The sequence below is a fragment of the Papaver somniferum genome, chromosome 2 (assembly GCF_003573695.1).
Source record: "Papaver somniferum cultivar HN1 chromosome 2, ASM357369v1, whole genome shotgun sequence".
NCBI lineage: Eukaryota > Viridiplantae > Streptophyta > Magnoliopsida > Ranunculales > Papaveraceae > Papaver > Papaver somniferum.
In genome coordinates, this window is record NC_039359.1 from 19,955,797 (window position 1) to 20,099,975 (window position 144,179).

The 144,179-nt window shown below is 36.8% G+C and overlaps 5 protein-coding genes and 2 pseudogenes across 5 annotated transcripts; 4 read left to right on the forward strand and 3 right to left on the reverse strand.

The window, feature by feature from the left end:
* Positions 1–12,388: 12,388 nt before the first annotated feature.
* Positions 12,389–12,488, forward strand: LOC113354660 (annotated as a pseudogene).
* Positions 12,489–23,938: 11,450 nt separating this feature from the next.
* LOC113350718 lies at positions 23,939–25,122 on the forward strand. The gene is made up of 2 exons (XM_026594846.1): positions 23,939–24,665; positions 24,992–25,122. Exons 1-2 carry the CDS (start codon positions 23,939–23,941, stop codon positions 25,120–25,122), a joined length of 858 nt encoding a protein of 285 aa, XP_026450631.1.
* A 45,448-nt stretch (positions 25,123–70,570) lies between these two features.
* On the forward strand, positions 70,571–76,880 carry LOC113347094. Its single transcript, XM_026590683.1, has 2 exons — positions 70,571–72,771; positions 76,513–76,880. The coding sequence occupies exon 1, from the start codon at positions 71,582–71,584 to the stop codon at positions 72,428–72,430; it is 849 nt and encodes a 282-aa protein (XP_026446468.1). The 5' UTR covers positions 70,571–71,581; the 3' UTR covers positions 72,431–72,771; positions 76,513–76,880.
* Positions 76,881–76,892: 12 nt separating this feature from the next.
* LOC113347093 lies at positions 76,893–82,900 on the reverse strand. The gene is made up of 2 exons (XM_026590682.1): positions 80,465–82,900; positions 76,893–78,070 (listed from the first exon to the last, which is right to left on the reverse strand). Exons 1-2 carry the CDS (start codon positions 81,131–81,133, stop codon positions 77,774–77,776), a joined length of 966 nt encoding a protein of 321 aa, XP_026446467.1. The 5' UTR covers positions 81,134–82,900; the 3' UTR covers positions 76,893–77,773.
* A 2,023-nt stretch (positions 82,901–84,923) lies between these two features.
* On the forward strand, positions 84,924–87,454 carry LOC113347095 (rhomboid-like protein 14, mitochondrial). Its single transcript, XM_026590684.1, has 2 exons — positions 84,924–85,259; positions 86,224–87,454. The coding sequence occupies exons 1-2, from the start codon at positions 85,041–85,043 to the stop codon at positions 86,674–86,676; spliced, it is 672 nt and encodes a 223-aa protein (XP_026446469.1). The 5' UTR covers positions 84,924–85,040; the 3' UTR covers positions 86,677–87,454.
* A 27,130-nt stretch (positions 87,455–114,584) lies between these two features.
* Positions 114,585–118,016, reverse strand: LOC113347096 (glutamate--tRNA ligase, cytoplasmic-like). The gene is made up of 6 exons (XM_026590685.1): positions 117,827–118,016; positions 117,248–117,344; positions 116,992–117,145; positions 115,767–116,884; positions 115,125–115,592; positions 114,585–115,026 (listed from the first exon to the last, which is right to left on the reverse strand). The coding sequence occupies exons 1-6, from the start codon at positions 117,973–117,975 to the stop codon at positions 114,817–114,819; spliced, it is 2,196 nt and encodes a 731-aa protein (XP_026446470.1). The 5' UTR covers positions 117,976–118,016; the 3' UTR covers positions 114,585–114,816.
* A 14,662-nt stretch (positions 118,017–132,678) lies between these two features.
* On the reverse strand, positions 132,679–132,778 carry LOC113354731 (annotated as a pseudogene).
* Between the last annotated feature and the right edge of the window lie 11,401 nt (positions 132,779–144,179).

The following is a 144,179-nucleotide window of genomic DNA, read 5'->3' on the forward strand; positions in this document are numbered from 1 at the left end:
TTCACAATCGTAATGATTATCAAAAGGATAACTTTTTAAATGCGAAGACAAGATCTGATGCTCCCAATTGGAGAAAGACTAACTTGCAAAAGAATAGTCAATCCAATTCTCTTTCGAAAAATCTTGAAGAGAGTAATGGGAAGAAGATTCCGGTTATTCCTAAATATACTCATATGTGGGTTCCAAAGAAAGTCAATGACGCTTTGAGTGTGTGATACATGTGTATCTTCCTTTCCCTGGGAACTAGTGATCCTCATGACGAATCGAGGATAGAATCCTATATTAGGAAGGATTCCTTGTTTTAGATAAATTCCTAGTTTAGGAAGGAGTATTGTTTTGAGCAGTATTCTTAGTTTAGGTAATATACCTAGAAAAGGAATTAGTCATACAAAAGGAAATAGATTCCTAAGAGGTTTGGGAAACCAAACCAAGCCTATAAATAGGGATGTTTAGCTCATAAATAAAGACATCTAGTTAGTGTGTTCTTGATATTTACGCACCTAGACACACAGATACTAGGCACAGAAAACCTAGGAGAAGCTTGGAACAATACTTGTGCAAGCTAGCAAACAGTTTAAGGTTGATTCACTGTTTAGAGAGATTGTGAGCGTAACAAAGAGAGAATTGTAATTGTTTTCTTGTTCATAATCTAGAGAAGATATTTTCTTCGAATTATTACTTGTGTTATATTTTCTAAGTTTCTCGTCTATTATTATTCTGAATTCCGCCTTTATAGTAATAGCTACCAAGGTATAGAGATCATACGTATCAAGTTGGCATCACGAGCTAGGTTAGTCTTTAGGGTAAATCCCTGTGGTTTATGGTTTTCACTAGATCTCTCTACATAAATATTGGTGAGGTAATCGAGAAGCTAGAAGACGTTAAGAAAACAAGGGGATCAATGATAACAAAATCAGATGATGATCCTAAGGAAGGCGAACCACAGACTATGGAAGAAAAGGTGGCTACGCTGCAAACATACATGAAGTCAATTCAAGTTACCCTTCAGGAGCTGAGTGAATGTATTCTTTCTCATACACTCAAGTCGAAGACGAAGAAAAACATTATACCTACACCTGAAGCTTCGGAAAAAGATGATTCAGAAGAAGACGATTCAGAAGAAGAAGAAGAATAAGAAGAAGATGAGGATGAAGATAAAAAGAAAAGTGAGCTTCTTAAAAGTTCTACATCAACTAAACCTCATGATAAGAATCTGAAAATTGATTTTTGTGTTGATATTCCACTTTACGATGGGTGTCGATTTATAAATATTGGATGATTGGATTGAACGTCTAGAGACATATTTTTATTTCTTTGTATATGGTTCAAAGGAAGAGATTGCTTTCGCGGCATTGAAGCTACAAAAGCATGCTCTAACCTGGTGGAAAGCTTATCAAAGACAAAACCTAGGTAAGGGAGCATTGTCGTGGAAAAGGTTCAAGACAGTTGTAAGGAAAAAATTTTATCCGGTTGGCTACCTTGAGGAGAGATGGTTCAAGTGGTACAACTTGAAGCAAACTTACAACCAAACCGTACAAGAATATACTTCGGAATTTCAAAATCAAGCTATGATTTTGGATTTAGACTTGGGAGATTATGTTATCTATATGATATATTTCCGGGTTCCATGAGTATATACGGAAGGAGTTGAAGATGTTCACGGTGGATACTATCTCCGAAGCAAGTATAAAAGCTAATGCCACTGAAGGCAGACTTAAGAAAACTGATGTTAAGGAAAACGTCAAGGGGAAGTCTGGAAGTTTCGTCGCTAAAGGAGATGAAAGGAGTAAAGAGAAAGGGAAGTCTAACGACCGATAAGGTTTAGTTTGTAATCATTGCAAACAAACAGGGTACGTTGTTGATAAGTGTTGGATGAAGTATCCTAATCTAAAACCAAAAGGTTTGTAGAAGAAAGAATCCATAATGGCAACACTAGTCACGCAAGTTCCAAAAGAAGTCAAAGGACTAACAGAACCTAATTAAAAGCTCTCTCTAATGGCAGGAGGCATAAAAGAACTTATGGAGGACGATCCTAGGAAACAACTCTTCACGGTTAAGATGCAGGTTAAGACAACACTAATCGATGTTGTTATTGACCCGGGAAGTCATAAGAATTTACTTTCATATTCTTTGGTAGAAAAGTTGGGTTTGAAAACTTTTAAACATCCTAAACCCTATCCTTTAGGGTGGCTTCAAAAGGAAGGTGGTCCACAGGTTGCAGAGCAGTGCACGTTCAAGTTTGCTTTTGATGAGTCATACATTGACGAGGTTACATGCGACGTGGTTCCATTGGATGTTTGTCAAGTTGTACTTGGTAGTCCTTACTTATGGGATCGAGATGCGGTTTTACATAGGAGGGAGCATAAGTATACATTTACCAAAGATGGGAGAACTTTTGTAATACGAGCTATTGACTCTCCTCTTGAGGGAGAAAGCTTGATTACAGCCACTCAGGCTAAACGGTTGGTGAATGCTAGTACAAAATTCATTCTCCTTGTGACCTGTTCTCTTGACGAGAAGCCGAGTAGAGTTAGTTTGGAATACATTACCAAACAAAAATAAGAAGACCTAGGAAGGTTGAATATGTTAAACCACCATTACTAGATGATGATGTAGATGACAAGACGATCTTGGCCCATGCGGAAGACTTGTGGTTTGATAGAGAAGAACCACTCGAGTATTGAATTACGGAGCGAAGAGTGACCAAGACAAGACAAGAAGATAGGGACGCTTTTCTAATTGGAAGTCAAAGTCAAGTTCCCAGCAAGGAGAAATGGTTCAGCAGGGTGAAAGGAAATCATGAGTTCCTAATCTACAAATATAACTTTCACAAGATTTCAAGTTCTTGAGGAGGGGCGCATGATACATGTGTATCTTCCTTTCATTGGGAACTAGTGATCCTCAAGACAAATCGAGGATATAATCCTATATTAGGAAGGATTCCTTCTTTAGGATAAATTCCTAGTTTAGGAAGGAGTATTGTTTTGAGCAGTATTCCTAGTTTAGGTAATATACTTAGAAAAGGAATTAGTCCTACAAAAGGAAATAGATTCCTAAGAGGTTTTGGAAACCAAACCAAGCCTATAAATAGGGATGTTTAGCTCATAACTAAAGACATCTAGTTAGTGTGTTCTTGATATTGACGCACCTAGACACACAGATACTAGGCACAGAAAACCTAGGAGAAGCTTGGAACAATACTTGTGCAATCTAGCAAACAGTTTAAGGTTGATCCACTGTTTAGAGAGATTGTGAGCGTAATAAAGAGAGAATTATAATTGTTTAATTGTTCATAATATAAAGAAGATATTTTCTTCGAATTACTACTTGTGTTATGTTTTCTAAGTTTCTCGTCTATTATTATTAAGAATTCCGCCTTTATAGTAATATCTACCAAGGTATAGAGATCATACGTATCAGTGTGTAAGGGAATGATCTCCTTGAAAATTTCATGACTATGGAGAAGGCAGTATCCATGATGTTGGAACTTAAAGAGTTCTTTGGAAAGATGGATTTGGATGTGAAAGGTTCTAAAAGCGATCTATTTCATGATAATTCAAAAGTCACTTGTGGTGAGCAAGACATTGTTTACCTCAACACAACTTGAGTGTGTTGTAATTGCATCCTCACCAAGGAATGCCATGTTATATATACGGTGAGGGAATCACGAGAATTGGGGCGCGCAAATTATGTTCGGTAAGGCTGTAGAATTCGATTGGATTCTTCTAAAAAGGTGTGTCTATAAACTTGAGAAATATTTGTGTTTTTTTTTGCTTAGAGTACTTATAATGATCCATGTACCGTGCTTATCGTTCATTTCTACCTAACTTGATCTGTATTTAAGGTTCTTAAATGTTTAGGTATGAAATAGTAATTCAGGATGTTTGGACTTCATGGTACACATAACAAGTATGCATAACATCATTTAATATCAAAATCCAGGGGTTTAAGTACGCATACCCGTTTGCATACTGCTACAGGATACGAAAATTCGTTTGCAAACCCGTATGTATACTTGAAGTCGATATTTGGTAAATTTGTTTTTGACGTAACTTTTTCGTCCGAACTCGGAATGACCTCATTATTTTTTTGTTCTGTTCTTATTTGGATTTTATTCAAAATGGCGATGAGAAATCCTAAATTTGAATGAGTTGAGGTTGGTCTTTGTCCCGTATCTTATTTTTGAGTAATTTGCTCTGTTTCGTCGCACTTGTTCTACTTTTGTTGGACTTGGGCACTTGGATTCTTGAAATAATTCTCTTATAAGCTCATTTGTAGCTTTTAAAAGAATGATGTTGGTGAATCAAAAAGAAGGAAGTTCAAGAATAGGCAGTAGTGCGCATTGATATGGGATTCCTGAATGTTCACAATCATCTTATGTGAACTATGATTCATGGTCTTTAATGACTTTGTATGTTATTCTTTGTTAAGAAAATCGTTTTATACGCCTTTGGTAACCACTATTGGTGTAAATCCGTGGGAAAAAGATTGATTCTACCTTCAAAGGGCAAAGATTGTTTTTGTAGTATTAATCTTTATTGGTTTTATATATTGCAATGTGTTATGGGATATGTGTGTTTGCGTCCGTGAACTCTGATTGTCCCATACTTTGTCAAAAGTTAAGTCTTTCACATGTCGATATGCAAGTATTGATAAAAGAATGAATGAACTTTTGACATTACAAAATTTAAGCCTATTGTATGCCATTATGCAAATATTGATGGAAGATAGGTGATGTGATTTGTAGATAGTGGTAAAAAGTGATTCGATTCTCGAACTTGTGAAGGATAACTTTAGACTTAAATTCAAAACTAAATAGAAAACTCACTAATAATTATAACAAACACTGGAAAAGTTGGTATTAATATTAAAAGAACACTGAGGCTAAGATTCCAATATTTTCCAAGTTTAAGGTGATTTAATCCAATCTTTGTATTCATGCAATTTTCTCGTTCAATTTGATTCTTTGTATTGCAACAAGTAGATTTTCAAAAGCAATAATCGTAAATACCAAGTATGAAGCATGAAAAGTCTTAAACTAAGCATAATCCATCAAAATAGATCACAATTACTCAAATAAAAATCATATTCGATATTAGTTCAAGGCAAATAATCATAATAAAATTGCAATAAATAGATAAAAGAGAATATACCACTTCTTGTTGGAAAAATAGCTTCCTCTAGCGCCTCAGCAATGGGGTTTAGCTCCTCATATCAAAAACATGCTCAAAATATTTATTCATGGCTCCAAAGTGTTTGAAGAGAGTGAAAATACAAGAAAAAGATAAAACAGATCAATTGCAACGTTTTTATGCGTGGCAGATCGACTGTTACTAACGATGCAGAAGATGTAAGACTGCTGGGAACGATACTATGTGTGTCGTGGATAAACCACACTTTTCTGCACTGACTTGGGTCGTCTAGTGTTCTTCAGCTTCGTCTTCTTCCTCCTGCTGCTGCAAATTTCTCTACAGCGTGATTTCTTCGTACCAGAGCTTCCCTTAAATTACGTAAAGGCCACAAACTACTCGACTCCCTTGCTTGACATCCCAGCTGCCTATATATACCCACAATAACCTTTTAAAACTCGAGTTAAATCTTCCGAACCTAAATATTTTTCTTCGGCCAAAAGTCACGAGAATAACTCACTGCAGCTTATTTACGCGTCTTCCAAACCAAATCCAACGTCCCAGACTCTCTCAAAGATAGTCTTAACTTCAACAGAGAATCATATTTCCTTATCTACCTGTATCTTTCCCGGAATAATCTAAAAATTACCGAGAATATATGCAACTCTCTGTTTTGAAGCAAATCGATAACTACTCATCTTTTCTCAAATCTGGCCGCCTTACCTTCCCTGTTTAATCAAAATAGGTTCCTACCAATCCAACCCGGCAACCAAATCCGAATATAACTCCACCTTCTACCGAATCAGGATGTCCGTGATAGTTCCTCTCCGTTCTGCTCCAACACGATCATGCTGCCAATTATGGTCGATCAAAACACCCTTACCAGCTCCATTATACTCTAGCAGGATCATCCCAACAATAATCTGCCCTTGAATCTCTTTAAATATCGCTTGAATCTCGAACCCTAATCTGCAGGTGTGATGGTTCATTTTCCCGCCAAAACTGATAATTCAAATGTAGAAGATGGTCGCCCCCTATCCAGAGTAGGGGTGCGATTAGCATCTGCCTGGAAATGGGATGCCCCTTAGTAATTAGGTTACCCCTTATCCAAAGTGAGGGTCCGAATAGCAAATGTCCTCCCATGAACGCAAAAAAACACTTTTCGAGCCAATTTCGCCGCAAAATCTTATTTTTCCAAAAACACCTATAAAGACATAAAAATCCAAAATAAATACAAAATCGAGCACTAACAATATACATAATTGAGAACAAAATAGACATATAAATGTGTCTATCAAATACCCCCAAACTTATTATTTGCTAGTCCTCGATCAAAACAAATCTAGAAAATAAAATCCTAACTCACTGTCGCAGGCAACGTCGATTGCATTTAGCGTATGCAATAAGCCTTCAAACCCCTAGGTGTCTCTAGTGGCGGAGTGTTGCCTCCGGAGGGCTTACCAGAGGTATACCCACAAAATCTTTATACTCCAGACCCTAGCTATCTACACAGAACCTTGGAAGGCACTAAAGAATCTCCTTGGTTGGCATACTTATTGACTACAGGAGGAAGTACCCTGATGCGAAATTCCAATTGTTGTACACGAGTTTACACTCTAGCATACTAAAATTCATATATAAGTGACAGAGCTCTACTCAGATAGTCGCACTATGGACATCAATATCCGGAGTCAAAACTAATCACATGGATAGATCAAGAAGATGGATATAGAGAAAAACATAGATGGTTTTGATGTTTACTAGGTGAACGGTGTTTCTCATATCTGTCTGAAGGCCTCCGCCAAAATGAACTTATCCTAATGGACTGAGATACTAGTCTGACTAATATCAACACACTGGCATATACAAGGGAACCAGTGATTGATAATCCTAACTCTATGTCAACACACTGGCATATACAAGGGTACCAGTGGTCGACTTTATTGAATTTATTCCGATTGGTCTGATGGTCTGGTCTCAGTTTTTTTTTTTGTATCTCAATCACTCTAATTCACCCTAGCATTGGTAACAACTTGAATCGTGAGCCCCACCTAATCACTTAGAGAAACATAGTTTAAAAACAAAACAAAACAAAATAAAAACAAAACAAAATAAAAACAAAAGTGAAAAGGACTCAACGAGATATTGTGAAACTATCATGTTATTTCTAACACCTGAGCTCTGTGCTTTTATGAATAGACTCTTTAGATGTTGCCATCTAGTCAGATTGGTTCCTCAACTCCTACAACCAAAATGCTTCCATCCACTTAGATTGGTTAGTGCCATCCTTAATAGGATAAATTTCTAGGCTCTGGAGTTTATTTATTGCAACGAAAAGGTAACAAAAAGTTCTACCCCACCCCCAAACTTAAATCTAACATTGTCCTCAATGTTTCTAATAAAAAAGTACCAAAAATATAAGTAACATGAGGAAATAGTAAAGAGAGAAGTCGGAAAGATAGTACCTGGGTGAAGTGTAACCAAAAACCTACAAAAATATATACAACATACAAAATCGCCTCGATGGTCAATCAAGGTAAACAGGGTCCTCCAGAGGGACCTCCTCAACATCACCTGTAGGAAAAGGCTCTAAAAAGGGCTTCAATCGCTGACCGTTAACCTTCGAAGAACTACTACCATCTGGTGTCTCAATCTCAACAACGCCATGAGGAAAAACAGTACGGACCACAAAAGGACCGGTCCACCGAGAGCGCAACTTCCCGGGGAATAGATGCAAACGAGTGATACAGAAGAACTTTTTGACCTGGAGAAAATGACTTTCGTAAAATATTCCTATCATACAAGTTTCATTTTGTTCTTATACTCCTTAGCACTATCGTATGCATCTCTACGAATCTCGTCCAACTCATTGATGGAGCTTTCTTTGAGCTCCTGCCTTGTCAAGTGAAAAGTTTAAGTTCTTAATAGCCCAATAGGCTCGATGCTCTAACTCAACAGGCAGGTGACATGCCTTTCCAAACACTAAACGATAAGGTGACATTCCAATGGGTGTCTTAAACGCAGTACGGTAAGCCCATAAGGCATCAGTAAGCCTCGACGACCAGTCTTTCCTATTGGATTAACTGTTTTCTCTAAATACGTTTAATTTCCCTATTGGAAACCTCTACCTGACCACTAGTTGAGGGTGATATGGGGTTGCTATTATGGGTAATACCGTATTGTTTCATTAAAAGAGCAAACGGTCTATTACAAAAGTGTGAACCTCCATCACTAATTATCTCGCGGCGTACCAAACGTGTAAGTATATTCTCTTTCAAAAACTGGACTACGACCCTGTGGTCATTCGTTTTACACGGAACCGCCTCAACCCACTTAGACACATAGTCTACGACAAGTATGTAAAGATAACCAAACGAAATAGGAAATGGACCCATAAAATCAATGCCCCACACATCAAAGACCTCAATCACTAAAATAGGGTTCAAAGGCATCATATTTCTACGGGAAATGGTTCCTAACTTCTGGCAACGCTCACAAGAAACACAATGACTATGGGAATCTTTAAACAACGAAGGCCAGTAAAATCCACACTGCAAAATCTTAGCAGCAGTCTTCTTAGCACTAAAATGACCCCCACATGCATGTTCATGACAAAAGGAGATAATACTAGACTGGTCACTCTCAGATACACATCTCCTAATAATCTGGTCCGGACAATACTTAAACAGATAAGGATCGTCCCAAAAGAAATGCTTAACCTCGGCTAAAAACCTAGAACGATCTTGCTTACCCCAATGTTGAGGGGCTTCGAAGTAACAAGATAATTCACTATATTTGCATACCAAGGTGATTGGGAAACAGAGAACAATTGTTCATCAGGAAACTATCCCTTATAGGAAGGGAATATTAGGGGAACTAACAACTAGCCTAGACAAGTGGTCTGCTACTACATTCTCTGCACCCTTTTTGTCTCTAATGTCTGGAAAATTTTGTAACAAAGGATCCATCTAATCAATCTAGGTTTGGTATCCTTCTTAGACAAAAGGTATTTCAAAGCAGCATGATCAGTATAGATTACGATCTTAGAACCTAATAAATAGGATCTAAACTTATCCAAGGCAAACACGATGGCTACAATTCCTTCTCGGTAGTTGTATAGTTCATTTGGGCATCATTCAGAGTTTTGCTAGCATATAAATCACATGAGTAATTTGTTTTCTCTGACCTAGCACAACGCCTATAGCATAATCTGAAGCATCACACATAATTCAAAGGGTAGGTTCCAGTTAGGTGCCTGGACTATGGGAGGTAGTGAGTAAAGTTTTAAGCTTCTCAAAAGCCTCTAAACAAGCATCATCAAAGACAAACTTAACATCTTTGCAAGCAAATTGCAAAGAGGTCTAGAAATCAAGCTAAAATCCTTAATGAATCGACGGTAAAAACCTGCATGCCCTAGGAATGACCTAATATCTTTTACGGTTTTTGGGACCTGTAAAGTCTTAATAAGGTCAACTTTGGCTTTGTCTACCTCTATACCCTTTGAAGAGACGATGTGCCCTAACACAATTCCTGATTTAACCATGAAATGGCATTTTTCCCAATTAAGCAAATTTTTTTCCTTACACCTAGTCAACACTAATGTCAAATGATGCAAGCACTCATCAAAGATGAACCAAACACTGAAAAATCATCCATAAAGACCTCTAAGAACCGTTCTACCATATCAGAAAATATGCTCAATAACGCTGAAAAGTTGCAGGGGCATTACATACCCGAAAGGCATGCGTCTATACGCAAAGGTACCAAAGGGACAGGTAAAAGTGGTTTTCTCTTGGTCTTCTGGGGCAATAACGATCTGATTATAACCGGAGTAGCCATCTAAGAAGCAATAGTGACTATGTCCAGCTAATCGCTCTAGCATTTGGTCGATAAAAGGAAGGGGAAAGTGATCCTTCCTTGTGACCTTGTTCAATTTCCTATAGTCAATACACACACGCCATCCCGTGGTCACTCGGGTTGGGATTAATTCATTATTATCATTCTGGACTACAGTGATACCTGATTTCTTGGGGACAACCTGAACAGGGCTGACCCACTTACTGTCTGAAATTGGGTAAATAATACCCGCATCTAACAACTTAAGCACCTCTTTTCGAACTACCTCTTTCATGTTAGGGTTCAGTCGACGTTGCATCTCCCTAGAAGGTTTGGAGTCTTCCTCTAAATGAATCTGATGCATACACACAGTAGGACTTATACCCTTAATGTCTGCTATAGTCCACCCTAAAGCTTCCTTATTGTCTTGAAGTACATTTACTAGCCTACTTTCCTGATCACTATCCAAATCGGAAGCTACAATCACAGGTAAAGTCTCAGATGGGCCTAAAAACACATACTTTAGAGTATCGGGTAGTGGTTTAAGGTCCAACTTTGGGGGGCTTTCTAAAGAAGGAATTAGGGTAGTCTCAGAAACTGGTAACGGTTCGAACCTAGCTTTCCATCTATCAGTGTCTAACAGGGGTAGAATCTAATAGAGCATTCACCTGTTCAATAGTGCTATCGTCGTCAAAATCTAAACCAAAATGGGATAGACAACTTTCTAATGGGTCTTCAGACAAATGTTTGGTAATGACTCCTGAACTAAGGCTTCTATCATGTTCACCTCTCAACACATGTGTCATCTAGCTCATGAGGTTGCTTACTGACATTAAAAATGTTCATCTCCATAGTCATATTACCAAAAGATAAACTCATCACACCATTTCGACAGTTAATGATCGCATTAGACGTAGCTAAAAATGGGCGACCTAAAATCACAGGTATCTGGTTCTCTGGGTCAGGGACAGGTTGGGTATCTAGGACCACGAAATCCACTGGATAAATAAACTTGTCGACCTCAATAAGAACATCCTCGATAACACCTCGAGGGATTTTAACAGACCTATCAGCTAACTGCAGTGTCATCTGAGTAGGTTTCATTTCACCAAGTCCTAGCTGTAAGTATACATGGAATGGCAGTAAGTTCACACTGGCTCCTAAGTCAAGTAAAGCTTTTTCTACCCGGAAGTTACCTATTGTGCAAGCAATGGTAGGAGAACCTGGGTCTTTGTACTTTGGTGTTCTGAATGATTGAACTTACGTGACTAGCTAAAAAGGCTTTCTTATGGACGCTAAGTTTTCGCTTTCGCGTACACATATCCTTAAGGAACTTGGCATAAGCAGGAATTTCCTAATTGCATCTAATAAGGAAGGTTTATGGTAACTTGCTTAAAAACCTCCACTATGTCATTAAAGTTCGATTCCTTTTTGTTGGTACTAATAGCTGAGGAAATGGGGCTCTAGGCATAAAATCAGACCTTTCAGGAACCGAATTCACATCATCAGAAACTTTATCAGTCTCTTCAGCTACTGGTCCTGAGAGGTGAGATCTGAGGGGTGAACTACAGTATGTTCACTATCGGGCATGGTTACCTTATTGTCTACAACTCTACCACTCTAAGGGTTCTAACACATTCAATTGATTCGATGGTTTTGCACCTAATTCATGAACTCCTCTAGGGTTGGGTTGTGTTTGACTAGGAAACTTACCTTTTTCTCTCAAAGAATCACTTATCAGACCAACCTGGGTTTTTAACTCGGAAATAGCCTGACTATTTTCTTGTCCTATCCTGTTACTAGCTTGTAGACTCTGTTCTACGGATAACTGAAATTTTGCAGTTTGCTGAGTTAACAAGGCGAGAGATTCCTCTAAACTTAGGATTTTCTTATCTGACTGATTCTGGAAACAGTAAGGATTCTAGTAAGCCAACCTGGGGGAGCATTAGAATTACTAAACTGACCTTGACTTTGGCCCTTAGACCACGAAAGGTTCGGATGGTTTCTCCAACCAGGATTATAGGTTTCTGAATATGGGTCAATCTTTTGACGGTTATCAAATCTAGTGTTATTATAAAAGACATTGGCCTTGCTCTTCAATATTCTGGCCTTCCCAAAAAGGCTCCACTCTACCACTAGTCTGGCCCACTTCTAAGGCTAACCTTTTTGCTATAGCAGCAATTTTGGCATCTGATTCATAGCCTCCTTCTACCCTATTAACGTTTCCTCTACTTAAAAGAATTGTTTTCTGGGGTGCCCTACTATTTTCCCATTGCTGGGTTTTTTCGGCGATTTCATTAAAAAATTCCATCGCCGCATCAACAGTTTGGTTTTCAAATCCACCAGTGCATAGAGACTCAACCATGGTCGTTGTGGAATAATCTAAACCCTCATAAAGGATCTGAACTAGCCTAACCTTTTCTAAACCATGATGAGGACACTGGGATAATAAATCATTGAACCTTTCCAAATACCTATATAAAGATTCTCCCTCTTGTTGTGAAAATGTGCATATTTGCGTCCTAATAGACGATGTTTTGTGCCTAGGGAAAAACTTATTGAAAAAGGCAGATGTAAGTTGTTCATATGTCTCAATTGACTCGGAGTCCAAACTATACAGCCACGACTTGGCCTTATCTTTCAGGGAAAATGGGAATAACCTAAGTTTCAAAGCATCATCATCTAAGCCTCTAATTCTTAGAGTACTACAAATTTCCTCAAAATCCCTAACATGGTAATAAGGGTTTTCATTTTCTTTCCCTAAAAAGATTGGGAGCATCTGTAAGGTCCCAGGTTTCAGTTCATAGGGTGCCTCCGTTTCAGCTAACTTAATACACGAAGGACGAGTAGTCCTAGTTGGATTCAACAAAGCTTTCAAAGTTGCCATTTCTGGCGCTATCGGAGCAACAGGATTCTCTCCTCAGGACGTTCAAAAACAGACTCTTCAAAAGTCGGACTTTCTAGATTAAGGTAATCGAGACGCTTCGAACTACTAGGTTTCTCTTTAACAAATCTACCTAGTGCGTCTCTTTTACGTTCAGGCATACAATAGAATTTTCTAAATTGGAAGGGTAAGCAAACACAAATCAAGTCCGACTCAACCAAATCAAACCTATTGATTTCTAGCAAACAAAAAGCATGATGGCTCCACTTAGATTGTTTCTAGACCAACTTCTAATCCTTCGAAAGGGAATTCGTTACAATTTAAGCAAACCCCTCTGGAATCAATCCGAGTTAAAGTAAGTTGAATAGAGGCGAGGGAAGCTCGGTGGAGCTTTGATACCCAAGGCCTCACCGGTATTACAAGGCGGCGCAGTCACGCATTTTACTTACAGAAACCGTCAAGAACTTCGAAGTATGCTTAAAAGCGTAACCAATATTTTTCGAATGACTTTCCTGTTAAGCTCGTTACCCTGTCGGTCTCGTTCTAGTCAAAATTTTTGGCTTAGGTTCGCGTAGGTTTCATGTTCCTAAAGCGGGCAAGAAGAGAACGGTGATGAAATCCGAACCCTTATCTTGTATGGCCAGGCCTTTCCCTTTACTAGAAAAATAAATGTATATGCATATGAAGGAGTCCAGTAACTCGCTGACAGGGGATTCGCGAGTGTTTAGAATCTTACCTCCCGTTCCAGACGGGGGATGAATCGGTTGTAGTCGACTCGGGCCACTGACTCCGATGTCAAGTGTACGAACCCAAGGTGCAGAGACAATATCATAATTGTCCTCCTTCTCTGTAAACAGTTTATATTTAAAGTACCCTTCCGTAGGGTAATAAAAAAAATAATGTCCCAAAGTCCAAAAGTCCAAAAAGTAAAAAAAAATTACAAAAATAATAAACCCTAATACTGTTTTTTTTGTTTTTTTAAAGAAAATAAGCAACCCCTAAACTAAAATTGTCTAAAATAAAATTGTCTTCTCTTCTGTTCTTTTTGCTTTAATCTTTAGCTCCAAGTCTTTATGAAATCACCAAACTCTTTGGCCAAATTTTCTTTATGATCCAGAACCTGTAGACACAAGATAAATACCCAAAAACATACAAAAGAACAAAAAAAATAAAATAAATAAAAATAAAATAAATCTAAAACCCCAAAAATAAGTCCGCGTCGACGGCGCCAAAAATTGATGTGATTTGTAGATAGTGGTAAAAAGTGATTCGATTCTCGAACTTGTGAAGGATAACTTTAGACTTAAATTCAAAAGTAAATAAAAAACTCACTAATAATTATAACAAACATTGACAAAGTTGGTATCAATATTAAAAGAACACTGAGGCTAAGATTCCACTATTTTCCAAGTTTAAGATGATTTAATCCAATCTTTGTATTCATGCAATTTTCTCGTTCAATTTGATTCTTTGTATTGCAACAAGTAGATTTTCAAAAGCAATAATTGTAAATACCAAGTATGAAGCATCAACAGTCTTAAACTAAGCATACTCCATCAAAATAGATCACAATTACTCAAATAAAAATCATATTCGATATTAGTTCAAGGCAAATAATCATAATAAAATTGCAATAAATAGATAAAAGAGAATATACCACTTCTTGTTGGAAAAATAGCTTCATCTAGCGCCTCAGCAATGGGGTTTAGCTCCTCATATCAAAAACATGCTCAAAATATTTATTCATGGCTCCAAAGTGTTTGAAGAGAGTGAAAATACAAGAAAAAGATAAAACAGATCAATTGCAACGTTTTTATGCGTGGCAGATCGACTGTTACTAACGATGCAGAAGATGTAAGACTGCTGGGAACGATACTATGTGTGTCGTGGATAAACCACACTTTTCTGCACTGACTTGGGTCGTCTAGTGTTCTTCAGCTTCGTCTTCTTCCTCCTGCTGCTGCAACTTTCTCTGCAGCGTGATTTCTTCGTACCAGAGCTTCCCTTAAACTACGTAAAGGCCCCAAACTACTCGACTCCCTTGCTCGACATCCCAGTTGCCTATATATACCCACAATAACCCTTTAAAACTCGAGTTAAATCTTCCAAACCTAAATATTTTTCTTCGGCCAAAAGTCACGAGAATAACTCACTGCAGCTTCTTTACGCGTCTTCCAAACCAAATCCAACGTCCCAGACTCTCTCAAAGATAGTCTTAACTTCAACAGAGAATCTTATTTCCTTATCTATCTGTATCTTTCCCGGAATAATCTAAAAATTACCGAGAATATATGCAACTCTCTGTTTTGATGCAAATCGATAACTACTCATCTTTTCTCAAATCTGGCCGCCTTGCCTTCTCTGTTTAATCAAAATAGGTTCCTACCAATACAACCCGGCAACCAAATCCGAATATAACTCCACCTTCTACCGAATCAGGATGTCCGTGATAGTTCCTCTCCGTTATGCTCCAACACGATCATGCTGCCAATTATGGTCGATCAAAACACCCTTACCAGCTCCATTATACTCTAGCAGGATCATCCCAACAATAATCTGCCCTTTAATATTTTTAAATATCGCTTGAATCTCGAACCCTAATATGCAGGTGTGATGGTTCATTTTCCCGCCAAAACTGATAATTCAAATGTAGAAGATGGTCGCCCCCTATCCAGAGTAGGGGTGCGATTCGCAGCTGCCTGGAAATGGGATGCCCCTTAGTAATTAGGTTACCCCTTATCCAAAGTGAGGTTCCGAATAGAAAATGTCCTCCCATGAACGCAAAAAACCACTTTTCGAGCCAATTTCGCCGCAAAATCTTATTTTTCCAAAAACACCTACAAAGACATAAAAATCCAAAATAAATACAAAATCGAGCACTAACAATATACATAATTGAGAACAAAATAGACATATAAATGTGTCTATCAATAGGATGAACTTTTGTTTACAAGGATTATGTCTATTGTATGTCATTGTGCAAATAGTGATGAAAAATAGAATGAATCCTTGTCTATTCCGCAGTATTGATCTTCCCTGATCCATATTTTTATGTATACACTGTGCGGCTCCCTAAGTTCTCTTATGTTGAGCATTTTCGATTAAATTAATCATGAGTTTTCTTGTGGTTAATTTAATTGAGTATTTTGGATTCAAATTCATATTCGAATGTGATTTTTTATGTCCAAAGAAATCTTTCTTTTCTTGTGAAAGTAAGGTCGCTCTTGTAGTTCTTTCGGGAATGACATTTTATGAGGGAGAGTTCTTACTTGAACTTGTGCTTAATTGCCAAATCTTTGTGGGGAGTGCGGCTGTGGAAAATTATAGGGGTTATCTTGTATCTTTATAAATTCCTTGATGAAATCATTTAGCTTCGGCTATATGATTGCATCTAAAAATTTGACATGTGCTTTCTTTTGGTCATGAAATGTCTCTATGGAAATTTCATTAGGATCCCACTAGTTTTCGTACCTTTGTCGATTTTATTGAAAAAGGGGGAAAATTAATGTGTAGTTCACACTACAAATGCATATGGTTTCTGGATCAATATGTAAGGGGGAGTGGTTTCCATGTGAGATGGAGTATTGACTAAAGGGGAGTGATACATATCACCATAGTATTGTTGTCGAAGTTGTGATGCAATTGAACTTTGATGTTGTTCAATAATACTATGACATTGTGTAACAATGATTGAGAATTCTAGTTTTCTCATTGTTATGGCTACGGATTTTCAACAACGATGATGCCAAACTTACAACCTTTGGAATCATTGGAGTACTTGGAAGTGACGAATATTTCGACTAATATTGAAGAACCAAGGAGATCATGCATGTGGAATAGAAGCTACAAAAGTTTATTTATTTACTTTCATATGTATTGATAGTTTTGTCATTAAAATTGGCAAAGGGGGAGATTGTTAGATCACTACTCGGTCGAACTCGCATGCGTTGCTATCTCAAGCATGTTTTTCAATGTTAGTGATCAAAACTATAAGTTTCGATCTAATGGTTGAAAGATATTAGCTTAAATCTAATCAGGTTTTCATCTAACGGTGAATATTGAGTGTTTTGTTACTAAGATAACATTGATTGCAAACCCTAATTTGAAAGACTATATAAAGGAGAACTCTAGCAACTGGGAAACCTAATCCCCACACCTCCTATGTGATACTAGTTGTATTAGCTAGATTCGATTCTCCTTTAACCTTAGGTTTCTATCGAGACCCTGTAGGTTAACGACTTGAAGACTTCATTGGGATTGAGAAGCCAGACCGATACTACTTTTCTTGTAGTTGTGTGATCTGATCTTGCTGTTTCTATTGTACGAGTACAATCGTAAGATTGGCTTGAGATTGATCTCCGATAGGCAAGATATAAAAGAAGTCACAAACATCTTCGTTTCATCGTTTGTGATTCCGCAATATCTTCTTTCGCTAGTCGATTAAGATTATTGTGAGGTGATTTATAATTCTAGGCTGTTCTTCGGTAATATAAGTCCGGGTTATCAATTGGTTCCTGTTTACCTTGATTTATGAAAAGACGGAACAAAAACTCGAAGGTATTTTTGTGGGAGACAGATTTATCTATTACTGGATACATATTTGTTTATTAAAGTCTTCAACTTTGGGTCGTAGCAACTCTTAGTTGCGGGTGAGATCAGCTAAGGGAATCAAGTGTGTAGTATCATGTTGGGATCAGAGAGGTAAGGAACACAACTGTACCTTGGATCAGTTTCAGATTGATTGGGGTTCATCTACAATCCATACCGAAGTTAGTTAGTAGTAGGATAGTGTTTGTGGCGGCTTAATACAGTGTGTGTTCAATCTGGACTAGGTCCCAAGGTTTTTTTGCATTTGCCGTTTCCTCGTTAACAAAAATTCTGGTGTCTGTGTTATTTCTTTTCCGCATTATATTTTGTTATATAATTGAAATATCACAGGTTGTGCGTTGATTCGATCAATTGGGAAATCCAACCTTTGGTTGTTGATTGAAATTGATTGATCCTTGAACATTGGTCTTTGGTACCGTTCAAGTGATTTCTCTTGTATTCAATTAGACTTGCAGATTTCTATTTGCTTGAGTAAGTATTGAATCGAGAAAATGAGATATAACTCTTTCATATACTTTTATTAAGATTGATTCTGACTGTCTAGTTGAACTGAAGAATGTGAAGATGTAGCGAACTACAACGACGACATCATCCATCCACTTGAGGTTAGTAATATTTAATTGAACTATTGAATTCCTAATGTATCTTTCAAGTCATGATATATTGAAAACATAACTGCGAAGCTGTATATACTTTACATATTGTATAGTACTCTAGTGATGTGACATGGTCATATTTGTATGATCATAGTATTAGGGAATTAGACTACGAAGTATAACGCTTATCTTTTGAACTTCGTAGATATGATATCGACATAATATTGTATATATTGAGACATACAAGTATTACTCCGAAGACCTGAAGAATGTGAAGAAGTAGCGAACTACAACGACGACATCATCCTTCCACTTGAGGTTAGTAATATTGACTTGAACTGTTTCATTCCTAACTATCTTTCAAGTCGTGCTATATTGAAAAAATAACCGCGAAGCTGTATATACTGTACATATTGTATAATACTCTAGTGATGTGACATGGTCATATCTGTATGATCATAGTATTAGGAAATTAGACTACGAAGTATAAAGCTTATCTTTTGAACTTTGTAGATATGACATCAACATAATCTTGTATATATTCTTATGATTATGTGAATGGGTTATGGTGAAGATTTCATCCTAGAAAACAATATTTTACATTCGTTTAAAGGAAGCACATTAATGAACTTGTTTCGTGAATTGAATGGGAAATCATTAGGCTTATTGTTTCGGCTATTCATTGCAAATTTTTGGATGACCAATATGTGTGAGATGGTAGAACCGATCTTAACCTTGGTTATATATCTTGGTATAACTAACCACAATGCCTGACTTATGATTTGGTATGACTGGTTTTTATTAATTAGTGTAACCGATCCTAAGTAATCACCATGAGATGGTATGATCGATATTTGTAATTGGTGTGACCGATCCTAGTAATTAGTGTAACCGATCCTAGTAATTGGTGTGACCAATCACAAGTGTTGTGTAATCGATCCTTGTAATTGGTAACCGGTCCTGGTAACTGGTGTGACCGATAACAAGCAATACCATGGGAATATGGAATCGATCTTGGTAATTGATGTAACCGGTCCTAGTAACTTGTGTGACCGATCACACGTATTTCCATATTAAGGTATAACCGATCCTAGTGATTGGTAGAACTGATTGAACCCATGTATGTGATTTGATAACTGATCAATCACATAGTTATCTTGGAATACAGTTCAACCAGTTCTAAACTTGTTTGGAAGTGTGGTATAACGGATTCCAAGAATGTAAATCCATGTAAATATGAATAAGGATTTATAGTGAAGAGATGTCAACATACTTTGAACACGTACAATAACTCGTACCATTTATTGTTCAAAGATATTCCTTAGTATTCAAGGAAATCTTGTGCCGAAATAAATTGAGAATCTTTTAATTAAGGTTTTTGGTTTTATATGCTTTAATTACCAGCAATTAAATGCATATCTCTAGAGAATAAAAATTAGTAATGTGCATTTACTAATTGGAGATTTTTTATTGAGAGATTTCGGAAATATTGGACAAGCATTTATTGGAATTAGGAAAACCGAATCTTGCCATTCACTGTATATATTGAGAATATTATCGGTTTTGGAAATTTCTTGATGTCCAAACATCCTTGGTCTATAAATACCTAAGTTTGCATTTCTAGCAAACTATCCTAAGAGCCAGACAAACTTCATTTCTTGTTGTTTCTGGTGGAGTCGTCTATGCGGAGAGGAAAGTACCCTAATTAGGTGAAATCTCTTACGGTCGCTCGTTCAAAGACTTCTGTGGGATCAAGAATCTCTACGAGTACCGTTGGTGGAAAACTAGATAATTGTAATGTTATTAGTTTTCGATTGATTTGATTGACTAACAGTTGTTGAAACTTTGATTGCACCTAATTTGTTTATTCTTGAGAATCTTCTCTTATGATATAAGATTCATTGAAACTAGATCGAAGTATCGACGAGATCTTTAGAACTTCTGTTAGATCTAAAGACATCTTGTGATAATCCATTGTTAATAGACTCCATTATGTGTGTGATTGATCAAAAGAGATTTAAGTGGTGTTGTGCAGGTTATTATTGAATATTAAAGAAGATTTGAAGACGAGAAGATTTCTTATTAGTTCTCATATCTTTGTGGGTGCACAAACCTTGATCTGCTGGGATCCAACTAGAATCGTATTTATTCGATTGATTAGTTGCGTGAGATCGGTATCACTTTATAGTTTCTCGTTGAGACCTATACTGATTCATTGTGAATCTAAACTTAACTGCTTTGCTAGTTATTGGATAAATTGATCTAACCAGGCAAAGGAGTTTATTATAGGTTAAACGGAAGAGCATTTGCATATGACTTGAGATATCTTTATCTTGAAAGAACCCATAGAGTTGTTACCAAACAGATTTGTTGTTCCTTTACTGCTTGGAACAGGATCCTAAGGAATTGTACCAGTGCACGACCTTCGACGTCGGAAGCGCAGTGATACTAAGGAAACTAAATGAACTAGGGGTGGTTGCTTGGTCTCAACTACACGAAGTTGGTGTAGATATTGTATAGCAGCTTAATTCTGAGAGTATTCAATTCTGGACTAGGTCCCTGGGTTTTTCTGCACTTGCAGTTTTTGAAAAAGCGGGGGTCTAACAACACCACCCAATATTTCGTTTAGTAATCTGTATGGACAAAATCGAATATACTTTTAAGAGAATCAACAAGACTCAATCAATTAAAAGTATATCAATGAGTTTATATCTCTCTTCTTGATTTGATTTACTCAAGCAAGAACTGCGAGTTCTAATCAAATGCAAGGAATAACTTGGATGGTACCAAAGACCAATGTCCAAGGATCAATCAATGACAATCAACAACCAAAGGTTGGATTACTCTAATTGATGATCAAACGCACAACCTATATTATTTCAATTATAAAGATAAAACAATATAATGCGGAAATTGAAATAACATAGACACCAGAAATTTTGTTAACGAGGAAACCGCAAATGCAGACACTAGCCTACTCCAAGCTAACTTCGGACTGGACTGTAGTTGAACCCCAATCAATCTCCCACTGATCCAAGGTACAGTTGTACTCCCTACGCCTCTGATCCCAGAAGGATACTGCGTACTTGATTTCCTTAGCTGATCTCACCCACAACTAAGAGTTGCTACGACCCAAAATCGCAGGCTTTGACAATAAACAAATCTGTCTCACATAGACAAGTCTATCAAAGGATCAGTCTGTCTCCCACAGATAAACCCTAAAGGTTTTGTTCCGTCTTTTGATAATAATCAAGGTGAACAGGAATTGATAATATGGTCTTATATTCCCAAAGAACAACCTAGAGTTATCAATCACCTCACAACAATCTTAATTGTATGGTAGCGAAACAAGATGTTGTGGAATCACAAACAATGAGACGAATATGTTTGTGATTACTTTTTATATCTTGCCTATTGGAGATATCAATCTCAAGACAATCAATCTGATTGTACTCGTACGATAGAAGATGCAAGATCAGATCACACAACTATGATAAAAGTAGTATCGGTCTGGCTTCACAATCCCAATGAAGTCTTTAAGTCGTTAACCTGGTTTTAGAAGAAGAAAACCAAAGGTTAAAGGAGAATCGACTCTAGCATGCAAACTAGTATCACACATAAGGTGTGGGGATTAGTTTTGCATAATAATAGATATCTCTTTTATATAGTCTTTCAAATCAGGGTTTGTAATCAATGTTAGCTTAGTAACAAAGCATTCAATATTGACCGTTAGATGAAAACCTGATTTAGATTCAAGCTAATATTTCTCAACTGTTAGATCGAAAACTTAGCTTGTTACACACACTTGATAATGCACGCTTCTAGGTTTGTTAACCGTACCCAAACGTATGCACTTGTTGGTTCAACAATAGTTAACCAAATGGTTATCCATATGAGCATTTCATATCAATCATGTTATTCTTCACCATAACTAGTTCAAATGACTTCAAATGAACTAGTTAGAGAGTTGTTCAATTGCAAGAAAATCTTATGTACTACACAAGATACAATTGAAGCAAAGATGATTTGATTCACTTGAATCGGTTCATGAACTTTTATAGCCACGGTTTGCAAACTGCATTCATTAGTCTTTTTAATTTTAAGTTCAGAAATCATCTTCAAATATATAACCTTCTCAAGTTTGCAGACTAGGTTCGCGGACTTAAGTTACCGGGCAGAGTTTATAACTCCAGCAGAAGTTCTCGAGTATGAGAACTTCGTTGGTTCGCGGACTGAGTTCGCGGACTTAGCTTCACGCAAGTAGTTTGTCAACTCCAGTAGAAATTCTCGGGTTTGAGAACTTCAGAAGTTCGCGGACTGAGTTCACGGACTTGGCTCACGCCATTCTTTCGGTTCTCTTGATCAACAAAGTTCGCAAACTTTGGTTCAAGGAATAGGACTTATACATAAATGTGTTTACACAACAATGCTTATGTCCACCATTGGTTATGTAATCTAAACTCTCATTTCAATCATTGAAACATTTTTAGAGGACGTTATACAGTTGTTACACCATTTCTCGTCAAAGTAATTTTCAAGATGATTAAAACATATTATGACTTTCGTCACATGGTAAAGATAAACTTGATCGAATCGAAAAGCTTACCAACACATATTTCGAGATATAGATAGGCGAGGTATACTCGGCTTGAAATACCAAATGTGTATAATCCAAGTCTATATATATAGCATATGACTTCTTGTCTCAAAGAGTAGGAGATAGAGTAGATAGACTTTTGAGTGATAGATCAGTTCAAGTCTTCACATACCTTTTTGTCGAGAAGTTCCACCGGTTCCTTGAGTAGTTCTTCTACTTGTATGATGAATCGCCATGAAGTCCTTGAGCTCAACTACACTTTCTATCCTAGTCTGAGACTTTGCTATAATAGACTAGAAATCAAGACTTATAGTTTTGATCACTAACATTGACAAACATGCTTGAGATAACAACACCTGCGAGTTCGACCGAGCAATGCTCTAACAGTTTTTCTCGTTAACAAAATCTTGTTTTGTGATATACTTTTGTTTTCCGCAATTATATTTGTTTATAGAATTTAAATTAAATTGCACTTTACGTTAACTCCGATATACTTGATAGTGATCATATAGAGTTTGGTTAAGTCTGAACCTACTATCAAGTATCACACTTTGTTAGTCGTATTGTCTCGATCTCGTATCCATAGACGATCACACGAATACCGAAGTTGTTGTATTGTCTCGACTTCGTCCATAGACGATCACACTTGATAAGGGGACTTATAGGTTGAAAAAAAAGATTGTGGTGTACTTGGGTACCGCCTCGTCTTTTCAGAAGAAGATCTTCATTTTAAGAATGAACCTCTTTTTGTTAATCTTTTTAGGTGTTCATCTGTTGGAATGAACTTCTTTTTTTGTTAAGATTTTAGGTTCCCATTTATTAGAATGCTGGTCATCTTGTGTGTGTTCATTTATTAGAATAATAAGGTCTTCATATTTAAGGTGTATTCATTTGTTTATGTGAACCTTCATTCTTCAGTTCAGTATGTCTCTTTCAAGTTGTTATGCAGTTATGTACTATAATGGACATGGCATTCCATCATAAGTTATTTACGGTCGATGCTTCGTGACCTGAAAATATATGTTTGTGATTATTGGAGATCCTTGACTCCTCAGACCATAAGATTTAGTCATGGTGAAGGTTGTGATAGAGTGATCATCAATTGTGATTTTGCTCTTCAAGGTCAAATTGATGTTTCTTGTTTAAAGCATTTGTCACATTTTAATTTGTTAGTTGAGGAGGCTTTTAATTATGGTGCTTCTATCTCTTCATCTGGTATTTCCACGCATTCCTCAGTGATGATGAATCATATAGTGAGTTTACTGAGACTTCAAAGATTAAATACCTGATGGAAGGTCATGAGGTATTAAAACCACTTTTATTTGAAGGTTGGGAGGATATTTTTAAAGGCGTTGGTCAAGTTTTTCATGGTGGTGTTGATGAGGTGCGCCTAGCTTCCGACAAATATTGCAGCAAGTCTGGTTATAAAGTTGTAAAGGTTAAGAATGATAGACTTAGGTTCACAGTCAAGTGTGGTAGGAATGGAGATTATCCGTGGTATCTGCACAATATTCCAATTGATAATGCTAAAAGTGTATTTGCTATGAAGGAATTCAATGGGAATAATACATATGGTGGTGATTTTAAGGTGAAGAATCCCCCTGTGAAGAAGAAATTGATTAAACATTTAATGAAAGATCAAATACAGTCAAATCCGTCGATAAAGCCTTTGGATATTGTTGCTCAGGTGAAGAGTTATTATGGTATTAACATAAAGTACCATCATGCTTATAAAGGGAAGGAAGCATCTCAGTCAGAGATATATGGTGATGATGTAAAAAGTTATATGGATCTTGTTTGGTCTGTCGAAGCAATAATGGCTACCAATCCTGGCAGCTATGTTAAGTTTGAATTTAATAAAGAGGCTAAATGGTTTGAGATGCTTTTCATTTGTTTTGCTGCTTGTATCGAAGGATACAAGTTCGTTTTCCCTATGCTTTATTGTGATGCAACATTTCTCACTTGGAGATTTAAGGGACCATTGATGGATGCCACTGGCGTGAATGAGAACCAAGGTAAATTTCTTATTTTCTGTATAACTCACATTTTTGTTTCATATTTTCCTAAAATGAACTGACTATTTTCTTTGATTTTTAGTTCATAGTTTTTAATGAACTAACTGTTTTTTTATTAGTTCATTAGCTAGTTCACAGTTCTTAATGAACTGATTGTTTTTCTTCTTGATAGTTCATATTGTTAGTTCATAGTTCCTAATGAACTGAAAACTTTTAGTTCATACTTCTAAATGAACCGATAGTTTTCTAAATGAACTGACAATTACATGTCATGTTTTCTCAATGAACAGGCAGTTTTAGTTCTTTTGTTTTCTTTTATTCTGTAGGTTTTTTCCCTTTTGCATTCGCTTTAGTTCATGGAGAAGACATTGAAGGTTGGGAATGGTTCATGGAAACTTGCAGTATTGTGTCGACGATTGTCCTATCAGCTTTATCACTTATCGTCATGAAGGGATGAAGCAAGGTATTCCTAAGGTTTTTTCCTAATTCTCATCATAGTTACTACTTTTATCATTTGAAGAATAACATCCCTATCAAGGAAGGACATGAGAAGTATAAACAAGTCCTGGATTTGTTCCATAAAGCTGCATACTGTTATAGCGTTGCTTAATATGAGTCTGCTCTGAATGCGATGTGCATTATTGGATGTGGTTGGGTTTCCATGTACCTCAGAAATATTGATCCCAATCACTGGGCAAATGCTTTCTTCGTAGGATGTAGGTATGAGACACACTCATCAGGTATTGCAGAATCTATCAATAGCTGGATTCATCGTGAAATGAGTTTTCCTCCAGCTGCTCTTGTTGATGAGCTCAAGATAAAGATTATGAGGATGAGTTCAGAAAGGCGCGAGCTTGGTAGAAATTTTCCATATAGTGTGACTCCCTTCTTCCAAGCTATACACAATGCACATATCGGTATAGATCGTCCATGGAATGTTACCGAGTCAGTTAACGATATCTATGAGGTGCACTCTCCCACCTCTCATGTTGTGGATCTGATGCATATGACCTATACTTTCCAGAGATGGAGAGTGTCTGGGTTTCCTTGTGCTCACGCCACTGCTATTATCACTGCCAAGGGTAACGAGATCTTGATGTATATTGAGCTTTACTTTGGTTCAAACCATTTTCGTAATTCTTATGCTCCTGCAATTTGACCCATCCCCAACTACTAAAGGACTGAAGTGTATGATCCTGGAGATAGAGTTCTTCCTGATATTCCAAGGACACCTCCAGGAAGACCAAGAAAGAAGCGTATTCGTAATGCTTATGAGAAGGAGAGGATGGCCTATCATCTGATCAAATTGCAAGAAGCTTGGGAATCATAACAAAGCTACATGTCGTCAATTACTGTTGGAGTAGTATGCTTGAACTTGTATTTAGTTTATGTTTTTTTATGGTATATGAACTGCTATTACTTTTGAATGTGAGCTGGTGTTAGTGTTTTTTTAATTTTTTTTTATATGCACTTAATTGTCTGGAGTAAACTTCATTTTCTGGGATGAACTCCCTTTTTTGTAGAATTGCTATTTGAAATGTTATTTCTATGGGATATGTACTTCATTGTCTGGAATGAACTGCTATTATATCAGTTCATTTAACGGAATAAACTTCTTTTTCTGGAATGAACTCTTTTTTTCTAGAACTGCTATTGAAATGTTATTCAATGGGATATGTACTTCATTATCTGGAATGAATTACTACTCTATCAGTTCATTTACTAGAATGAACCCCCTTTTTCTAGAACTGCTATTGAAATGTTATTTTGTGGGATATGTACTTCATTGTCTGGAATGAACTGTTATTCTATCAGTTCATTTACTGGAATGAACTTGTATCCAATAAAGTTTGCACTTTCTATCAGTTCATATACCTAATGAACTGGTATCCATAAGATATAATACAAAACATAAGACTGAACATTGAAGTTAAAATATAAGTCAAAATATTATCTACTAGGTAATCTACTATCCAAAATATAATAGCTGAAAATACAAAACATACTAGAGTATCAATGACATTAGAAGTTAATTCATGTAATATTATACATGAGTTTTCTGTTTAATCTATTTCACCAGCATCAATTAACCAATTGTTATGGTATTCTGAGTTGGTAAATTCACTTTAGCTCTCTTCAGCTCCTGATGAAGTAAGAATTTTGTATGCCATCTTGACTCTCTTTGCTTGCATCTTGTTCACCATTTCAACTTTCTTCATCACACTCTGCGACTTGGTGGTTGTTGGATTGACACTTCTCTAATCCAATAACAGGTGTACAACAACCAACTTGGGTATTTTCCTTGGTCTGGCACCCCTGGCAGATTTTCAAAGATAATGTTGGTGCATATTTTCTTATTCTGAGCTTGTAGCCACAAATTGACGTGTCTTATGCAGTAAGAAGCCATTCTGTTTGCGTCAGTCTCGCATTGATTACCAAGCACACCCTTTTTGATGGAGTTTTAATGCTCCCTTTGGTAGTTGTTGACGTCAAAAACCAGCATATGCCAGTGTTCACCAAGAGGCCCTTTTGATTTCGTTTTATCGATGTTTGGGTCAATATTCATAGGAATGAGAAGCTTCTCGGTTCTGCAATGCATGTCCCTTATAAACTCATCAACTTCCTCTGTTCTCTTACGTGCATTGTGGGATACAAAATATGTATGGAAAAAAAAAGAACTAGATAAGAAGTTCATTCTATGCATGCCTAGATAAGAATTTCATTATACAGTTCAAATAGATAAAAATCAAATAACCTTCATAGCCATGCCTTTTTCTGTAAATCAGATAAACTGCAAGCAAACGGTTCATTTATCAAATGAATAGGCAGAACACACTTACGAATTTTGTTGGATTCATAATCTCGAAGTTGATATACTCTGTACGAGTCTCACTGCCCTGGCTTGGCTAAAACATTATCTCCTTGTTTGCAGCTTTATACTTCCTGAATATATAGTAGATCAACAAGGTGGTGTCCAAGTATTTATTGAACAACAAAGAACATATTTCACTCCCTTAGACTGATATTGCAATTTGCTTGTGATTCTCCGCTTTCCAAGCTGCTTGAATGCAAATACAAAAAAAAATGAACTGTCAAAAGTTTATATCAAAAAGTTTTGTTGAAGAGAAACATATCAAAAGTTAGTAATAGAAACATACATAGTTATATCTTTGCTGAATAATTCACCAAATACCAACTTCTCAGCTTTATCAACTTTTGAGTAAAAAGGAGATTTCTTCAGGTCTGGTAGATTTGGATTGATTTCTTCTCTTACTCTTTGCTACGATTATGGTGCTACTTTTTGAATCTGATCTCTTTGTTGCGCCCGTGGTGTTGCTTCTTGAATATGATCTCTTTGTTGCGCCCGTGGTGCTACTTCCTGAACATTTGCGGGCTCATATCCTGTTTTCCTCTTCCCTACCTTTCCAACAGGTTTCTCCTTATGTACATTATTCTTCTTCTCTTATTTATATCTATCAACTTCAGGTGTTTTCTTCACGCTACCTTCTTGTCCTTGTTTAACTCTCAGTCTGAATCTTGTTTTTCTTTCAGTGAAATCTGATCCTAATACAAAATCACCCCCTATTGGTTTCACTTATTTTTTTGCTCTAGTAGTTATTCTATTTCTTTCTTCCGGTACTAGTACAGGTGTGTGTTGAGTCTACTCCATCGATGAACTACGACCTGTTTCATTCAGTTCTACAACTATTTGTGAAGCTGTCTCCACATCTGCGACAGTTGTCTTTGCTTTCTTTACTCTAGTAACCACTCCAGTTTGTTCTTCTGACATAGGGGTGGGTTTGGACTGTGACATGCCAATTGAAAAACTAAGACGACTAAACATACAAACTACTTTGGACCGAGAATTGCACCAAATTTATATTTTTGCATATAGCATAATATTTTTATCTCATAATCACAATGCACGTTCTCATAAGAATCCCTTCATGCTTTCGACAACTTACAAGATTAGTTATTCATCATGTATATAAATGCATTTTGTATAGTGAGTTGGTCCCCTGATGCGGATTCTAGATAACCGAAACTTTTGGATCTATATTCGATATTATAATTGACCAAATTGTAACAGGAAATACACCTTTAGGCGAACATATAAAAAAAATATGAAAACAATATATTTTTTCGGGGGAGTTTCCTATCACCTCATGTGTGATGAGTTTCGCTTGAGGCAAGATACGTAACTATTTAACAAATATAATGGATGCTTAGGGGAGATCTATGTATCACTTCAACAACGATGACACTCTCTTAGGGACGACTTACTATCACCTTCGTTGACAAGAATAGATTACAATCAGAAAAAACAGAGTCTTTGTCTAAAGAAATGCATTGAGAAATACAATGATGTTCATTTATAATGACACAAACATTATAAGGTTGAGTGTGTGGAATCGATTCGTTAAAAGGTTGTAACACATAAAATCAAAAATAACCTGACCTTTTAAATCCTACAACAAGTTGAAGGATTAAAATGGGGTTATGTATACCCAAATATCCGATGTAAATGTCGGCCATTTAAGAAGTTACATATGGCATACCGTCGTAAAATACCACCCAATATATCGTCTGAAAACTGATGTCAGAGCATCGATAGAAAATCATCAGAAAATATTTTCAAATATCTCCAGAAATTTGCGGTAATTGCCGTAGGATAATGTAGTGGAAAAATGTTCAATTTATGGTCGTCGACCCAAAACTTTTGTTATTTGCTAACTTGAGGATGTTACTCTTAATCCTTGGTCTACTCTGCCGAATCAGATATTAACTTGTCCGAAAATTCATCGAAGTTTCTTGAAGATTTTATGTTATCTTAGGTAAGGATCACATGAACACAAACAGTCATCAAATCAACCGTAAAAGATATGTACTCAGATCTTGAAAATTATTTACGAAAATAATATTGCTAATTTAAGCATAAAGGGAGGTTTAATGGGTACTGAAAAGGAGAGGGTATCAAGTATCCCACAAACTTTTTCGTTTGGACCCATAATAAAAAACCGACTAATATTAATAACAAGTAGACACTCAAAAAAGATTCTTTTATATGATTATATACGGTTTATCTTTCTTGTACAATCAGTAGTTTAGATCAAGGATCCGTGAACCTAATTATATGCAAGAATTCTTGGACGATCTCAAAAATAAATATCCAAGATTAACCTAGTATGTACCCGACTAATACACGAACCGAATTCCAACAAGAACAATTTTTGTAATCTATATCAAGATGCGAATGCACAAGAACAATTATTGTAGGTTCTATACAGTTTTAGTTAAAAACTGTATAGGCTGACTATCAAATCACTTACTTTTACTTTAATTATATCAAACACAAATATAATGTGGGAGTAAAGCAAGACAAGGAGAAATTTTGTTAACAAGGAAAATTGCACCTGCAAAAAAAACCCGGGACTTAGTCTTGATTTGAACACTTAACCATATTAAGCCACTACAGACACTAGCCTACTATCAGAATTCAGACTGGAATATAGTTGAGACCGAATTAAAACTCCAAGAAATTCAGATGTATTTGTGCTAATTACGTCTTTTTGAGCCTCGCAAGGCTCTACGCAATTGATTCCCTTAGTTGACGTCCTTTACATCCTAAGAGTTGCATCAGCCTAAGTGGAAACTTTATGATATTCTGTTGTCATAAAAGATCGTCTGATTTCTCTTTAGATGTAAATCAAGGTTTTGTAAATCTTGTGTTTGTTTCGAATAATTACTAGGCAAAAAGTAGATATCAAAAAAAAACTTGTAGAATTAGGGTTGATACTCTCCAAAACTTGTAAAGATACATAATCCATTTTACAACAAGAAAAACTAGAATTACTCTAGAGATATCTTGTAAAAATTCTTAAGGAATTTATGAGACACCTTATGTTTTGGGGTAAAAACTGATTCTGTTGTTTTTGGTAAATTTGGGTGTGTTGATAAGAAACGAATTCAAACCCTAAACAAATGTACTGCACGAGAGTAATTTTAGATTCGAGAGATCAATCTGTAAGACTCTGGCCTAAACCAAGAAATGGCCGTTCCATATTCAATTCGGTCACAAAGTGAAGGTAGAAGGGCCGATCTTAAGGAGGGAATCGAAGAAGGTGTTTGAGATCAGAATGTTGAATTACGAAGGTGTGGTTGTTGTTTTATGACTTGTATCATAATATGGAACTGGTTTGCAGTACATAAGCTATCAGTTCTTGGTGTTTTCTGGATACTTGTGTTGATCACACTTGTTTTTGAAAATAGGTTGGAAAACCTATTTAAACAAGTCATTGAGCGCACCCAGTTTGTTACGTGTTTGATATCTCGAGTAAATGGGTCAAGTCATGAGACTCGCTGCTAAAAGAAGCACATAATGCTTTTAGGTCAAATAACAAAATTATTTGTGGAATCAATATTTATAAAACATCATTTATAATCGATGTATATAAAACATCGCTTTTAAACAAGCAGCTGAAAATAATCGATGTGCAGGAAACATCGTTGTTTTAGAGCTCGTTCAAATTAGTCGCGAATTTAACGTCTTAAAAAAGTAGCATGACCGGCCACCTTTGGGAGATCGTTTGAGAACCTTATGAGTGAGCTACCACTTGATCGATCGCTCCCTGTGGAGGAGGGGTGGCCAGTGATCACATCGTTACCCCGTTGGCCTCCTAATCTAGACAATCCAATTAGGCTAGCGAAGTTGGATGAACGAGATGACTTGCGGCAGTTGCATACTTCCGTTGATGCAATTTAAGGTTTTAGAAGCCGTGCGGCTAACCCTATTTTGGGCGATCGATTCAAGTCACTGGTTATTGGTTTGAACAGGCCGATCGATCAAGTGTAAAGGCAGGCTGCCGGTAAACATGTTGACGTCTTATGGGCCGCCTGTAATTGGATCTAAGACATTCAATTTGGCTGGCGAAGATGGATGGTTGTGATCGATTTGCGACAGTAGTATGCTGCCGCAACACAACTTAGGAATAGTGTGTTCGCCCTAGTTTGGGCAAACGATTTGATGCGCTCTTGGCTTGCCATGAGAAAGTCGATCGACCAGTGATGGAGTTGGGTTGCCAGCGATCATGTTGATGCCTCTTTGGTTGTCCAAACCACGATCTAAGCCGTCCAACTTGGCTGGCTAAGCTGGACGGATGTGATGATTTTTAAGACCGTTATGGTCGGTCTAGCTCGTTTGAGATTTTCCTTCGCGGCGCGATCACCCTGGCTTTGGCTAACGATCATGGGTGCTGTGGGCGAACTGAAGGGACCCGATCGGCTGGGATTCTAGTGGGACCCGCCGGTGGTCATCATGGTGATTGCCTAGTTCCAGTGGGAGTAGGCTAGGCTTGTCGAATTATCTGGACAAATTGTGTGGCCGTGATTTCTCTTTAAGACTGACATGGACAGTCTAGGTTTTCCTTTGGGGAATTTAAGCGCATCAATTATGCTAACTTTCAAATAAAAATCACATTGACACGAAAAACTCTTTATCAGAGAGTGATGTAGCATACGTGAGTTTTTATGCAGGTCTCAATACTGACACTTCGGGAGATTCATACTACTCCGCTGCGAGTGAACATTAACCATCCTGTCATGCCAATATTAAGAGTTCGGCTGGGAACATAGCATAGGAAAATACTAGGCAGGTCATGCATTAGTGAATAGTGCAGTAGGTTAAAATTTACAGAATATCTGGGATTGTTGTTTCATGCACCATTCTGGATAAATTTCATAAATATGTTGAATTGCTCAATAATATTAAGTAAAGAAATATGGACACTCATTACTTGTTTAATGGCTCAGTCTCTTTGCAGAATGACGGCGCATTAAATACAGGGTTTTAAAATTTTAGCCCTGAACTAAAAACCACCATCAACATTAAGTACCCTGCTTAGCACGTAACAGTGACATTGTTGTGGGGTAGGCACTAGATGGTGACAATCAAGGAAATTCACAAGAAAAGTTTGGCGTACATTACCAGGATAGAGGCTAGCTCGCCCCTTGAGCAAAATATGTTTTCTTTTAGTATACGTCAGTTGTCTTCAGGTAGATAAGTATTTATTCGATCGTTATCCCGCATCTCAACTTTATACACCGCAAAATAGTGATTCCTTTTCTTCCCGGGACCTTGCTGATTTGCAGAATATAAAGGAAAAGTTTGAGCCGATCATCTCAGAGTTGCAGTCTTCTTTATTCCAGGTATTGCTCCATATTTCTCATGTGATTTGATTTTTGATTGATGATCTCTTCTTTTTTTTTGTACGGCGGTCGTTGATATAATCATAATGCCTCCTTGCAGTATATCATGGGAATTGCTAGTGATGATTATTCTTCTGCTTCCCCGGAGAAAATCTTTGAAGTCGACAAACCCAGGGACAGTGTATTCGAGGAGGTAATGGACAAAATAGATCCTCCATTTCGCGAGGCTGGTCGTGCTGTACATGGTATGCCTCTTGTGCACTTACACATCGTTCGAGAGCGTGCTCAAGCCTTTTTGGCTTCAGTTAGCATAGAGGAGAAATAGAGGCACGATGAAGCGTCTCAGCCGATAGGTACGAGAGCTGAAAGGTTTTCAGCTCGCCTAAAGAGGCGAAGGATCGAGCATAAGCGGCCTTCCAGCGAAGATAAGCATGATTACCCGATCCACAAAGGCATCATAATCCTTGACTCTGATGTGGACAAACTCGAACATCCAAAGGTTGTTAGCACAATTTTCGAGGAGGGTGCTGAGGCGACTTCCGGAGAGAATGCTGAAGCAATTCCTGAAAGGGATGTGGGTGCAGCTTCCGAAAGGGAAATCTTGGCGGCTTCTAGAGAGGATATGGTGGCGCTTCCTGGAGAAGATGTGGTGGCGGTTCCTGGAGGAGATTTTGAAGCAGCATCCAAAAGAGAGGTCGAGGCAGCTTCCGGAGAGAACGTGGTAGTGGCTTGTGACGAAGGTGTTGAAGAAGCTTCCAGTGATGGCTCCGGTGAAGGCATTGTTAATCTCGCTAATGACTAGATTTCCCCTTTGTTTTTGTTTTTTTTACAGATGAGCACTTTCTCATAGTTTGTAGACGTTTTCTTATTATACTCAGTGGTGGCTGAGCCTAGGCTTTATTTAAATGATGATTCTTTTATTCTTGTTATCTTGAGACTCTAGTTATGGCACTCTCCAATAAGGTTACAATAGAATCTCCCCATTCCATCGAGTCATGCAACCGAAGGGAATGCGACACATATAAGTGGTGATGCATTTTTATGTGCCCAGGTGCATCCTCCATGATAATTGTATATACCACTAATAATGATAGCTCGACGTAGGGGATGCGATGATGGAAATTAAGGATTGACCACGAACCTGCCCACCTTCAATTTGATAGCGTGTTGCAATCCGTGATGTGGTAATCGAGGGACCGCTTCATCGTTGAAGTAGGATGCACTTCAGGGTGTAAAAGGTCGCTTTCCTTAATAATCATAGTCGTTTGACGATTTCCTTCTCCTTTTCTTTCTTCACGTATTCTCCTCTTTGGTGAAAGATATAAGATGTTTCATTCATGGTTTTTTTTTCTGGTTTGAATCAATAGGTAATGAGATAATGATTTTGTGAGGGTTTGAGTTTACTCAGGACTTTTCTTTGAGATGATTCAGGAAAATCTTATTTTAAAATAAATGATGCTTTGATCAACTGATAAATTAAAATTCTAGTCATGAATGCAAGTAGTGCAATCACTTTGGAGGAATTACAAATAGTGCATGAAAAGGGAAATTGTTTAATGAAACACTAAAAGGAATTTTGGAGGCAAGGGTGGAATGACATCTTAGGTGTTGAAGGGTTTAAGCCATCGAGCGTGTATTACTACGCCTTCTATCTTGTCAGTATTGATGAGCTTACAGTAACCTCCCAAAATGACTTTTGCCACTAGGTACGGCTCGTCTTCCCCTTCTGTGGAACTGTACGGAGCAGGCTGAGCAGCAATTCTTTTTTACCATATCTCCAACTTGAAATGGGTTTGGGCATTGTGCCATTACTTTCCTAGATTCGTTATCTTTAACTGATAAAATACTTGAAAGGACCAGCATCCCATTCACATCTCCTAGTAATGGATGGGTTGATAATCGGATCGAGTACCCAAGTTTTGATGAGAGGAGAAGTGACTGGTTGCAAAAATGGTTGTTCGATGAGACTTACTTGTGACCGGAATCTGCGAACGAATGTTGACGGGCTCTCTGCAGGAAGTTGCGTCACATTTGCGAGTTGTTGATATGGCAACAAGTAGTCCTCAGGATTAGATGGCTTGTTGGAGATCCTTTCAGGTATAGACACTGGCAAAGGACATACTCCTAGCTTCTCCTTATTGTCGTGTATCCATGAGCGCCCCAGGACCATACCATAATTCATATACTCTTTAAATATATGAAATTTAACATGTGTTAGAGCATCTCCCACCTTGATTTCAAGATTAATGTACCCGTAAGCATCTCTGGATTCTCCTTCTGAATTTTTGATTATGGTTGGGTAGTGAACAGCTTCCTGCTTTGAAATATTTTTAGCTCTCAGAGTCTTGATAGTGACAATATTGAAATCATATGTTGCATCAATCAGTATGATGTCAAAATCGATATCCTTCAAGTGAGTGGTGGTTAGAAGTCCCCAGTTGCATCTATTAGTCGCGCTTCCCAGGAAAGATTGAGGTTTGGGAGCGGCTTCCCTGATTAGAAACAAACGCTTTCCTGATACGACACGATTGAAGGCTCCAAACATGTCTTGACGTTGCGCCTTGGATAGATACAGAATTTCACATAAATGCTTCATCATAGACTGCACAGTTTTGTGGATGGAGTTCCCAGAAATCATGTAGCTCCTGACAGGAAGAGGGTCCCTGTGAACTCCTTCATTTCCTAATTGAAGTTCTCCTGCATCTACCTTCTCTTTTGAAAATGTGCTTCAGTTTGTTACAGTCACTGGTTGGGTGGTTGACAAGCCTATGGTAACGATAATATTTGGAATTTGCCATCTCTTCTTCGGTTGGCGGACGTCGGAGAGGAGGTATCTTGATGGCGTCATCTTGAATCCATGCTTCCAGGAGTTCAATGACTTTATCCATTGGAAATGGGAAGTCTGGAGCAGCATCTCCAGTTTCTTGCACATGGGTTTTAGCCGCGACTTTCCGGGATGGCGTTGTCTGCGCTGGTGCTGCGCGCTTGGGTTGTTGTTCTGCTGCTGGATCTTTCCTTTTCTATTCTTCTCCTATTACGCTTACATAAGGATCGGTATTATATTGCTTGTTGATGGGGTGTCTGTTTCCTCGAGTTTCGCGTGCATCTTCACCCCTGGCCGGTCTGGTTCTTTCTAATCGCGCTGGTGCGATCGTAACCGACCGCTTAGCAGCTTCATGGAGTTCAGAGAACGTCTGTAAATGCAGGTTTTCCAGTAAATCACGATAGATGGGAACCATACCATTAATACATGACTCCCCAACTACTATTCGGTCACATTTGGGTCGTGACAATCCAAAGCTTGGATTCTGAATCTCTTGACATAATCGTTTGGATGCTCGTTGTTTCATTGAAACATTCTTCGTAAGTTTGAGAAAGTGATTTGCTCAGACATGAAGAAATACTTCTTATAGAAAGGGTGACTATCTCACACCGGTTGGATATGTTGTTTGGTGCGATGTTGTTGTACCAGGTATACACTTTTCCGGTAAGCGACTTTGAAAATTCTTTCAGGCGGAGGACATGATTATATTCGTGTTCTCCCAAGGATTCCATAAAACGAGAAATGTATTCGCGAGCGTTACCAGTACCATCATAAAGATAAAACTGATGAGAGGAGTATCCCCTCGGGAGAGGAACTCTTTGCACTCAGGAGGATACGGAGGTTGGTGCTGGTACATGTCCACCGGGTTTTCTTTGCCTCGATTTTGGAGGAGACGCTCCAGATCCTCACGTGTGATGAAGTTGGACGGCTGATTCCTTTGTCGCTAGCGTTCAGGGGCCACACTAACTTCCTCATCTATGAAGACACGCTCTGTTGAAGCGCTCGCGCCAGGAGTGTTAAAAGTACTCCTTATTGGCTCCACGGGTTGACACGGATCTTGTGGTAGTCGATCCATTAGCTTCTTGAGGAAATTGAGTACCTCTTTCTGAGTTCTATCCATGTCCGTCTCAGCCTTAGCGAGAACTTATTGTCTTTCCATCAAATCAGCAATGGTGATAGGGGGTTGGCTTCTTCTGACTCCTCCGGTCTCTCGTCTCGGAGAAGAAATGGTGGCACCCCTGGTGACGATTGGAGGTGTCATGCTTGAAGAAATATTAGGAGTAGCAGCGGTTCTGGCTCTAGTAATAGGAGGTGTAACACCAGAGGGGATGCTTCCCGCGTTACCGGTGTTGGTGCTAGAGGATGTAACACCATGCGACGTGTTGACTGTGCTGGCAGGAGGTACATTGGTGTTAACGACAGGGATATTGGCACCAGGAGTGTTATCAGCGCCCGTAGCATCAGGATTGGTAACTGACCCAGACCTAAGATCTACCATCTTGAACTTTAGAAAATTGAAATGAAATTTAAAATTGATCTTGCAACCGAGAGATTAATCTCCCATTGTGGTCGCCAGTTGATTTGGAGTAAAAATTGATTCTGTTGTTTTTGGTAAATTTGGGTGTGTTGATGAGAAACGAATTCAAACCCTAAACAAATGTACTGCGCAGGAGTACATTTAGATTTGAAAGATCAATCTGTAAGACTCTGGCCTAAACAAAGAAACGACCGTTCCATATTCAATTCGGTCACAAAGTGAAGGAGAAGGGTTGGTCTTGGGGAGGGAAGCGAAGAAGGTGTTTGAGATCATAATGTTGAATTACGAAGGTCTGTTTTATGACTTGTATCAGAATGTGAAACTGGCTTGCAGTACGTAAGCTATCAGTTCTTGGTGTTTTCTGGATACTTGTGTTGATCACACTTGTTTTTGAAAATAGGTTGGAAAACCTATTTATACAAGTCAATGAGCGCACCCCTGATCTCGTAGGAAGTGGAGGCAGTTAAGTAGTGGAGAAATGTGGTTGTGCAAAAGGTGGTGACCATCATGTTTCCATTATGAAGGAAGACTGGTCACCCTTTCACCCACTACTCTCTCCGTTAACAGTCCGTCCTTTCCTGAAACTTTCTCGTAATGGACGCGTTGCACGCCGCATGTTGTAAACTGCCAGACCAATATCCCAGTTTGTGACGTATTTGATATCTTGAGTAAATGGGTCAAGTTATGAGACTCGCCGCTGAAAGTGGCACATAATGCTTTTAGATCAAATAACAAAATTATTTGTGGAATCAATATTTATAAAACATCGTTTATAATCGATGTATATAAAGCATTGCTTTTAAACAAGCAGCTGAAATAATCGATGTGCAGGAAACATCGTTGTTTTAGAGCTCGTTTAAATTAGTCGTGAATTGAACGTCTTAAAAAAGTAGCGTGACCGACCACCTTTGCGCGATCGTTTGAGAATCTTATGGGTGAGCTACCACTTGGTCGATCGCTCCTTGTGGAGGAGGGGTGGCCAGTGATCACAACGTTACCCGTTGGCCTCCTAATCTAGACCATCCTATCAGGATAGCGAAGTTGGATGGACGAGATGACTTGCGGCAGTTGCAAACTGCCGTTGATGCAATTTAGGTTTTTAGAATCCTTGCGTCTAACCCTATTTTGGGCGATCGATTCAAGGCACTGGTCATTGGTTTGAACAAGCCGATCGGTCAGGTGTAAAGGCAGGCTGCTGGTGAGCATGCTGACGTCTTATGGGCCTCCTGTAATTGGATCTAAGCCATTCAATTTTGCTAGAGAAGATGGATGGTTGTGATCGATTTGCGACAGTAGTATGCTGCCGCAACACAACTTAGAAATTGTGCATTCTCCTTAGTTTGAGCAAACGATTTGATGAGCTCTTGGCTTGCCATGAGAAAGTCAATCGACCAGGGATGGATTTGGGTCGTCGGCTATCATGTTGATGCCTCTTTGATTGTACAAAACACGATCTAAGCCGTCCAACTTGGCTGGATAAGTTGGACGGATGTGATGATTTTTAAGACCACTATGGTGGGTCTAGCTCGTTTGATCTTTTCTTTCGTAGCGCGATCACCCTGGCTTTGGCTACGATCATGGGTTCCGTGGGTGAACTGAAGGGATCCGATCGGACGGGATCCTAGTGGGCCCATCGGTGGTCATCATGGTGATTTCCTAGTTCCACTGGGAGTAGGCTATGCTTTTCGAATTGTCTGACCAAATCGTGTGGTCGTGATTGCTCTTTAAGACTGACATGGACAGTCTAGGTTTTCCTTTGGGGAATTTAAGCGCATCAATTGTGCTAACTTTCAAATAAAAAGCGCATTGACACGAAAAACTCTTTATCTGAGAGTGATGTAGCATAGGAAAATATTAGTATAGGAAAATTAATTGTCATGTCATGCCAATATTGAGAGTTCGGCTTGGAACATAGCATAGGAAAATACTAGGCAGGTCATGCATTTGTAAATAATGCAGTAGGTTAAAATTTACAGAATATCTGGGATTGTTGCTTCATGCACCATTCTGGATAAATTTTATAAATATGTTGAATTGCCCAATACATATGTAAGTAAAGAGATATGGACACTCATTACTTTTTGAATGGCTCAGTCTCTTTGTAGAATGACGGCACATTAAATACAGGGTTTTACAGTTTAGCCCTGAACTAAAAACCACCATCAACACCTTATATGAAGTTTTTTTTTTCCTAATCTAGATTTCGACCAACTAGTGTCGGTATATGATCTTAGATTGAAATCTAACAAATCTAAATTTTAAAATCAACAATCCTTGAATGGCCTTATATCAGAAGAGAATGACCTTAGAGTACACAAGGATTATTGAATTAACCTAGATACAAGTTTTGTAACTATCTAAGAAGATTATTACCAACTTGTGCTTCGCGAACCCCAAGCAAAGTCTTATAGTTTCACTCTTGTTCTTGAAGAACATAAGTAGTGGAAAACAACTATATGAACCACACATAAATTTCAAGGGATGGTTTGTGTACCTTACATGAACCCTTTATTTATAGTGAATTTTTACTTGAATGCATACATTTTTGTGATAGCAAAATTGACAGGTTGTGAAAATTCGAGGGTACCAAAATACACCACCAACATTTTCTTAGGCAACCTGTATGGACTGAACTCAATTACAATTCTGAAAGTTACAACTTAATGATACTCAATCAGGAATTATAAGGATAATTGTTAGAGCATAGCTCGGTTGAACCCACCAAGCGTTGGTATGTCAAGTTTGGTTGTCATATTTTAATGAGCCAAAACTCATTTTAAGAGTCGCTTGATTATGTACTAGAGTCAACTTCGTATAGGTTAGCTTGAAAGTATTATGATATGAGACATTACAAGTATTGCGAAGACTTGAAGAAGTGATGAAGTAAGGAGCTACAACGAAAACATCATCCTTCCACTTGAGGTTAGTGATATTTGACTTGAACTGTTTCGTTCCCTAACGTATCTTTCAAATCGTGCATATTGAAAACAAAACTGTGAATCATGAATGATTATACTCAAATTAGACATAGTATTAAGGAATACAATACGAGGTTTATTGCTTAACCATTAAACTTTGTAGATAAGACATCGACATAATCGTTTGAATGCTATTGTGATTATGTATGGGTATAAGGTGAAGATTTCATCCTAGTAAACAATGTTTTACATTTGTTTTAAGGAAGTAAATTCATGAACTTGTTTTGTGAATCGAAAGAGAAATCGCCAGGCATTATTGGTATTGTTATTCATTACATATATTTTGAACTACCAATATGTGTGATTAGTATAACCTCTCATGACTTGTTTATGTTCTTGGTAAAACTATTCACAAAGGCCTGCCTTTTGTATTGGTATGACTTTTATTAGTGAAACCGATCTTAAGTAATCACCTGAGATGGTATGATCAATTCAGTGTTATTGGTATGACCAACTCTGGGTAAAGGGGAACCGATCCTAGTAAGAGGTGCAACCGATCACAAGAGGGAAATCGATCCTAGTACGAGGTGCATCACGTTTTTATTAGAAAGGGGAACCGATCCAATGGACATGTGCAACACATTTTTAGGCAAAGGGGAACCGATCCTATGGACATGTGCAGCAAGTACAAGTTAGATACCATATATATGTGGGGAACCGATCCCAGTACCTAGTCAACCGAATTTTGGTAACTAGCGTGACTATGCAAAGTACTCACATGAAGGTAGAAACGAAACTGGTTTTGGTAGAACCGTGAAACCCATGTTTGGTGATTGAGTGTTCTTGATCAATCACGTAGTTCTTGAAAGTCAGATGAACCAATTCTAAACTTGTTTGGAAGTGTATAAAATGGGTTTCAAGATTGTAAGTATGAAAGAGGACTTACAAAGTAAAGATGTCGACATATTCTGAACATGTGCAGTAACGCTTATCTTTAATTGTTCAAAGTTATTCCTTAATAGCTAAAGAAAGAAAATCCCAGATCGAATAAAATAAATTGAGAATCTTTTATTTAAGGTTGTTAATTTTATTTTTGGAAAATAAAATTTATTAATGTGCATTTACTAGTTGGAGATTTTCTAAGAGATTTTCGGTCATTATTTGGTCAAACCATTTCCAGGAATTATGGAAACCGAATCTGGAATATATTGCATATCTTGAGAATATTTTCGGTTTTGGAAATTCCTTGCTGTCCAAACTTCCTTGGTCTATAAATATCAAAGTTTGCATTTCGATCAAACTAATCCTTAGAGACAGCAAAACTATCTCAGTTGTGCTGCTACAGGTGAAGCTTCCTATTCGGAGAGGAGAGTAACCTAATAAGGCGAAACCTCTTACGGCAGACTTCTTTGGGATTGAGAATCTCTATTAGTACCGTTGGTGGCAAACTAGATAATTGCAGTTTATCTTTTGTTTTATATTGATTTAATTGACTAACGGTGGCTGAACTTTGATTGCACCTAGTTTGTTTATGCTTGATAATCTTCTCTTCTGATATAAGAGTCACTCAAACTAGATCGAAGTTTCGACGGGGATCTTTAGACTGTTTGTAGATCTAAAGACGTCTTGTGATAATCCATTGTAACAGACTCCGTTCTGTGCGTGATTGATCACAAGAGATTCAAGTTGATTGTGTGCGGGTGTTTATTGAAGATCTAAGAAGATTTGAAGACAAAGAAGACTATGAAGATTTCTGATTTGGGTTCATAATATTTGGTGTGCACAATACCTGTTTCGGTAAAAGAGGACCCAACTATAATTGGTTTATCCTTGTGGTAGATTAGATTGATTAGTTGTGTAGATCGGCATCAATACAATTCTTTGTGATTAAAAGTATTGATTGAAAAATATTAACAATTACTTTGGTAGTTGATAATAAGATATCTAAGAACCTGACAAAGGAGTTTATTGAGATAAACAGAAGAGCCTTTTGTCAAACTCACATCACTTGGTTGAAAAGAGTTGATACCAAACAGATTTGTTGTTCCTTTACTATTTGGAATACGAACCAAAGGAATTGTTCCAAGTACGTGACTTATTATAGGTCAGAGGCGTGGGAATACAGACGGAACTAGGTGAACTATAGGTTTAGTTTCTTGGTCTCAACTATAAGAAGTTGGTTTGATTTTGTATAGCGGCTTAATCTTGAGAGTATTCAATTCTGGACAAGGTCCCGGGGTTTTTCTGCATTTGCGGTTTCCTCGTTAACAAAACCTTGCTATGTCATTTACTTTTATTTTCCGCAACTATAATTGTTGTTATTATAATTTAAAGTACATTACACAAACGTTAATTCCTATTTACTTGATAGTAATCCTATTTGTGTTTGGTTAAGTCCGAACCATTTATCAAGTAAACATACTTCGTTGTTGCATTGTCTCGATCTTGTATCCGTAGTCAATCACACAAGTTATCTTGTTGTCATATTGTCTCGATCTCGTATCCATAGACGATCACACGAAGTGTGAACCGATTTGTTGTATTGTCTCAACTCATTCCATAGACAATCACTTTCGGAGAAAGGACTTATAGGTGAAAAAGTTTTAGTTTGAGGTATATTTGGGTACCTTCGTCTTTTCAATTAGTATCAGAGCGGGCAAACACGAAAAGATCTAACAATCTGTGTTTGGTGCGATCCAACCTATAAGAAAATGAATCTAATTGATGATTATGTTAACGTAAAGCCATGATTAGATGATTCAAAACTGTTTGAAGGAATGTCAAACACTGAAATTGTTGAGTCACTTCGATCCAAAGAATTTTGGATATTCGACGAATGTCGGTTATACCTTAATATCACAGAAGACGCTTCTAGCAAAATCAACAGAAAATTATCTGAATTTGCTGAAATGGAAAGGCAACTTTCTGACTTAAAAAAATGAGATTAAGATATATGAACAAAAGGAAGATGAGTCTCTCTCTAGAACACTCAAGATCCTTGAAGACTCTAGTAGAGTTCAATATGAGGTTGATGATTTTCTCAAAGAACTAGACAACTCAAAGAAAACTAATAATTCTAAAGGGAATCATCTCATCCATGAGTACTTAATGAATTATACCTCAGAAGAATCTGATATTCTTCAAGATGACCTTCTCTATAATCCTTCAGAAGAATTCTCTCTTGAAGATTATAATGACTCGGATATAGTTTGTGAGCCTATTAAACTGGTCTTAACTTGTGCAATGAAATTTTATTGACTAATAACCTCATGTCAACACCTAGCTTGTCCAAATTTTCAAAACATGGACAACGTGTTATTGATCAAAGGACCGGTATTTAGCTATCCATTATCAAGGTTTGGTACGTGGTGTTTGATCCTATTTGGATCTGGATCCATATCCAAATACAAAATAAAATTGGTGAAAAAAACAAAGAAAGATGGGAATATCTCTTTCTCTATCATCTTAGGTTTCAAAGAAACCTCTATAGCATACAAGGGTTCAAAAGTTTCTCACTTGTGATTTTTGCATGTTCGATTCAAGTGGAAATTTTTGCTTCAATCAATCCTAAGTTGCAACGAGAACAAAGGTTTTGTCTCAAATCGCTCCAATTCAACTCAATCAAGGAGAATCAACACTCAACAAGGCGTATCGATGCTAAGTGGGTTTTTACTCTCTTTGTTGATTCAATGGCTAATAAGGGTAGAACAAATTTCAATGTTGGAGAAATCTGGAATATGAATAATATTCTCTACACAACTAGGAATATTAATTATGAAAACATGCCTAGTCTCACCTATGATGTTAATTCTCAAAACTATTTTGTGAATGATGAATATCTTATGAAATTCGGTTTAATTAAAGAGCCCGTCATGGAAATGTTATTTGTCAAAGTTTCGGATACAAAATATATGAACTTTGTGAAGCATCGTGAATGGGGTATCATTCATGAAAGTTCATTCAAGGCTACTTCGGACCTTGTGAAGCTGTTTTATGCCAATATGCATGAAATGAACTTTGAAGGATGTACTTTTCGTACTATGATTGGTACAAGATCGTTTGAAGTTAACAAACAAGTATTTCGGAATTGGTTCTCTATCCCCACATGAATACATTCTTGCCATGTTCGGATGAAAGGTATAGAGTCGACAACAATACCATCTCGTCAGTAATTGGTGTAGCATGGTCAGGTAACTCCCTTCTTATTCACAATGTTGAATTTCATCTCAAAGTCTTTGGAAAACTAGCTTGTGCAAACCTGTGTCGTAGCAATATGCATAAGACAAAATGGACTAGAGATGTTGTTGAACTTGTATACCATCTTGTCAGAGGAGTAAAAAAATTTGATCAGACAAATGATCACAATTCGAAGAGGTAAAAGAAGAACTCCTGTTTTTGCTGGTTTGATTACAAGAATATGCACCTCTTTTGGAATTGTCTGGCCAAACGCCGGGGAAAAAATTCCAAAGAAATTAGGAGAAGGAATTCTCAACAAAATAAGAGGATAAGTCTTCAATGCTCCTCCTATAAGAGTTGAAGGGGATCCACAAACTCTTAAGAGGCGACTACAGAGGAAGAATGATTGCATAGTAGAACTAATTGATCATTCTACAAACATCTATCCAGATCTTACTGAAGCCTTGAGTGGCATCTCAGACAAGTATCAAGATACTTCTTCGGAGGAGGATACTGACTCGGACATCTCGGATTAGGTCCTACATCTATTATTGTATAATGTTATGTATATTACTGTGAGTTTGTCTGGTAAACAATCTCTTAAAGGTTGTATGCCTAGTAAGAACTTTTGTGTAATGGTAATATGTTCAAGGATTTAATGCAGTTTATGTACTTCTTTTGGTTTAAATTACCATTGAAAAATTATTGCTATGTATGTGTTTGGGATGTTTGATTTCGGTTTTCTAACCTTGATATTCGATATCATATATTGTGAACCCTTATGGTTTGGGTGACTTTTTGGTTTAGCAGGATTAAGTTCTAGCCATGTTGGTAGGCTTTATCAAAGGATCATGAGGGGTTCTAATAGAAACAATATGTGAAAAAGTCACAATATATTGAAACGTTTGGTTTAGCATAAAAGCATATGTGTTTCGTGGTTTTCAACTTTTGCTTGCAATAGTTAAAAACCGGTTTTCAACCTTTCTCTGGTAAAGGTTGGTTGTTGTTATTCTTTTGTTTTGCATAAGGATGACAACATAACGATATTTCAATATCAATTCTCCCTGGAAGAAGATGCAAACATATTGGATAAGAGGATGCGAAATTTGAGGTAGCAATCTTGTTAATTGTTTTTCTGTTTAAGAAAAGCCTGATTTTATTGCGTATATCTATTGTTTTTTCTTAAAAAAAATTCGGTACAATTGATGTTTTATTCCATTATTTGTGTATGGATGTGTGTGTGATTCAATTGTTTCCGGTTAAGATAAACTATTGTTATCTTGCTTTATTGTGTGGTATCAATCGTTTAGGCTTACAAAAGTCGGTGCAATTTCAATGCTTTAATGTCTATGTTGTTTCAATTGCTTCCGGTTGAGGTGGATAATTATGCAAGTTGATTTATTTGGTTTGTATAAATTGTTTATGGCTTAACGAAAGAAAAGGTTTATGGGATGAACTGTTTAGTCCAATTCGATTCCAGATAAGAGAAACTAAGTTAATTCTAACTTAGTTAGACTTATCAAAGTGGAGGTTTCGGTTATTCAAGTCTAATCGAATGCTTTAACAAGAAATTCCAGTTAACTAACCTAGTACTTGTCTTGTTTAAAATTTGAAGGTCTACGTTATATGGATAATTAGAACCTGATGAGAAAAATAGAGTTATCTTTATTTTAGTCTTATCGAACAAGCGATTGTATTTGTACAATCGGTTTAGCAAAAGAACTAAGGTACTTAGTCGATTTTTGGTTTGCTAAACTGTTAGAGCATTGCTCGGTATAACTCGCATGCGTTGCTATCTCAAGCATGTTTGTTAATGTTAGTGATCAAAACTATAAGTCTTGATTTCTACTCTACTATAGCTAAGGTCTCGGACTAGGATAGAAAGTGTAGTTGATCTCAAGAACTCCATGGCAATCATCATACAAGATGAAGGACTACTCAAGAAACTGGTGGATCTTCATCGACTAAAAGGTATGTGGAGACTTGATTTTTTTTATCACTCAAAAGTTTATTTATATCCTATCTTGAGACAAAGTCGTTTTGCTATATAGAATTAGATTATACACATTTGGTATTTCGAGTCGAGTTTACCTCGCCTATCTATTTCTCGAAATATGTGTTGGTAAAGCTTTCGCTTTATCCAAATTCATCTTTACCTACTGAAGAAAGTCATGTTATGTTTCAATCACTTTGAAAATTGCTCTGACGAAAAATGGTTTGTGAATAACAACTATATAACGTCCTCTGAGAATGTTTCAATGATTGAAATGAGAGTTTAGACTATATAACCATTTGGAGGATATAAGTATTGTTGTGGAAACACATATATGTATAAGTCCTTATTGCTTGAACCGAAGTTTGCGAACTTTGTTAATCAACTGAACCGGAGAAGTGCATGAGCTAAGTCCACGAACTCAGTCCGCGAACTGGCGAAGTTCTCAAACCCGAGAATTTCTGCTGGAGTTTGTAAACTCCATCTGAGAACTTAAGTCCGCGAACTTGAGTAGGTTATGTCTAAAAACGATGTTTAGTGAACTTATCTTTATAAACCAAGGAATACAATTGCAAACCGTGGCTATAGAGTTCATGAACCGATTCGTGTGAATCAAATCGTTTTTGCTTCAATTGTGTCTAGTGTAGTACATGAGATTTCCTTGCAATTGAACAACTCTCTAACTAGTGATCATATGACGAACCATTTGGTTAACTATTGTTGAACCAACTAATGTACAAGGAACGTGCATTTCATTTGTGTATAACAAACTATGTTTTCGATCTAACTGTTGATAAATGTTAGCTTGAATCTAATCAGGTTTTCATCTAACGGTGAATATTGAATGCTTTGTTACTAAGCTAACATTGATTGCGAACCCTGATTTGAAAGACTATATAAGAGAGAACTCTAGCAACTGGGAGAACTAATCCCCACACATTCTTTGTGATACTAGTTGTGCTAAGCTAGAGTCGATTCTCCTTTAACCTTTGGTTTCTTCTTCTAAACCAGGTTAACGACTTAAAGAATTCACTGGGATTGTGAAGCCAGACCGATACTACTTTTCTTGTAGTTGTGTGATATGATCTTGATGTTTCTATCGTACGAGTACAATTGTAATAATTGGCTTGAGATTTCTATCTCCGATAGGCAAGATAAAAATTAATCACAAACATCTTCGTCTCATCGTTTGTGATTCCACAATATCTTTTTTCACTGCGTCGATTGAGACTATTGTGAGGTGATTGATAATATCAGGATGTTCTTCGGGAATATAAGACCGGTTTATCAATTAGTTCATGTTCACCTTGATTTATCAAAAGACGGAACAAAACTCATAGGTACATTCGTGGGAGACGGTTTTATCTATTATCGTAGACTTTTCTGTGTGATACATATTTGTTTATCAAAGTCTTCGACTTTGGGTCGTAGCAACTCTTAGTTGTGGGTGAGATCAGATAAAGGAATCAAGTACGTAGTATCCTGCTGGGATCAGAGACGTAGGAGCATAAATGTACCTTGGATCAGTGTGAGATTGGTTGGGGTTCAACTACAGTCCATACCGAAGTTAGTTTGGAGTAGGCTAGTGTCTGTAGCGGCTTAATACAATGTGTGTTCAATCCGGACTAGGTCCATGGGTTTTTCTGCATTTGCGGTTTCCTCGTTAACAAAATTTCTGGTGTCTTTGTTATTTCTTTTCCACATTATATTTGTTTATATAATTGAAATAATACAGGTTGTGCGTTGTTCAATCAATTAGAATATCCGACTTTTTGGTTTTTTATTTAAATTGATTGACACTTGGATATTGGTCTTTGGTACCATCCAAGTTGATCTCTCTTGTATTTAAATTGAGACTCGCAGTTTGCTTCGGGAAATTGTTTTCTTGGTAACATATCAAAATAAAATTACTTTGTAGTTTCGGTATTGATATTGGTTATCAAAAATGGTGTGTGGAACCCTCGTGCTTAACTCTATAGGTTGCAAGTCTATTAATATTTGTAAGATCCTTTTGGTTTGTCCTTTATTTTTTTCGTTTCTTTGTCATTTTGTGACAAAAAGGGGAAGAAATATATGGAGTAAATAAGTGATACTGACAGTGATTTATATTGATTGGTATCACTAAGGGAAAGGACATTGGTGCTTAAACGTTTATCTAACGAAAGAGTAAAGCATGGCCTAAGGGGGAGTAGCTATCATATGATACTTGTAGTTATATGGACTACAAGGGAATAACAAAGACGTGCGGAGTGATAAAATCTACCTATCTCACCTTTAAGGGGAGTATTAGCTTTGTTATTATAATGTCAACAGCGGCATTTAAGGATAGAATGTATACATGTTATTGTGTTGTTGAATTCAGGAATCAAGCGTATGTCTAATGAATTCTTGTAATTTTTTTATCCATATGATGTAAGATTTTTTGTCACTAAAATTGACAAAGGGGGAGATTGTTAGATCATAGCTCGGCTGAACCCACCAAGCGTTGGTATGTCAAGTTTGGTTGTCATATTTTAGTGAGCCAAAACTCATTTTAAGAGTCGCTTGATTATGTACTAGAGTCAACTTCGTATAGGTTAGCTTGAAAGTATTATGATATGAGACATTACAAGTATTGCGAAGACTTGAAGAAGTGAAGAAGTAAGGAGCTACAACGAAAACATCATCCTTGCACTTGAGGTCAGTGATATTTGACTTGAACTGTTTCGTTCCCTAACGTATCTTTCAAGTCGTGCATATTGAAAACAAAACTGCGAAGCATGAATGATTATACTCTAGTTAGACATAGTATTAAGGAATATAATACGAGGTTTATTGCTTTACCATTAAACTTTGTAGATAAGACGTTGAAATAATCTTTTGAATGCTATTGTGATTATGTATGGGTATAAGGTGAAGATTTCATCCTAGGAAACAATGTTTTACATTTTTTTTAAGGAAGTAAATTCATGAACTTGTTTTGTGAATCGAAATAGAAATCGCCAGGCATTATTGGTATTGTGATTCATTGCATATCATTTGAACTACCAATATGTGCGATTAGTATAGCCGCTAATGACTTGTTTATGTTTTTTGTAAAACTATTCACAAAGGCCTGACTTTTGTGTTGGTATGACTTTTATTAGTGAAACCGATCTTAAGTAATCACCTGAGATGGTATGATAGATTTAGTGTTGTTGGTATGACCAACTCTGGGTAAAGGGGAACCGATCCTAGTAAGAGGTACAACCGATCAAAATAGGGGAATCGATCCTTGTACGAAGTGCAGCAAGTTTTTAGCCGAAAGGGTAACCGATCCTATGGACATGTGCAGCAAGTACAAGTTAGATACCATATATATGTGGGGAACCGATCCTAGTACCAAGTCAACCGAATTTTGGTAACTAGCGTGACTATGCAAAGTACTCACATGAAGGTAAAACCGAAACTTGTTTTGGCAGAACCGTGAAACCCATGTTTGGTGATTGAGCGTTCTTGATCAATCACGTAGTTCTTGAAAGTCAGATGAACCAATTCTAAACTTGTTTGGAAGTGTGGTGATAAGCATGTATATGCTACATTTTATACCCATATTTATATTAGCTATGATACAATATTTTAGTTACTAATACTATTTTAGTGCTTTTGTAGAAAGTACAAGTGAATTCGATCATCCAACGAATAAATAGCAAAATGTGAGACTTAATGGTTTTTACGACGAAAATGGAAAAATGTGGTTGGCCTGGTACTTCCATATATCAGCAACCACAATGATGAAATGTGGTTGGTCTGGTATTTCCATGTATCAGCAACCACAATGATCAATTATGCTGGCCTGGTATTCTATATATATCAGCAGCACTTATTATACTGGCCTGGTATTTCAATGTATCAGCAGCCGGGTTGGCCTGGTATTTCCATGTATCAGCAACCACAATTATGAAATGAGGTTGGCCTGGTATTTCCATATATCAGCAACCACAATGGTGAAATGAGGTTGGCCTGGTATTTCCATATATCAGCAACCCCAATGAAAAAAATGACAAAATGTAGCTGGCCTGGTATCTCCATATATATCAGCAGCATAAAATTGTTTCATATGCGAGGCACAAACGCAACAAAGGAATTGAAATCAAAATGGGGTTGGCACATGCAAACTGAAAATGAGAAGTATTTTATCTTTCTTAATTTATTACAAATATATTCCACCGGGAAAGATAATTTATTTGCCATGTGAAGAATTAATTAGGAATATTTACACGTGAGATTATTTTGGAAATAAAATAATTCTTTCTTCATTTGGGAGATTTTGGAAATAAGGAGAGTTTATTATTTCATTGTAAGAACGAGGTGGAAATACTATTTGGGGAAAGATACTGATGACGACATCAAATTGTGTGCAAGTATTTCATAGAATAATTTATTTTGATACTTTGTTTAATGAAATAAAAGAAAGGGAAGGTGTATAAGAAGGATGTCGAATATTTGAGAGGGGAGGCGCGGCTGCAGAGCCGCAGAGGAGAAATAAGAGTTTTGTGATTTTGATTTCATTTTCTCCATGGTTTGCTAAATCGTTTGTTAGGGGCTAGATGGAAGACAATTAATTGTTTAAACACTATAATGATATCTCTAATAATAATTCATTCACTAGTAATTTCTCTTCATATAGCTTGGTGATTAATCGTTTATGTGGTTGTTTTGATTATCTATGCTTTTCAATTAATATTTCGTGCTTCGGTTAAATCCATTGACGTGATATGCTTTAGGATTGATAGGTAATGCTTTAGAATCACTACCCATGAAGCGAAGGAGATTACAGCGGAGAAACAATATTTTAGAATTTAATATACCATCTTCTGAGGCATGAGATTGAGTTCAATATTTGTCTTGAGTAATACATAGATATTAGTTGAGTTTATATGATTGAATTGGTGGAAATCGAAAACCTTAATAACCCATAACCAATTTTTTTACGATTATTTATTATTTCATTTTGTTCCGGATATTTGAAAAATCCTTAAACATCATTCTATTGATTAGTTAATTCTTGGTATTAGTTGGTAGAGTATTTCACACTCCTTGTGGGAACGATCTGTACTTGCCATTGTCTACTAGTTAGACGTTGTGCGCTTGCAGTATTTTATTGTAGGTTTCCGAGCCTATCAAGTTTTTGGCGCCGCTGCCGCGGAGTGGTTGCATAATACTCTCTAATTGATATTAATTTCTGTATATAGCTTATTTTTATTTTCTGTACATAATTTATTTTTATTCTTCTTTTAGATTTCTTTTAGTTCTTTTTACGTATTTTATTTGATTTTTATTTTTTAGGTACCTTAGTCCGAAGTGCTACGGGTGAAAAGCAAGTATGTACTCGGCAAGCTTTTGCAAGAGCCACTTGGAAGATCCCTTAGAGGTTTGCTTAGCTCATTTTGAGTTTGGTTTTGATGATGATAGTGTTATTTGTGAAGTCAATGCCTTGTTAGACTCCGCACCGTTGATAGACACTAATAAATGGAACCCCAAATTAGAACCTCTAGTTTTGTCCGAGTCTCGACTAGTTCCATCAGTCGAGAAAGATCCGCCCTTGACCCTTAAGCCATTAAGTTATGAATTTTTTCGTCTTGATGATATTAACAATGAAACCGTTTTAGATGATAATGGGTCTATGAGTCGTGATATTATTGCTCCATTGAGCTCTTGTTCCGCGGAAATTATTTCAGCTGATTTAGCACCTGATTTAGAGTGTGTTCCGCCAATAAAAACTGTCAAACAATCTGAATTTGTTGCGTATGAGAATGATTTACTTATCCCACCTATGCATTATTTGAATATCACTTACAGTTTTCGATTAAGAATGAATTTACATACCGTTTTGGAGGTTTATAGTGTTCACAGGGACATATCTTCAGCTGACCGAATTAGTTGGGATGATCCTCAACTTTTTAGACTCTATCTATATGATTGGATGTCTACTTTGGGGTACCAACCTCACCTTATTTGAGACTACATACTATTGGAAAGTAGGGAAACAAATACATTCGCTTCATGGGAGTCAACCCATCAGATTTGTTCCCTCTACTTTATCTCTTATTTTTATTGTTTATTTTTGTATTTCCCATCTTAATTTCTACGTTGGATGACTCAATTACATTGAGGACAATGTAATGTTTAAATGTGGAGGAGTGGGTAATTATCCATATTTTTGCAGGTTTTCACTTTTCTTAGAATAAAAAAAATAATAAAAATAATAAATCAATTGCTTAAGATCTCTGTTTTGCTCGAGGACTAGCAAAATATAAGTGTGGGGGTGTTGATAAGCATGTATATGCTACATTTTATACGCATATTTATATTAGCTATGATACAATATTTTAGTTACTAATACTATTTTAGTGCTTTTGTAGAAAGTACAAGTGAATTCGATCATCCAACGAATAAACAACAAAATGTGAGACTTAATGGTGTTTGCGACGAAAATGGGAAAATGTGGTTGGCCTGGTACTTCCATATATCAGCAACCACAGTGATGAAATGTGGTTAGCCTGGTATTTCCATGTATCAGCAACCACAATGATCAATTTTATGCTGGCCTGGTATTTCTATATATCAGCAACACTTATTATGCTGGCCTGGTATTTCCATGTATCAGCAGCCGGGTTGGCCTGGTATTTCCATGTATCAGCAACTACAATTATGAAATGGGGTTGTCCTGGTATTTTCATTTATCAGCAACCACAATGATGAAATGAGATTGGCCTGGTATTTCCATATATCAGCAACCACAATGAAAAAAATGACAAAATGTAGCTGGCCTGGTATCTCCATATACATCAGCAGCATAAAATTGTTTCATATGCGAAGCACAAACGCAACAAAGGAATTGAAATCAAAATGGGGTTAGCACATGCAAACTGAAAATGAGAAGTATTTTATCTTTCTTACTTTATTACAAATATATTCCATCGGGAATGATAATTTATTTGCCATGTGAAGAATTAATTGAGGAATATTTACACGTGAGATTATTTTGGAATTAAAATAATTCTTTCTTCATTTGGGAGATTTTGGAAATAAGGAGAGTTTATTATTTCATTGGAAGAGCGAGGTGGCAATACTATTTGGGGAAAGATACCGATGACGACATCAAATTGTGTGCAAGTATTTCATAGAATAATTTATTTTGATACTTTGTTTAATGAAATAAAAGAAAGGGAAGGTGTATAAGAAGGATGTCGAATATTTGAGAGGGGAGGCGCGGCTGCAGAGCCGCAGAGGAGAAACAAGGGTTTTGTGATTTTGATTTCATTTTCTCCATGGTTTGCTAAATCGTTTGTTAGAGTCTAAATGGAAGATAATTAATTGTTTAAACACTACGATGATATCTCTAATAATAATTCTTGACTAGTAATTTCTCTTCATATAGCTTGATGATTAATTGTTTATGTGGCTGTTTTGATTATCTATGCTTTTCAATTGATATTTCGTGCTTCGGTTAAATCCATTGACGTGATATGCTTTAGGATTGATAGGTAATGCTTTAGAATCACTACCCATGAGCGAAGGAGATTACAACAGAGAAACAATATTTTAGAATTTAACATACCATCTTCCGAGGCATGAGATGGAGTTCAATATTTGTCTTGAGTAATACATAGAGATTAGTTGAGTTTATATGATTGAATTGGTGGAAATCGAAAATCTTAATAACCCATAACCCATTTTGTTACGATTATTTATTATATCATTTTGTTCCGGATATCTGAAAAATCCCTAAACATCATCCTATTGATTATTTAATTCTTGGTATTAGTTGGTAGAGTATTTTACACTCCTCGTGGGAACGACCTGTACTTGCCATTGTCTACTAGTTAGACGTTGTGTGCTTGCATTATTTTATTGTAGGTTTCCGAGCCTATCATGTGGAAAATCGGTTTCAAGATTGTAAGTATGAAAGAGCACTTACAAAGTAAAGATGTCAACATACTTTGAACATGTGCAGTAACGCTTATCTTTAATTGTTCAAAGTTATTCCTTAATAGCTGAAGGAAGAAAATCCCAGATCGAATAAAATAAATTGAGAATCTTTTATTTAAGGTTGTTAATTTTATTTTTGGAAAATGAAAATTAGTAATATGCATTTACTAGTTAGAGATTTTCTAAGATATTTTCGGTCATTATTTGGACAAAGCATTTCCAGGAATTATGGAAACCGAATCTGGAATATATTGCATATCTTGAGAATATTTTCAGTTTTGGAAATTCCTTGGTGGCCAAACTTCCTTTGTCTATAAATATCAAAGTTTGCATTTCAAGCAAACTAATCCTCAGAGACAGCAAAATTATCTCAGTTGTGCTGCTACTGGTGAAGCCGCCTATTCAGAGAAGAGAGTCACCTAATTAGGCGAAATCTCTTACGTCCGCTAAGTTTAAAGACTTCTTTGGGATTGAGAAGCTCTATTAGTACCGTTAGTGGGAAACTAGATAATTGCGGTTTATCTTTTGTTTTCAATTGATTTGATTGACTAACGGTGGTTGAATTTTGATTGCACCTAGTTTGTTTATGCTTGAGAATATTCTCTTCTGATATAAGAGTCACTCAAACTAGATCGAAGTTTCGACGGGGATCTTTAGACTGTTTATAGATCTAAAGACGTCTTGTGATAATCCATTGTTAACATACTCCATTCTGTGCGTGATTGATCACAAGAGATTCAAGTTGATTGTGTGCAGGTATTTATTGAAGATCTAAGAAGATTTGAAGACAAAGAAGACTTCGAAGATTTCTGATTCGGGTTCATAATATTTGGTGTGCACAATACTTGTTTCGCTAAAAGAGGGTCCAACTACAATCGGTTTATCCTTGTGGTAGATTCGATTGGTTAGTTGTGTAGATCGGCATCAATACAATTCTTTGTGATTAAAAGTATTGATTGCAAAATCTTAATAATTACTTTGGTAATTGATAATAAGATAGATCTGAGAACCTGACAAAGGAGTTTATTGAGATAAACAGAAGAGCCTTTTGTCGAACTCACATCACTTGGTTGAAAAGAGTTGATACCAAACAGAGTTGTTGTTCCTTTACTGTTTGGAATACGAACCAAAGGAATTGTTCCAAGTACGTGACTTATTACAGGTCGGAGGCGTGAGAATACATACGGAACTAGGTGAACTACAGGTTTAGTTGCTTGGTCTCAACTATACGAAGTTGGTTTGATTTTGTATAGCGGCTTATTCCTGAGAGTATTCAATTCTGGACAAGGTCCGGGGTTTTTTCTGCATTTGCGGTTTCCTCGTTAAAAAAATCTTAATGAGTCATTTATTTTTAATTTTTGAAATTATAATTATTGTTATTATAATTTAAAGTAAATTAAACAAACGTTAATTCCTATTTACTTGATAGTAATCCTATTTGTGTTTGGTTAAGTCTGAACCATTTATCAAGTAAACATACTTCGTTGTTGCATTGTCTCGATCTTGTATCCATAAACAATCACACAAGTTATCTTTTTGTCGTATTGTCTCGATCTCGTATCCATAGACGATCACACGAAGCGTGAACCGATTTGTTGTACTCTCTCGACTCATTCCATAGATAATCACTTTCGTAGAAAGGACTTATAGGTGAAAAAGTTTTCGTTTGAGGTATATTTGGGTACCCTCATCTTTTCAATGATTTATATCTCTATCTCTCACAATCAATATGTATTCAGAGACAAGTCCGTGAACCTGATTATACCGTGTGAGTTCTTGGACGATTCCAAAGATCAATATCCAAGATCAATAAAGTCGTATCCAACAATTATCATGGACGTATCTACTTTGGTTGATTTACGTACAACCTGTGATATTTTAATTATAAAGATAAACAATATAATGCGGAAGATACCAGAAATTTTGTCAACAAGGAAACCGCAAATGCATAAAAACCTTGAAACCTTGTCTAGATTTGAACACCTAACTGTATTAATCCGCTACAGACTCTAGCCTACTATCAAAACTTCGGACTGGAATTTAGTTGAGACTGAATCTACCATCTAGTGATTCAGTTAAAGTCGCGCTCCTAACGCCTCTTGAATCTTGCAATACTTTGCGCAGTTGATTTCCTTAGATGACGTCCTTTATAGCCTAAGAGTTGTTTCAACTCAATTGAAGAATTTGAACCAATCTGCCTCCCACAGATAAGCCTATATGTGATTCCCGTTTTGATCAAATATCAAGGTGTGATAGGAAATCGATTGCAATAGACAAAGCTAGAAAACCTCAAAATGTGGTACTTACAACTCTTATAGATCAACCTAAATTATTATTCACCTCACAAGTAATTCATACTTCGATTTCAACTAAGAATCGATATAGAGGAATATACCTATGGAATCACAAAGTTTGAGATGGAGAAACTTTGCGATTTTTATCCATCTCGCCTTTTGGAGTTAATGGCTCAACAATCAGAAGCAGGATCAGGATACACGAACTATCAAGATACATATAGTTTGACCTGGATTCATGAATCCTTAGGTAAGTACTTTTAGTCGTTAAACCTAAAAAGGTTTAAAGGAGGGGACGACTCTAGTTTACAACTAGGACACACAATAATAGTTTCAGGGATTCAAAGATCCCAGTTGTTCGAGGTTTTCCTTATATAGACTTTCAAGGTCAAGGTTGCTTTAGATTTAAGCTAAGGTAGCTTTAGAATCAAGCAATCAATAATCATCGTTAGATGAAAAACTTGACTTGAGATTAACATAACAGAATATACACTCTGGTTAGGATGGACCGTAACCGAACCGTGTACAATGACTTGTTCATGAAAGGTTAGCCGAAACTAGCAATTCGAACAATAAGCTTAACCATTTTCACATAGCACTTTAAGACTTTAATCTTGAGTACAAATGTGATCAAACATGTCTAAAAAGTATTTTTGGAGAGTTGTTCAAATGTCGATTATATTGTAGAAATAATTCTGATGCATCTGAAAATTTTAGACAGGATAAGTACGTGTACTTGGTATGTGTACTGTATTCATGTTCGTGACTATTTTTTTCATGGTATGTGTAACGGGTTTGTATACCCCTTAAGACAAAAACGGGTTCAGGAATCCACAAATCTGTCCCAGTTTGCATACTGGTATGCGTAACTTTCCAGTTTAGAAACCAACAGATCTTTTCCGGTTTGCATACTAAGTATGCATACCTTCCTGGTTCACGAGTCAACAAATTTTGTATATCAACATACTTTTTATGGTATGGATACCGGGTGTGCGTACCAAAAAGTCGTCGCTCAAGTATAGCTACACCGATATGTGTGTTGAATACATGTAATGCGTATCCGGACTTATAACAGTTGTCTCAAAATGTGAACTGGTATGCATATTGTCCTCTATCCAGATTTACATTAGTTCTATATCTCTTTAATTATCGATTCGAAACATTCTCGAATAACATCAATGACATATATAACTGTTCCAGGCTATTTTCAAATAATTAAACCTTAATCATAATTTATGTCATAAATAATAAATTGTTCCTCACCAAATTCATCAAGTATGAACAAATGTTCTTAAGCTTAGTCAACATATTTAAGAACGATTAACAAGATAAACTTGACTCGAAATTTCTATTATGCATGTAATGTCTAATTTAGTCATGCGATATTGTCTCATAAATACAAAAGTGAAAACTTGAGTAATAAGTGGTTCAGTCTTCACTTATCTTTTATTGAATAAGTTCTCCAAAAGCTTCGGTTGATCGTCGCCTTCAAACGGTAGAACGCAATGATGTCTGGTACTCAACTACACACTTCTATCCTAATCAGAGACTTGACTAAATATAGAGTAGAAATCAAGATATAGTTTCGATCAAATAAATTTGAGAACAAGCTTGATATAGCAACACTTGTGAGTTTGATCGAGCAATGCTATAACAACCTACTTGTGAATGTATTAGGTTTTATCCATACTGGTTGTTGAACAAAAAAGTTAGTGGTGTAATTTGTACTTTTTCCTTTTCAATTGGTATCAGAGCAGACAAACACCATTAGACCTAATTAGTTTGTATTTGTCACAACCTGAATTTATGGAAAAGAGTTCAATCTCTGATAATGTACAACCAGTTGTTGAAAGCGCTGTCTTTTATGGATTCCATTAATGAGATGTGATCATATTTCTTCTCGAAAGTATACGAACATCATGTTCTCATAAAAAAATAAAGTATTGACAATTGTTATCCCTACTATCTCACTGATGAGTTTGTCTCAGAAGTGGGAAACGAAGCATAGTGCTGAAATTCTTAAACATCTTAGACTTCAGGCTTTCGAGGTCAACATGCTGAATAAAAAAGTTAACACTTTCATAGGTAAGGTTAATGAAATATATTCATGAATATGTATCTTTCTTGAAGAAAATGCCTTGGCGGTTAAGGAAATTATATTCATCGAGTCACGATTGGAGAAAAACATTGTGGATCTCAAAATCTACAAGATGCTTCTCCCATTCTTTGTAGCCTTGTCTGTGAATCGGAAAACTTAGCTTTATCCTTGGTTTTCGAAAGGATTAAAGAGTTATAAAAAGTGATTTCCAATGGTTCTCATGTTCACTTGACCAAATTTATTTCAGAAGATCATGGTCAAAGGGTCTCTAATTCGACGAAGAACGAACAATTGAATTTTCTCGACAAAGAAAAACTGTCTCACCGAGAAAGAAAGAATCTCTTTATGATTCTTGTGCGAAACCAAATCATTCTGGTAGTCCGAAAATATAAAGAGCTTGAAGTTGTGATTGAATTGGATACTTACATATACCAGAAATAGTATCTCAAAGACTTTATATGGGAAAGAAGAGATAGATGAAGATGAAGATTCGACGACTAGGTATCACCACCACCATCTATATTGGAAACGGATAAACAAAACTTCTTTCTCATGTGAATGAACTTATCAGAACCAACAATTTTTCTTCAATTCACTATCCAATGACAATCATTTTGGGATGAAAAGAGTGATAATCAACACAATGCGGTAAGATTATGTAATGATGGTTAGCCTCACCTTATAAAAAAAAGACTCAAATAACATCTAATTGATGGTCTCCCGTTGGTTTACGACCCAAATGCATCAAGTGCATGTTCTATGACCCAGACCCTAATTAGACCATAAAATTACGACCCTTTTATAAATTAACTCTAAAGATTTCAGATGTGAAAGAAGATGGAAGTCGAATTCAGTTTTTCTCATTCACCACCAGAGCAGAATTGGGGGTTTGTCATACTATCCATGATTGGCTCTAACGGGTGCTTATTTTGAGAAAAGAAATTAAACAAGTGAAGAACCTTTAAACTGACAGAATTGAGATTGGTTATTGTTAATAGTTAGAAAATGAAAAGTGGTATTATGCTCGTTTCTAGGAAGGATAGAGTTTGAATTTAGTGTTGGTGGCGAACTGGGTTCAGTGGTTGTTGATTTGTATAGTACGAAAACGCATGAAAATATGGAGAAGGATCCATGGGTTAGTTGAACTCGTTCTGTTTTGTACTGTGTTGTTTGATTAAGTGGGTCAACTGATTTTCTTGAAATTAGTCGGAGGTGATCTCGGATAGCAATAAATTAAGAACTAGGAATTACTGGTTAATCCAGTATTAGGAGAACCGGTTACTCTATAGTCCAGCACCGGAAAACAATTACCCGATGGTCCAAAAACATGTTTTTGGACCAGAATTTTTATTCTCTCATCCAGCACACGTGCGAGTCCTTAATATCCTTTTTATTTTTTTCCTAAATTACCCTGCTGCAACGACAACTACTAAGAGAAAATCAAATCAAGTTCTGCTGCTTTCTTTTTTGTTCTTCATCTCAGATCTGAATCTCTCTTTGCTCCTGATGTTTTATCTTAAATTTCTAGGGTTTAGCTCATATAGTTTGCTACAATCTCCAGGTATTTTGCTATAATCTCTTTTATTCTCTAATTATTATTTTTTTTTCATTATGATCAACTCGATTTCATAATTTTGACGAATTTTTTTCCGTTGTTCTCTTTCTCGATTAGTAAATAATCGATATTCTATGATGCAATGGTACAATTTCATGATTTAATTCCGTTTTTATTCGTGTTTTAAGCGATTTTGTTGATTTTTTAAAATCAGATTTTCTAATCGACCTATTTTTGTTCATTAAGTCGTCGTTTTGATTTGGTTTTGAAAATTTGTTTTAATGGTGCTTGTTGAGTTAATTTGAACATTATTATGTTTACTTGATAGATCGGTTAGCTAATTTTTTTTATATTCTTATTTTGATCAATAGAAGTAAGTTTGATTTTTAGACAGAATATTCGTTGACGCTACACATATTTCTGTAGCGATTTTGCTGTACATATTTGCATGTACTGTTTGTATAAACCTATTGAAGAACAAAAGATAAGTGAGTTTGAGGCAGATGAAAAGAGATTTAGGGAAACTTGACTGGACAAGAACAAGTTGCTCCGATTTATGTAAGTAATCATTGATTTTTTGTATAAATTTGGATATCAAACAAACACAGCTACGCAAGTGTTTTTTGCTTCATTTGGGTGGGAAACTATGCAAATTTTTCTTGCTTCAATTGGTAATTTTTTTATGCTTTTAGTCTTCTTGATGCTTTTCTTGCTTGTGGGGTTATATCTCTCTGATTAACGGATGTTGAAATGCACTGGTACCATTTTGCAGGCTAACTAGTAATAGACTATCTATCTATTTAGTATGTTATTGATTTTTTATACAAATTTGTTTTTATATTGTCAATTGAGTACATATTTTAATGTATCGGAAAGGAAATGAACTACGCTTTTGATGTACTGTAGGGAAATGGTCATCGATACATATACGGGTACATATTATTACTTTTCTTCGTACTGATTTTAGTCGTTTATGCATATCGTATGAGTTATGAAAATCATGTGATTGAGAACTTTATATGTCTATATTCTTACTGTTAAGCAATGTTATTCCTTGAAATTTGAGGAAATGGAGCTATGTGCTTGGTAGAATGTGAAGTTCTACTGTCTTAGAGACACAATAATGCAGTGTTTCGACTAATTGTTAGATTATCATAGGTGGGTGTCAATCTACTAGGTTTTCAGTCAGTACATATTGATATCTACTAGATTTTCTCATAGTACATATCAATATTTAATAGTTTTTTTTTATAAAATTTCAGGTTAATTATTCTTTGATATGTGGCTTTATACGATGTGGAATGTCCATTTTTGTTTACAGGAATTCATGATTTCTATTCTTTTGTATTTTTTGTATGATCCTATATACAGTACATATTAATATGTATTATAATATGCTTTTTTGTGAGATCTATTTTGTGTACAGTATAACACTTGAATCAATACATATTTGTTAGTGTAGATGTAAAAAAGTCAGAACACTTGTATTGCATTTTGCAGATAATAAGATTTTATTTGTTTTTGGTGTATCCATAAGATGTGTGATACTCCTACAACAGTACATATTATGTTGCTGACATGGGTTGCTATTATTTGGTATATTTAGGATAGAAAGCAGACATTGCTTAGATACTATGATGTGTTTTGCTTTTCTAAGAAGCATGATAGTTCAATAGTGTTCTAAATATACATATGAAAGAAGTGAGATGAGTTTGTTGCATTTTATCTGGTAAAATTGATATGTACTATTATTTTCATCTTTTGATTCGCTTTCTTTATTTTCTTTCTTATGTCAGGTCATCCTTGGATTTTATGAAAATGGGGTTGCTCCTTATTATGCATTAGATCCAGCAGTTTGTTCTCGACCTAAACAATTTTTTATAATGATAGGTACATATTCTGATTGTGTACCATTGGTTTACGGGGGTTGAGGGGGCATCGCCCCCTCGTAATAATTTATTTCTCAGTAACTTTAAGATTATTTTGTTTAACAAGTTATCCTCATTTTATTTTCCTGTTGAATCCTTATCATATTCGTTGTTAGAATTTTACAATAGTGGGTACATATCGATATCCACTATTGGAATCATATACAACAATGGGTACATATCAATTGGTACACATCAATATGTACTGGGTTTTCAGTTCTTGTTTTCTTCAATACATATATATAGATGTATTGTTTTTTCATTTTGAATCTCTTTAGAAATTTCTTGGTTTCCAATTTTTATAATCTGCTATATTGTATGAGATTCCTTCCCTTGTAAAACTTCCGATCTGTACTTAATACCTTTTCTCATTCGCAAGCATGTAAATTAGTAGCCGCAACTGACTTGTTGTGTGATTCTAGGGATTATGTTACTTTGTCATTCCATTACACTAGAATTTAGAGCAACAATAGTAGTGATACTGAAATTAATTATTATTTATCAATATGTACTAAGGTTGCAGTCAGTACATAAGATACCCGAAAGTCTTTCCTTCAAGACTTCTGGCGGTAAGTGGCTCAAGTGGAGAAATCAACTTGGGCCACTTATGTACTAAGGTTGCAGTCAGTACATATCATTATGTACCAAGGTTTCATTGAGTGATTAAGTTCTTAATGTGTAAGTTTATAGTTTTTATTATGTCTTTGGCAGTTGACAGTTCTGCGACATGAGTTGGATGAAATGAAACAAGCTACGAAGTCTGAGAAAAATCTCAAATTGAACGAAGAAATAATAGCTGCAGCTATGGCCAATGGAGATGCAGCAGACACGACATTGAGGTTAGAGGACTTGCGGGAATCAAGGATGAGAGAGAGACTGAAGAAATCAACTTGGAGAGTCTTATATATCTTTGGAAGTTGAAAGCATGAGTTGGTTGAGAATAAGACAATCTATGGTGGAATATTTAATAAGGAAATTCTATGGCCGCTAGAGATGCGACAGACAGTTCCTTTGAGGTTAGCATACTTGTAGACATCAAGGCTGAGAGAGGGATCGGCGGAATTATCTCATCAAATTGAAGAGTCTGATACTCAGTATACATACATATGTGCTATGGTTTTACTCAGTAAATATCGATATGTACTGCATTTTTTCTCAGTACATATCAATATGTACTTGGTTCTTGCTCAATATGTACTAAAGTTCGTTAAGTTATATATGTTTCTTGCAAAATTTTCTTATATATACCAGGTTTTTCAGTACTGGCAGATATGTACTGCAAGTATTTAAGGTTCATACTCTTTTCTTAGTCTTTTATACTAAGTCATACGACTAATATGTTGTAGTACTATAAGATGTATTGAAACACATTTAGTTCTCTTTTTTTATTCAGAACCATTTGTATTGAAAAAATCTCAAGTTTAAGTTCCAATTTTTTTTATATGCGTCAGGTTTTGCAATACAATATGAACCCACAAACGACATGTATATGGAGCCTGCACTTTAACTAGCTTTTCATTACAACACAATATGTATTGTAGGATTATACAAGAAAAATCAGTACATGACAATATATATTGCAGGATTATACAAGAAAAATTAGTACATGACATAATGTATTGTAGGATTATACAGGAAAAATCTGTACATGACAATATGTATTGTAAAAATGAGTACATTACAATACGTACAACAAGATTATATTAGAAAAATGAGTACATCACAATACGTACAACGGGATAAATTAGTACATTATAATACGTATTATGGGATTATATTCAACAAATGTTGATACATACATGGTACTCTTAATACAACCTTGACGTACACCTTCTAGAATGCTCGCAACTTGCATATATTTTGGATACATAGGTGGTGCTCACAGTAATTTGAGAACTTGAAATATGAAGGAAAAAAAAACATAGAATAAAAATAAGGTACCGCATTATTTCAAGCAATAATGACTACATATCAAAATCCATAGTTGATGAGACTTCTTCCTTTGCATCTTCATGACCATTCCTCTTGGGAGCAATGTAAACCCAAACTCTTCTTAAAGAAAATACAGAATATATATACTGAAAATGATGAGAAATATGCACCAACAAGAACCAAAAATATTGTTGGATTAAAGTAACAAAGCACAACAACATTTTTTCTTTCACAAGGTAGTACACATTAGTACATGTCAATATGTACTGGTTTATATCTTTTCTATTTTTTTACATAGCACACATCAATACATATTGTTAGATCATTCATAAAACATTAATCTAACTATCCAGTATTGTTATATCATACACAAAACACTTTTCTAACTATCCAGCAATATATATTGCTATGTAATGTTTCTTTTATGCTTGAGTAATCATAATAACATGTACTTCATCTATAAATGATGTACATATTCATAACCTAGGTGGTTTATACAGTACATAATGATATGTACATCATCAAATTTCATGTTTAATCCACAACTAGTCTGTATGTTACTCCACCAATAGCACCAAACCAGTAATTCCTAGACTACATATCATATCAATAGTTGTAAATATTGGTATACACAACTACATACCAATATGTAGTGTTAGGATATACGGTCAACATCTGAGATGTGCATACCAATATGTAGAAAAATACTAGTTCATACATACATACTAATATGTAGTGTTTAATGAACAAAAGTAAATTCATTACAATACTCAGTTCATCATGCATACCAATATGTAGGCATAAAAACAACAAATAAATAAAGATATGTAGTACATGAATATAGATATGTAGTACATAAGTTTTACCTTTTTTCGGTGTTGCTGGTGGAGTAACAGCTTTAGTGATACTCCTTGTTGTTGGTGAATTAGCAGCAGGGTTTTGTTTGGTTTTTAATGTCGGTGAATCATCAACAATTTCTCATTTTTACAATCTGTTAGATAGGAAAATTGTGTCCAACAAATGTTAGATGATGCACCATTTATAGCATTCACCAGAGCTTGGTTGTCAGAAATGACAATGATACGCTGCAGTTGTTTTTGCTGAGATGTGCATACCAATATGTAGACATTCAAAAATTCAGTCACTCAGTCAGTACATATCTGTATGTATTATATGAGCACACAGCTTTTCACAATACATATTATAGTACATTCAAATTTACTAGTACATATTCAAATTTAGGCAAAACATTCAAATGCCAAACCTTAAGCCATTGTTGTTGCTCTTGCTGTAAAAAAACTATCCAGTTTCGTCAGTACATCCAAATATGTACTGCAGTATATTCATATGCATACTAATATGTACTCCTACATATCAATCAATCACTTTTTTCTTCAATACATACGAATATATTGTCGGATCAATATAAACTATTGATATTCGTACCAGTACATATCAATACATATTACAGGATCATACAGAACAAAAAGGTTCATACAAAAATCAATGAATTCTTCAAATACATAATAATGTGTATTGTAGGATCAGTACATAAATAAATAAAAAATGGAAATGTTAGAAAGAAAGAAGTACAAGTATTGTTGTTACAGAGATACATAACCATAGTTTCTCCAACTCCACCATCACCACCGTCCCAAAACTAATCCTTGTTTGATAAATCGCCGCCGCCATCGAAAATTTCATTCAAATACCAGTGAATTATTTCACCTGTTTTCGTTTTTTCTCTTTCTCCATGGTTTTCTCTCCAGATCTGTTTTCGGTTTTTCTCTTTAGCTTATCCTTCTAGCTTTCCGATGAATTTGGTTTCTATTGATGATGATGATGAGTTTTGAGAGATGATTAAGCATGGGTTTAGGGTTGAATTAGTTGTTGGTGTTGTTGATTGAGAAGAAGAAACACGAACAGTTTTCTTCTGAAAAAGTAGATGAAGTTTTCGTCTGAAAAATAAAGAAGAAGAAAGAGATATACGGTCCACACGTGAGTGGTGAGGGTAGGCTAGTAATTTTAGGTATTTTTAAACCTTTTTGGACTACCGGATAATTTTTCTACCCCGCTGGACTACACACTAATCCGGGTCGGGTTTTTGGACTAAACATGAAATTTCTCAATTAAGAACTGGTGTTGTGGCCGATATCGGAAAGCGATTAGGCCTCTTGGGAAATTTTTTTTCAATCTATTCTGGATCATAGAATCATCGGTTATAAATACCAATCGAGAAAAACAGAGACGGGAGGAAAGAGTGATGCCAATATGGAAGCCGTCAACGTGAGAAACAAGGGTATGATGTGTTGTTTTCTTCTCTCCATGGTTTGCTAAATTACTTGTTAGGGTGAAAAGAAAAACTTGTAGGCTATTTTAATTGTGTTCTTGAACAAGGGTTTTCCATATTATGAGCTTAATGTTAATGGTTTTGGATCTCTATCAATGTTTTACTTTCTCGATGATTTTTCATGTTCTATGTCACATGTAGTCCATCGTTAGATTATTAGAAGAATTCATTGAACCTTAACGTTAATTTATTTATGAATATTCCTAGACTCTTCATGCCATGCATGATTAGTGCTTAAAGATTCTACTTTAAGGTGAGAACAAACGATTTGTGATAATTCTTAAACGTCATGTGTGAGTAACTAGGTTTGCCACTCTACATGAGTAGACTTGAGACTCTTTGTAATGGAATATAAGTAACATACCTACAACGAATTCCTGGATCCTTAACACCTTCACATTCTTGGTTACGTGAGCCTTTATTATTTTGCTTTCATAGTTCCATTAACTCCTGAATCTAATTAGCTATTTCTTGATATAGTTTGTAGTAGTATTTCGCACTCTTCGTAGGAACGAGCCGTATTTTTCACTGTTTACATCCTCGAAACTGTGTACTTGCGCTATTACAAGAGCGTCGATTTTCCGACCCATCAATTATGTTAAGGTAAATGTTGATTCAACTTTCGATTGCAGTATAACAATACTTGACTCTTCTGGAAACCATTTGTTTTAGTGCAGTTTCACCTATGATGGCAGAGGCAAACATTCAGATTTGGTATTTAACTGGTTAATTAGTTAGATATGTAGGTGACCAATATGATTCTAGAAAGAGATGCTACTACTGTACCCCTTTGCTATTGCGAGTGTTATGAATGATATTACCTGGAGTATAAAGCAATAATCCTTTCTATTCGTGGTAGTATAAAGAGTTATTTAAACACAAAATCTTTATCAGTGTCTAGAGACGCAAACTCAATTACACATGACTTGCGTCAATATCCAATATCTTACGTAATGATTGGTGGTCTAGTAATGAACTTTATAAATCAGATTATCCTCCAATTCTAATGATGTGCATTTAAATAAAAAATGTATTTTCTTCACAAAAAAAAAGAACAAAAAAGAATGATTGTATAATGATCTTAAAAAGCATAGCTAGTTTGGGGCATAGTCCACTTATTGGGGCATATTATTAGATGACAAAAAAAGGTCATTAGAAATAAATTGCACACAACCCCTTATCCAACTATTCTCTTACTACCTATTTTACCCCTGATTAATTAGCGTTAATTAATCTTGTTAAATGTGAGATAAACTAATGTTAAATCGATCTTCAAAACAACAAACAACTTAAAAAATTTTTTTTTTCCCGAAAACACTACCCAGAATCGGTTTACGTTCATGCACTCTTAAACCGATTCTGGGTTGGTGTTTTTTAAATTAACAAAAAACTTCCAGAATCGGTTAAAGTATGCACAAATAAAATCCGATTCCGACAATCGGGGTTTTGTGGGACATATATAAACCGATTGTTATTTTTCATAAGAATTTTTTTTCATTAATTTCATATATACTCCTTTTTCGTAGGAATCACGGATGAATTTAGCACATGCATCAAGCCTTTAAACCCCTAGGCGATCCTAGTGGACGAGTTATAGTCTCGTGAGGGTTTACATAGAGATTTACCCATAAAACCTACACAAAACTTCTAAAACCATCAATCTTCGTGGGAGGAATCCGAATCCGATTCACCCACCATGAAGTCCGGGGCATACTCCGGAATTTCAGATACCATGAAGTGATAGCTTGCATCAAAAGTGAATGCTCCCTCCTTTTCCTCCAAGTAGCGCGCTTTCACGACTTGGTGCTACAAAAACACGACATAAACTTCCTTTGTTAGTGGTGTTTGATTGGAAGATCAAAAAACATCGATTACATAAAGTAAACCACAAAAATACATACAAATTGTTCAATGGAAAAACTAAAGTAAAATCAGATGTTGGATAGCTAAATAAGGAAGTATCGCACTTTCGATAACTTGGTGCCTATCATGAATTTGTTGAACACTTCTTCCATTTGGATTCCCAAAATCTTACCTATATTTTTTATGTACCTTTTTCCAGAATGTTTCGGCATCTATCCTTACGGAGGACTGATTTTTAATTCGAGTTTCGGCGTACCATGTGCTTTGGTGATTGCCAAATCTTCGGCAGAGTCAAATGATGCCATTTCTTGTATTGGGGGGGGGGGAGTATGAAATGAGTATTTGTGGAGTATATGGAGTGAGAGGGAAAAAATGAGCAATTTTGGGGCAAATGGGGTCCAAGGATGAGGTCTTCATATATAGAAAAAGACCCCAACGACTATTTTTTTTCGAAAAAAGTGAAATAATTTTGCATAATCGGTCTTCTCGAAGATCTATATAATCTGATTATGTTTTTATGTCACCATGTATCGGTCTTTATGTTAGACGATATAAACCGATTAAAGACAAGTAATTTTTTTGAATTTTCACCAATAATAATCGATTTATATAAAGTCACATGTGATCCGATTCTAACTGGAAAAAGATATAGAAAAAACAGCTAAGGCATGAAGAATCGGATTATACTGACCCTACACATAAATCGATTCCGTTATGGACTCTAGACAATCGTTTTATATTGACATATCGAGTAGCCCAATTTTTGTCGTGTGTTTGGTTAACATAATTATTGAGCATGCATAAACATGTTTGTACAATACACATAATTATAATTAAGACTTTAAGTGCATTAAGTTCAAATCAGGATCATCCAAAATATAAACCTTAAGCATCCCAAAAGAGTGTTAAAAACTTAAAACTTAAACAACCAAGTCTTAAAAACCTAAACTTTTAATGTCTAAAACTTAAACTTAAAAACTTAAACTTATAAATCATGGAGCACCAACATCAGGAGCAGCAACATCGGGAGCATTTGCAGCAGCAACATCTTCTGCATCATCCATGGCTTGATATTCAGCCACTTCTTCAAATATACCTTCCAAATGTCGGTGGCGATCCCTCTCAGCTGAAATCAAATCCCTCCTTCTCCTCGCAAACCTGGTGACCTCAACGTGCTCTTCCAGTGCAACCTTGTCTACCAGTACGAGGGTTTCCTCCAGACGGGCCTCACACCCATACGCAAACTTGTAAAGGCTTCTTTGTGGCACGGGTTGTGGTTCCCTATGAATATCTTCATGGGTGAACTCTCGAGGGTAAAATTCTAGGTGGATGAAGTCCATATCTACAAAAAAAAAAAAAAATCTAGGTCACAATCGGTACATAGTTAAACATATGTAATCCGATTCTCAACAACAAAACACACAAGAATGTCAAACATAAACTGATTGTGAAAAGGAATCTGAAGAGACAATTCACAATCAGTATATTAACAAGCAAATAAAATCTGATTTAGAAAACCCAGAATTCAAAAGAATTTAGTACACAGAATCGGGTTATGCTAATGCACTTATAAACCGATTATGGTGATGTCTTTTCATATTCTGATTCAGGACCCAGAATCGTTTTATCTTAATCATCATATAAACCGATTACTCTGCATGCTCTTCATGGCCGAAGAACAAAACCCAGAATCGGTTTATACGATATGTCAACATAAACCGATTCTGGGTAAGATCAGAGATTTTGATTTTCATAAGTCGTAGATTTAAACATGTAAATCAATAAAGAAATGCGAATACTAGAAAGGGTTGATGGGGATTTACCTTTTTCTTGGTTGGATCGAAGATCGTTGGAGAAGAGGATCAAAATAAAATTTGATTAGGGTTTTGAGAATTTGGAAAAATTAAGAGGAAATAGGAAGTTTTTTTGGTTTAAGTTTTTATATTTTTTGGATTTTTACTGAAAATGGTAATGGATTGTATTTACTTATTTTTATGAATTAATTTGGGGATAAATAATATTTTTTGTGAAATTTGGCACCCTATAGTCATTTGAAAGAGTTAGGAAAGAAATTTGATAGGCCCAAAATAAACTAGCCAGGTTAAAAAGTTCTTCGATAGTTTTGGATTTCCAAAACCGGTTATATTAATGAGTCATTTGGTGGTTTCTTCTTTTATTAGGAAAAATCCACTTTGCTTGCCTACTCTAATTCCAATTATTTATTTATTTATTTATTTTCGTTAGAAACCCTAATTTCATTTATACTTCTTCCTCTGGGTCCCTGGCTAAGGGAGACCAGAAAAACGCTCAATAGATGTTGGTTGGTTTCTGGAAAAAAAATCATGTAACCCACGGTATCACGATTCATGACTAAAAGAAGAAAAAGCGGGACATATTGATGGAAAGACTGTAAATCGGGCGACAAAATCGGCAAACTTTTTTCGACTCAGTAAATTTTTGATGATGTCCGTTATATGATCTGCAGATAGTTTTATGTTATGGATTCTCAGACAAGTAAAATTACATGTTATTCACAGTTGTATCATTTTAATTTGTGTTATCATTATGATTTTCAAGTTTATGGATTTAGATATCGGTAACTAGGGTTTTGATATTCTTGATTATCTTTCTGAAAAATCTTTTCGAATTTCATGGATTTCTTTTCAGCCTAATCATTTAGAGCTTTGGGAAAGATCTCCTCTCTAGATTGTTGTTCTGCACTTACCGGAATCCATGGCCGATGATGTTAAGTAGTGTTGGGTGGGTTTATTTCAGCAATTGGGCAGTAGGTGGGTTAAATTGAGCACTTCTCTACTTACACTTGTTCGAAGTAAATCTCCACGTGGTATCTGGGTCAGAGGGTGGAAGTTTTTTTTTGTGTAACAAAGATTGTGAAAGGGATAAAGATAAAAATTCAGTAATCATGAGAGTGAACAGTTCTCAACATTCATTATGGTTGGAAGAAAGTATAAATTTTTTTGTTGTAACAAAGATTGATCTCTGCATGGGGTTTTACAAAGAAACTTTTTTACATGTGGCATTGAGAGAGGTTTATCAACTATTTTTAAGTTACCTTTCTGCTGGATTAAAAGGAAAAAAAGTTACAGAAAAGTACTCTTACAGAAAAACCTTAGTTCTTCACTATGAATCTCTGAGTAGGTTTGGCAAAACATAGATGGATAATCCAATAATAGCAGAAGGTATGAGTAAGGTGGCTAAGTTGATAGAATAGAATGCAAATTTATATGATCCTGGAAACTATAGGCTCCAAGAATTAATTAAGAAAGTTGATGCATGTATCAGAAGGAATGAATCTGTGGAACTGGTGGGTAAAGATTTTACGGAGGAAGGCTTTTATAAATCTTAAGAGGGATTTGAAGGCTAAGTGGAATCTGCAGTGGAAATTAGAGGTCAGAGAAACAAAAACTAAAAATTTATGTTTCTTTGCTTTTGAAGACCTGGATGAGTTTGCAAAAGTAGTAATGGCTAATGCATCTGTGGAAGGGAAACTATTATCTTTCAGGGGAAAAATTGATCAGGTTATACATTCAGACCTGAACTTTAACAAGTACATATTCTGGACAGTGTTTAAGTTTATTGGGTTTATAGCTGACAGAGTTTATATGGCAAGAAAAGTAGCAAAGGTAATAGGAGGGATTTTGATGATGATAAGTCCTCATGATGGTGAATATAAGGTATTAGTAATTGTGTATTTAACTAAACCTTTAGTGAAGAAAGTAGATATGGTGTTGGAGGACTTAGGACCTAGAAAGAAGTCTGTGGAAATTGATTATATAGGCTTACCTGCTTTGGTTTGTACTTCTTGCATGTGGATTGCTCATCCTCTAGGTTTGGATTGTAAAAATGGTAATCCCTCCAAAAAAGTGAATATTCCTTTAGTGGTGGGAACAAGACAGGAAGCTAAGGGATATCTAGAGTTAAAGAAAAATAAAGCCAGATGCTGGAAGAAAACTGACCAAACATCTACTGAGTTCAAAAGTTTGATTGACAAGGAAGCAGTATATCGTACTAATGGAAAAAGGCAGAGAATGGACATTGATCGGAGGTGCCCAGAAAATGTACTTGTTAAATTTAAGGCTAAGGCAGTGGTAATTAGGGAACCAGTGTGGAGAACATAAGCGTCAGTAAAGGAAAAAGAAAGGATGATAATGATGAAAAGGAAGAGGAGGAAGCAAGAAATAAGCAAAAAGAAAAAGAACAATATTTTCAATACTTGATAGAAGGAAAACAATATTTGCAGGGCTATGCTTGGCTGCTGGCAGAATATAAAGATTTGGGAAGAGGCACTATAGATTTTGTTTCAAATGCTCTCTCTTCTATTCAAGAGGATTTGTACTCTTTAAACCTAACACCAATTGTTGCAGCAGAAGCAGTTCTAAATGAAGAGGCCATGATTTTTGGAAAGGTTAAAGAGTTGGCTACTGGTGAGGGGAGCTCGAGTACCAAAAGCTCTGAAGCGGTTAGTATCTTAAGCTTAAACTATTTCTTTTACGTTAGTAGTTTATATACATATTTTTCAACTTTCTGTGCTGTGAAGTTAAAACTTATGTTTAAGAATTTTGGTAGTTATTTTTGTTGTTTTTTGTGGTGTGTGTCTTATGGGCTAAGATTAGGATATCATACTTTTTTTGTTTGCATGATGCTTATTTTATCGTGGAATGCTCAGGGCTGTAACTGCCCTAAGACTTTCAATCATCTGTTGTTTCTCCTAGAAAAACATAAGCCTGATTTGGTCTTTCTCTCTGAAACGAAAATGTCTATGGAAAAATGGAAGCTGCTTCTAGAAAATTAAAATTTAGGGATTGGATTATTATTCCTTCAGTAGGTAAATCTGGTGGGAAAATAATGGCTTGGTTTAATAATATAAATGTACAATTAGTAGAGACTAAATTAAACATCCTTACGGTCTATTTTAAAACAAGAGGGATCATGGTCTACGCTTCTTGTATGTATGGTGCTTTTAATACGCAAGGTAAATCAAGTCAGTGGGAATATCTACAACATTTAGGGGATCAAATAAAACAAACCATCGATGATTGTAGGTGATCTTAATTTTATTTTAGATAGTGGTGAAAAAGAAGAAGGCAATGAAGCTAACTCTAGCGCAATTTCTGCTATCCAGATAGCAATTCAGCAGTTAGGGTTATTAGAGTCAAATCAAATGGAAGGAGCAGAGAATATAAGAGAAATGATTAATAGAAGTTTAGTTAATGTAGACTGGTTTGAAGCTTTTCCCGAGGCTCTAGTTCATCACTTGACTAGGACTGCTTCGGATCATAATCCTTTGCTTATATATTTTGATCTTATAAGAGTAAAACAGGTAAGACCATATAAGTTCTTTAGAGGATGGATGGAACATAAAGAATATAAGACATTCATAGAAATTGCTTGGACTGTGAATAAAATGAGAAATGAGTCTACAGATTTTCAGAAAATGTTAAAGGATTTATCTTATGATTTCAAGGACCGGAACAAAAATGTTTTTAAGAACATTTTTAGAAACAAGGAAAACATTTTAAGGAAAATAGATGCTGAAAAATGCTAAGCCAGTGCACTTAGCCTCTAGGAAAACTTTAAAGAAGCTAGAAGAAGATTTGGATACTTGGACCAAAATTGAGAACATCTATTGGTTAGAGAACAGTAGGGATAAGTTTTTCAAGGAGAGACAAATGTACTAAGTATTTTTATGCGGTAGCCTCAAATAGGAACAGACACGATACAATTCATACTTTAAGGGATAAAACAGGGCTTTGGTTGGAAGATAAGGAGTTAGATTTGCTTCTGAAAGATCATTTTTTGAATATCAGTACTACAGAAGGTAATAATATAGATTCTATTTTTGAGAATATTATACCTAAAGTCATTAATGATGAGGAAAATGAGGCATAGTTAATATCCACCGGGGTTTTTTCAGTCACACTGGAATATGCTAGAGCAAGAAGTGGTTGGCATAGTTACTAGTTTTTTTGAATTACAACTTTATTTCTTTAATTCCTAAAGTAGATAACCCAGTTACTCCTGTAGATTTCAGACCGATAAGTCTTAGCAATGCCCTTTATAAATTAATTTCAAAAAATTTGGCAACTAGACTAAAATCCGTGTTGGATAAAATCATAGCACCAAATCAGTCGGCATTCATTCCAAGGAGACAGATAGTGGATAATATTGTTATTGCTCATGAAATGTTACACTCGATGGACACAAGTAACTAATAAAGGATTCTTAGCTTTGAAAGTAGATTTATCTAAATCTTTTGATAAGATGAAATGGAGCTTTGTGATTCATATGTTTAAAATTTTTAGGTTTGGTAGAAAATGGTGTGATTTAATATATGAGTGTACATCGACAGTGAAATCAACAGTTTTGTTAAATGGAGTACCGGGTATTCCTTTCAACCCTTCGAGGGGTCTCCAACAAGGAGACCCATTATCTCCATATATGTTCATAACAAACCTCGAAGGTTTGTCAAGGCTGTTGAGGCATGCTGAGCAAAACAAAACAATCTCAAGAATATAGTTAAATAAAAATTATCCGGCGATATCTCATTTGATATTTGCCGACGATTGTTTTATATTTTGTAGAGCAGACATGGCAGAAGTTAGAAATCTGATGCACATTTGGGATGTCTTCAGTAAATCCTCAGGACAGAATATAAACTATCATAAATCGGGGGTGTTTTTTAGTAAGCGTGTGCACAATAAACATATGAAGTTACTGGCTAGGATGTTAAAAGTTCAGAGAATTTCTAAGGATGAAAGATATTTAGGAACGCCTTTGTTTTTTAATAGATAGAGGGCTCTGAATTTTGAACCCTTCTTAGAAAAGGCTTATAAAACGCTACATGGTTGGAAAGCCAAGCTTTTATCACAAGCTGGGCGCACAGTTTTGATTAATTCAACTGTTTCTGCATACCCATGCTATCAAATGCAGTGTTTTGAATTTCCAACTACGGTGTTAGATAAGCTTGATATAATCCAAAGGGATTTCTGGTGGAAGAAGAACAATCCTATAAGAAGGCGTATCATCCAAAAGATTGGGGGTACAATTACTACGCCTAAGTCTTGTAGTGGATTGAGAATTCGTAATCCACATAAACTTAATGTATCATTGTTGAGTAAGCTGGCTTGGAGGTTGTTAAATAATCCAAATGATCTTTGGGTCAGGTTATTAAAAGGAAAATATTTTTCTAGGAATCATCCTTTTCATAAATCAAAATTTTATAATTCATCTTGGATTTGGACAAGTATTAGAAAGGTTTAAAGGTCATTTAAGATAATAGCATATAAGAGGTTGGAAGAGATATTTATATTTCAAAGGATAATTGGATTCCTAAAGTAGGCATACTAAGTAATTGGTGGCATGAAGATTTAACTTATGTCTCTGATTTAATTAATAATGATGGACAATGGAACAAAAGCTTAATTGAATTTGTTTTTCCTGCTAACACAGCTACCAGAATTCAGTCTATATATATATTAATTCAAACAATCAGGACAGATTAAGGTGGCTAGGTACAAAGGCAGGGGAATTCTCTACGAGATCAGCATATTATATAGGATTTTGTCACATGAGGATAATAATAAGAGAGAAATTATGGAAGAAGATTTGGCATCTAAAAACAATTCTCAGGGTTAATATGTTTACTTGGAAAATGGCGGCAGATTTTCTTCTTCTCAAAACTAAAATGAATTCAGTTTTAAAACACGTGGATTCGTAATGTCTGTTGTGCAATTTTAATGTTCCGAAAACATCAGCGCACTTATTTACCTATTGCAATTTCACAAGAGCTGTGTGGTTTGGTATTGGAGTTCAAATGCCACCATATAATGGAGATTTTTTCAACCGAGTTAAATCTTGGTTTTCGCCTGCTCTATGGAACTGGAAAGAGACTTTCAGTATCATTTGTTGGAAAATTTGGAACCATATAAATGATGTCAATTTTTAGAGAATGAAACGGGACCCAGTACACTGCATCAAAGAGATTAACATGTTTTTAGATGAATTGAAAAAAATATGTTGACTTGGGTGTACAAAAAAGAACAAGGATTAGGAGTGACATAAGTTATAGAAATGTGACTGATGTCAGTTTCAAACATGAAATTATATGTGGATGCTTCTTTTAATGAGGAGGATGGTTTATATGGGACTGGAATGATTTATTGGAAGCATAACGAAGTAGCTGATATTTGTTTCATTTCAGGACATACTACATGATCAGCAGGAGCAGAAGGCTTAGCAATTCAAGGAGCAGTTCGTTGGGCGCAAAAGCTGCATCTAAATAACAGACAGATAAGAGCAGATTGTAAGGATGCAGTAAATTTTTTGAATAACATGCCATCTTCTTGTGATTGGAGAACCAAAGCTATTCTAAATGATGTTTCAACTTTGTTGTGTAATGCTCCTAGTGTAAATATCAAATATGTAAATAGGCGGATAAGAGAGCAAAATGGAGTCGAAAAAAAGCAAAAATCATTTGATGAAAATGACTCCAGTAATATAATTTTGAAGTGCAAAGCACTACTTGGTATTGTAAATAAGCAGGATATTTTGTTGTACAGTACTTAGCTTTTGGAATAAAACTTTTTTTTTTTTTTTTGTAAGAGTAATTTATTAATCGAAAACTACACGAGCTTCACAGTACGGGGAAAAGCTCTCCCCATTACATCATCAGCTAGAACATAATTCAAAAATCTAGGTGGACTAGAAACCCATCGCTGATTTACATTTGGATAGACAACATATTTAGCCAGCTGATTTACATTTGGATAGACAACATATTTAGCCAGCTTGTCGGCTGCAAAATTACCTTCGCGATACTCCTGACAGAAGGATACATGGTCAAAAAGAGAAACAAGATATCTAATATCCTTTAAAAGGTTTACAAAGTACCAAGGAACAATAGACTGATTGTTCACTAGGCAAACTATATATGTCGAGTCACTGACAACCTCAATCTTACGAATACCCAAGGAAAGGGCTAGTTGCAAACCCTCCTTAATAGCAACCAGTTCAGCCATATTACTGCCGTTCTTAAAGATGTGTTTGAAGAAGTCTGCAACAAACGCTCCCTGATCAGATCTGATAACTCCACCTATACCTGCATCGTGAGATAAATTTGCCGCACCATCCGTATTAAGTTTGTGGTAACCCGGTGAGGGAAAGGTCCAACCATAGTATTGAACTGAGAGGGGAATACGATTAGTTGTAGAGGTGACAGCAGCAAATTCAGAGGCTTGAGAAAACGCCAAATGGACAACTTGTTCAGTATTGAAAGGCTGATTATGAAAAACTGTTTGATTTCTAGCAATCCAGATATGCCATAGAAGAAAAGGTATTATCGTTTGACCTAAATGCCTCATACCTCGTGGATGGTATTGGCACATACTGATTACCCACTTGATGTCAACATATGAGGAAGGCAGCTGAAAACCCCAACTCGAGGTAAGTGAAGACCATAAAGTTCAAACCAAGTGACATTCCGCAAATAGATGATCAACTGTCTCTGGTTGTTGAGCACAAAGTGGACAAGATTCTAAAATGTTTAATCCCCTCCTTCGAAGGACAACGCGAACTAAGACTCTCTTATGAGCTAACAACCAAAGAAAATGCTTGATATGGGAAGGGCATTTGAGCTTCCACAACTTTCTCCAGAGTTTTTGATGTTCAGAGACACCAATATTATCTCGACTAATAATCTGGTAGGCTGACTTAATGGTCACCTGCCCAGTAGGATCCTCCGCCCATACTCGCTTATCCACCTGTCCAGTCATGGAACAAATAGGAATAGACAATATCTTAATTTGGATCTATGGAGGAAGGTGATTAGCCACGACATCTAGATTCCAACTTCCAGTATTTACATCAATGAAGTCTTTCACTTTAAAATGTTGTAAGAGGGATATGTCAGTGTCAACTAAGTCTTTGAGAGGTATACGGGTAACCCAAGCCTCATCCCACACCTTAATATCCGAACCATCCCCAACACACCATCGTAAACCAGCCTTAACAATTTCCTGGCCTCTCAGTATACTCTTCCAACACCAAGAACTATTTTTAGCAACTGGACAATCCCATAAGCTATCATTACCAACATATTTAGCGGTAAAAATTGAATGGACCAGACTGTGAGTGTTCATGAGCACTTTCCATGCCGTTTTGGCTAGAAAAGCAAGATTATGGAATTCTAAATTCCTGATTCCCAAACCACCACTTTCTAGAGGCGTACTTATCTTATCCCAGCCGATAGCATCATTCGATGCTGCCCGTCTCTGCCGCCCCAAAGGAAAGATTTTCGTAGCTTGTCTACAGCCTTTAAAACGCCTTTAGGTTTGCGGATAGAGGACATAAGATGATTTAGAGAGGGGTCAAGAACAGATTTAATCAGAACATCTCTTCCAGCCATATTTAAAGAAGCAAGTTTCCACCCTTGTAACTTATTTGTAATTTTTATCAAAAGATCAAGAAAATCTGCATTTTTATATCTACCCCATTGGACAGAGCATCCTAAATATTTACCAGGATTCTATACAATCCTCATACGAAGTCCTCTAGTTAAGTGTCTAGCTAACCTCTTATGCATATTTTCAGAAAATATAACATTTGATTTCTGAAAATTAATATGTTGCCCAGACCATTGGCAATAAGTATCAAGGATTACGGTAATACCTTTGACATTCTTCAGAGATGCTTCCAGAAAGATAATGTTATCGTCAGCATAGAAACTATGTGTTATAAGAGGTGCAGATGGCGGAATTTTAAAACCTTTCAACTGCCCATTGTTGATCCCTTGATCAATGAGTCTTGAAAGAACCTCTAACCCCAGAATGAATAGATAAGGTGACAAGGGATCCCCTTGTCTTAGTCCTTTTTGAGGAAAAATAGTTTGTCCCGGTGATCCATTCAACAAGATTTTATAACTAACTGTTGAGATACACTCAATAACCCAAGAAATCCATTGTTGTTGAAATCCAAACGCTTTCATAACTACTGCCAAAAATTGCTAACTCATTTTGTCATAGGTTTTTTCGAAATCTATCTTCATAGCCATCCATCCTGAGGAGCCTTTCTTCTTCTTTTTCATAGAGCGAAAAACTTCATTGGTAATAAGAATAGACTCAAATATGGAGCGATCCTTTAAAAAAGCATTTTGATTAACAGAAATGCATTTAGGAAGTATTGGCTTTAGTCGAGAAGAAAGGATTTTAGCAATTATTTTGTAACAGAAATTACAGAGGCTAATTGGACGAAAGTGGGACATATGAGATGGAGAATCATTCTTGGGAATAAGAGTGATGAAGGTTTGGTTAAGCTTAGGATGAAGATTCCCTGTAGAAAAATAGTGCTTAATGACATTGCAAATTGTATCTCCAATGATATCCCAATATTTGATAAAAAATATACCCTATAATCCGTCAGGCCCAGGGGCTTTTAAAGGTCTCATTTCTCGGATCACACGATGAATTTCCTCTGAACTTACAGGTTGAGTGAGTTGAGAATTGTCAAAATCAGAAATGATTGGAGAGATGATAGATGTGAAATCGAATTGTGACCAAGGACTTGGATCAGAGAAAAGATGAGTAAAGTGGTCGGCATCTAGTTGTTCCAAGGCGTCGGGCTCAAAAATCCAAGTCTCCATCATTATTCTTTAGACCATGGATTTTGTTTTTATGTCTTCGCACAATAGTAGAAAGGTGAAAGAACCTGGTATTCAAATTTCCATACTTTAGCCATTGAACTCTAGACTTCTGAGCCCAATGGATTTCTTCCAATCTAAGTTGGGTGAGGTACATATTCAAGCAATGAACCTCATGAGCCTTATTTTCGATCGTAGGATTTATGCTGAATAGAGACTGAGCTTGAGTTAGTTTATTTCTAGTATCCTCAACTCTCTTGTGAATCAACCCAAACTCACGACTATTCCATAGTTTAGCAGCCTTAGAAAGTTTTGTGAAATTGTCACACAAGGCACTACCATCAGAATCGAGTTCAACGGAATTAGAAGAGTTCCAAACAGATTGTACAAGATGTTTAAATCTCTCATCCTCTAACCACATTGCTTCAAGTCTCCAAGGTCTAGGCTTGTATTGCATACCAGGTTTAAGATCTAAAAGAAGAACACGATGATCAGAGTTAAAGTGGCTTAAGTGAAGTACCTTAGCTTCAGGGAATTGCATGCGCCACTTTTCGTTTACAAGAGTTCTGTCCAGCCGTTCTTGAATATTCTGTCCATTTGTTTGCTTGTTGGTCCAGGTGTATTTTGGGCCAGCTGCATTGACATCAATCAAACCACAATAACTAATCATGGAAATAAAATCATTCAACTGAGAATAAGAGGGAATTTGACCACCCTTTTTCTCCTGAGGGGAGGTTATAGCGTTGAAGTCCCCAATTGCAGCATAAGGAGAATCCATATCAGCTACAAGTTTCATTTCATCCCATGATTTTTTGCGAGATGGGGAATGAGGACTGACATATACAGAGGAAAGAATCCAAGGTTCCCCAAACTTTGGTGTAATGACGGCATGGATAGCTGATCTACTAACAGCGGTAGCCTCCACAACAATATCTGCCTCGTTCCACAATAACCAAATCCCACCCGATAAACCAGCAGATTCCACACAAAACCAATTAGAGTAACCCAATCGACGAACCACTTTTAAGGAATTAGACTCACTAAGATGAGTTTCAAAAATTGCACAAATATTAGGTCTATGAGTGCGAATAAGATCCTTAGCTACCATAACAAAAGAAGGCTTACCAGCCCCCCTACAGTTCCACGACACTATCTTCATGGGGAACAGAGTTGGGTAAAAAGGTTCCATCTCTATGGCAGAGAGATTCTTTGGCTGTAGATGATGAGTCTGTACATTTTTCTATTTGCCCTGAATTGCTTCCACTGTGGTCAGATTGGTTTATACTGTTTTCATGAAGACTTGTTGTTTTGTGAATCCAAGGTGAGGTAAGACCAACTCCGTCTCTATCCTCCACAGTCCGTTTGGCCCGCTTAATAAGATTGATGCTTCCATTAGTTGGTTGTGAAGGATTACGATTACGTTGTCGGCGTGCCAACTCTTTATGTCGCACTTTAGTTTGCATTGTCTCAATTCTTTGTGGAGATTGAGCATTACCCAAGGTTGAATTACAAGGTTGTATGTCTCGAGTCTCCCGTCTCTTATCTTTTGAGGTATTTCCTTCTTCTCTATATTCTTTGCCATACTTATTTCCAGAGAGAGACATTTGTAAGTGTCTAAAAAGGGGTTTGCCATTGGATTGGTATTTACCATTTAAAACTGAAGAGGTGGTTGATTTTACTGAATTAAAATAGAAGGGCAGATCTGCTGGTTTATCATCAGATGAGCATTCGGGTGGTGTTGAAGTAGAAGGAGGAGCTTGTGGTGTTGAAGTAGAAGGAGGATCTTGAGTCAATCTAGTCGATGCCTTATCATCACGCAAATCTGATGTAGAAGTCGGTTCATTTGCTGAGGATTTTCGTAGAACATTAAACCGTAAACCCTGACCGGAGAAGTTTTTCTGGGTTTGAGACGAAGGTTTCTGCCGACGTTTCCTATCTACCAGCATCCAAGGACCATATCCATCTGGAATTGAAGACGGAGCACTATGTTCAGCAGCAGATTGAGCAGAATTCGGATAATTAGGGGTCGATGAAGGTTGTTGTTGATTACAGTTTTCAGCTTTATGATTGGCACGACCACAATTAAAACAGATGGTAGCAATTCCTTCACATTCAATCAGTTGAACTAATTTTCCAATCCGAATAGCAGGTAAAAGTGATTTTTGTAAATCTATCTCCACAAAAATGCGAGCAAAACGACCCCGAAATATATTTTCTGTGGTGGTATCCATCTTAACCGTTCTACCAATTGAATTGCCAATTTGATATAAAACTCCTTTATCAAAATATTCAATCGGGAGGCCCGGAAGACGAACCCATAAAATGGTTTTACGGAAACTTACCTCTGTAGGTTTGAAATCAGGTGACCAGCGAATCAATGAGAAGTAGTGGCCATTGATGAACCAAGGTCCTTTAAGCAAAGCTGTTTTCAAATCAGATTCATTTGAGAATTTGAATAAGAAAAAGTCACGTCCAAGATTTAGAATCTGAATAGACCCAATTGGTTTCCAAAGAGCTTGAATTCGATCTTGAATAACCTTGAAGCCAACTGTTTTACCCATTACCTTTCCAATTAAACATCGCCGCCATGGATGTCTGATGCGGTCTCTAGTAGATTTATCTAATTCAATTACAGGAATACTCTTCAAAATAATAGATGAATCATTCACAGCCGACGTATCTTGAGTTTCATCTGAACCCTCGGATACATCCTCATCTGAATCCGCAAAAAAAGAATTTAAAAATTCATCATCGTCACAACTAGCTTAGCTTCCCACCAATTGAGGGTTTTTTTCGCCGTTTGAAGAAAGGAATAAGAGCATCTTCCATTTCAATTTCATTTCCTGTACGAGTAAAATCAGGTGGCCGATCTGATGGTGAAGAACAATCCGATCGCATATTAGTTTCTAATAGCACGTTTCCCAAGTCACTGCCCATTTCTTCTTTTTCTTTTAAAAATCAGTTATTTTTTACCGAAAAATACTTCAGTATGGTTGAAATAATCAACTAGTATTAAAAAAAGGAGCCGTGGGGAGGAAGAAGGTCAACAATGAGTCCTTTCCTTGGTGAGAACGGTACATTGACCTGTCCAAACACCTATAAATAATTGAAACGTAATGCAAGGACAGTTTAGTCACTCTACCATCCGTTGAACTCATTTGGTCCCTTTCTACACACTGTTGAAGCTGAGTCTTAAAAATAAATGAACACCTACATGTTTAATTCGACTAAACAAGATGGCTACCATCAATTTTGATAACAAAAAATCATTGATATTTGTAACATGCCCGTTTTAAATCTTCCACAATTTTCATTTAGAGAAATTCCACGATTAGATCTAATAGTTAGAAGTTAAAAGTTGAAAGCTAGAATCCAATGAATGACTTTCATTTGAGATTAAACCACTTGCTCAAAAAGAGTTCTCGGAATTCCGGTCGGGTTTTCTTCTATGGTGTAGAACGATGGTTTAACATTGTACCACCAACTGATAGAAAAACAAGTTTATTATAGGGGCGGCATGTTTTATTAGAGGGGCGGCAGTGTGATAGTAATGTCTCTTTAGTTGGTTAGAGAATGTCTTAAAGGGGATGTAAATTGACTAGGTTACCCTCCCTATTTTTTAACCTAAATCAAAACTAAATTGAAAATTTGTTTTCTTTCTTCTTCTCTTCTCCTCCTCCCATCAACCATAACCTCCATTAAAACTCAAAATTTCATCGTCTTCGATTAATCGACGATTCGAAAATTAATCAAGTGTAGTGTAATGACTTATATGAAGTATGTTTTGAAAAATCCAATTAGGGTTTAGTTATCTTGTTCGATTTAAGTTTAATTTCTATCAAAAATTAGTGTTTTAGATGAAAATTGAAATTAAAGTTTCTGGATTTATGTGAGTTACGGTTGATTTTAACTCTATTACGAACCGTAACTGGAGATTTTGATGTTGTTACGGTTGGTAATAGTTCAACTACCAACCGTATGTTCTTGTATCTGAGAATTTTATTCAGTTACGGTTGGTAACCATTTTAGTTTACCAACCTTAACTCAGTTACGGTTGGTATATAGCATTTGGTTACCAACCGTAACTCAGTTACGATTGGTATATAGCATTTGGTTACCAACCGTAACTGAGTTACAGTTGGTATCGAGCATTTAGTTACCAACCGTAACTGGTTTTACAATTAGGTTTTTCCCAAATTTAACCAGTTACGGTTGGTAGTTCATCTTTTACGAACCGTAACTATGAATTACGGTTGGTTACGAGCAAAATGCCAACCGTAATTAGCTCTGTAAATGTAAGAAATTGAATTTTTTCACGTATTTGAGCAATAAAAAGCTAGTTGGGACTAATTTAGAAGTATACCTTGTTATTTTCAGGCATTGGGTTTTCACTTTGTTGGTTAATTTGTTCAATTGAGATTGACCTTCACTTTGGGTTAAAAATTCTCTACCATCTCCAAACTTTTTTTTTTTAACTCTAAAATCTGATTTTGTTTTGATTTTGAGTTAATATAAGTGAAATTAATCATTAACATTAAACTTGATTATCATCACTAAACTATGTTATTAATTATGAGGGTTAATTTGTCATTTCCAGTTTTTTTAATAAAAGACACCTTGAATGATCATGATCCTTTTTATCCCATTGGAATGACGTCCGAAAAATCTCGCCGCCCCTATAATAAGGTTTTTGTCCTATTGGAATGCCATCGGTCCCAAAAACCTCGCTGCCCCTATAATAAGGTTGTAGAAAAAACACTCTCCCACCTTCGGACATGTAAATTGTACGCGATTAATCATCTGTTGATTCGACGGAAGGCCGGGTTCTTACCCGAGTGCTTACCGCGCACATCCTGATTGGAGGGTGGTTTTGTCAATTCCCCCTATTTATGTTCTTTGTTTAACTTAAACGTCTACGTCTAGAAGTTTCTGATCCTCAATAAAACCCCCTTTGAAAGAGAAGAAGAAGAAGAAGATACTCGAACTGTCCAGTGCTTCTTGTTTCTTCCTTCGTTATTAAAACCAGAATTTATTTATTTTTTTTCCTTCTTACAGATCAAAGAGAGAACAAGAAAGAAATAAAAAAAGAAAGAGAAATGAACAGAAATGTTGGAAGTGGAAGAGGTATAACAAGAGGGATGATACCATTGTTAGCTCTTCATGCTGTGAATGAATATTACAGATTACCAATTAAACCTCCTGTTACTGCTGGATTAATAGTAGCTAATACTCTAATCTACCTAAGACCTGGTATTCTTCATACACTTCTTCCATCTATTGATCAAGTCTGGTTCAATCCTCGCCTCATCGTAAGAGTAAGTATTTTTTATTCATTCTACCTTCTTTTGTTAATTTCTTGTAAAATTTCAGAACCCAATTCTGGAATTAGGTTTTGGGTGTCAAGTTTGGAGGTTTTATAGTTTTAGGGGTACAATTGGAGAAGATTGGGTTTGTTTGTGTCAAATTCAAGAAACCCGTAAAGTTATTTCAGTATGATTGCTTGACGATCAAATATGCTTGAGTTGGTATTACTAGCGAAAAGTTCCATACTTTTTTGAAATTTTCGAAGCCCATTAGGTCATATAGACTAGGACGAAGACCCTAAATATACATTTCAATGATCCAATTATTGTGAATTAGAAATACATACTTGCAATGTGTTGGGAGAAAGACAGTCTAGTGTAGCAAGAAAACAAATAAGCAAGAAATATTTGCAGGAGGCATACTACCAATCACCAATGTATATAAGCGTTTAAATTTATGAATTTATTTGGTACCGTTGTTGGCTATATCATGTCATGGCTTCTCTTGTTTATCCTGAGTTTGTTAAGACCCTCGGACTTAGTCAAGAAAGATCTATTGCAGTTTCTTAGGGTTCTAACTTTGGTTTCCTGATGTGCCATTCAATTACTGTAAGCCTGAATAAAATACAGTTATTGCTTTAATATGATAACTAGGCAGCGAATCAAAAGGCATTTGACATGTCCACTTCTTCAGCTAATAGACTTTCAGAGTAGGTTTCCTGGATTATAAGTAGTCTAGGAGGTCTGTGGTCTTCATATGGAACAAGTTCAGGTTTGTAAGATCTAAACTTGGCCTCTACAGAGGTCACCGTTAGGGCTTTAGAATGTGTCCTCTAGTAATGATGTGACTCTTATTACGTATTATCCATGCAATTTTTATTCTGTATTGGCCTCTTAAATTTTCTATGCTCTCATTGATTTGGTGTAATATTCTTTTGGTTCTTATATATATATATATATATTTCTTTTTGAGCAGGACAGGGACCTTAAGCGTTTTTTCTTGTCAGCATTTTACCACTTGGGTGAGTCGCACCTTGTTTTCAACATGATGTCACTCCTGTGGAAGGGGATCCAGTTGGAAACTTCAATGGGGAGCATTGAGTTTGCATCAATGGTTGCTGCACTACTTGCAATGTCCCAAGGAACCACGCTACTTCTTGCCAAAACTCTTTTTCTATTTGATTATGAACAAGCTTTCAAGAATGAATACTCGGTGGGGTTTTCAGGAGTCCTCTTTGCAATGAAAGTTGTCCTCAATTCCCAATCAGATAACTACACTAATGTGTATGGACTCATGGTACCTGCAGGCCATGCAGCATGGGCGGAACTGATCCTTATACAGATGTTTGTGCCAAATGTGTCATTCTTGGGTCACCTTGGGGGAATACTTGCAGGGATTATCTATCTTCGATTGAAACGTTCATATTAAGGTCCAGATCCGCTTACTACAGTTATAAGAGGTGCTATGGGTATATTGAGCTGGCCACTTAAGTTTGCCCGTAATTTGTTTAGATTACGTCGATGCCGTATTTCTGGCAGAGGACGGGTTGGTGGTGGTGGGAGTCGGACAGGGAGGAATGTTACTGGTGCTTCATGGAGATGTCCAGCTTGCACTTACGATAATTTTGACAGGTTAAATGTTTGCGAGATGTGTGGCAGTGGAAGAACAGATAACAACAGTAACAGTGTAGCATCTTCTACTCAGTCATCGTCAAATAGGTCTCGCGGGGGAAACCTCTCTTTAGAAGAACTAAGGGTCCGGAGAATTGAAAGATTTGGTAGATGATGATTTTGACGTCATCTGATGGGATGGTGGACATATTCCTTGTCCTTGATAACTAAATCTATGCTATTTTAGCTTTGGGTTCAATGTCCCTATTGTCTAGATGGAGGTGGACAGATGGCAAGATCATGGAACAATGTAATGGTGGGTTTGGATGTAGAATTTTAAAGGTGACTTATAGGTCCATGGATTTTGTGGAATTACGTTTCCTCGGTACGTTTGGTTGCTCAAATTCCTGTAATCATGTTTCTCACGGGAATCAGTTTTCCAACAAATCCTTCATATGGAGTCCGACCCTCCCTACGATTTGCTGGGAAACTTATCAAGTGATTTATGAACCCATTTATTTTAACTTTAACTCGTATATGTATGCAATTTGAAGATTCTAAGGGTAATATCAAACAGTATATGGATTTTAAACCAAGATAATTCTATAAATCCTAGGAATTTTATTGGGAAAAATATCGTTTGGTCCTTTTTTAGGTGGGCCCATGTCAGTTTGGTCCTTTGGGAAAACGCCTTTATTGTTTGGTCCATAATTATTTAAAAATATTAAATGGACAAAAATACCCTTGCGTTTAATTTCTACTTATTTTTTTTTGTAGCAGTTCATTCTTCAAAATGAACTCCCGTTAATTCCTACTTATTTTTTCAGAAATCACGTAAAAATACCAGAGTTCATTCCAGAAATGAACTCCATATAAAAACCTAAGAAAAACAGAAAAACAGAGATGAACTTCAGGAATGAATGAACTCCATATAAAAACCTAAGAAAAATAGAATTCATTTCTGGAATGAACTCCATATAAAAATCTAAAAAAACAGAGTTCATTCTAGAAATGAACTCCATATATATAAAAGCATAAAAAAACAGAATTCATTTCAGAAATGAACTCCATATAAAAATCTAAGAAAAACAGAGTTCATTCCAGAAATGAACTCCATATAAAAACCTAAAAAAACAGAGTTCATTTCAGAAATGAACTCCGTATAAAAACTTAAGAAAAACAGAGTTCATTCCAGAAATGAAGTCCAACAGTAGCATCATCTTCATCGTCTTCGTCATCTTCAACAACAACAGAACTTAATCTTTAACACGAGCAACAAAATCAAGATCAAGATCTTCAACATCAAAATCAAAAAAATACATCCAATTAACATAAAAATCTTCATAGTCTTCATCATACTCATCGTCTTCATCATATTCAACAAAAACAGCAACAGCAGAGAAGAAAGAAACATAAAATCATCGTTGTCTTCATCATCTCCATCTTTTTCAACAGCAGCGGCAGCAATAAATGACGAAGAAACACAAAAAATCTCCGTCGTTTTCATCATCTTCGTAATCTTTATCATCATATTCAACGTCAAAAGTAACTACATAGAAGAAAAAACCAAAAAAAAATATCATCCTTCTTCATCGTTCTCGTGAGCATCAAAAGAAAAAAGAAGAAAAAAAATGGAAAGAAAAACTAGATCTGAAAACAGGTGGAGAGATAAAGTAAATATGAAAATAAGATATTTTTTTAGGGTTTTTGTCTATATATGTGGTCCCAAAAGGGTATTTCTGCCACCACACAATGACATTTACATCATCCATGACATCACCATAGGACCAAACCATAATTTTTAGGACCAAACTATAATTTATATTATCAAATAGGACCAAACAGACAATTGACAGGTCCACTGGACTAGACTGTCTATAATATATTATTTGTAGGACCAATTGGTATTTCCTACAATTTTAAATGAGTTATCAAACACATGAGGGATTTACATGAATCCCAAAATTTATAATCCCATGAGATTATAAATCCCAAAAATTGTAAATTCTATAAACAAACCCACCGTTAGGAAATCACTTTCCATCCCAGTCTCAAACCATGTCATATCTTCTTTGTAAAGGAAAATGAAAGAGTAAGTGTTGATTGTGGAGGAATTAAATATTGATAGGAATTAAATATTGATAGGAATCCACCGTCTTTCTTTCCGTGTTCACCTCTTTGTTTGGGCTTTTCTCTAATGGTACTGTACTGCTTTCTACTCCCTCCGTCCCCAATATATAGACGGAGAAGTGAGTTTCTTTTAGAATAAGATTATTTTTTGATTTCCTACATTTCCATCCTCTTTCTTGTTTCACCCTTTTTACAATTTCCAACATTAGAGACATTAACTTTATTATAATGATAACTATCTATAATAAATAAGGGTAATATATGGAAAAACCCATCTTGGAATTGAAAGTCCGCCTATCTAATGGGACTACAAATTTTTACAACTCCGCCTATATATTGGGGACGGAGGGAGTAGTATATGTTCCTCGGGCAGGCACAATGTACAGACACTACATCAGTTTACAGATGAACCCTCATTTCGGGCATAGATGAACATTTTGGGGCATACAGACTTATTATGCCATCCAATGCAAGATGATAAGGGGTATTCTAGTGATGCTTAAGTTACTATAATGCCCTTACATAATTTAAATTACATTACTACCCTTCCACTTAATTAAATTCTAATCCTAAAACTCTCCCACTAATTAACCCATCCCCTAATTAACTATCCTCTCACTAATTAACCGTTACCCACTAATTAACCTACTAATTAACCCATTAATCAATCCTAAAGCCGTAACTTAAAAAAAAATGTTAAAACTTTTAAAAACGAAAAATCTTTTTCGCTCCCTCTTCTTCTCATCTTCTTCTCCAAAAATAGAAACAAAATTCTGATTTATTTTTTTTCGATTAAGTTATCGACTAAACACATATATGGCACCTCGTGTTAAGCGATGCCCTATAAATACTGTGCCGAATCTTGCTATTGCTTCTGTAGCATCTCAATCTAGGGTTTTTGGAAAAGATGGAGATGAAGAGATAGTGGATTGATTGGTGTTGGAGAGCGAAAAATATACCCTGATTTCATAAAATTGCACATAGAAAGGTATTTCCCACAAACCTATTGCTTGCCTTTTCGTATTTCATTGATTTCATGACATGCAATCAATGATTCCTCGCGGTTTTGGTAGTTACAAATTAGTGTTCGGCTGACATTTATCAGCCGATCTTTCTTTTTCTACAGACGAAGAACAGTTCGGCTGAAAACATGTTGTGTTTTGAATATCGTATTATCCGAACATGTTATAATTATTTTTTATTATAATCTGCCGAACCTACATGTTCGGCTTTTAATTATTTTTATGATAATCATCCGAACTTAGATACGATTATTTAATAATATATCTTACACTGTTCGGCTCATTTCGATAAAAAAATTGAATGTGTCGAACTTTACTATGTGTATGGCTAATAGCTTCCTATAAACTTATCCACTTATAGGTGACTTATCACATTGTTTAGTAGAACCATATTTATTTAATTTGGACAACTAATTAAGATTTATCATTTGTTTTAGCACCCATCCGGGAAAATTCAAAGACAAGCTTAAAAGGAGAACAATGGAAGTGACTCCTTCTAATTCAAAAACTCCCAAACCTCGAAGTGGTGGCGCTAAGAACTTGCATGCAGTTACAAACTCAGTCTTTTGTGAGAGATTTTGTCTGGAGAAGTCAAGTTTTAGAATTGGTGTGGTTTAGAATACAAAGAGAAGAACAAAGAGAAGAGAAATAGTTTAGAACGAATAATCTTTTAATTGAATTCTTGAAACAATATACATGATAGCTCTCTGTTTTTATATACAAATATCCTAGAGTTCTTAACTTGTAAAACAAGTGTTTCCTAGTTTACATAGTTTCCTGAGATACAACAACTTATAAGTATAGCAAACTTTAGAGTTTGTACGTAACTGCTCGCTTGAACATTACGGTATCTCAATACCCTCCTGAAAGCGTAACGAGTCATCAAGAAACGTTATCTTGGATCTCAATAAAGCAAAGAGATCTTTGGGAAGGGCCTTTGTAAATATATATGTTATCTGATCTTTAGAGGAAATGAATCGAACATCAAGCTGTTTAGATGCAACTTGATCACAGACGAAGTGATAATCAATATCTATATGCTTCGTCCGTGCATGAAAAACTGGAGTAACAGTAAGATAGGTTGCACCTAGATTGTCACACCATAGAATAGGTGGAGATGCAGTAGATATTTGAAGTTCTGAAAGAAGAGAACGAATCCACATAATTTCAGCTGTAGCAATAGCAAGACCCAGATACTCAGCTTCAGTGCTAGAACGAGACACTGTTTTTTGTTTAGGAGCACTCCAACAAGTAATATTACCACCTAAATAAATGCAATAGCCACTGGTAGAACGACACTCATCTAATGAACCTGCCCAGTCGGAGTCAGTGTAAGCTGTGAATGACAACTGCAAGTTATCGGCTGGCTTGAAAGAAATTCCATATGTAGATGTATGCTTGAGATAGCATAATATACGCTTAACTAATGTCCAATGAAATTCAGTTGGGGCATGCATAAATTGGCAGGCTTTATTCACAGCATAAGCTAGGTCTGGACGAGTAAACGTCAAGTATTGTAATGCACCCACAATACTCCTGTATTCTGTAGCATCTTTTAATAATGTACTACGATCATAAGACATGTCTCCAGTGGTACTAAGTGTAGTTTGGATAGGTTTAACACCATCCATTTTAACTTGAATAAGAAGATCATGAGCATATCTTTTCTGTGTAAGAAACATACCAGAAGAAGTACGAGTTGCTTCAATTCCAAGGAAATAAGACAAAGGACCAAGATCTTTAATTACAAATTCCTTGTGCAGAGATGTACGAATAAAGTCTAAGCTGACAGTGTTTGATCCAGTGAAAATAATATCATCGACGTACACCAATAAGAATATAACTCCAGTGTTATCCCTTCGAATAAATAAATAAGAATCACACTTAGAAGTAATGAAACCAAGCTGTAGTAAAAATCACTAAGTCTATGATACCATGCACGCGGTGCTTGTTTAAGTCCGTGAAGAGATTTTTGTAGTTTACAGAAATGAGTTGGGAAGTTAGGATCAATGTATCCTGGTGGTTGTTTCATATATACTTCCTCTTCAAGGTTACCATGTAAAAACGCATTCTGAACATCCAACTGATGAATATCCCAATTAGATGTCGAAGCTATGGTAAGAATACTACGAATTGTGCATGGTTTCACAACAGGACTGTAAGTTTCACTGTAATCAACACCTTCTTGTTGATTATACCCCTTATCTACAAGACGAGCTTTAAATCGTTCAATGGTGCCATCAGCCTTACATTTAATTCTATAAACCCATTTATAACCAACAAGATTCATGGAAGGATCATATGGTACCAAAATCCACATACCGTTTTTAAGCAAAATATTATACTCATCATCAGACGCTTTACGCCAGTTAGGGTCAGCTTGAGCTTGAGAGAAACACATTGGTTCAAGGACAGAGTCACTAATAAGAGCATACTTAGAAGCACTTAAATTTTTTGGATTTCGCTTAAATATCCCATCTTTAGCACGATTAATCATATGATGGGTTGGAATAATAAGAGCAGTGGAGGGTTCACACACAGAATCACGTTGAGTAGTTTCCTGACCTGAAGGTGGTGAAAGTAAGTCTGGATATGCTGCACCAGAATTAGGTTGAGTAGTAAACCGAGCATCAAATATTATTTCTTCTTGCAACAAGGAGTTCTCATCATGTAATCCCAAATCAATACCATGCGTTGGTAAAGATTGTTCCTATGTAGGTGTCTGAGGAGAATTAACATACACTGGGATAGAAGATATGATGTACAAAGGAGAAGATATCACCTGATCAGTAGAAGTCGATGTTGGATATGGTTCAACCAGCGCCGCAAAAGGAAAGGTGGTCTCATCAAAAACTACATGCCTGCCAACATATATACGACCAGTTGGTATATGAAGACTAGCCTTTATGTTGTGGGCTATAACCAATGAACACACAGGGAGAGGATGATGGACCCATCTTATGAGATCTATAAGGGCGAAGATGAGGAAAACAAAGACATCCAAACACACAAAAAGAAGAATAATCAGGAGGTGAACCAAACAACACTTCATATGGAGACGTTTTGTCTAGAACAGATGAAGGTACTCTATTCATTAGATAAAATGCTCTAAAAACGCATCATACCAATAAGAAGTTGGTATAGAGGACGTAGATAATAGGGTTTGTCCTGTTTCATGAATGTGACGATGCCTACGTTCAACTAATCCATTTTGCTCAGAGGTGTGTGGACAAGAGAATCGATGAAAGATTCCATTTTGTTGATGATAAGGTGTAAATTTACGATACTCAAGAGCATTATCAGATTGAAAAATCTTTATCTTTCGACTAAAAAGATTCTCAACATGTTTTTGAAAAACAAGAAATATAGAGTAGACATCTGATTTATGAGTGAGAGGAAACATCCATGTAAACCAAGAATATGCATCAATAAAGATGATGTAATATAGATAACCTTCATTAGAAATAATATGAGAAGGACCCCAAACATCCGAGACAATCAAATCAAATGGATTAAAATAAATAGTATTACTAGAAGAGAAATGCAACTTATGACTTCGATGTTCATGACAAGAAGAACAAAAACTTATTTTTCTACTAGAAACAGGAAGAGAAAATTGAGAAATAACATGACGCACAGTTCGCATCATAGGATGACCTAATCTTGAGTGCCAGTTTTGTAAGCTAGCTCGTTCACCAACAAGACTTGTCGTAGAAATTTTTGAATCATCAAGAACATAAAGACCACCAACCCTATTTCCGCGCAGAAGAACCTTCCCCGTACGTCGATCCTTCACAATACAAAAATCAGGGTGAAATTCAAACAATACATCATTATCATTAGTAAGCTGAGAAACTGATAATAAATTATGGGAGATTTGAGGAGAAAACAGAGTATTATTGAGATATAACTTACGTACATGAGTACTTAGTATTGATGAACCAACATGAGAAATTGGAATAGAAGAACCGTTACCCATCTTTATTTCATCAGGACCTGTGTATTCTGAATAAGGGTGCAATCTAGCTAGATCATTCGTGGTATGATCGGTAGCCCCACTGTCAGGTACCCACAGAGCGAAAGAAGAAGACCCTTGTGTTTTAGTAGCATAAGCACGAGGAGCAGGTGATTGTTGTGGCTGAGCACGTCGAGGAGGTTGTGGTTTGAAGTTGCGATCAAAGCTTTTCCAGCACATAGGAGAAAGATGACCATCTTTGTCACATAATTGGCAAACAGTACTTTGTCGAGTACCAGCATTGAAGGTGCCAATATTAGGTCCTGGTAGAAGTCCATTATACTGAGAAGAAGGAGTCCGAGAAGCAGCAGCAACAACAGGTTGAGAATTCAGCAACTTTGTTTGTTATTTACACGCAGTTCAAAGGTGAGAAGATATGTGATGAAATCTTCAAGTTTCATAGTACCCATGGAGGTGGTGAGAGAAGTGACTATAGCATCATAAGAGGAGTCCAATCCAGCAAGAATACAGTGACGTAACTCGGTGTTAGTCACAGTAGTATCAGCGGCAGCAAGACTGTCAACAAGATCACGAGCCCTATCAATATAAGCTCTCATAGAAAGAGATCCTTTCTTCAGTACACGGAGTTCACATTGAAGATGATGAATGTGTGCATCAAATTTGGAAGAAAATAAGGATTCCAGGGAGGACCAAACTTCACGGGAAGTGGTAAGACGATGAACTTTCCATAATACAACAGGAGTCAGAGAGGAGAAGATCCAACCTATAAGAATTCGATCTTGTTTGATCCAAGGAGAATATTCAGGGTTAGGGTTTTGGGTGTTTTAAATAGTTGTAGGGGGACATGGTTTGTCACCATTAACATAGCCATCAAGTTCATATCCTTATAAAGAAGGTAAGAACTGAGCACGCCAAAGAGAGTAATTTATTTCATCAAGCTTAACAGTAATGATGTGATGTGGTTGTGAAAAACAGAAGAAGCCATCATAGATTGAGAAGAATTCAGAACTGTAGAAACTGTTGAAGATGTGGAAGACATGGAGAATCGAACAAGGATGATACCAAGTCAAGTTTTAGAATTGGTTAGGTTTAGAATACAAAGAGAAGAACAAAGAGAAGAGAAATAGTTTAGAACGAATAATCTTTTAATTGAATTCTTGAATACAATATACATGATATCTCTCTGTTTTTATATACAAATATCCTAGAGTTCTTAACTTGTAAAACAAGTGTTTCCTAGTTTACATAGTTTCCTGAGATACAACAACTTCTAAGTATAGCAAACTTTAGAGTTTGTACGTAACTTCTAGCTTGAACATTACGATATCTCAATAGGAGACTTACACATTTCATCTCCCCTTTGGCGAGATGTCAATTACTCCTGATGATGCACAGAAGATTAGTGGTCTTAGAATGAAGGGGAAAAATGTGAAATCTGAGGTTTATGAAATAACTTGGGATGAGTTGTATGTACTGGCTGAGGAAAATCTAGGTTGGCCAAAAGACAAGACAAAATTGGAGTTTGCCTGCGCTGCTAAAGAGGTGAAGTTTGTGGATTCTAGCACAAAGAAGTTGAAGAAAATCAAGTTCACTGATTTGAAAAAGTATTTTGGAGACATAAATGAGAAAATTTCAAAGCTAGGCGCACTGCTACCGCGTATTTGTTGTATACTTTAGGAAGTGTGATATTTACCGATAACAGTGGGAACAAGGTCAATGCTCAATACCTTCAATTGTTAAGAGAAGCTACCACAAGTACTCTTGGGGAACCGCGACCCTTTCTTTCATATTCGAGCAACTTGGAACTGCCTCTAGGTTAACAAGTACAAATATTAAAGGTTATTTCACCATGCTTCAGGTAAGTTTACACACTTTAGTTCTATTTTCATGACTAATCTCGGCTCAATATTAGCTTCTATTTTTAAGCCGAACTTAATTTTAATATGGTTCAGCTGATACAAATTTTATTGTTTAAGACGACCTTAGTTGGTTCGCCGCTTAACTGTGTTTTCCATATGAGCCGAAACTTCTTATGTTTCCCAAAGTCGACATCCTCAATGACCCAATTCTACTGATTCTAGTTAAAACGTTTTGTTTTTTTTTTCTTCATATTGTTGATGTAGGTATGGATATATGACCATTTCCCGGAATTGAATTTTTCTAAGGAAGATGACAAGTGGGCAGATTCATTCCATACCTCGGGCAAATGGATTTTCAAGGAAAATAAGAAGAGGAATAAAAAGGAAATCTTGATAGCTTTGAGATAAAAGTTAGACTCTTTGACTGTTGAACAAGTTGTATTTCAACCATACAAAAAGGATGAAGAAGATGATGAAGTTGTTGAGGATGAAGATATGCCATTGGGGATGTACTACGGACCTTTGTTTGATCCCCGTCGAGTACTCCGTCAATATGGGTTTATCCAAACGATTTCGGTGCTAGAGGAATTAAAGTTCAAGTTGTTGCCCAAGGTTTCTAAGGGAACTAAGAGTACGGAAAGTTCATGGATACCGAATATGATCCCGATGCTACCACTGATTGTTGGGATAAATTGGAAGAGAACAAATTAAGTTGGGTTAACTTAGAAGAGTTGCGTGACGATACTTGTGAAGTTGACCCGGCTTATATAGATTGGTATAACCAAATTTCACATCCCTTAATCATTAATTGGGAAAGTCAAGCTTTGGTAGATGCTAAGAAGGAAAAGCAAAAACAAAAGGAAGTGGAGCCGAAGACGAGGAAGAACTCAAAGGGCATTGTTGAAGATGTTTCAAAGGCTTAGTGAACTATGGTATATTGAGTGCACACTTTTAAAGTTGTTTTCATTTTTTTTTTGTATATTGTTGCTTATTTGCTGTAACTAAATTTTATTAGGTGGTAGGGGGTAAAGACGTGTTGAAGATCATGAAGAAGAAAATTGATTGCAAAGCAGAGATGGGGTGGAAGAACAAGAATATCTTTACAACCGTTGGGATGGAGTAATCAACAAAGGTGAAGGTGCGAGTGGAAGTGGTGGTAAAAAAGGTCGTGGTGGTGGAGGTAGCAAATGCGGTCGTGGTCAATGAATGACTATGTTCAAATTGAAGTACACTAGGTTTTATTGTTTGGTTTTTAAGTAATGTTTGAATTTAGCACAATGTTATTTACTTGAAGAAAACAATTTTATGTTTTCGGTACAATGTTACGATGTTTAAGTACAATGTTATGCTTTTATGTTTAAGTGAAATGTTATGCTTTGAGTACAATGGTAATATCTAAGTTACAATATAAGGTTCGGCTTATAAATACGTAATGCGTATTAGCCGAACTTACTTGCTGACATTCCTTAATACTCTAAGTAAAAAGGTCGGCTTATAAGTGTTTAATGCGTACCAGGCGAACTAATTTGGTGACATTCGACAGTTCTCTTAGTAATAAGTTCGGCATAAATTTCCAATTTCGTTTAGAGCCGAACCAAACTGCTAGCACTCGATAATTCTCCAAGGAAAATGTTCGGCTCAAATTGCCAATTTGTTAAGAGCCGAACTAATTGGAAAGTATTAAAATATTCTAGAAACACGTAAATTACTTAACTGCTCTTAAGGTGATATAAAAGCAAAAAATTCTCTTTCGGGTCAAAGCATAAGAAACACCGAAGAACCTCTTCGTTTCCTCTCCTCTTCTCTAGCCGAACCAAGTCGTAGAAAAACGGTTAAAATCATGTTTCATCGCCGAAATCAATCGTCGAATTATAAAAATTTGATCGTCGATTAAACACAGCTATAAAATGGCTCGTGGAAAACAAAAAGCAATTGGTAGGCGGTCAAAATATTCTTCTAATCCGTCAATTGAAGACCAACAACTGTTAGAAGGAGTTCAAACTGAAATTGACAAAGAAGTTCAATCAAGTGAAGAAGAAACCCCATAAATGAGGATTATGAGGTATTTTCTACAAACCCAACTATTTAATTTGTTGATAAATGAAGTTTCTTTGATTGTTAGATTAGGTTTAATTAGAAAAACCTAGGTATTTTTCGTAACACAGAGAAAAGTTCGTCTCATATGTTGGAATTTACTAGAAGCCGAACTTATATTGAAGAACGGTTCGGCGCATTTTAGAAATCGTCGATCTTTGAATATCTTAGGTTCGGTTGTTTCGACTGGCTTACTTATAAGCCGAGCTTGTTTCTGTAACTTCTATTATCTAAGATATGACGTGTATTCTGTAGGATTATACTTAGTTATGTTTTTGTACTATGTATATGAACCAAAAAGGTAAAAGCAAAAACTTGGAAGATCAACCAGGTGTGGAAGATCAACCAGAAGTGGAGGAACAACAAGAACCAGAGAAGAAAGATGTTACACTCCGTATTGTTAGGTTTCACATTCCTGATGATGATGATGATGTAATACCTGCGCGGGATGATGGTTTACCACATGGTCTTCTAGCCGACGGAGGCATGGTGTTGATTGGTTATAGAGAGTCTTGGGATAAGAGGATATATGAGACTCCTGACCATTGTCGTGCGGTCTGATTTTTGAGACACCAAAGGGATGCACATTGGGATTTTTTTTAAAGAGGTTCCTCCGGTGGTTGTTATTGTGCAAGCCTCTGGTTTATAGCCTGCCATTAGATATGGTCATCATGAATGTGATAGAGTGACGGCCTCCGCTTTTGCCGAGAATTTTGTCCGGAGACTTACACATTTGATCTCCCATTTGGAGAGATGACAATCACTGCTGACGATGCGAATAAGATTACGGGTCTTAGTGTCACCGGCGAAAGCGTGGATGCAGCGTTTTATAATATGAGTTGGGATGAGTTATATAAGTTGGCGGAGGAAACTCTAGGTTGGCTAAGATCAATAACCGAACTAGAGTTTTATTGTTCTGCGAGAGAGGTGACTTCTACCTATGATGATAAAGGTACATTGAACAAGAAAAACAAGAAGCTCAAGTTATTGAGGTTGAAAAACTATTTTCCGGATACAGCGGAGAGGGTGAAAAATGGAGAGTTGGTGATGACTGAGGAGTTAGTGAAGCAAACTGTAACAACATATATAATGTACACTCTTGGAAGAGATATCTTTCCATACCTTTCTGGGAACAAGGTGAGTGCTCAATATCTCTAATTTTTCAAGGATGTTCACTCCGTTAATAGTTATGCTTGGGGGACAACGTCACTTTCCTACCTACTCAATCAACTCGCACAAACATCTAGGTTGGCAAGTACAAAAATTGGAGGAAATTTCACTATGCTTCAGGTAATTATCATCATTACATTTGAATTTGTTGCTTAAATTTTACTTTTTTTAACACAAAAAATTGGTATTTCAGTCTAAGGTTCGGCTTAAATGTAAACCTACAATACAAGCCGATCCTTCTATTGTAAAGGTTCGGCACATACTTTAAGTTTAGTTGTGTGTCGAACCTTTACAGTTCAGAGGAAAACCAAGCATTTATCTTTTTTGAATATTGCCAGAATTCATGATCAATAGAAATTTAGTTTCTTTGTTGGAGGATATTTTGAGAATTCTTGCATTATTGATGTAGGTGTGGGTATATGACCATTACCCAAAATTGAAATTGGCCAAAGTACATGAAAGTTGGGTTAATACAAGGCCAACAACATATCGATATAAGTTTGAGGAAACCAAGAAAAGAAATAAGAAAGATGTGTTTATTAAGCTGAGAGAGAAATTAGACTCTTTGGATGGGAGTGGCGTCGTATTTGAACCATATTTGAGAGATGTTCAAGAAGATTATGTTGTTCAAGATAATCATGTGTCGATAGGTATGTACTACGGACCTTTATTTTATACTGGTGATTTTGTAATATATGATCCTCGTCGAGTACTACGTCAATTAGAATCTACCCAAACGCTCCCAGTGGTTAACGATAATTTCAAGTTGTTGGCATTGGGTTCCAATGGAACTAAAAGCACCACCTCTTCGTGGTGCCCAAAACATAAACCAGAACTAAAAGCACCACCTCTTCCCAAGTTGAGTCGGGCTACATGGATTGGTATAATGAAATTTCACATCCCCTTATTATTAATAGAAAAAGTCAAGTTGTAACTGACAGGGAGAAGGAAAAGGTTTCCAAAAAGAAGTCCAAGGCCGTTGACATTCAAAAGGCATATAAAACAATGGTAAGCGATGTCTTCCATTTTTACTTGTTTAATTGTTACTTCTTCAATATTAAAGTTCTTCGACTTTTAAATGGAACCAGGTTGAGGCGGGTAAGGAGTTGTTGAGAAATTTGAAAAAAAGACTTTCTTGTAAAACTAAGATGACAGTGGAGGAGCAAGAGGATTGGTACAACCAGTGGGATGCAGTCATAAATAAAGGAAAAGGACCGAATAGACCAAAAAAAGGTCGACGAGCAAGAGGTCATGGCAAGAAGGTGAAGGCTCAAGTCGAGCTGCTAGGGGCGGGCCAACTGATGAAGACGACGAGAATGTACGTCCTAAAGGGAAAAGAGGTCGTGGTCAGTGAACTATAAGTTTGAATGTGTAAACTGCCTTGAATGTCTGGATTTCTTTGTTATGAGTCGTGAAGTACACTTAGTTTTTTATGTTTTGTTAAATACACTTGTTTGGTTAAGTACCTTGAATCGTATGTTTTAATATATTTTAGAATGATTTTATATGTTTGGTTGGAATGTTTGCTGGTCTTTGAAACAACATAAAGGATATTAGTTCTGCTCAAATTATTACTTTCGTAGTAGCCGAACCTGTTGCCTTTAACTAATTTTAAAGGTCTGCGACTGTTGTTCGGCTCATGAGTGTCTCGAATCAGCCGAACCCTTATTTCAACAAGTTTGGTTAATAAAGAAATCGTTACTATGAGCCGAACATTACACTGATTTCTGTAAAATACAACGATTATTTTTTGTTTTTCCCAAAAAATAGATATGTTGTGGCTTTTTCTATATATAGTATTCTATTCATAGCGTTGGGTTTGCTTAACTCATTGTTTCCTTCTATACTAATTCATGGGACCATTCACCGTAGAAGATGATAAGTTGCTTGTTAGAGCTTTCATTCGGACTTATCGTATTTATGGTGAACATCCTGATGTGCATTATTCGATGTTTTGGAGAAAAGTAAAAAAATTCCATTTTCGGTTAGATGGAAATCCTAAACATCGTACGCGTTCGGAATTAGCTGAAAGATTCCAACAAATTCGTTATACGATGAAAGATTACATTAGAGTATTAGGATGAGTTAATCAATATCATCCCAGCGAAACTAATGAAGAAAAAGTGAGGAATCCAAAAGCTTAATGTTGCATTATAGAGTAGTTTAGTTTGTTTTTTTTTTATAAAACTAACTTCTTATTCCTTTTTATATATGAAGCTAGATTTCAAAGCCTTTGGGCTATAAGCCATGGAGGAAAAAGATACGAGCTCGGAATATGTTACAGATGGCTGAAGAGAAGAATTCTGAGATTTATAAGACACCTTTGCGCCGAGATACACTAGATGGTCGAAAAATTTACAGGTTCGGCTTTTAAACGAAAATATATGTCTGCTGAACCTTGTAATGTTTTTCAAAATCTCAAAAAACTAGTCGTTGGGGTTGGTACGTTTAGTCTGGTTCGACTTGTAATTTGAATGACGTATAAGCCGAACCTTGTAGATTTAAACAATATTTGAAAAAATAGTCGTTAGAAATAGTATAATCCATCAAACATATATATACCCACATATGGTATCTCATTAACAAAGCACAAAATGGGACCCTCTAGTCCTAAGTATACTCTAGAAGATTATTTATCTCTTTGCAAACATTACGTAACGTACTATCCGGAGAAGGGTGCCGAGCGACGGGTAAAGGGTCTAATGAGTATGTACTACTTGGTCAGAAATCATGAAGCCTTCACCAACAAAACAGGTAATCCTAACAACCGGGATAAGACATCATTGGTTTGTCGAATCGAAACAATTAAAAATAAATTTAAGGACTTCGTAGCTATGGTTCGGATTGTCAATCGATATCGGCTTAAAGGTGAAACAAATGATGAGATTGTTGTTCGAGATCTAGAGGAATGGAGAAAATGGAAAGGAAAAAATTTCAAATACCAATCTCACTACAACATTCTTAGGAAGTTTCTCATAACTCGTTTTGGTTATTAGAATCTTGTAATGGTTAGTGATTTTGTAATGGTTAATTTGTAATAATGATTTAATGATTTCAAACGAATTAGGTAATTTAATCTCAGTTTACGCTTCGACTATTAGCAGAAATACAAACAGATAAGCCGAACCTGCATACTTAAAAGTTTTATGTTCAACTAATATGGTTCGGCTGTAGAAATAAATTACTAATAAGCCGAACCATAACACTTCAGAAATCTTCTCAGGATCGTCTTATTAGAGAATGTAACTAATAAGCCGAACATTACTCTGTATGTTGCGAAAATGTGCATCATGCTAGTTCGGCGCACAATGATCATCATCTTTAAGCCAAACGAAATTAATTGGGAAACCAACCCAGGATTCGCTTATTAGAGAATATAACTAATAAGCTGAACATTACTCTGTATGTTGTGAAAATGTGCATCATGCTAGTTCGGCGCACAACTATCATCATCTTTAAGCCGAACCATACACTCGTAGTTCACTTTCTTTAAATCTTTGCACCAACAAAAAATTTAAAAAACCACAAAATATATTCAATTCATAAGATGCGCTTTAGGATACATTATATAACATTCATAATCTCATATCATCCTAGGCATCCAATGAAAACAAAATGCAAAAAAAGAATATATATCCACCCAATGTATTAGATTAAGTATTAGGGTGATCCTAACCTTACAACATTTTATTCATCATCTTCAAAAACATCTTCTTCATCATCTACATCATCATCATCCGTTAGACTTGTTAGTCCGTATTGAAGCGGTGGATGAAAACTTCTTCAAAGCTCCATCTCCGTAGCGTAATTTTCACACCAATCCATCGAGTAGTTTTCTTGAAAAAGAGGCCAAAAAGCTAAAGGACACAATGGAGGTATTGGGAAACCGGGTCTACAAAAAGTTAAAGGACACAATGGAGGTATTGGGAAACCGAGTCTACGCTTAAGACCGATATAATGGCAGCCTTGAAAAAATGCAATAACAAGTCTTCTTTCTTTCACACTCTCATAGCAAGGTTTTGTTGGCGGCGCGTAGGTGAAACAATTTTCATCCCTCACAAAAGAATGAACAACGCAATAACAAGTCTTCTATCTTACACTGTAAATCATAAATATTTTTGTATACGGTTCGGCTTATATTAGCATATCCTCTTCAAGCCGAACCGTGGAATTTATTTGGCGCGACAATAATTCTATGACAGTTCGGCTTATAAAGAATTCAATCGTACAAATCGAACTGTTCTTATTTAGCAAGGTTCGACATACAAATTATCTGCCGAACCTAACTTTGTTGCGCCGAACTACATACAAAAATCAAAAAAATTGATGAATTCAAGCTACAAAACGGACATTAAACAACGTCTACACCAAACCTGTGTATTATTAGCATTGGGTTCCTCATCCATGTATTTATCTTCGGGATTTGGCTCCAAAAAATCATCATCTTGAGCTTGAGAAAAAACTTGAGTTTGAGATTGAGTTGGGGTAAAATCATTTTCATAAAATCCTCCTCCTCCTCCTCCTCCTCCCAACTACAATCATTAACAACTAATTAATAAAATTAACACTAATCATTCAAGGGTATTTTCGTATTTATGAAAATAGGTTGGATAAGGGATACCCTAGAAACACTTTGGAATATATACATAAATAGATCTGTTTTGGTACCTCGTTTTCAAATCTAAGCCACTTTTTTTCTTTCTTACAAAACTAGGCCAATGGAGCGGATTCCATCCAATCCCGTTATCTCAGTCAATATCTCGTGCTGACCGGTCAATATCTCGTCAAAATCTCGTACAGGGAGATCTCATGAAATGGATGAGATTACTAAAATTCCCTCTCATGTACCTGTCAGTAATATAGTTATCGGCTATAACGTGTTTCGATCTGAACCCCTAATCCAAAAGCAGGAAGTCTCGAAGATTTTTGAACGGCTGCGACTTAATCCAATATACATCATTACCCTAAAATCCATTCATTCAGTTCTTCCTTTCCTGTTCTTCTTTCTATCTCTGTTCTTCACCAGCCATTTCCGAAAATAAGAGAGATTAATGTAGAAAATCTAGGGTTTGAGATGATTTCTGAGAAACATAGTGGTAGCTGCAGAAAGGGTGGAGGATGTTGAAGGCGAGCTGAGAAAGGGGTTTCGATTGTGGTTGCGAGCTAAAAAGGGATGCGTTGCAGTTGATTATATTTTATTTTATTTTGACTTAAAAGTTGCAATTGCAGTTGATTTGAGATATGATGATGAAATACAAGTAGTTGATGGTGGATTTGATTTGGGTTTGTGTCGAATTTCCAATCTGACTCTAGTTGGAGATGTTACAAAAATTCTTTTAGGGATTTGTGGTTATCTGCATTTGAGATGAAATTGATGTGTTTGCTGATTGAGACTTGGTAGAGGATATTTAACAGTTTAATTACGATGACAAGATGGAGACAAGAGTGGTTGCTGTTGAATTAATGAAATGATAGGTACAAGGTCGTGAAAGGGTTGGTTTCATAGAATTGGAGACTCGAGCAAAATCAGTGAAGAAATGGGTTGGTTGTGAACAACACTCAGTACTCACTTTGCTGGTGGTTTTGTGGTGATGTACGTCCAAGTTAGGTATTGTTCAGGTTCAAAATGATTATGAATGTGGGTTTGTTATGAAATGTAATTTTGCAGGTCAAGAAAGCTATAATGAGGAGCTAAGAAATCAGAAAAAGCCTACCTTCTCACGAACTGAAAGTGGAACCTGTTCGCAGAATTTCCTGAATGACGAGAACACAGAATGAAACAGGAGAGTGGATGGAGACATCTGTTGTATACTTGAGAGCAGCAGGTGGTGTTCGCGTTCAATTTGGGGAGGCATTGCTACGGGAATTCGAATAGTAGGAAGATAAGAAGTTTTGGAAGTAATTAAAGGGGATATGTGGCATGAAAATAAATGGGTTCTCGTATTTGAATGAACATGGAATTTGGTGTTTGTGTGGTGAAAATTGTGTTAGAAGGCAGCAGAGAAGTGAGAGGTTTGTGAACTGAAGTTTTGATAAGTTAAGACAGAAACAACAGTGAAGAACATAAACTGCTTCCATTGATTTTGAGAGTGAAGGAAGGGGTTAAATGAATTTTTAGAAGTTCATAGAAACAAGGAAGTTGGGTTATGGCTTGATTTGAATTTGAGAATGTCTCTGTAAGAGTTTTGAAGAGAGAAACCATGTGATAGCCTGAACCTATTGCCGTGGGAAGAAGAGTTATTCCTGCCATTGATGTTGGAAGAGATTAATGTGTATTTTATAGGTTTGAATGAATTGGAAATGGGAGGTATTGGTGGAATTGAATTATATTGCAGGGAAAGAGATAGAATCTGGTCTTAGAAATCAAGAGGGAGTTTATCTCTGAAGCAGCAACAAAACGCACACGAGGTGCTTGTTAAAATGCATGAACCGCATAACTCTTGTTTCAGCCTAAACTGAATTAGCTTTGCCGTCAATTAGATACTGCTTCTGATGGATTATATACACCCATAGATGGGTTGAACTGAGAATGATGGGTTTTCTTTGCTTCTGAGAATGATGACAGGGAAATGGTCGTGATTATGGTACATACATGGGTTGAACTGAAACCGTTCCCCGATTTAAATCAGGACACAGACTCAAATCATCGATTCAAAGGACTTTTTTGTCATTTTAAGTCCATTTAACTGGGCTAACTTTCCATCCATCGCTTGTGGTCAAATTATGCCTAGTTTTGTAAGAAATAAAAAAAGAGGCTCAGTTTTGTAAACCATAAAAAAACGGCCTAGATTTGTAAAAAGCCCAAACACTTTCATGAGGCCCCAAGACTTTCATGTATGCCCCAAATGAGGGTTCTTACAGATATATAGGCTGCATTGTTGCACTTATGAGGCGGAAATGCTGATTTCATATGTAGTTAAGTTTGAAGCCCAGAATAGTACACAACTGGAGAATAATGCGTCCAGACAATCTGCACAAGAGAGGTTCTGCCCTTGCGACCCAAACTAAATGCATAATGTGCAATGGTGTTGAAAAGATATAAATAACGTATGATTAATTTTGTTCAGTTGTGCCCAGTCCTCAATAATACTTCCTCCGTCCCAAATTAGTTGAGCCAATTGATTTTAAATTTTGTCCCACAAATAAATGAGTTATTTCACTAATCAAGGGAATATTGTAGCCCATTTCTTCATTTTTTTTGTACACGAAACCTGCCATTAAAATTCCATATATGTATAACCCATATTTAAGTATAAGTAGGAATTGATTACGCAAATAACCTTTTACAGGAAACTAATTTCGTTATATTTGATACAAATAGTTTTAACAAATTATAATCCGTAAAAAAACTCCATAAATAATTCTTTGACTTCCCTATAATAGTTATCTCCTAAAATATCTCCATAATTGACATTTATTTTTTTCTTTCCTAAAAGAGAGCTCGCCTAACTAACCTATTTTTTACCGTTTGTTTATCTTTCAGTTTTTTGTTCGACCAAAAAAACCTAATTATCATCATGGAGTTCTAGGAAAAATTAAGTTTTCACGATGTGCAATTAGTGAAACATTCCCTTTTCACACTAATTATATTTGGTGAAAATTCTAGTTTTCCGTGAAGACTTTAGCCTTTTATCCGTAATAATATTGTGTGATAAGTGAAAATTACAAATTTTTTGGTTTCACCTATTAATAATCACAATTATTACCTTTAGCAATGGTTTGTTTTCATCGATAATTACAGTACCTTTTAGAAAACAAACTCAATAGGAAAAAATAGTAATTGAAATAAAAAAGCAAAAACAGATTCAACAGAAAAAAAAAACGATGGTGGTGGAGAAGTCACTGGCGATTAAACTCATGGAGCGGTACAAATTTATTATCAGTAATTCTTCTTTCATAGTAATATATATAATAGGAACGGAAAGAAAGGCACGACACGTAGTTAATGCATATACGTTGCATGTTATACTAGCAAATATTGACTATCCTTATCTCAACTTAATTAACGGAACCACCAAAAATAATGCGAGTATAAGTGAAGTCATTCCCACTTCTACGGCCCACATATATGCCATAAATATTTGCCGTAAATTAATGATTTTATTTTCTTTTTTTTTTTATGTGATGGATAAAGGTTAATTTAGTCATGTAGGAAGTTTGAAAATCTAAATTCAATCTATAACTACTAATCTTAACCGCACATATGTTTTGAGTTAGACATATATATCTTGTTATTGATGGTTTATGGAAGGAAGAGGGTTCAAACTTGAGTTACTCAGAAATTTTCATTTTCTTAAACCATACCATGGTTTTTCGTAAATTTTATACCGTTGAAAAACATTTTAAAACGCCTATCTACGTAATGAATATAAACATGACTATCAAATTATACATATTTTTTATAGTACCAATAATCAATTGAAATGATAGTTTTAGAAAGTGAAAATTTACGAGTAACCCAAGTTTGAACCCTCTCATTTCCATAAATCCATCAATAAAATGATATATATGTCTAGCCCAAAACATAAGATGTGCTGTTAAGATTAGTAGTTTTAGATTGAATTTAGATTTTCAAACTTCGTACATGACCCAATTAACCTTTATCCATCACATAAAATAAATAAAAAAATAAAATCATTAATTTACGGACAAATGTTTATGACATATATGTGGGCGGTAGAAGCGGGAACGACTTCTCTTTTAGTTAAGCTGAGATAAGGATAGTCAATATTTGCTAGCATAACATGCAACGTATATGCATTAACTACGTGTCATGCCTTTCTTTTCTTTCCTATTATTACTATCAAAGAACAAAATTAGTTTGATTGGGGTATATGTATACCCAATTTTAAGTGGACTTGTATTAAAGGCTAAGGGGAATTCCTAATGAGCGAAGTTACAATACTACCCTTACTCTTTATAATTCTTATTACCCTAAATCAATTTTTTTTTCTTCCTTCTTCTCTTCTTCTTCTCCTCCACAACCATACCGACTCTCCATCACACCACCATCAAAACTCGTCGATTCGAAAATTCCGATTAATCTTCAAACATGGAGCCACCACGGCCGAAACTTAATTGTATGAAAAACAAAAATTAATCGAAAACCCAATGAATACAACCTTGGAATTGCTTTGTTAATTCAAAAGAAAGAGAAGAACAAAGCGGTTGAAGAAGAAGAAATCAAAGGCGCTGAAAACGGAGAAATGACGCGATTGAGAAAGTAAGGGCCTACTTAAACTCACTCTAGTACTTCAACTTCATGTTTGCATGTCAAATTAGGTCAGAAAAATCAAAATTCTGAATTTGCAGTTATTTAGCCGGCAAGGTGTTTGTTCCATGACCTTGCTGACGTTTCATAGCTAGGTTTAGCCGGCAAGCTCTTAGGTTGAAGATCCTGACGGCTGTTAATATCTATAACTGCTACTTACAGGGTCGGCAAGGTATTCAACCTAGGAACCTGCCGGCATTAGTTTTTTTTTAAGTCGGTGGGTTATAATTTTTTACCCTGCTGACTGTATTTCAATTTTTTTGTGTCTCATGATGCCTTCAAGTTATTTGAGTTTTTATTACGCCGACAGGTTATTTGATTAAGACCCTGCCGACTATGGTTTAGCCAGCAAGGATTATAGTTATAGACCCTTCCGACTTTTGTGTCGCCGACAAGGTTATATTTGTCGACTCCAATGACTGTTGATTTTTTTAAAATTTTTCTTGTTTAGGTCGCAAAAGGGAAAGAAGAAAACTGTTACTCCTCCTTCAAGACCTCCTCGTGTTGGTGAAAAACTCTTGACTGCAACATATCGAGGGGCATTTTTTGAGCCTGGAACGGTCAAGATCCGTGTACGGAATGATTCTCAACCACCACCGGAACCAAATGATTCGGATGAAACTTCAGATGAAGACCAATCAATTCCATCTTTTAGAAGAGACGATGATGATGATGATGTTGTTGAAAGAACTCCAACTGCTGGAGAAGGTAACAATAATGATGATGATGGTGATCAAGACATGCCACTTGTTGGAGGAGGTAATTATGATGATAATGATGGTAATGGAGATAAAGATAAGGATATCGAAGATGAAATTGTTGAAGAGGTAGAGGAAGGAGGAGGAGAAGGAGAAGAAGAAGAAGAAGAAGAAGAAGAAGAAGATGGAGAACAAACTCAAGCTAATGATCAACAAACCCAAGCTTCAACTTCAAATGAAACCGGAAAGAAGAAGAGGGTTATCACTAAACCAGCTGATTCTCACATGCCTCCTCCTCACTTGATGGTTAAACTGAAACTAGGTGAGCCTCTAAAGGGGACCCCAGAAGATGGTGGAGATGTTATTTTGGATACAAAGACTCATGGGCATGTCAAATACAAAATACTGTCGTAAGTATTTTCAATTTGTCTTTGTTTTTTATTTAAGTGTATCTATGTTAAATTTGCGTCAAGTTTTTGTATTTCTTTTCATTTTGTGTTTTTGGTATTTAGGATCACAAGCATGCCATTCGTATCATGAGGCACCAAGCTTCATGTTCAGTGCCTAAGAATTGGGATCTTGAAAAGGAATGTGACGATGTGCAGGATATTGTCAAGAACTCCGGGTTGTGGCCTGAGAGTTCGAATATTGAGCATGATAGAGTTACCGTATCTGCATTCTGTGAGAGGTTCTACGGAGAGACTGATACAATGTTATTCACATTCGGTGAGATGGCGATAACTCCCGATGATGCTCATCAAATTCTAGGCCTTGAGGTTGAGGGAAAATCAATCAGTGAGGGCTTCGATAATGGCATTTCTTGGGAGGATATCTTCAAATTGACCAGAACTTTGTTCGGTTGGGATCGGATTGAGACGGAGTCTATTCTTATGATGAAGGATGATCATCTAAGCAAGAAATTTAATCTGAAGAAGTTGAGGGACACATTATCTGGGAGCAAGAAAATCTATGATGAGGAAAGAAGGGTGGACTTGGTGCGAATCAATGCTACCGCGTCAGCTTATTTGATATACGTCCTTGGCAAATGTATCTTCCCGACAGTTCTGGAAGCTTGGTAGATGTCAGGTATATGCAACTATTGGATCCCTTAGATAAGATGCATGAGTATTCTTGGGGTACTGCGGTGGTATCCTTCTTGAACAATGAGTTGAGAAAGGCTTCAAGGGAACTCACTGAGAAAGTTAACGGAAATATATGTCTTCCAGGTAATTTTATTGTCTATATCATTTATATTTGTAAAATTCTAGTAAGATAAGATTCTTACTAAACTTTGTGTTTGCATAGGTTTGGATATATGAGCGCTTCCTTTCCAACTCCTACGTAAAAGTAAATGAGAATATTGCGATTGATAAGCCAAGAAGACAAAGATACAGTTTTAAGGGTGGTTAATGATATGCCGCAGCAGCTTATGAACGTGCGAATCGCCTTGGACAAATTGACTGGGAATGAGGTAATATTTGAACCGTATCAAAATGCTAGAAATCAAGCTTTAATCCAAATGAGAGATGATGTTGCATTATACTACGGTCCCTTGATGTTCTCCCATGGATTTTCAATGTACGATCCACATCGGGTAATGCGACAATTGGGTTACGTCCAAGAAGAACCCAATTTCAATGCTGAGCCGTTCTTTAAATTCGTAAGGGGGGGAGTGCAGCACGTCCCAAAAAGGTATTGACGTCCGTTACGCTCCAGCGCCAGTTAACGAGCATTGGAACGGAAGACGTGGTCGTAAAGTCTATACGAGTCTTTTGGACGAGGTGACCGAAGGTCATGAATCTCATGAGAAATACATGACGTGGTACTTGGGTTGGGCTCGTCCTACTGTGATTAGGGAACCGACTGCTGAACTATTGGCTCGTAAGAACAAGATGGCAGCGAAAGACCCAACAATAAGTCTTAAGTTCTTTGTAAGTATTTTAGGATTGCTTTTACTGTTTGAAGATGACATTATCGAATCATTTTATTAATTGTTTGTTGTTTAATTGAAAATAGAAGGAGCATTTGAAAACCTTTGTGAAGGTAATTTGTTGCGCGAGAGACAGAGGAGAGCCTTTGTCGATTGAAGAGCAAACCAAACACATTGACTATGCTACCACTGTTGACAATGAGGATGCCTATGAATTGTTCAAGCAAGCCGATGCTGAAGTAAAGAGGGAAGAAAAATCCAGGAGAGAAGCACAAGCCAAGATGAATGCTGACAAAAATATGGCTCGTTCCCGCGGTGATGGTAGTGGTGGTCTTGATAATGTTAAACGGGGCCGTGGTCGTGGTTGTGGTGGTGAATGAATGCATTTCTAGTTTATTTCTTTATGTTGTGGTAAACAAATGTTAAGGTTAACGGTTGGACAAATGTTTTTTTTTAAGGTTTATGGGACATGTTTTTGTATTTTGGACAAAAAGTGTTGGATTTCTAGTTGTTGAATGAATGGTTTATTTAGCTATGTAAAGTTTAAATAGTTCCTCGGGCATGCTTTTGTTAAGTTGCATTGCCAACTAAACTAGGGTCGGTAAGGTTGTGAGCTGTCAGACTACCGGCCCTAACAGCAGAAGAAGTTTGCATACCAGGGTCGGCAAAGTAAGCAGATTCATACCTAGCCAGCTGTTTAGTAGCCGGCAAGGTATTCTGTTATTGACCCTGCCGACTACGTGTTGCAGAAAATACCTTCTCCTGATGCTTAAAATCATAATAAGGTCGGCATGGTTATAAAATACGATCTTTCCGACTATATCATAGCCGGCACGCTACTGACCAAATACCTTCCCGACGGTTATACAGAATAAAATGATCTCCTGATGCCTAAAATCATAATAAGGTCGGCATGGTTATAAAATACGATCCTGCCGACTATATCATAGTTGGCACGCTGATGACCAAATACCTTCCCGACGGTTATAGAGAAGAAAATGAACTCTTGATGCCTAAAATCATAATAAAGTCGGCAGGGTAAGAAAATTACGACCCTTCCAACCAAACGTAATCGGCATATTGGGGAAACAAAAACCTCATCGGCGAATTCAAAATTCAAATTTTTGCAAGTACAATTGCATTGATTGACTACCATAACGGCCAAATTTGGGCACCATCCTATAAATACACTACTTCTCTCTACGAAACAACACACAACTATTTTCATATACTCTCCAAAGCTCATATCATCATATATTCCATCTAACTCACCCGATAGCTCTCTACATACAACAATGACATCATTTGATTCAAATGAAGATTTGGCAATCACCAAAGCTTGGTACGCAGAAACTCGAGTTAGAAGGCAGTCCTCCGTAAGGGTGGATGCCGAAACCTTTTGTTCTAGGGTATATAACAAATATAGGAAAAACTTTGGGAATCCTAATGGAAGAAGTGTTCAACAAATTTATGATAGGCACCTAGTCATCGAAAATGCGATACTTATTTAGCTATCCAAAAACCGATTGTCAACGCTACCAACTTCAACTTGTCCATTGAACAATTTGTAAGCATTTTTGTTGTTTATTTTATGTGATCCATGTTGTTTGATCTTCCAACTTAAACCGCACTAACAAAGTAAGTTTGTGTTTGTGTTTTTGTAGCATGAAGTCGTCAACGCGCGCTACTTGGAGGAAAATGGGGAAGCATTCGCATTCGATGTAAGCTATCAATTCATGATATCCGAAATTCCGGAGTATGCCCCGGAGATGGTGGAGGGTGTATCGTCATCGGATTCCTCGGGCGAAGATTGATGACTTTAGAAGTTTTAGTGTAGGTTTTGTGGGTAGATCTTTATATAAACCCTCATTAGACTATAACCCATCCACTAGGGTCGCCTAGAAGTTCAAAGGCTTGGTGCACATGCTAAGTGCATTCGTTGTTCTGTCGACAAGGATTTAGATTTTATGTTTCAATCAATGTAGTAACCAAAATTGCATGAATAAAGTGAATTACATCTTCCCATATTCTGTTTTCTGTTGGGTATAACTAAAGGTCGGCAAGGTTACGTTGCCAACTTTTCAACAGCCGGCAACGTTAGAAATTATTTGCATGCCAACTATACGTCATCCGGCAATGTTAGAAATTATTTGCATGCCGACTATATGATAGCCGGCATTGTAGGAAATATTTACATGCCGACCATAAGATTGCTGGCCCAAGATAGTCGGCATATTCTTCATTCAAAGACCATTCCGGCCTAAAAAGGGTCTGTGTTTTCTTCATCCGCAGACCATGCCGGGTAGACTTAGTCGACACCTTATTCAAATGTCGACCATGCCGGCGAAACATAGTCGACACCTTATTCAAAAGTCGACCTTGCCGACCTTTCACATTTTCAAAACCAAAATTTTTGATCGAAATCGAACTCATAAGACAGACAAAAGGTTTAATTTACTGAATTCATAATTTCAAAATTTTAATCTAAACTCAATTAATTAACGTAATCAGAATTTTTAGTGCTAATTAAACAAGGATATATTAGCCATTTAGAAAATATATGGCTAAGGGGTGGCCTATTTTACTTCTAAATGTCTTGGGTTTTGTCTCATTAGGTATACCCCAATTAATATGGGTATACCCCAATCAAGCCATGATAAATATGTACGGCTCCATGAGTTTAATCGCCAGTGACTTCTCCACCACCTTCGTTTTTTTTCTGAATCTGTTTTTGCTTTTCGTTTTTTTATTTCAATTACTATTTTTCCCTATTGAGTTTGTTTTCTAAAAGGTACTGTAATTTTTGATGAAAATTACGATTTTCACCGGATACAAACCATTGCTAAAGGTGATAATTGTGATTACCAATTGGTGAAACCAAAAAAATTGTAATTTTCACTTATCACATAATATTATTACGGATAAAAAAACTAAAGTTTTCACGGAAAATTAGAATTTTCACCAAATATAATTAGTGTGAAAAAAGGAATGTTTCACTAATTGCACATCTTGAAAACTTGATTTTTCTTAGAACTCCATGATGATAGTTAGGTTTTTTTGGTCGATTGAAATAAAAAAAAGAGAATAATTGTGGGAACAAAAAAATGAAAGATAAACAAAACGGTAAAAAATAGGTTAGTTAGGCGAGCTCTTTTTTAGGAGAGAAAAAAATAAACATCAATTATGGAGATATTTTAGGAGAGAACTATTCTAGGGAAGTCAAAGAATTATTTATGGAGTTTTTTTAGGGATTATAATTTGTTAAAACATTTTTTTAATTATTGGATAAAGAATATTACATGAACTAGTTTGAAGCCTACCAAGCTAAGCTCCAACGACATACTACTATATTAATTGATCAGGTTGCCGAGCTAGCCAAAGGAGCCAAAGCGAATGGGGGCTGAGATGATGTCACAAAAGGGGCAAGCTAACACTACCTTTCATGTTAATTCTTACAATATTACGCCATTAAGCGCTCGAACCTGGAACCTCCTCGAATGCATGAAACTTTGGGAAACGAGGATGACCAGCTGAACTAAGTGCCTACTGATACTTAAATATGGGTTATACATATATGGAATTTTAATGGCGGGTTTCATGTATGAAAAAATGGCGAAATGCGCTACACAAAAAGTTCCCCGTTTAAGAAATAAATCATTTCTAAGTTTTACAAGTTATTATCCATAAGGATATACTTGTAAAAAATACTTAAACACACTCACAGTAGATCCCTAGTTTAATTTAAGACGGACAAAAGAAAGAAAGTAAAACTGATAAAATCCATAACCACATTTCTACCTCACAAGGTTTACTTCTGTTGTCTACCATCTGGAATTGCAATCAGAACTACAGGCTTGGAGGGTCTAATAAAAGGAACATCACATCGGAAATATCCCTTCCTCTCCAGTTGTATTATCTCTCCTTGCTTCAGATTACGGATGTTGGAATCTCCAATTGCTAGAATCTCCTTCTTAGTGCAAGGATTTAGCACATCGACGAAATCTTCATTTTCTTCTAGCTGCAATAATCATAACCATAATAAAAAGTATATCAATCATCAAACCACATAGTAAATTCAACCAACATTAAAAAGAAACCAAATAACAACACACTTACCTTCTTCTTTGTGATGAGATGGTCCAACTCGACCAATGACAGATTCACGAGCTCGTCCATTTCAGCTAGCCATGTAAGCTTCAGTTTGGTGGTCTTAACAGATCCTTCAAGGTGAAGAACTCCAGTCATGTTTGTGACAATCCCGTCTTGATCCTTCTTTATTTCTTTGATAATTGCATTTCCCCAATCCATCAGTGTGATTTCCTCACCTACTGTTATAAGGGAAGCATCAGCATTGTCCAACCAAATTCTCTTTGCGTATGTTGTGGCTTTGGTACCAGCGCCTTCAAACTTCTTATGCCGAGGTAATATGCGGACAAATGGTTTTTCAGGTCCATCAATCAGGGTTAGCATCACACGGCGTTCTTCAAGGACAGCAGTGTGTCTTGCACAAACAGGATCAATTATTTTCTTGTTAATTGTCCAGAGTTTGTCCCACTCCATGAGATTGAGATTTTTCGATGCTCCCTACACCAAGAATTTAAAATATGAAGCAAATATTAACCTCTGGAAAATAATGTGATTTAACTATTAGTATTAACATTCAGTCTCTATCCCCCATATATGGCAATCTCAGTAAATTCATGGAAAACAAACTCTACCAAACACAAGTTCAAAAATCTTAGTGAAAAATGCTCTTACCTGTTCAAGAATGAATTGAATTAATGCCTCAATTTTCAAGCCTCGACGTACGATTCCTTGCACAGTAGGGAAACGAGGATCATCCCATCCGTCAACCTTACCATTTACAACAAACCAAAGAAGTTTACGCTTGCTAAGAAGCGTATACACCATATTTAACCTGCTAAACTCATAAATTTGAACCCCCCGTAGTCCCATGTCCCCAAGAATTCTGTAATACTGTGCATTGCGATCATGATACTCACTAGAACGGAGTGCATGTGTAATACCTTCAATTGCATCGACAAATGGACATGCAAAATCATATGTTGGGTATATCTTATACTTGTCACCAATACGATGGTGAGGAACTGGATTGCAACGGTAATAAACAGGATCTCGGAGTGCCTTATTTGGGTCCTGCATATCTAACTTACCCCGAAGACAGCACTGCAGACCCCTCTCTGACCCTGCGATCATTTCCTTCCATAATTCCATATTTTTCTCTGGGGTATTACTCCTAGATTGTGATTCAATTCCATCCATCCTTTCTATCTTCATCTGCTCTCGTGGGGTATCATCAACATATGCCTTACCTTCACGTATCAACTTCTCAGCCATGTCCATCAACTGAGGGAAGTAGTCAGATGTGTAGGTAACAACATCACATTTGATACCCAGGGTCTTGATGTCAATCAGTAGACTTTCCACAAACTCATTGCTCTCTTTGGAAGGATTTGTGTCATCAAAACGAATAATTATTCGACCATTATATCTCTGTGCAAAGTATAGGTTAAGGAGTGCTGCTTTCGCATGCCCAATATGAAGATACCCGCTGGGCTCTGGGGCAAATCGTAAGCACACTTCTCCAACTTTAGCATCAGGAAGGTCCACTTCAAAAGTAGCCCGACTAGCAGCTTTACCCTTGTCGTTTGTCTCTGTATTTGTCGCCTTAACATTCTGTTCTGTTTCCTTTGCCTTGATCACAGCTGGTTTCTCTACCCCTCGTTTACCAACATATGCCGATAAAACCTCATCAAGCAACTCCTTAAACTCTTCTGCTATCGAATTGAACCAGCGAATTAAATTCATGTACTTCTTTGCCGACTTCCTTAAACTCTCCCATCTTTGTCCACTGCCTGTAATAGACAACAAAATAGACTATAAAGATAAACATATCATATCACTTCAAAAAAAAAAAGAAAAACTGTAACCAAATAGTAAAACCTAGATATGAATTGTTCACCTGCAAGACCTGACCAAATTGCAATATCTGCAACTGACAAATGATGATCAACCAAGAAACTCCGCAGAGACAGATGACTATCCACATGCTTGCATGCATTCTCAAATTCAGAACCTACTGATAAGACACAGCTATACTCTAACCACTCGTCAATCTGAAACACAAGAGACCAAAAGCAATTGGAGACATCAACTAATGGCAACAATCTGTATTCTGGAAATCAAAAGAAAAATTCTACACAACAAAGTAGTATTACCAGGCCAGATTCGAATGCATTTTGTCCATAAAAGTTAGGTAACGATGATACACGACCAAGATAGCGTAACAGTACATTAGTTCCTTGCAATTTCAATCTGAAACACCATATAAAGTGAAGAAGAATCACTATTAAGTATGGAAAGCTGATCCAGCAATTGCTATAATAACGAACTGATAATTACCAAAGAAGAGCTAAAACATGCGAGATTAGTATCTGTCAATTATGTATAGCCTGAGAATCAATCCTAACATTCAATTAACCCAATCAACCATTACCAGATTAAATATGGACTAAACATGGACTATTTAATGGATACCCAAGAAGAGAAAGATAGCTATACATTTCCTTTTCAAAACCTAAAACGCTATTCAACTGTCTCCATAAATACTAGATCTATGCAATTCAGAAACCAGGATATTAGGTTATCGACAGTAGGATAATGTTTGTACATTCTGAGCAATTTCATACAGATAACAATAGAAAACCCTAATTAAACCACGTGTTGTTTAAATTCGAAGGCATATACTACAATCAAGACAAAGATGTAGTAAAAACATAAGAAGAGTTGAGATTTACCCAGAAGAAGAGAAGATGAAACATGGATTAGAACCAGGAGGAAGACTTGAATCCGCTAAGACAGCAACGTTAGAGATTTTTGCAGCAGCGATGACTGAAAGTGGTGGATTATCAGCTGGGAACAGTAACTTCATCTTCTCCTCCTTCATCTCTTCAAAATCATAAAACCCTAATTAGAGTTGGCCGCTACTTATAGAAACGTGAACTTGTGAGTCTTGTGACTTGTGACGAAGAAAAGATCAACGAAAGAAAAGTCAAGACTCAAGGGTAGCCAATTGGAGGCGCCCATAGCAAAAAGAAGGAGAAGAAAGGAAAAAGCAAGAGGGGCGCTCACAGTAAACAACAAATCTAGAAAATCAGACGAAAAATATTACAGTAAATTATGGCACGGGCATGTATTAGTCTTTTGGAAATACATCTCTGCGAAATTGTGAACTTTTAATGGGAAATTGTAACCTTTAATTCTTCTTCAGTGTAAATATTTCGTTAGGCAGTGATTAAATATAATCCACGTTCAGGTTAAATGCAACCGAGATACCACTTTCAAAATTCAAATATACTTTATTTTAAAGATGATGATTAAATACAATCCAAAAAAGTCAAGTCAAATCCAACTTATGATCCAAAATAACCACCCAAAAATAATTAACCGTTTTTCATTACACTAAGTTTATAATTAGGGTTTCTTTTCATTTTTTCTTCTTCACTAAATCAATTATTATTCAAATCCTAGTCATAACACTTATTCAATGAGTGACCCAAGTTTTAAAAATCTAGGCCAAACCCTAAATGAATCGGAACAAAATCCTTGTTGTACAAATGAAGTTAAGGTTTATGAAAACAATGAAGAGGTAAGCATCTTTGTTTTTTTGTTTTTTGGTTTCTTTCATGGTTAAAACTTAAGCAGTAAAAAATTCAGATGAAAAACTACTCGGCCGGGTTCGATCGACCACGAGGCTTATTGGGTTATCTAGGATGAACGATCCTTGTATGCAATAGATGTTCGACCACGGGGCTTCATGGATTATCACCTATTTTTAACTCGGTCAGTCGTAGATGATCGAATTATGTTGCAAGAGTCGGTCATAGAAGCTGACTTCTATTGATGACTAAATCTGCTTAGATCGCTTCTGTCTGACTGTGATGCATTAGAGTCAACCACTAATGACTAACTACTTAGGTATCTTGGATCGCTTCAGTCTAAATGATTGTGATGCATTATGGTTAACCACCTGTGGCTGACTACTTAGGTATCCGGATGTTCATGTCTGGATGACCCTATGTATTTATATTTAGTTCTTTCATCTGACACTTCTAACATACTTAATATAATTTTCAAACTTGTTTAATAGGTTATTCCCAATCAGATTGAAGAAATTTTAACTCAGGTATATGTATGTTTGGAGGACACATAAAAAAGATCAATTTGTTCAGAAGAAAAAGAAGGGGGGCTCGCTTTAGATGTTATCACTTCAAATTCTTCTGAGCTGCCAGAACCTGTTAAAGTTTTTGGATTTGATTCCATGAAAACCTTTACAACCAGTAAGGTAATATCCAAGGTAGTCAATATCAATTGTACAGACTGATATTACAAGTTTTTATCGGGTATCGGAAAAAACCTATACGATATTGAAAATATCGGCGATACAAAGATGAAACGCTATTATCGGTTGTACAGGCTGGTACAGACCGATATATCAGGTTTACTTATACACCGACAATTGGTTTCAGTGAATAAATTTTCCATCTACATGCATCTAATCTTTACAAACAAGCACAACGTCAATTGGAGAAGGTAAAAATTCCTAATATATTTATGATATAAAATCAATGACTGTGTGGTAGGATATAAGATGGAAACCACATTTCGATTGCAAGGCAAGGAAATATAAAAGATAAAAGTGAAGGATACTAAGAAAAATTTACCGACATAATGGGAAAACAATCACAATGCTGATTAATAAACCACGTTGTATTTTGGAAATTTGAGATATATGCATGATTCTTATTATTTTTTACTATGATTTTATATATGTTTGAAATTCTAGTTCTAATAATGTATCACCGATAAAAACCGATATTATCTTTTGTATAGGTGTATCGGACCTGCCCGATACGAGACCGATACGCGATATTAACTACCTTGATAATATCAAAAATATCAAATTGTTTTGTCATTCAGTAGAAGTAACATTGATGTGTTTAACACTTATCGTGTAGATTTTTGGTTCAAAAGATGAAGTTGTAGAATGGTGCCGTGATGTGGGAAAGAAAAATAATATGGTGATTGTGATTGTAAAGGGAGAAAGTAAAATCAATGATGTAAGGGTTCGTTTGTTGAATTAGCATGTGAAAGAAGTGGAAAACATAGAAATCTTCAAAGTAGATAAAAGTTTGTTGATTCAAAATGTGAAGCGAAGAAAAGGAACAACAACAAAAAAAGTGTGAGTGTCCTTTTAGACTAAGTTCAGCATGTCTAGATATTAATACATGGAAATTAACCGTCAAGGTTGGATATCATAACCATTTGGATGCAGAAAGTCTATTAGTCCATGCATATGATGCTAGATTAATGAACGACGAAGAAAAAGATGTTATTCTATTGGCGGTCGGAGGCACGAAACCTAAAAGCATACTCAACACTATAAATGAGAAGTATCCAAATAATGTTTCTACTGTGAGGACTATTCGTAATGCTAAACTAAGGCATAGTATATCTGAAAGTGCGAGAAGGACTAGGTTACAACTACTTCATGCGTATCTTGATCAAAATCATTATGTGACATGGAATAGGCGAATTCCCGAGAGTGATGAACTAACCAACATTTTTTGGGCTAATACAGATTTCACCATGTGCGCCAGATGCTTTCCTTTTGTGGTTATAATTGATTGTACATACAAGACCAACAGATGAAAAATGCCTTTGTTTCATGCTGCAGGTATGACATCCACTAGTTCAACTTTCACAATTGCATTTGCTTTTATGTGTGCCGAGGTGAAAGAGAACTATGAATGGGCACTAAAATGTTTGAAATCGTTATACTATTCCACTTGCTTGGTTATTGTTATACAGATAATAAGCAGGCGTTGATCAGTGGGATTAATACTATTTTCCCCAATCCAAAGAGGTTGCTTTGTACTTGGAACATTCTGAAGAATGTATATTCGACCTTTCTTGCAGCTACGACAAAGAAAAAAAATGTGAATCAACTGAAAGATAAGAACAGTAAAGGCAAAACAAAAAATAAAGGCAAGGATAAAAAAATGGTATACAAGTGGGTGAAGAGGATGAAAATAATCCGCTGGAGGAGTTGGAAAATGATTGGGGGCGTGTAATTAGAAGTAAAACGGTGACTCTATTCGATTTGTCTTTGGACTCCTTTGTTCAGAAATACGATGGACGGTATTCGACTGCAATAAAATACATACACGAAACAGTGTTGGCGAACAAGGATTAATTTTGCATATGCATGAACGAAAGAAATTAGACATTACGGTATCAGAACTACTAATCGCGTAGAAGGTGCTCATAATGTCTTTAAGCAGTACTTGGAAAATAATAGAGTTGGATTTTTAGAATGTTGGAATCACATGCAAAATATGTTCCGCTCTCATCTTTTGGTTATTAAAGTCGTGTTTCAAAAGAGTATTAGTTTTAGAAAACATGAGCATAATATCGCGGAGTTCAGGGAACTGCACCACCATGTTTCACAACATGCATTAGATAAAATATGTTTGGAGTTGGCTAGACTAAATAACAATATGGGGAGCATGTGTGAAATATTTTGTGGATGTATTTTATGGAAGACATATGGACTTCCATGTGCCCACATTGCAGTATCGATCTCAGGGTATTCCCATTCCTCTTTCGGCGATTGATTCCCATTGGAGGCAGTTGGATTTGGTTTCACCTATTGGAAATGAGGTTGTATTTGATTATCCACCACAACTGTATTGATTCCCTGCATGCAAGACAACTTTTAAAGGTGTCGGTACCTCAGGTTCTCAAAGGTCAGTTCGTACATGAAACTCGGATGGCCAGAACCTTCCTTGAGTGGTTGCACATTAATTAAGAAAAGGTGAATATGCTTGTTAGAGCACTGCTCGATCGAACTCGCATGAGTTGCAATCTCAAGCATGTTTGTCAATGTTGGTGATCAAAACTATAAGTCTTGATTTCTAGTATACTATTAGCTAAGTCTCGGACTAGGATAGAAAGTGTAGTTGAGATCTAGACTCCATGGCGATCATCATACAAAGACGATGAACTACTCAAGGAACTGGTGGAACTTCATCTACTAAAAGGTATGTGGAGACTTGAACTTATCTATCACTCAAAAGTCTATCTACTCTATCTCTTATCTTGAGACATAAGTCGTATTGCTATATAGACTATGATTATACACATTTGCTATTTCGTGTCGAGTTTATCTCGCTTATCTATTTCTCGAAATATGTGTTGGTAAGCTTTCTCTTTGGCCAAGTTTATCTTTACTAGTGACGAAAGTCATATTAGTTTCAATTACTTGAAAATTGCTTTGACGAAAAATAGCTTGTGAACAACAACTATATAACATCTTCTAAGAATGTTTTAATGATTGAAATGAGAGTTTAGAATATAACCTTGAAAGGATATAAACATTGTGTGATAACTCATACGTGTGTAAGTCCTTATTCCTTGAACCAAAGTATGCGTACTTTGCTGGTCAGGAAAAGCGGGACTGAATTCCGCGTACCAGTACGCGCACTGTCAGAAGTTCACATCCCGTGAATTTCTACTGGAGTTTGTGAACTGAAAACAAACTTATTCCGGGTACTTAAGTCCGCGTACCAGTATGCGTACTTAAGTGGGTTAGTTTCTAAAAACGATTATTCGTGAACTTAAACTTATATAAACTAAGGAGCATACTTGCAACCCGTGGCTATAAAGTTCATGAATTGATTCGACTGAATCAAATCATTTTTGCTTCGATTGTGTCTTATACACTTCTATGAGATCTAAGCAATTGAACAACTATCTAACTAGTTCTCTTGAGTCATTTGAACTAGTTATGGTTAAGATGAATATGGTTGATATGAAAGTGCTCATATGTCTGACCATTTGGTTAAATACTATTGAACCAACTAAATGTACATGTTTGGGTACGGTTACACAAACCTAAATAAACGTGCATTTCATATGTGTGTAACAAGCTAAGTTCGATCTAACGGTTGAAATATATTAGCTTGAATCTAATCAGGTTTTCATCTAACGGTGAATATTGCATGATTTGTTACTAAGCTAACATTGATTGCAAACCCTGATTTGAAAGACTATATAAAGGAGAACTCTAGCAACCGGGAAACCTAATCCCCACACCTCTTGTGTGATACTAGTTGTATTAGCTAGAGTCGATTCTCCTTTAACCTTAGGTTTCTAGCGAGACCCTATAGGTTAACGACTTGAAGACTTCATTGGGATTGTGAAGCCAGACCCAACTATTTTCTCTGTAGTTGCGTAATCTGATCTTGCTGTTTCTATCGTATTTGAGTACAATCGTAAGATTGGCTTGAGATTAATTTCTTCGATAGGAAAGATAGAAAAGTAGTCACAAACACCTTCATCTGATCGTTTGTGATTCCACAATATCTTGTTTCGCTAGTCGATTAAGATTATTGTGAGGTGACTGATAATTCTAGGCTGTTCTCCGGGAATATAAGTCTGGGTTGTCAATTGGTTCCTGTTCACCTCGATTTATCAAAAGACGAAAAAAAACTCGTAGGTATTTCTGTGGGAGACAGATTTATCTATTACCGTAGACTTTTCTGTGTGATACAGATTTGTTTATTAAAGTCTTCGACTTTGGGTCGTAGCAACTCTTAGTTGTGGGTGAGATCAGCTAAGGGAATCAAGTGCGTAGTATCCTGCTGGGATCATAGAAGTAAGGAGCGCAACTGTACCTTGAATCAGTGTGAGATTGATTAGGGTTCAACTACAGTCCAATCCGAAGTTAATTGGTAGTAGGCTAGTGTCTGTAGCTGCTTCATACAGTGTGGCGTTCAATCTGGACTAGGTCCCGGGTTTTTTCTGCATTTGCAGTTTCCTCGTTAACAAAACTTCTGGTGTCTGTGTTATTTCTTTTCCGCATTATATTTTGTTATATAATTGAAATATCACAGGTTGTGCGTTAAGATCAATTAATTAGAATATCCAACCTTGGGTTGTTGATTTACATTGATTGACACTAGAACATTGGTCTTTGGTACCGTTCAAGTTACTCCTCTTATTCAATCGGGCTCGCAGATTTCTATTTGCTGATTGCGGATTGAACTAAGAAGTTAGAGATATTAAACTCTTTGATATACTTTATTATAGATTGAGTCTGACTTTCTAATTGATTCTCTAGAAAGTGTATTGGAATAAGTCCTCTCAGATTGCCAAACGATTGTTCGGTGTGGTTGTTAGACCCCCGTATTTTCATTTGGTATCAAAGAAGGCAAACACGTTTAAGACCACCTAAGTCTGTGCTTGTAGCGATCTAATTATGGACGAGTCTATCTCTAATAATGTACTTGTTCATAAATTACCAGATGATTTTCAAAGATTGGATTCACCGGAGAGGACTATCACATCTAGGTCAGTATCTAAACATTCTCTTACTGTAAAACCTGTTGAAGTCTGGGAAACACGCCTAGAAGAACAGTTGGATGAACTTTCTGATGAAGGTGATTCAGATATTGATAGAGATATTGATGAGGAAGTATCTAAGTATGTGAAGGTTTTGAATTCGTTAGAAAAGAAGAAGATGCCAACTTCTCATGTCACTCCTCTTCTGACTCCTCTCTGTCGAGAAAACAAGAAATTGAGAAGATCTTATGCAGGTGTTTATGGTTCGAATCGTTCTAACGAATCGATCCTCAAGGATTCTGAGGAAAACCAACGTATGAAGTCACTTGAATGTGATAATCTCTATCAAAAGTGTTTTTTGTTGGAAGAGAAACCTGTAGAATCTGAAGCAAGGATTAACTCCCAACGAACAAGTTTTGACGACAGAGAAAACGCTTATCTCGCTCGAGAAAAACGCCTTGAGACTGATTTAACTGCTGCTCTTGATAAAATCAAGATGTTGGAATATGACTTGGAAAAGTTCAATACTAGTTCAAGCAAATTAACCACTATGCCAGGAGGAAGTAAAAATCATCGTGATACACGAGGATTGGGCTATAAGGGAATAGATGTTCCAAGTACTAGCAAAGAGGTAAAATTTGTCAAGGCTAGTGATGCTTCGCAACAAAAGGTTTCCACTGATGGCAAAATTGAAATACCTTCACCGGAAGTTAAGGTTCTAAAGAGAAAAGTATGTAAACCTCCAAAGTCAGCACACACGGATCGAGGTAAGAACATTCCTTATGTTTGTCACTATTGCGGAAATAAAGGTCACATGGAAAGGAGATGTCGTTTCCGTATAAGGAATGAAAAACTTCATGATGTTCTTGTTTGGGCATCACAAGAAGTTGTGAAACCAAGATCATATATTAAGACTAATCCCCTTAACGCTACAGGTTGTAACTGTCCAACCTTTAGGCAAAGGAATCAGTGTTGTGATAAATCTAGATTTTCTTATAAACGTCATACGAGTCCTTTTGACAATCGTAATGGTTATCAAAAGGATAACTTCATAAAGACTAAGACAAGATCCGATGTTCCCAATTGGAGAAAGACTAACTTGCAAAAGAATAGTCAATCCAATTCTCTTTCGTGAAATCTCGAAGAGAGTAACGGGAAGAAGGTTCTGGTTGTTTCTAAACGCACTCATAAATGGGTTCTAAAGAAAGTCAGTGACGCTTTGAGTGTGAAAAGGAATGATCTCCTAGAAAATTTCATGACTATGGAGAAGGCAGTATCCATGATATTGGAACTTAAAGAGTTCTTTGGAAAAGATGGATTTGGATGTGAAAGGTTTTAAAAGCGATCTCTTTCATGATAATCCAAAAGTCACTTGTGGCGAGCAAGACATTGTTCACCTCAATACAACTTGAGTGTGTTGTAAGTGCATCATCACCAAGGATTACCCTATTATGTATACGGTGAGGGAATCACGAAAATTGGGGCGCACAAATTATGTTCGGTAAGGCTGTAGAATTCAACTGGATTCTTCTAAAAAGGTAAGTCTATAAACTTGAGCAAGATTTGTTTTTTTATTTGCTTAGAGAACTTATAATGATCCACGTACCTTTCTTATCGTTCATTTCTACCTAACTTGATCTGTGTTTAAGGTTCTTAAATATTTAGGTTTGAAAATAATAGTTCGGGATGTTTGGAATACATGGTACACATACCAGGTATGCATAACATCATTTAAAATCAAATTACAAGGGTTTAAGTATGCATAACCGTTCGCATACTGCTCCAGGATACGAAAATTCATTTGCAAACTCGTATGCATACTTGACGTCTGTTTGAGGGCAAAAACTGTTTCTGCTGTTTTTGGTAAATTCAGGGTGTGTTGATGAGAAACGAATTCAAACCCTAATCAAATGCACTGCACGGGAGTACTTTTAGGTTTGAAAGATCAATATATAAGACTCTAGCCTAAACCAAGAAATGGCCGTTCCAGATTCAATTCGATCACAAGGTGAAGGAGAAGGGTTGATCTTAGGAAGGGAAGCGGAGAAGGTGTTTGAGATCAGAATGTTGAATTATGAAGGTGTGGCTGTTTATGACTTGTATCAGAAAAATGGTTTCTAGCTACTTGCGTTGATAACACTTGTGTTCAGTTATTGTCGAAATAAGTTGAAAACCTATTTATACAAGTCATTGAGCGTACCCTGATCTCATAGGAAGTGGAGGAAGTTAAGTAGTGGAAAAATGGATTTGTTCGGAAGGTGGTGACCATCGTGTTTCCGTTATGAGGGAAGACTAATCACACGCCACCCAGTACTCTTATTACTGTTAACCGTCCGTCTTTCCTAACACTTTCTCGTAATGGGCGCATTGCACGCCGCATTGTTGTAAACCGTCTGACCAATACCCCAGTGAGTATCCCCCAATTTGTGACATGTTTGATGTCTCGAGTAAGTGGGTCGAGTCATGGGACTCGTCACTGTAATCAACACACAGTGCTTTTAGGTCAAATAATAAATTATTTGTAAAACCGATATTTATGAAGCATTGCTTATAATCGATGTATGTAAAGCATCGCTAAGCAGCTGGAAATAATCAATGTGTTAGAAGCATCATTGTTTTTGAGCTCGATCTAATCAATTACAGACTGAGAGTCTTAAAAGTAGCACGACCAGCCATCTTTGGGTAATCGTTCGAGGACCCTATGGTCGAGCTGTCACTTGGTCGATCACTCCCCGTGGAAAAGGGATGGCCGGTGATCAAAATGCTACTTTGCTAGTTTTCCAAAAATAAATCTACACCATCCAACTAGGATGGAGAATTTGGATGGACGAGATGATTTGCGGCAGTTACATATTGCCATTGACGCGTTTTTAGGGTTTAGGGGAAGCCCGGCCAACCTCTTTTGTATAATCAAATCAAAGCGCTGGGCGCTGATTTGAACAGGCCGTTTGGCCATGTGCAAAGACGGGCCGCTCGTGATCATGCTGATATCTCCTTGGCCATCTCAAATCAGATCTAAGCCACTCGATTCGGCTGGCGAAGATGAGTGGTCATGATCGATTTGTGGCAGTAGGGTGTTGCCGCAAAGCATTCTTTAGGGGTTTTCAAACGGCGCGTTCTCCCTACTTTGGGCTGGCGATTTGATGTGCTATAGTCTTGCTATGAGCAATTCGATCGACCAAGTGTGGATTTGGGTCGAGGGTGAACACGTTTGCACTTCTTTAATTATTCGAAGGAAGATCTAAGTCGTCCAACTAGGCTATCTAAGTTGGGCGGTCGTGATGTTTTGAGACCGTTTTGGCCGGTCTTAGCTCGTTTGAGATATCTTTCAACAATGCGATTATCCTATTTTGGGAAATCATTTTGATGCGCCTATGGATTGTCGGGTAAGGTTCGATCGGCTAAAGATGAAGGTGAGTTGCCGGTGAACACAACGACGCCTATTTGATCGCCTGAAACATGATCTACGCCGTCCAACTGGGCTGGCTAGGTTGGACGGATGTGATGCTTCTAAGACCGTCATGGTCGGTCTAGCTCGTTTGAGCCTTCATTTTAATAGTGTGAACGCCCATGTTCAGGACAACGTTTGAATGTGCAACGGATGAGCTAAGGAGTTTCGACCGGAAGGGATTCTAGTGGACCCGCTGGTGTTTATCGTGACGATTGCCTAGTCCTGTTAGGAGTAGGCTAGACCTATTAAATTGTGTGGCCAAATCATTTGGCCGTGTTCATTCCTTAAGACTGATATGGACAGTCTGGATTTCCCTTAAAGAATTTAAAAGCGTTCGATCGCGCTAACTTTTAATTAAAAGGCGTGTAAACACGCTAATCTCTTTGTCCGAGGGTGGTTTAGCGTACGCGAGTGTTTTCATGCATATTTCAATACTGACACTTCGAGAGATTCGTGCTACTCTGCCGAGAGTGAACATTAATCGTCATGTCATGTCAACATTGAAAGTTCAGCTGGGGAACATAGCATAGGAAAATACTAGGCATGTCATGCATTAGTAAATAATGCGATAGGTTGAAATTTATAGAATATCTGGGATGGTTGCTTCATAAACCATTCTGATAAATTTCATAAATATGTTGAATTTCTCAATACATATATAAGTAAAGAGGTTTGAAAACTCATTACTTTTAAACGACCTTTATTATTTTGCAGGATGACAGCGTGTTAAATACAGGATTTTACAATTTTGACCCTGAACTAAAAACCACCATCAACATTAAGTCCCCTGCTTAGCACGTAACAGTGACATTGTTGCGGGGTAAGCAATAGATGGTGACATGCAAAATGGGGTAGAGACGGAGAAAATAGGCTTACCAGGAAAGGCAGAATTGTCCCTCGAGCATGGGGCCACGCGACTAGCGGGCTCGGTATTGGCGCGCCACTAGTTAGTCCGTAGGGGTTAGCTTGGCGGGTCCAGCTACCTTCGTCCGTACACGAATCCAAGATGGATTCATTTTCCCGTTTCAACTCCCAACATGTTGCGTGTATAAAAGGGTATCAACTCCCACCCCCACCCCTTTTTTTTATCTTTCGTTGGCCTTTGCTCTTGCAGTAGCGGGCTTCTTAGCAGCCCAGGTGAGTCAATGATCCCAGATAGATAAGTATCTAATCATCTGATATCCCGTATCTAGAGCCTTTATGTATGGGTAAAAAGTTTTTCTTTTTTAGTTTTCGTCAATTTGTGTAATATAAAAGAGCACTTCGAGATTTTCTTTTCATATTGATCACTACAGGATTCGTTCATCTCCTTCTAGGTATTGCTTCATATCTTCTTGCAGTTTTTTTTTGTCTTCTTTTACCTCACAGGTGGTTGATGCAGACTTAATGATTCTCTGCAGTATATGATGGGAACTCCTGGTGATGATTGTTCTTTCAATTCCTCGGAGAAAAGCTTTGAAGTCAAGGTTTCTGCGTCTGAGGAGGTATTAAACAAAATTGTCCTTTGTTTCGTGAGGCTGGCCAGGCCATACAGGGCATGCCTCTTACTCATCTATGCATTGCTCGAGGGCGTGTTCAAGCTTTCATGGCTTCGGTTAACATGGAGGAGAAGTGGAGATGTGATGAAGCATCCCAGTGTGATAAGGCGATAGACACATTTTTGTGTCCGATTTGTCTCGAGTCTATATATTGTTAGGGCTTATTTTTGTACTTATTATGGTGTTTTATTTATTTGTAGGTATTTTTGGCCAATAAACATTTTTGGAAAAAAATGCCTCGAAAAGTTGTCGGAAAGCACCTGGAGGACACTTGCTATTTGGACCCCCAGTTTGGATAAAGGGCACCCCCAGGACACCCCTTAAGGAAGCTGCTAAAGGCACCCATACTCTGGATAGGGGGCGCCCCCTTTCTTCACAGATTCGAATTTCAAATTTGGCGGGAAACTCCATTATTACCTGCGTGAATTTGGGAGCATCAGTTGGACGTGAAATAACGAGATTCAATGGCTGATTTTTGTTGGGCTGGACTTCCTAGAGCATAACAGGGTTGGTATAGGTGATTGGATCGAATTAATTGGGTTAGATTGACCGGGAGAAGGAAACAGAGGTGTTGTGGTCACGGGTTGCTGTTGGAATATTTTTTCGACAATTCAGGGAGATTAAAGGCTAGAAAAGCTTCCCCAACATTCGTAGTTATCTAATAAAGAGTTTGGAAGTATTGGGAGAGGTCAAATACGCGTGAAGAGAGTTTGGCAGGAAGAAAACTCCGAAACTTTCTGTGAAGACAAACCAAGATTTTGAGGGAGATTTAATCGAGCTGTGGCCTATAAAAGGAGAGGGGATAAGTCATATAAGTGGTACGAAACCTTAAGAGAAGTTTAGAACACCACAGAGCTCCAGAGATCGAGTTGCAGGAAAATACAATATTCTGTTGCTGCTGCTGAAGAGGAAGAACACGAAGAACATTGACGCACAAGCAACTGTCGCAGAAAACTATCCTTGTTTCATAGCAGAACCTATGTGCCGTTCACCATAGCGGTTGCATTAGGTCTTTAGCTACTATTTCGCCATGTAACAGTGATTCTGCAACACCAATAGACTGTTGCAAACAGTCTGTGTTATTACTTTTCACTCTTTTAATCATCTTTTGAGCAACAAACACATATTTTGAGACCATGATTAATATGAGGAGCTAAACCCCATTGCTGAGGCGATAGAGGAAGCTATTTTTCCAACAAAAAGTGGTATATTCTATTTTATCTTTTTATTTGCAATAATTATATGATTATTTGCCTTGAACTATTATTGAATATGATTTTGATTTGAGTGATTGTGATTTATTTTGATGGAGTATGCTTAGTTTTAAGACTCTTGATGCTTCATACTTGGTATTTACAATTATTACTTTTGAAAATCTACTTGTTGCAATATTTTAGAATCAAATTAAACGAGAAAATTACATAAATATAAGTATTGGTTTAATCACTTTGAACTTGGAAAATAGTGGAATCTTAGCCTCAGTGTTTCTTTTAATATTGATATCATCTTTGATTGAGTTTTCTAAAAATTTTAGTGAGTTTTCTATTTTAATATTAGAATTTAAGTCTAATTAATATCCTTCACAAGTCTGAGAATCGAACCACTTTTACCACTATCTACAAACCACGTCAATTTTTGGCGCCGCCGACGCGGACTTGTTTTTAGGGTTTTAGATTTTTTTATTATTATTTTTTATTATTTTTGTCCTTTTTTATGTTTTTGGGTATTTATCTTGTGTCTATAGGTTCTGGATCATAAAGAAAATTGAGCCAAAGAGTTTGGTGATTTCATAAAGACTTGGAGCTAAATATTAAAACAAAAAGAACAGAAAAGAAGACAATTTTATTTTAGACAATTTTATTTTAGGGTTTGTTTATTTTCTTTTAGAAAAAAAAACAAACTGTATTAGGGTTTATTATTTTTGTAATTTTTATTTACTTTTTTTTGGACTTTTGGACTTTGGGACATTATTTTTTTTTATTACCCTACGGAAGGGTACTTTAAATATAAACTGTTTGCAGAGAAGGAGGACAATTACGATATTGTCTCTGCACCTTGGGTTCGTACACTAGACATCAGAGTCAGTGGCCCAAGTCGACTACAACCGATTCATCCCCCGTCTGGAACGGGAGGTAAGATTCTAAACACTCGCGAATCCCCTGTCAGCGAGTTACTGGACTCCTTCGTATGCATATATGTTGAGGACTGAATACAAACATTTATTTTTCTAGTAAAGGGCAAGGCCTGGCCATACAAGATAAGGGTTCGGATTTCATCACCGTTCTCTTCTTGCCCGCTTTAGGAACACGTAACCTACGCGAACCTAAGCCTAAAATTTTGACTATAACGAGACCGATAGGGTAACGAGCTTAACAGGAAATTCATTCTAAAAATATTGGTTACTCTTTTAAGCATACTTCGAAGTTCTTGACGGTTTCTGTAAGTTGAACGCGTGACTGCGCCGCCTTGTAATACCGGTGAGGCCTTGGGTATCAAAGCTCCACCGAGATTCCCTCGCCTCTATTCAACTAACGTTAACTCGAATTGATTTCAGAGAGGTTTGCTTAAATTGTAACGAATTCCCGTTCGAAGGATTAGAAGCTGGTCTAGAAACAATCTAAGTGGAGCCATCATTCTTTTTGTTTGATAGAATTCAATAGGTTTGATTTGGTTGAGTCGGCCTTGATCTGTGTTTGCTTACCCTTCCAATTTAGAAAATTCTATTGTATGCCTGAACGTAAAAGAGACGCACTAGGTAGATTTGTTAAAGAGAAACCTAGTAGTTCGAAGCGTCTCGATTACCTTAATCTAGATAGTCCGACTTTTGAAGAGTCTATTTTTGAACGTCCTTTGACTGAGGAGAGAATCCCTGTTGCTCCGATAGCGCCAGAAATGGCAACTTTGAAATCTTTGTTGAATCCAACTAGGACTACTCGTCCCTCATGTATCAGGTTAGCTGAGACGGAAGCAACTTATGAACTTAAACTTGGGACCTTACAACTGCTCCCAATCTTTTTAGGGAAAGAAAATGAAAACCCCTATTTCCATGTTAGGGACTTTGAGGAAATTTGTAGTACCCTCAGGATTAGAAACCTAGATGATGATGATTTGAAACTTAGGTTATTCCCCTTTTCCCTGAAAGATAAAGCTAAATCGAGGCTATATAGTTTGGCTTCCGGGTCAATCGAAACGTATGAACAACTTACATCTGCCTTTTTGAACAAGTTTTTCCCTAGGCACAAAACATCGTCTATTAGAACGCAAATCTGCACGTTTTCTCAACAGGAGGGAGAAACTTTGTATAGGTATTTGGAAAGGTTTAATGATTTATTAGCCCAATGTCCTCATCATGGTTTAGAGAAGGTTAGGTTAGTTCAGATCATTTATGAGGGTTTAGATTATCCCACCACAACCAAAGTAGAATCTATGTGTACTGGTGGATTTGAGAACCAAACAGTTGATGACGCGATGACATATTTGCATGAAGTCGCCGAAAAAACCCAACAATGGGAAAGTACTAGGGGACCCCAGAAAACAATTCTTCTTAGCAGAGGAAACATTAATAAGGTAGAAGGAGGCTATGAATAAGATGCCAAAATTGCTGCTATAGCGAAAAGGTTAGAAGCTTTAGAAGTGGGTAACACTAGTGGTAGATTGGAGCCTCTTTGGGAAGGCCGGAATAATGAAGAGCAAGCCAATGCTCTATATAATAACACTAGGTTTGATAATCGTCAGAAGTTTAATCGATATTCAGAAACCTATAATCCTGGTTGGAGGAACCATCCGAACTTTTCATGGTCTAAGGGCCAGAGTCAGGGTCAGTCTAATAATTCTAATGCTCCCCCAGGTTTTGGATACACTGGGAATACATCAGGCCCAGAAAATAAAACGACTAGCTTAGAGGAATCTATTAAGATGTTAGCAAAAACTCAGGAAATGTTAGCACAGGGCCATGTTAGTTTTCAACAGGAAACCAAGCAGAATTTTCAAACTAATGCTCAGAGCCTTGCTAAGTTAGAACTTCAAGTCGGCCAAATAGCTAAGACCTTAAGTGAGAGAGATAATGGTAGGTTCCCTAGTCAGACTAATCCCAATCCTAGAGGAGTTCATGAAGTAGGTACAAAACCATCGAATCAATTGAATGCTATTAGAACCCTTAGGAGTGGTAGAATAGTAGACAATCAGGTAACCATGCCCGATAGTGAACATACTGTAGTTCACCCCTCAGGACCACTAGCTAAGGAAACTGATAAAATTTCTGATGATGCCAACTCAGTTCCTGAGAGGTCTGATTCTGTGCCTAGAGCCCCATTTCCTCAGCTATTAGTACCAACAAAGAAGGAATCGAACTTTAATGACATATTGGAGGTTTTTAAGCAAGTTACCATAAACCTTCCTTTATTAGATGCAATTAGGCAAATTCCTGCTTATGCCAAGTTCCTTAAGGATATGTGTACGCGAAAGCGAAAACTTAGCGTCCATAAGAAAGCCTTTTTAGCTAGTCACGTAAGTTCAATTATTCAAACACTACAACTCCAAAGTACAAAGACCCAGGTTCCCCTACCATTGCTTGTACAATAGGTAAACGCCGGGTAGAAAAAGCTTTACTTGACTTAGGAGCCAGTGTGAACCTACTACCATGTTACTTACAGCTAGGACTTGGTGAAATGAAACCTACTCAGATAACACTGCAGTTAGCTGATAGGTCTGTTAAAATTCCTCGAGGTGTTATTGAGGATGTCCTTATTGAGGTCGACAAGTTTATCTATCCAGTGGATTTCGTGGTCCTAGATACTCAACCTGTCCCTGACCCAGAGAACCAGATACCTGTGATTTTAGGTCGCCCATTTTTAGCTACGTCTAATGCGATCATTAACTGTCGAAATGGTGTGATGAGTTTATCTTTTGGTAATATGACTATGAGATGAACATTTTTAATGTCAGTAAGCTACCTCATGAGCTAGATGACACATGTGTTGAAGAGGTGAACATGATAGAAGCCTTAGTTCAGTCATTACCAAACATTTTGAAGACCCATTAGAAAGTTGTCTATCCCATTTTGGTTTAGATTTTGACGACGATAGCACTATTGAACAGTGAATGCTCTATTAGATTCTACCCCTGTGTTAGACACTGATAGATGGAAAGCTAGGTTCGAACCGTTACCAGTTTCTGAGACTACCCTAATTCCTTCTTTAGAAGAGCCCCCAAAGTTGGACCTTAAACCACTACCCGATACTCTAAAGTATGTGTTTTTAGGCCCATCTGAGACTTTACCTGTGATTGTAGCTTCCGATTTGGATAGTGATCAGGAAAGTAGGCTAGTAAATGTACTTCAAGACAATAAGGAAGCTTTAGGGTGGACTATAGCAGACATTAAGGGTATAAGTCCTACTGTGTGTATGCATCAGATTCATTTAGAGGAAGACTCCAAACCTTCTAGGGAGATGCAACGTCGACTGAACCCTAACATGAAAGAGGTAGTTCGAAAAGAGGTGCTTAAGTTGTTAGATGCGGGTATTATTTACCCAATTTCAGACAGTAAGTGGGTCAGCCCTGTTCAGGTTGTCCCCAAGAAATCAGGTATCACTGTAGTCCAGAATGATAATAATGAATTAATCCCAACCCGAGTGACCACGGGATGGCGTGTGTGTATTGACTATAGGAAATTGAACAAGGTCACAAGGAAGGATCACTTTCCCCTTCCTTTTATCGACCAAATGCTAGAGATTAGCTGGACATAGTCACTATTGCTTCTTAGATGGCTACTCCGGTTATAATCAGATCGTTATTGCCCCAGAAGACCAAGAGAAAACCACTTTTACCTGTCCCTTTGGTACCTTTGCGTATAGACGCATGCCTTTCGGGCTTATGTAATGCCCCTGCGACTTTTCAGCGTTGTATGATGAGCATATTTTCTGATATGGTAGAACGGTTTTAGAGGTCTTTATGGATGATTTTTCAGTGTTTGGTTCATCTTTTGATGAGTGCTTGCATCATTTGACATTAGTGTTGACTAGGTGTAAGGAAAAAATTTAGTGCTTAATTGGGAAAAATGCCATTTCATGGTTGAATCAGGAATTGTCTTAGGGACATCGTCTCTTCAAAGGGTATAGAGGTAGACAAAGCCAAAGTTGACCTTATTAAGACTTACAGGTCCCAAAAACCGTAAAATATTAGGTCATTCTAGGGCATGCAGGTTTTTACCGTCGATTCATTAAGGATTTTAGCTTGATTTCTAGACCTCTTTGCAATTTGCTTGCAAAGATGTTAAGTTTGTCTTTGATGATGCTTGTTAAGGCTTTTGATAAGCTTAAAACTTTACTCACTACTGCCCCTAGTCCAGGCACCTAACTGGAACCTACCCTTTGAAATTATGTGTGATGCTTCAGATTATGCTATAGGCGTTGTGCTAGGTCAGCGAGAAAACAAATTACTCCATGTGATTTACTATGCTAGCAAAACTATGAATGCCCAAATGAACTATACAACTACCGAGAAGGAATTGCTAGCCATCGTGTTTGCCTTGGATAAGTTTAGATCCTATTTATTAGGTTCTAAGATCGTAATCTATACTGATCATGCTGCTTTGAAATACCTTTTGTCTAAGAAGGATACCAAACCTAGACTGATTAGATGTATCCTTTTGTTACAAGAATTTTGTCCAGACATTAGAGACAAAAGGGGTGCAGAGAATGTAGTAGCAGACCACTTGTCTAGGCTAGTTGTTAGTTCTCCTAATAATTCCCTTCCTATAAGGGACAGTTTTCCTGATGAACAATTGTTCTCTGTTTCCCAATCACCTTGGTATACAAATATAGTGAATTATCTTGTTACTGGTCGAATGCCTCAACATTGGGGTAAGCAAGATAGTTCTAGGTTTTTAGCCGAGGTTAAGCACTTCTTTTGGGACGATCCTTATCTGTTTAAGTATTGTCCGGACCAGATTATTAGGAGATGTGTATCTGAGAGTGACCAGTCTAGTATTATCTCCTTTTGTCATGAACATGCATGTAGGGGTCATTTTAGTGCTAAGAAGACTGCTGCTAAGATTTTGCAGTGTGGATTTTACTGGCCTTCGTTGTTTAAAGATTCCCATAGTCATTGTGTTTCTTGTGAGCGTTGCCAGAAGTTAGGAACCATTTCCCGTAGAAATATGATGACGTTGAACCCTATTTTAATGATTGAGGTCTTCGATGTGTGGGGCATTTATTTTATGGGTCCATTTCCTATTTCGTTTGGTTATCTTTACATACTTGTCGCTGTAGATTATGTGTCTAAGTGGGTTGAGGCGGTTCCGTGTAAAATGAATGACCACAGGGTCGTAGTCCAGTTTTTGAAAGAGAATATACTTACACATTTTGGTATGCCGCGAGCTATAATTAGTGATGGAGGTTCACACTTTTGTAATAAACCGTTTGCTCTTTTAATGAAACAATATGGTATTACCCACAAAGTAGCTACCCCATATCATCCTCAGACTAGTGGTCAGGTAGAGGTCTCCAATAGGGAAATTAAGTGTATTCTAGTGAAAACATTTAATCCAAACAGGAAAGACTGGTCGTCGAGGCTTACTGATACCTTATGGGCTTAGCGTACTGCGTTTAAGACACCCATTATAATGTCACCTTATCGTTTAGTGTTTGGAAAGGCATGTCACCTGCCTGTTGAGTTAGAGCATCGAGCCTATTGGGCTATTAAGAACTTAAACTTTTCCCTTGACAAGGCAGGAGCTCAAAGAAATCTCCAGCTCAATGAGTTGGACGAGATTCGTAGAGATGCATACGATAGTGCTAAGGAGTATAAGAACAAAATGAAACTTGTGCATGATAGGAATATTTTACGAAAGTCATTTTCTCCAGGTCAAAAAGTTCTTCTGTATGACACTCGTTTGCATCTATTCCCCGGGAAGTTGCGCTCTCGGTGGACTGGTCCTTTTGTGGTCCGTACTGTTTTTCCTCATGGCGCTGTTGAGATTGAGACACCAGATGGTAGTAGTTCTTCGAAGGTTAACGGTCAGCGATTGAATATATTTTTAGAGCCTTTTCCTACAGGTGATGTTGAGGAGGTCCCTCTGGAGGACCCTGTTTATCTTGATTGACCATCGAGGCGATTTTGTATGTTGTATAATATTTTTGTAGGTTTTTGGTTACACTTCACCCAGGTACTATCTTTCCGGCTTCTTTCTTTACTATTTCCTCATGTTACTTATATTTTTGGTATTGTTCTTTAATTAGAAACATTGAGGATAATGTTAGATTTAAGTTTGGGGGTGGGGTAGAACTTTTTGTTACCTTTTCGTTGCAATAAATAAACTCCAGAGTCTATAAATTTATCCCTATTAAGGATGGCACTAACCAATCTAAGTGGATGAAAGCATTTTGGTTGTAGGAGTTGAGGAACCAATCTGACTAGATGGAAACATCTAAAGAGTCTATTCATAAAAGCACATAGCTCAGGTGTTAGAAATAACATGATAGTTTCACCGTATCTCGTTGAGTCCTTTTCACTTCTGTTTTTATTTTGTTTTGTTTTTAAACTATGTTTCTCTAAGTGATTAGGTGGGGCTCACAATTCAAGTTGTTACCAATGCTAGGGTGAATTACAGTGATTGAGATACAAAAAAAAAGAGTTTAAAAAAAAAGGAAAAAAAAAAAGAAACTGCGACCAGACCATCAGACCAACTGGAAAAAATTCAATAAAGTCGACCAATGGAACCCTTGTATATGCCAGTTGTTTTGAACTAGAGTTAGGATTATCGACCACTGGTACCCTTGTATATGCCAGTGTGTTGATATTAGTCAGACTAGTATCTCAGTCCATTAGGATAGTTTCATTTTGGCGGAGGCCTTCAGACAGATATGAGAAACACCGTTCACCTAGTAAACATCAAAACCATCTATGTTTTTCTCTATATCCATCTTCTTGATCTATCCATGTGATTAGTTTCGACTCCGGCTATTGATGTCCATAGTGCAACTATCTGAGTAGAGCTCTGTCACTTCATATGAATTTTAGTATGCTTGAGTGCGAACTCGTGTACAACAATTGGAATTTCGCATCAGGGTACTTCCTCCTGTAGTCAATAAGTATGCCAACCAAGGAGATTCTTTAGTGCCTTCCAAGGTTCTGTGTAGATAGCTAGGGTCTGGAGTATAAATGTTTTGTGGGTATACCTCTGGTAAGCCCTCCGGAGACAACACTCCGCCACTAGGGACACCTAGGGGTTTAAAGGCTTATTGCATATGCTAAATGCAATCGACGATTCCTGCGACAGTGAGTTAGGATTTTATTTCTATTTTATTTTTGCTCGAGGACTAGCAAATAATAGGTTTGGGGGTATTTGATAGACACATTTTTGTGTCCGATTTGTCTCGAGTCTATATATTGTTAGGGCTTATTTTTGTACTTATTATGGTGTTTTATTTATTTGTAGGTATTTTTGGCCAATAAACATTTTTGGAAAAAATTGGCTCGAAAAGTTGTCGGAAAGCACCCGGAGGACACTTGCTATTCGGACCCCCGGTTTGGATAAGGGGCACCCCAAGGACACCCCTTAAGGCAGCTGCTAAAGGCACCCATACTATGGATAGGGGGCGCCCCCTTTCTTCACAGATTCGAATTTCAAATTTGGCGGGAAACTCCATTATTACCTGCGTGAATTTGGGAGCATCAGTTGGACGTGAAATAACGAGATTCAATGGCTGATTTTTGTTGGGCTGGACTTCCTAGAGCATAACAGGGTTGGTATAGGTGATTGGATCGAATGAATTGGGTTAGATTGACCGGGAGAAGGAAACAGAGGTGTTGTGGTCACGGGTTGCTGTTGGAATATTTTTTCGACAATTTAGGGAGATTAAAGGCTAGAAAAGCTTCCCCAAAATTCGTATTTATTTAATAAAGAGTTTGGAAGTATTGGGAGAGGTCAAATACACGTGAAGAGAGTTTGGCAGGAAGAAAACTCCGAAACTTGCTGTGAAGATAAACCAAGATTTTGAGGGAGATTTAATCGAGCTGTGGCCTATAAAAGGAGATGGGATAAGTCATATAAGTGGTACGAAACCTTAGGAGAAGTTTAGAACACCACAGAGCTCCAGAGATCGAGTTGCAGGAAAATACAATATTCTGCTGCTGCTGCTGAAGAGGAAGAACATGAAGAACATTGACGCACAAGCAACTGTCGCAGAAAACTATCGTTGTTTCACAGCAGAACCTATGTGTCGTTCATCACAGCGGTTGCATTAGGTCTTTAGCTACTATTTCGCCCTGTAACAGTGATTCTGCAACACCAATAGACTGTTGCAAACAGTCTGTGTTATTACTTTTCACTCTTTTGAGCAACAAACACATATTTTGAGACCATGATTAATATGAAGAGCTAAACCCCATTGCTGAGGCGATAGAGGAAGCTATTTTTCCAACAAAAAGGGGTATATTCTATTTTATCTTTTTATATGATTATTTGCCTTGAACTATTATTGAATATGATTTTGATTTGAGTGATTGTGATTTATTTTGGTAGAGTATGCTTAGTTTTAAGACTTTTGATGCTTCATACTTGGTATTTACAATTATTACTTTTGAAAATCTACTTGTTGCAATATTTTAGAATCAAATTAAACGAGAAAATTGCATAAATATAAGTATTGGTTTAATCACTTTGAACTTGGAAAATAGTGGAATCCTAGCCTCAGTGTTTCTTTTAATATTGATATCATCTTTGATTGAGTTTGCTAAAATTTTAGTGAGTTTTCTATTTTAATATTAGAATTTAAGTCTAATTAATATCCTTCACAAGTCTGAGAATCGAACCACTTTTACCACTATCTACAAATCACATCAGGCGACGAAGCATCTCAGCAACCAAGTGTCGGGGCTGAAAGGTTTGCTGCTCGACTAAAACGACGAAGGGTTGAGCATAAGAAGCCCCCAGGCGAGAATAAGTTTGATTATCCTGTTCATATCGACATCGTAATCCTTGACTCTGATGTGGACGAACCAGCGTATCCTCAAAAGGATGTTGGAGCAGTTTCTGAGAAAGATGTTGGTGCAGCCCACGAGAAGGAGTCTGGAACGACTTCTGTAGAGGATGCCAAATTTTCTGCTGAAACGGTTTTTGGGGAGGATGCTAAAGCTACTGCTGAAACGCTTCTGGAGGAGATGCCTGCTGTTGGAGAGGATGCTGGAGCAGGTTCTTTAGATAACTCTAGTGGAGGCGTCGTGCGTTGATATTGACAACTAGTTTCCCCATTTCATTATTTCCTTCCATAGAAGAACAATCTTTTCGTAGCTTGTAGATGTTTTCTTCTTGTTACTCAGTATTTTTGTGGCTGAGCTTGGTTTTCATTGAATGATTTTTTTTATTCACGATATCTGGAACCCTAGTTGTAGTACTTCCCAGTAGGATCGAACCTCTTCATTCCGTCGAGTTAAACAGTAAAGGGAACGCGACATTCATAAGTGATGATGCGTGATGCGTTCTTATGTGACCGTGCATTGTCTTCATGATGATTGCACCCTAAAAACAATGAAGGGGATGCAATAATGAAAATCAGAGATTGACCAAAAACCTGTCTGCCCTCGTGTTGTAATCCGCCTAATCATGTGATGATCGAGAGGCCTGTTGGAGTAGACTTCTCTTTAGAGTACGCTTGACCTTGCCCTTTTCTTTGTATTCCTTCAATGTCTCTCGAAAGATATGAAATGTTTCTTTTTTAGGGTTTTGTCTTTCTGGTTTGAATTGATGGGTAATGATGAGGGTCTAAGCTTGGATAAGACTTTGTGTCATGATTTAGGAGTAAAGAGATTTATAAAAGGAAATAATACTTTGATTAAAACCCTAATTATGAATGCAAGCAGTGCAACCATTTTGGAGGAAATATTGTATGAAAGGGGAAATTGCTGGAGGAAACACTAGAGAGAACGCTGGAGGAAAAGGTAGCACAGCGTTTTAGGTATTGAAGGGCTTGAGCCATCGTGAGTGGATTATCACGCCTTCCTGTACGTCGGCATTGATGAGCTTGCATTAACCGCCTAAGATAACATCTGCCACGGTATGGCTCTTCTTCCCTTTCTGCAGGCGAATCAGGCTGAGTGGTCACCTTCATTGTCACATCTCCAACTTGAAATGCGGCCACCTTCATTACCATGTCTCCAACTTGAAATGGGTTTGGGCGTTGTACAACTACTTGATTCTTGAATTCGTTATCTTTGACTGAGACGACTTCTAAATTCTTGACAAATAATTTGAAAGGACCAGCCTCCCATTCACATCTCCTAGTGGCGACTGGGTTGTTGATCGGAGCGAGTCCCCGAGCCTTAGCGGAAGTAGGAGTGACTGGTTGAAAAAAGGGTTGTTCAATAAGACTTACTTGGGTTAGAAATCTTCGAATGTATGTTGATGGGATCTCTCCAGGTAATTGCGTCACATTGGCAAGTTGTTGATACGAAAACATATAATCTTCTGGGTTGGACGGCTTGTTGGAAATCCTTTCAGGTATTGACACTGGTAAAGGACACATTCATAGCCTTGCTTTGTTGTTATGCACCCACGAGCGCCCCAGAATCATATCATAATTCGGGTAGTCTTTCACAATACGAAACTTACCGCGTGTTTCGATGTACCCGTAAGCGTCTCTAGACTCTCCTTCAGAATTCTTAATTATGGTTGGGCAGTGAACAACTTCCTACTTTGAAATCTTTGAAGCTTTCAGGTTCTTGACAGTGAAAATATTGAAATCAGATGCTACATCAATCAGTGTGCTGTCAAACTCAACATCCTTCAAGCGAGCGATGGTTACGAGTCCCCAGTTACATCTCGCGTTTCCCAGGAAGGATTGGGGTTTGAGAGCAGCCTCCTTAACTGGAAACAGACGCTTGCCTGATACGACACGGTTGAGGGACCCAAACATGTCTTGACGCCGCGCCTTATAGAAATATAAAATTTCACATAAATGTTTCATCATAGACTGCACAGTCTTGTGGACAGAGTCCCCAGAAATCATGCAACTCCTGACAGGAAGAGGGTGTATGTGAACTCCCACATTTCCTAATTGAAGTTCTCCCATATCCACCTTTTCTTTGAAAATGCGCTTCAATTTGTTACAGTCACTGGTTGGGTGATTGACAAATCTGTGGTAACGACAATATTTGGGATTTGCCATTTCTTATTCGGTTGGTGGGCGTCTGAGAGGAGGTAGCTTGATGGCATCATCTTGAATCCATGCTTCCAGGAGTTCAATGACTTCATCTATTGGAAATGGTAAGTCTGGAGCAGCATCCCCAGCCTCTTGTTGTTTCGTAGGCGTTTTAGCTGGTGCTTTCCGTGGTGGAGCTGCCTGATACGCTGATGATGCACATTTGGGTTGTTGCTTTGTCGCTGGGGCTTTTCTCTAACCTCATTCGCCTACTACACTTACAGAGGGGCCAACATTGTATTATTTGTTGATGAGACGTATGCTTCCTCGAGTCTCACGTGCATCTTCATTTCTGGCGGGTCTGGTCCTCTTCAGTAATGTCGGTGCTGTCGTGGCCGAGCGTTTAGCAGCTTCATGAAGTTCAGAAAAAGTTTGGAAACGCAAGTTCTCTAGTAGAGCACGATAGATGGGTACCATGCCGTTAATGCATGATTCTACCAACTGTTGTTCAGTCACGTTTGGATCGTGACAATCCAACGCTCATTGTTTCGCTGGAACATTCTCCCCAAGTCTGAAAAGGTGATTTGCTCGGATACGAAGAAATACTTTTTGTAGAAAGCAGTTACCATCTCACACCAGTTGGATATGTTGTTTGGTGCAATGTTGTTGTACCAGGTGTATGCTCTCCCGGTAAGCGACTTCGAGAACTCTTTCATGCGGAGAACATGGTTGTATTCGTGCTCTCCTAATGACTCCAGAAAACGAGAGATGTGTTCAAGAGCATTACCAGTACCGTCATAAAGGGAAAATTGTGGATAAGAGTGTCCTCTCGGGAGAGGAACTCTTTGCATCAGGAGGATAAGGAGGTTGATGCTGATGTAGATCTATCGGGTTTTCCTTGCCTCGATTTTGGAGAAGTCGTTCTAGATCCTCACGTGTGACGAAGTTGGACGGATGATTCTTTTCCCTTGAGCGTTCAGGAGAAACACGAACTTCTTCATCTATAAAGGTACGCCCTGTTGAAGCGCTTGCGCCAGGAGTGTTGAAAGTACTCCTAATTGGCTCCATGGGTTGACGCGGCTCTTGTGGTAGTCGCCCCGTTAGCGTCTTGAAGAAAGTGAGTACCTTCTTCTGAGTTGTAGCCATGTTTGTCTGAGCCTTAGCAAGAACCTCTTGTCTTTCCATCAAATAAAAAATGGTAATAGGGGGTTGGCCTCCTCTGGCTCCTCCCGTCTCTCGTCCTGATGGGGGAGTGGAAGTAGCTTTAGTAACGACCGGGTGCGTCACACTCGAAGAAACATTGGGGGTGGCAGCAGCGGCTCTGGCTCTGGTGGTTGGAGGTGTCACGCCTAAGAGAATGTTTCCTGCGCCGCTGGTGTTGGTGGTTGAGGACGTAGTACCACGAGATGCATTGATCGTGCTGGTAGGTGGTACATTGGTGTCACCGGCACGAATGTTGACACCAAGGGTGTTGTCAGCGCCAGTAACATCGGGATTTGTCGCTGATGAGTGCTAAAAAGTGCATATTTCTATATATTTTTCTTGGCATTTAACTCATCTTTTGTGCATTAATTCTACATTTTATCCCATATTCTGTATTTTCATTGTTTTCAAGAATAAA

Bases quoted from the DNA above. Each gene is read 5' to 3' on its own strand.
- LOC113347094 (XM_026590683.1), top strand. From the start codon at position 71,582: ATGCATGTATCAGAAGGAATGAATCTGTGGAACTGGTGGGTAAAGATT.
- LOC113350718 (XM_026594846.1), top strand. From the start codon at position 23,939: ATGGAAGGTCATGAGGTATTAAAACCACTTTTATTTGAAGGTTGGGAG. The intron at 24,666-24,991 runs GTAAATTTCTTA...TTTATTCTGTAG, and splicing joins TGGCGTGAATGAGAACCAAG to GTTTTTTCCCTTTTGCATTC.
- LOC113347095 (XM_026590684.1), top strand. From the start codon at position 85,041: ATGAACAGAAATGTTGGAAGTGGAAGAGGTATAACAAGAGGGATGATA. The intron at 85,260-86,223 runs GTAAGTATTTTT...CTTTTTGAGCAG, and splicing joins ATCCTCGCCTCATCGTAAGA to GACAGGGACCTTAAGCGTTT.
- LOC113347093 (XM_026590682.1), bottom strand. From the start codon at position 81,133: ATGGAACCTTTTTACCCAACTCTGTTCCCCATGAAGATAGTGTCGTGG. The intron at 78,071-80,464 runs GTACTTCACTTA...ATGACTGGACAG, and splicing joins TGCAATTCCCTGAAGCTAAG to GTGGATAAGCGAGTATGGGC.
- LOC113347096 (XM_026590685.1), bottom strand. From the start codon at position 117,975: ATGAAGGAGGAGAAGATGAAGTTACTGTTCCCAGCTGATAATCCACCA. The intron at 117,146-117,247 runs GTAATACTACTT...CTTGTGTTTCAG, and splicing joins ATGCATTCGAATCTGGCCTG to ATTGACGAGTGGTTAGAGTA. The intron at 115,593-115,766 runs GTAAGAGCATTT...TTCTTGGTGTAG, and splicing joins TTCAATTCATTCTTGAACAG to GGAGCATCGAAAAATCTCAA.